We start from the raw sequence: 144,179 nt of genomic DNA on the forward strand, positions 1-144,179 counted from the left end.
ACTTCATCTTCTACCACCTACCCATCTGGTTTTAAACCTTAGGAGTGAAAAGGACAAGAATAATCTTTCTTCTATAGGAAAGCTTTTCACATATATGCAGGAAATAACCAATGACCTCTCACCCCATGTCTTCTCTTTGCCACGTAGCAGAGCTCTGTTTCCTCCAGGCATCCTCACAGACCAGGGACTGGTACCACCTCCACACCGTGGGCATTTTCTCCTGCACATACAAGTTTACCAGTGGGCTCCTTATGGAGTAGCAATTCCTTTGGTGTGGTCTAACCAGACGTCCACCTAGACACCATATTTCTCTAAACTCACATGAGATCAAACTAGCTATTCAGTGGGTATTTCATAGTGTTTACTCAGATTTAACTGATAGTAACATTGATTAGAGTCCTTCAGATACTTGCAACATGCTATTACTATTATTCCTTTATCCTATATTGGAAGGTAGTTTATTTGTGTGATTTGGATGAGCAGATCCAAACAGAAGTATTCACGTGTATGCCTATTAAAGTGGATTTTTACAGATTCAGCCCCCTTCAGTCAAGGTCTCCCTCCCAGTTTCACGCTACCTATAAATGTAAAAATAGTGACTTCTGTTTCCGTCCATGGCACTGATAAAAATGCTCAATAGTCTAGAATTGGAGAGAGTTCTACAACACAAAGACCAAAAACCTTTGGGTGACTGAGTCAACAGCTCTTTTGGACACCATTAGCCAGCTAGTAATTCACCTCATTATCCCAGACTCCACCCCATATTTCTTCAGCATGTCCACAAGAAGATCATAAAAACTGGTCAAATACCTTGACAAGGAAGAGATGATTCACTATGCTGACAACATTTCCCAGCTAAACGCTTATGAAAGAAAGAAATGAGATCTGGGTAGTGGACCCTGTACATCGAGTAGCTATTTTCCCCAGATCTTCCAGTGAATGAAATGCAGTTATAGAAATATTTTCAAACCAGTCACCTTACACAAAATTACAAGTATCTTTTTTTTAATATTGTGGAAATTATAGAATCAAAGAGCAGAGTCATATAACCAAGTCTCCCTTCGATGCCTTTGGACACGTCAGTGTTCTGTCAATGAAACGAACGTAGTATCTGCTGTGCCTGTCTCCCTGGGCTGTGGTGACTATCAATTTAGCCAAGATAATGAACCTGCACTGTGAAAGCCACAGCGCTATGCATTTAAGGTGACCTTGACATCATCCGAGAACACCTTTCACGGCCCTGTCTCATTATCCTCAACCAGCTTGGGAACGCCATACATATGGGTGCAAACCTCAGGTGAATTGTAGTAGCAATAATTTCCTTAAAAATGCACCTACAGGCTTCCCTGGTGGCGCAGTGGTTGAGAGTCCGCCTGCCGATGCAGGGGGCACGGGTTCATGCCCCGGTCCGGGAGGATCCCACATGCCGCGGAGCGGCTGGGCCCGTGAGCCATGGCCGCTGAGCCTGCGCGTCCGGAGCCTGTGCTCTGCAACTGGAGAGGCCACAACAGTGAGAGGCCCGCGTACCGCAAAAAAAAAAAAAAAAAAAATGCACCTACTACAGACAGACAGTTTGGGAGTTAAGAACAATTCATGTATTTTATGTTTTATTATATGAATTGCTCTTAACTTCCAAACTGTTCATATGTAGTAGGTGCATTTTTAAGGAACTTATTGAAACTAGAACTACTGTATATAAAATAGATAAACAACAAGGACACAGGGAACTCTATTCAATATCTTGTAATAACCTAAATGGATAAGAATTTGAAAAAGAATATATATATATATATATATATATCTGAATCACTTTGCTGTACACGTGAAACTAACACAACATTGTAAATTAACTATACATCAATTTTAAAAAATACAATTCATATAGCCGAAAACTTTAATAGTACTAATCCCAAGAGAAAGGTAATCCTTTTAATAGAACAATTTCTAATTCACAACCAAATTTGTATTTGTAAAAGTGCTTAAGCCGTAGTTGTGGCATCCTTGGGTTGGTTTGTCCAAAGAAAAGAGTTAGCCAATCACATTGATAGGATACCTTTCATACATGTGTGGTCACACCTGCTAGTTTAGCACCATTCAATAACCAGAGAGATGACCAACACAGAGGATGAGGGTTTGTTTTCTCCAACTCTCATCTAAACACACAGAGCAGGGACCTGAGGTGTATGAAATGTGGTGAAACAAACATAATAGGCAAAAGACCAGCACTCTTCATTCATCAAGTGTGTGACCTTGACGGGGTCACTCCAAGTCTCAGAACTTAATTTCCTCATCTGTAAAATGGGTTCATTGTGCATTCTCCACACTGCACCTTCTTTATAGAGCTTTTGTGAGGGTTAAGTGAAATAATGTATATGAAATTGCCAACCCCAATGCCAGGCTAGACCACAGGATTTTCCAAGACTAACACGGCAACAAATGTTTTCCTTGAGATGAATCATGGCTAATTCGTACAAGACCAACTTCCACAGACGACTTCCACAGATGAACATTGCCTTTGATCTCCAGCTTAACATTCATTGTGGTGTCAGAGCTTTCAGTCAATATGCCAAAATCCCAGCATATCCACTTTGGTCTAAAATAAAACCTTGTATGTTGTATAAACACTTCCGAATAAACTGACCTTGTCTGCATTTGCAATAACAAAATCCCAAATGTAAGAAGTCACTTAAAAGTAGGGAGCAGTGAGACCATTCACTCTTAACTAAGATATGAAATAACAGAAATGCAGAGTAGCTTCCAGCTTCAATGGTAATATTTGTAATACCTTTTTGAGTTTTATTTATTTCTCTATTTATTTTTTTAAATTTTTTACTGGAGTAGAGTTGATTTACAATGCTGTGTTAGTTTCAGGTATACAGCAAAGTGAATCAGTTATACATATACATATATCCACTGTTTTGTGGATTCTTTTCCCATATAGGTCATTACAGAGTACTGAGAAGAGTTCCCTGTGCTGTACAGCAGGTTCTTATTAATTATCCATTTTATATATAGTAGTGTGTATAATATCTTTTGATAACGAAGAAAAATAGTGTTCTGTAGTAGAATAGTAAATACTAAAGATTTAAAACAAAAAAATATATATTGATCTGTGCGATTTACTGAGAACATTCCATACACCTTAGCTCAGTGAACCCCTTCTGAAGATGAGAAAACGGAAGCTTAGAGAGGTTAGGAAGCTTCCTCAGTTCTACGCAGATGTTCAGTGCTCAAGCCGAAACCCGAATCCAATCTGTTCCACTCCAAAGCCCGTGCCTTTTCTCTCTGACAGCAGATACTTTCCTGTACGCCAAACTGCCTCCAAGCTCTTAAGTCACCTCTTGCCACTTTCTTCCCTATTACTTGATAAAAGCAATGTCCACGTATTGAGGTTTGGGGAAGTTGTTCTGGCTTATACACGAGTTAACTTGAATTTTATGCTAACTAAAGCAGTCTATCAAACATACATTGTACATCTGCTTCAATCATTAAAGAAAAGGGTGCATTGACCAGAAGTAAAGAATGTCCGTGTTAAAAATAAAGATTAAATGCCTCCCTTCCTGGGACGCCGATGCCGGTCCTCCTTCGATGATAAGACTCCCTTCCCAGGACCAAGGCCATGCTGACTCTCTGTGTACATGCTGGTCTGTTTTTTTGAAACCTTGAAGAAATGTATCCCTGACATTGTTTTTTCTTTCTTTTTTTTCATATTCTTTTCCATTATGGTTTATCACAGGATATTGGCTATAGTTCCCTGTGCTATACAGTAGGACCTTGTTGTTTATTCATTCTCTATGTAATAGTTTGCATCTGCTCATAAGCCCGTTCTCTAGGTCTGTGAGTCTGTGTCATAGATAAGTCCATTTGTGTCTTATTTTAGATTCCACTTACAAGTGATATCATATGGTATTTGTTTTTCTCTTTCTGACTTAGTATGATAATCTCTAGGTCCATCCAGGTAGCTGCAAATGACATTCTTTCTTTCTTTTTTAATGGCTGAGTAGTATTCCATTGTATATGTATATGTGTCTGTGTGTGTGTGTGTGTGTGTGTGTGTGTGTGTGTGTGCGTGTGCGTGCCACATCTTCTTTATCCACTCATCTGTCAGTGGACGTTTAGGTGGTTCCCTGACTTGTCTGACGCTCTCTGTTCTGACAAGGTATGCAACTATGCTGAAAACCGTACTCTTCCAGAACACCTCCTCAGAGTTATCTGGGAGGCTGGCTTCCGGGCTGTAGTCCTCAGCTTGGCTCAGATAAAAAAACACTGCCCTACTTTTATTATAGACAGCTTCCAATTATTTTCATCGACTTTTACTGAAAATGCCTCCCTGAGCTCTTTCCACTGATGTTTCCCTGTCTGGTTATGATGAAGAGTACTCGGACGCGAGAGATGAGGATACGGGTCACACAGGCTGTGGAGTTAGGGGGGAATAGGACATGGCTGGGGGAAGCCAGGAAGCCCCATGGCTCGTGTCCAAATGGGGAAAATGCATTCAAAGGTACCCAAATGAGGCAAATGAGGCTACCAAGGAAGAGCCATCAGGTTGTTTCGCGTGTGGGTCCGCTCACATCCCGAACAGGAGGATCTCGAGCTCCTTGTGCACTGGGCTCAGGTCATCTGCAGCCAGGGTCTGGAGCAGAGGAACCAAGACCCAGCGCTCCTGGAGGGGGCGGGGTCAGGCAGGAGTCAAGACCTCAGCCAAGACAGGGGTTGAGGCTGAGCTCCAGACTCGGGGTGAATGGCAACATCAGGCAGGGAAACAGAGCGGGGGCTGCGGTCACTCCAAGTGCATCTCACTAGGGGCTGGGGAAGCGGGCATAGGATACCAGGCAGAAGAATAAGTCAGGATCCTTCCAGGTTAGGAGGCAAGGATGCTGACGTAGTCCCTGCCCTGGTCAGAACTGGCCCAGGAAGCATGAGAACTGATCCACCCAAGGGAGGAGGTCAAAGTGAGCCCAGCTAGGAAGGGTCAAGAAAGAAGGAACTCAGAACTCATCCAACCTGCATCACCCTCTTCACCTCTGCCCTGTGACCACTGTGCCTTATTATTATTGCTGTTGTTGTTATATTAATAATATTATCACTATTATTAAAGAATTATATGTCCATTGATCAATAATGATTCATTGAGTTCCTACAACAAGCTAAGGGTTGTACCAAGTGGTGTTTATACAATGGTAAGGGAAGCAGTCTGGTCTCTGCCACCACGGAAACGTACAGGCCATGAAAGGACATTGGTGATGGGCAGAGGGAGGATGAGATCAGGGTGGGGCAGATGAGTCACTGACTTTGGTCACAAAATTTAAGGGAGCACCAAAAACCTCAGCAATCAAGATAAATAATATTTAAAAACAAAATAAATGCAAGAAAATCTATGATGAACAATATATGAAAATATCAAATAAAACCGAATCTTCCAAGAGAAACACACAGGGAAGAAACGAAAATCCCCTACTTTCCTGAAACCAGGGACAGTACTGCAGTGAGCCTTTCCTTCCTGCTTTTAAGTATGTTTATTTGCATTTTCAAAGGGAGTCATGGCTCTACCCTTAATCTGATCCTTCAAGGTTGCGTTTTAATCAGGATCTATCACTGGAAATTGTTCTCAGTTTCGTAGTTTACTAGTTGAGCTTAAGTAGCAATTGATGCTTCCAAGCAGCAAATTAACTACAGCCACCATATTTCCTACTCATGCAATGTGTCCACGCAGGGAACTCTCCTAACCCTAGCCCTTGGGATCCAGGCTGATGGAGACCCATGTTGTATTTACTTCCTCAATTGTAGAGGCAGGAAAAAGGAGTCAGGCCATCGTGCCCTCTTCCACCTTCTGCTTCAAAGTGAGCTTGCCGATTCCACCCACCTTATCGTTGGCCAAAGCCAATGACGTGGCGACTCCCAGCCTACAAGTGTCAAAGAAGGTCAACTGTACCATGGCTTGTGATGGGCTTTCGTGACATCACAGCCACCCTCTGGCCAACCAGGACAGTGAGAAATTCTTGCCCCTTTTGGCCACCATGGAGGAAGGTGGGCACCAGGTTTGTTGTTCCAACAGCAAAGAAAGAAATGACTGTCTGGAAGAGCAGAGAATGCTGGGCAGTCAACAAACAACAACCATGCACTGCAGTAAGCTGTTCAGCTACGCACTGTCCATGCACCCTCAACAGGGGCCTTCTCCAAAGAACAACACTCCCAGTTAATGTTTTCCTATTTGGATGTCATTTGGTTTGGGGTTTTGGTTTTTCTGTTTGTTTTTAATTAGTAGACTTTATTTTTTAGAGCAGTTTTACGTTTATAAAAAAATTGAGCAGAAAATATTGGAGAGAATTCTCTTGGATCCCTTCCCCAACACACACACACACACACACACACACACACACACACACACACACACTTCCCTTATTATTAACATGTTGCATTACTATGGTGCCTTTGTTATAATGATGAATTCAGTTGGTTGAGGTTCTTAGCCAGGGAAGAGCCTTAATTATCTTGGCTGAGGAGTCTGAGCCCTTGGTGGTCCTGCCTCCATGGAAGAGAAGTCATCTTCAATGGACCTCAGTCACTGTACGTGGCAGTTCAATGAGGCACAGCAGAACATCCCGCGGGCTGCATCCATACTCCTCTCCAGCTAATTTGTAGCAAACAGCTTTTTACCCTTGAGGGTCAGGATCAATCACGTAGGCACTGTAACCCTTCTTTGCTTTAATCCAGTAGCATGAGGAGTCCTGAATGGCCAAGTGGCAAAACTATTTCCTACTCAGTGGATGTACCATTATTGAAAGAATGGAAATCTTAGTCCTTCCTAGGGTACTGAAATCTCTAACCCAGAATATCCCAGAGTCATGTAACACAAAGGAAAAAAAGGCAGTCGGGGTATCGGGGATACTTGTGGGAAATTGCACATCCCTTTTCACGTCATTGTTCTTAGATTCATATTTATTAACTGCAGAAGAAACAGCAGCATATATTGGTCTCTGGCTAAGAGAATTTAACACAGGCTGAAGGTCAGCTGTTCAAAATCACAAGCCAGGACAGATCTGATCTTCAGTAAGACATTTCTTTTAATCATTAGGTTGATCGCATATATTCTGGTTCTCCTCTCCTTCCCGAAACCTAGTAGGAAGGTCCTTCCTCACACCCTGGGAGTCAAGTTTAACCTTGTAACTTGATTTGATCAATGACATATAATAGGAAGAGATAACTCATGCCAGAGTGTGAGTTGCCTTACCTTTTTTTGTCCTACCTCGGTAACTGTAGACGCATTTGCCAAGATGAAACCTCTGTCAGCCTAAGTCCAGGTTGAGTTGAACCTGAAATGTGAGTGAGAAATAAACCATTGTTGTGTTTGGGCTTGTTGATTATGTCACCATAACCTAACCCATTCTAATTGACTCACCATTTCTTCTCTAAAGGCCAGTTGTTATGGGCCATGGGGTACATGATGAAAGTAGTGAAACTTCATTTGCTATAAAGAGATTCCCTTAATTTTATTATTATTATTATCTTTTTCAGAGGGGGGCATGCTACATGGCTTGTGGGATCTTAGTTCCCTGACCAGGGATTGAACCCGTGGCCGCTGCAGTGGCAGCACGGAGCCCTAACCACTGGACCGCCAGGGAATTCGCAAGAGCTCCCCTTTAGAAGCAAGCCTGTGTGGCATCCTGTGACAATGAATAAGGTATTTGATAAGCCCATGGATGGTGGTGCTGGCAGAGCATGGTAACCAGGAAAAGCAAACCCAAATTCAGAACAAGTGTCTGTTCCTAGTAGGACAAATCACTGCTCCCTTGTGGTGGAGTGAGACCAGTGCTATCAACCCTCATGGAGTTGTTGGTTGGTCCCTCAAGATGCCACATCAGGAGATCGGGGTCAGCCTTCCTTGACTGGCAAGTAGACCACACCACAACAGCAATGGCCAGACTTGATGAAGTGGAACCCACACCACGGTTTCCACACGTAGGATTTATCACAAGCGCCAGGGCCACTTGGTTTGTTCAGCCATTGATCGCTGGAGGAAAGAAGCTAACGAAGATGCCCCAGGGTCTTTGGGTGGGCTTTCAGACAGGATGTGAATAGTCTGAGCTTCTGGGCTCATCTCAAAAGGTCCAACCTTTTTCTCCAGGTGTCGTTGTCTCTAATCCTCCAGGCATGCTCATTTTGAAGTTGATGACTCTCACACTATGGTCCATGGATCAGTGTAGAGCCTCATCTTTTGCCATGTCTCCCCTCTGGTTACCACAAAAGAAGTAAATGTGAAGAGGACGTGGTACCTAGCACACAACTGCTGGTGGTTACCTTCCTCCCTGCTAGGGTGACTTCATGCTAAGTGGATAAGGGAATGGTTCAGAGTTCTGCCTGTAGGAAGGTTTCCCTTCTCTGCTGAGGACATCCCAAATAAGAGCTTAACACAGCATCCACCCACTGTCACATGGCATTGACACATCTTGCAGAAACATCTATACACCATGTTCTATTTTTCTTCTCTGTAAACTGTTATCGGTGCGGGTTGAAGAGGTGGTGCCGTTGTAGCAGAAGTAGGAACATGAGCTACTTGCTCACACCAAGGTCCAGTGTCTGCAGACCTGCTTGTGCTGACCCAAATATTCCACTGAATGATGGAGTGATGCTGAGCACATCTGACTAGGTGGGTGCCTAGGTAGGCTGGGAAACAGCTGGTTCATGACTGGGGACCTAGGTGGCATTGTCACCTTGCATTTACTACTATGACAGGAGCTGTTTCCAAAGGAGAGCCTTTACATCGTCAAGGGGATGGGGATGCCTCCAATCCCCATGGGATTCTGTGGTGACTCCATCCCCTGGGGGGTTGTCACTGGCTCTTCACAGCTCCCTCATGTCCACGAGCGTTTGGGGAGGACAGGCTATGTTGGACCAAAGACACACGTAAGGGCCTCACAGCTGGTCCCCATATGCTGGTTCCATGTGTCTGTCTTATGATAAACTCAAAAGTCTTTAAAGAAAATAAGCAAATAGCAGTAAAAATAAATTTAAAAGATCCAAGGCCTGAAGTTTACAAAGTAAATTTTGGAAGAAATGGAAAGAGTAAATAAACAACCTAAAAAGCTTTTACATTTGAAAAGGAAAAATGAAGTAGCATAAACTGAGATCATGAACAACAAAGATGCTATTAAAAAGGATTAAAAAATGACACAAAGTTCTGAAATGATTCAAGAGGATTAAAATAAAAATAATTGAAAGATGGAGGATTAGGGAATAAAGCTGAAAAGGGCAGAAAGACAGTAAGGAAATAAGATGGCAATTCAAACTCGAATGCTTTACTTGACAAAGATGAACCCACTGAAGGACCCTTCAAATGGTCTACATGGACCCTCTGACCTCCAGTTTAGAGGGGAGACCAGGCAATGTCCTCAAGTTGGCATCCAATCAAACACTTTGGCTCCCTGCCTTTGAATAAGCAAGGGTTTGGAAGCTGGAAGCCTTGGTGGTTGAGGCAGTTTTGCCCTCAGTGGGACATTGGCACATAGCCGCATGTGTCCCAAGAGATGTCCTAATAGCCTTCACTGCCAAGCAGCCAGCATGCACACATGCATTCTCCATTCCATGCATACACGTTGAGTAAGAGGTCCTGTGGGTCACGAGGGACACACACATGAACTAATCCAAACCCTCACTCCCAAAGACTCTTGGAATGATTAGGAACAAGAGTTATACACAAACATTCCTGGAACCCAAATGTCTGCTTTCTTCACCCCTACTGACCTCCGACCTTGAGCTTTTCCCATCTGCATGGGAAAAGGGTCTTTGCTTTGGGTCCATACCAACTTTGAACTGATATTCCTATGTTATAGTTTTACTCAAATGTTTTTGGCTCAGAAGAGGTAATGCATTACATACAGAGCATTTCACTGAAAAAGTCAGACATCTGCTCACCAGATCTCTTTCCTGGTACCCGACCACTGGGTGCTTCCTGACTGCCACAGGTCAGGGACACCAGACCTGTATCTGAGGTGGAGACTTGCCGGCAGAAAGGTTATTTATTGGGACATGCTCTGAGGATCAACTCTGCCATCTCTGAGAGTGGTCACAGTTATTAGGACGGAGGAGACTGCGGTGAAGACAGTGATAAAGAGGTGGGCAGATGACAACAAATCAGATGGAAGAGAGGCGTCCTCGTGAGGTTGGGGGCAGGGCAGTAAGAGCCCCGGGAGGTGGTGATGGGGAGCAAAGACAGCAAACTCATCCTCCGGCACTGGCATCAATGGGATTCAAAAAGAAAAAAAAAAAACCCTTGAAAGAATGGAAGCAGAGAGCATTCCCCAGAGCAGAAAACCAGTCTTCAAGTAAGGCGAATAGGAGAAAAAAAAAAAATCACTCTGAAAACTTTATTGACGTTACAAGGGGAGTTTGCTGATGGTAGCCATGATTCAGAAGACACAGGGGAAAGGTTTGGGAAGCAGGGAAGAAGCGGAGGATGAAGAGTCTAATTGGACGATGTAAAGAGCGTGTGGAAGGAGACTGTGCGCAGTGATGAATGAGAAAACCTCTCATGAACAAGCGATAAGATATAGCCTCACACTAGCTAGTCGGGAGCTTCTTCAGAAAGGCTTCTGGGCTGCTTGTGAAACTTACAAGCAGCCATGCTCCTGCATGTTTCAGCCAAGTAAGGCACTCTTCCAGACCCTACCAAAAGGAAAAGAAACCAAAACTCTGAGGTGTCAGAGTCAAGAAACAGAAGATGGACGAGGCACCACTTCTGCCATGCCCTGCATTAAGCAAAGAGGAAGATGTGCTCCTGGTCTGGGCATCCTGCCAGGAGAGGGGTGAGGCTGGGCAACCACGTGACGCCATGGCACTACTGCTGCTCCGGCCCCATTTCCAGAGGACTCTCTTTCTCCACATGCAGGCCACTTAGAGCTGGGGTCAGACACTTGGTTCTTGGGCCCAAGGATGACCGAGATGCTGAGCAACCTAAGGCCTCTGTTCACGACCCCTGGGTTTTCCCCGGCTACAGAACCTTGGTGAGCTGCCTCTCAACTTCAGTTTGTGGTACCTGTGATGTCTGTGCCACGGCAGGACATCTCTGAGCCAGCCATTCTTAAGCCCCTGACTGCCTAATGCAACGATCAAAACCACTTTGCTTCTACTGGTTAACAGTTGGTCTGGGGGTTTTGCCCTTTGCTGTGGTTCCTTGAGTGAGATATGGCTTCTGACCCTGGGGCTGGGGGGATCAGGTCACAGAGCAGTTGTCACAGAAGGGGCCCAGGGCCTGGGCAGATGGCCAAGCAGCATCTAACACACAGTTTTATAACCTGAAATAGAGATTTCATTTATAAGTATGGTAGCAAAGATGAAGTTTCTAAGGGAAAATAAAGATAGATATGAGTTCAGAAAAGTGTAGAGCCTCATAAATAAAAGGAAAATGGTGAGTACTTTAAAAATTGGCAATATCTGTGAAAGTCACTTAATAAGTAAAGAAATCTTTCAAATAGAACAATAAATAGGCCAAAAGGAAAACAGGCAAAGAGGACAAGAAGTCAAGACAGACTTTCAGACCATGTTGAATTCAAAAGCCAATTTGTCCACTAGCAGCTGTGTGGCTAAGGGAGATCACAAAACCTCTCTGAGCCTCCATTGCGCTGCCTACAAAATGAAGCGCTGTTAATAGGCTCCTTTCCTACCTCCCTGCTCCCCTTGTCATAAACCTAACAGTTCTCAACAACAGAAAGTGGGAGGAGATTGTCCAGCTGTGCTGTGATATAATCGTGTCATTTCCCTGCTTACATTTCAAGACAGTGTCCTCTGCCTTCAGAGGACACTGAAGGTATTAAACACACACTCTTTTGAGTGACAGCAGGGCCCTTGAAGACTTACTAGCTGGCTTTCAGTCCAGCCTCATCTCTACCATCTCAGGAAGGTCCAGCAATAACAAAGTTCACGTCCCCTGAACACTTACTTCTCTTCAAAGCCATCAAGTGTTTGCACACGCTCCCGGACACACAGCGTTCTTACCTCCATTGGAACAAATATCTTGTATCTTGTCTGTACATTGGCCTCTAAATGCTATTTAAGAGCCAGGGCCAAGGTGTTTCTTTTTCTCATCCTACCGCCCTTCTCAGGGCCCGATGGCGGCGGTGTGTCCATCGCGTGCATGCCTTTATCAAAGCTCTTGCCCACAGGGAACTCTACTCAGTGCTCTGTGGTGACCTCAATGGGAAGGAAACCCAAAACAGAGGGGATATATGTATACATATAACTGATTCACTTTGCTGTACAGTAAAAAAAAAAAAAAAAAAAAAGGTTTTGCCATATTGCACTGAGAATATTTTGTTTTTAATTTTTATTGGGGTATAGTTGATTTATGTTAGTTATGTTTAACAAACTAATGTTGTATTTGTTTCAGGTGTACAGGACAGTGAATCTGTTATACATAAACATATACCCACTCTTTCTTAGATTCTTTTCCCAAATAGGCCATTACAGAATATTGAGTAGAGTACCCTGTGCTGTACAGGAGGTCCTTATTCGTTATCTATTGTATATATAGTAGTGTGTATGTGTCAATCCCAATCTCCCAATTTATCCCTCCCCGCCCTTACCGCCCGTAACCATAAGTTTATTTTCTACTTCTGTAACTCTACTTCTGCTTTGTAGATAAGTTCATTTGCACTGCAATTATTGCGTGCATGTCTGTGCCCCTACGTGACCAGACAGAAGACGGCTCCAGCATTTCCATTGCTGTCAACACAGAGTCCAGCTGAGCGATGCACACACAGCCCCAACCCTGAGGGTCTGACAGCACGCACCAAAACAGTTGTCAGACTCACACGTACCCCCATGCACGCCAGCATGACTGTTCTTAGAGCTGTTTGGATTTTGTAATTATTAGCTATGATGATGACTAAAAGGGGAAAAATCCCCAAGGATGGAGTGAGAAGGAGGGGCAGGTCTGAGCTTCCCTCCCAGAAGCTTCTTCCTCCAGGCACTTCGTTTATGATAACATCTTAAGCATTTGGCTCATGTGACAGGTCAGCCTCCTCTTTCCTCGCGACCCTGAATGCCCTCCAGGACACTCCCTGCATTGTATCATGTACTCTGTTCTCTGTGAAAACAGCCTTGCTGAACATAAGGAATCGTCAGACAATTCTGACAGCTCTCACGGTCGGGCGCGCATTTACCATTAGACCTGCAGACCTTGTCATCTGCTCTGTCCTCCTGTTGGGGTCACATCCAATGATTCTGAGGTCAAGTTGGGGTGTATTTCCAGGCCACAGCTCAACGTTTTGCATAGTCGCGTACAGCAGAACAGACACAGCAACAATGAATCTTAACTCAGTGCCTCTAAACAGGAGATTGCAAAGTGGTGGCCCGAGTTGACGTGGTATAGCAGTGTATTAAAGCTATAAACCTGAATGCCCGTAAGGTGGACACCCCCCTTTCCACACCCCAAGCCCTAGCAGTCCCTCCCCTGGCCTTGCTCACCTATGAAACCTGCCAGGCCTTGAAGGTATGTGTGTCCATGAGGCCACCCACCCCACATACTGAATGAGCTCCAAACAAATATGGGGGCTGGGACTGAGGGTAGGTCTCTGATGCATCACGGTGGCTGCTTTGGCTGCTTTGAAAGGACACCTTTCCTCCGCACTGTCCCATTCTGTCCACTTTGAAGGGTGGGGACCCCAGGGCCCAGAAGCCTAGGAAGACGTGAACCTCACTGTCATGGCGATTACAAGAGGGCGTGGCCTGAGAGCCCCATGCTGGTGAAGCTCTTCTCTGAAAAGCAAAAATTAATTTGAGGTGGGGTTGGAGTAGCAGCTTCTGCCAAACAAGGGAATCACAGAGTCCCAGCGAGACCCAGCAGCGGTTCTTATATTTTCACAGCAGCTGAGAATGGCTGTCGCAGCGAAGCCTGCTTCACCCCGCCTGCTATTTTTAGCCTCCTCTCTGCCATGCTGGCGAGGCCGTGCTGCCACATGGCAGGGAATGGGATCCATGTGTGCAGACTGGACCACTTCCAGCGGCCGAGTGTTCCCTTAAAAGGCATGAGAATGTCAAATCCGACGGCTACAGGGACAGGAGCGTGGACTCCAAGCGGACGGCGAATTTCCATCTCAGAGAGCTCTTTGGGGACCAGGAAACTAACAAGAGCCTGCGTGTCAGCATCCTTTCAGTGAAGACGGGTTTTCATTTTGAAACTGAAATCAGGATGAGAATTTGAGCTGATATATGTTGCATTCTGGTCGTCCAAGGAAAGACTGCCCCTGTGTGATTCATTTGTGGCAGGGACTTGAGAGCCGCTCATATAAATTCCCTTCAGACATTTACTACACAAATCAAAGCTGTTTGGCCATTTGGTTGGAGTTGGATGCTAAACAGACCCAGTCTCAGCTCAAGCCTTTCCCAGGGCAATTCCACAGAAGGAAACAGTTTTCTGAATATATTCTAATATAGAATAAAATGAACAGAATAAAGTAGAAGACAACAGAACAGAATTAGAATATATTCTAATTTAGGACCTTTATTCTGAATAGTATAAAGCATGCATACGTTTTTGTTTCTGGAAATGATTAATACTTATTTTTATTATCCTGAAGTGTGTCATATCATGAGTAGCATAAATTCCCTTGATGAAGTGGGAAATCTAACAAACTATTTATTGTATATAAATAACGGCCAAACACTCTAACACCGAAGCCCTCTTTTGCCTAACTAAAGTAGAGAAAAACAACGATGGAGAAATGTTTGAAGTCTTTTTTCACCTACTGTTTTCCAAGCATTGCCATGGGTCACGAGCATTAGGTCTGGTGCAGGGATGAGGTAAGGCCACCAGAAAAGTTCAGAAGGTGGGGAATTAGGCGTGGGGCACGGACCACTGACATCCACGTTGAGAGATGCAGCGAAGCAGCTGCCTTGCTGATACAGTTAAGTTGACAGTCATGACTTTTCCTGGACCACAGTGAGGGAACCACAATAGACAGGAAATGTCAGTAAGCACCATTAGTCCAAGTGCTTTGTTTCTGCTGTTCTATTTTGCTTTGGAAACTATCAGGAGTTAATTTAGAAGAATAAAGATTACGGCATTGGGTGAAGTACACACGGTTTGTTAAATGGCACATTGCTATGTCGTGGACACACACTCACAAACCTACGCACGCACAGCAATGAATACATTCAGCCCCCATCCCCCTGACCAGAGCCCCACTGACCTTCACGTCATGGGCCTAAGGGAAGTGGGCTTGTTTGTCTGGGAGTAATGTCAGTCATCTTGCAAATGATTGGCTCAAGGAAGGCCACCTCAGCCAATTCTAAACATTGGAATTCGGGGGGTGGGAGCTGCTGGGAAACATGCTGTCACTCCCGAGAGAGCCACAGAAAGAGATGGTCTTCCTTTTCCTTTAAATATTGCCATGTCCAAGTGAGGGGACCATCTCATTACCAACCTGAGGGTGGAGCCCACACTGAAAATAGCACAGAGAGATGAAGAGCACCTGCTCTTTGATGACATCATTCAACCATCTAATTGACTGACCCTACAGCCCATGCTCTGGATTTCCTGTGAGGTGGGGATAAAAAATATCTTTATAGGCAAAGCTGATATGATGTGGGGATTCTATTCCTGGCTGCTGAGGCCACCTAATACGCATGTCAACATCTGCACGAATCTTCTCAAGATTTCCCCTGCCCTCATTTCAGCAGCATTCAACACAGCTGAACATGCTTATTTTCTTGAAATAGTTGCTTTTCATACTTTCCAAGATACCATATTCTCTCCTGGTTCTCTTCTATTTGTTCCAGATGTTCCTTCTCAGACTCTGCCTGGGCCCCTCTCCTCTGCTCACCATCTAACTGTCAGTGTGCTGAAAGGTCTATTCTAACCTCCTTTCCCTTCTCTATGTACACTCGCAAGCTGGGTTATCTCCTTTGGACCCGTGGCTTAGAATATCCTATGCTCTCCCGAAGTGCCAGCTTTATACCCTTAGCCCCAGTCACTGCCCTGAACTTCAACTTAACAAGGATCTAGAAGAACTAAAGAGCAAACAAACAGTGATGAATAACACACTTACTGAAATTAAAAATACTCTAGAAGGAATCAATAACAGAATAACTGAGGCAGAAGAATGGATAAGAGAGCTGGAAGATAAAATGGTGGATATAACTGCCAGGGAGCAGAATAAGAAAAAAGAATGAAAAGAATTGAGAACAGTCTCAGAGACCTCTGGGACAACATTAACTGCACCAACATTCGAATTATAGCGGTCCCAGAAGAAGAAGAGAAAAAGAAAAGGTCTGAGAAAATATTTGAAGAGATTATAGTCAAAAACCTCCCTAACATGGGAAAGGAAATAGTCAAGTCTAGGAAGCACAGAGAGTACCATACAGGATAAATCCAAAGAGAAACATGCCGAGACACATATTAATCAGACTATCAAAAATTAAATACAAAGAAAAAATATTAAAAACAGCAAGGGAAAAGCAACAAATAACATACAAGGGAATCGCCATAAGGTTAAAAGCTGATTTTTCAGTAGAAACCCTGCAAGCTAGAAGGGAGTGGCAGGACATATTTAAAGTGTTGCAAGGGAAGAAACTACAACCAATATTATTCCACCCAGCAAGGATCTCATTCAGATTTGATGGAGATTACAACCATTACAGATAAGCAGAAGTTAAGAGAATTCAGCACCACCAAACCAGCTTTACAGCACATGCTAAAGGAACTTCTCTAGACAGGAAACACAAGAGAAGGAAAGACCTACAATAACAAACACAAACCAATTAAGAAAATGGTAATAGGAACATACATATCTATAATTACCTTAAATGTATTGGATTAAATGCTCCAACCAAAAGACATAGACTGGCTGAATGGACACAAAAACAAGACCCATACATATGCTGTCTACAAGAGACCCACTTCAGACCTAGGGACACATACAGACTGAAAGTGAGGGGATGGAAAAAGATATTCCATGCAAATGGAAATCAAAAGAAAGCTGGAGTAGCAATTCTCATATCAGACAAAATAGACTTTAAAGTAGGGCTTCCCTGGTGGTGCGGTAGTTGAGAGTCCGCCTGCCAATGCAGGGGAAATGGGTTCGTGCCCTGGTCCAGGAAGATCCCACATGCCACGGAGTGGCTGGGCCCGTGAGCCATGGCCACTGAGCCTGCGCATCCAGAGCCTGTGCTCCACAATGGGAGAGGCCACAACAGTGAGAGGCCTGCGTACCGCAAAAATAAATAAATAAATAAATAAAATAAAGACTATTACAAGAGAAAAAGAAGGGCACTACATAATGATCAAGGGATCAATCCAAGAAGAAGATATAACAATTATAAATGTTTATGCACCCAACATAGGAGCACCTCCATATATAAGACAAATGCTAACAGCCATAAAATGGGAAATAAACAGTAACACAATAATAGTAGGGGACTTTAACACCCCACTTTCACCAATGGACAGATGATCCAAAATGAAAATAAATATGGAAACACAAGCCTAAAATGACACATTAAACAAGAGGGACTTATGATATTTATAGGACATTCCATCCAAAAACAACAGAATACACTTTCTTCTCAAGTGCTCATGGAACATTCCCCAGGATAGACCGTATCTTGGGTCACAAATCAAACCTTGGTAAATTTAAGACGATTGAAATCATATCAAGAATCTTTTCCAACCACAATGCTATCAGACTAGATATCAATTACAGGAAAAAAAACTGTAAAAAATACAAACACATGGAGTCTACACAATACGCTACTAAATAACCAAGAGATCACTGAAGAAATCAAAGAGGAAATCAAAAAATACTTAGGAACAAATGACAATGAAATCACGACGACCCAAAACCTATGGAAAGCAGCAAAAGCAGTTCTAAGAGGGAAGTTAATAGCAATACAATCCTACCTCAAGAAACAAGAAAAATCTCAAATAAACAACCTAACCTTGCACCTAAAGCAATTAGAGAAAAAAGAACAAAAGCACCCAAATGTCAGCAGAAGGAAAGAAATCATAAACATCAGAGCAGAAATAAATGAAAAAGAAATGAAGGAAGCAATAGCAGACATCAATAAAACTAAAAGCTTGTTCTTTGAGAAGATAAACAAAATTGATAAACCGTTAGCCAGACTCATCAAGAAAAAAAGGGAGAAGACTGAAATCAATAGAATTGAAATTCATTTCTAATAGAAATGAAAAAGGAGAAGTAACAACTGACACAGCGGTAGTACAAAGGATCATGAGAGATTACTACAAGCAGCTATATGCCAATAAAATGGACAACCTGGAAGAAATGGACAAATTCTTAGAAGAATTTGAACCAGGAGGAAATAGAAACTTTTCTTCTGAGACTGAACCAGGAAGAAATAGAAAATATAAACGGACCAATCATAAGCACTGAAATTGAAACTGTGATTTAAAATCTTCCAACAACAAAAATGCAGGACCAGATGGCTTCACAGGCAAACTCCATCAAACATTTAGAGAAGAGCTAACACCTATCCTTCTCAAACTCTTCCAAAATATAGCAGAGGGAGGAACACACCCAAACTCATTCTACGAGGCCACCATCACCCTGATACCAGACAAAGATGTCTCAAAAACCTCATACAGCTCAGCATCAAAAAACAAACAACCGCATCCAAAATTGGGCAGAAGACCTAAATAGACATTTCTCCAGAGAAGATATACAGATTGCCACAAACACATGAAAGGATGCTCAGCATCACTAATCATTAGAGAAATGCAAATCAAAACTACACCGGTCAAAATGGCCATCATCAGAAAATCTACAAACAATAAATGCTGGAGAGGGTGTGGAGTAAAGGGAACCCTCTTGCACTGTTGGTGGGAATGTAAACTGATACAGCCACTATGGAGAACAGTATGGAGGTTCCTTAAAAAACTAAAAATAGAACTACCATACTGCCCAGTAATCCCACTACTGGGCATATACCCTGAGAAAACCTTAATTCAAAAAGAGTCATGTACCACAGTGTTCATTGCAGTACTATTTACAATAGCCAGGACATGGAAGCAACCTAAGTGTCCATCAACAGATGAATGGATAAAGAAGATGTGGCACATATATACAATGGAATATTACTCGGCCATAAAAAGGAATGAAACTGAGTTATTTGTACTGAGGTGGATGGACCTAGAGACTGTCATACAGAGTGAAGTCAGAAAGGAAAAATAAATACCATATGCTAACACATATATATGGAATCTAAAAAAAAAAAAAGTGGTTCTGAAGAACCTAGGGGCAGGACAGGAATAAAGACACAGACGTAAAGAATGGGCTTGAGGACACAGGGAGGGGGAAGGGTAAGCTGGGACGAAGTAAGAGAGTGGCATGGACTTATATATACTACCAAAAGTAACATAGATAGCTAGTGGGAACCAGCCACATAGCACAGGGAGATGGGCTAGGTGTTTTGTGACCACCTAGAGGGGTGGGATAGGGAGGGTGGGAGGGAGATGCAAGAGGGAGGAGATATGGGTATATATGTATATGTATAGCTGATTCACTTTGTTGTAAAGCAGAAACTAGCACACCATTGTAAAGCAATTATACTCCAATAAAGATGTTTTAAAAAAAAATTATTTGAACTAATAAATAAATAAATAAATAGACTTTTTTTTTCCCTCGAATATATAGAGGCTCCACCAGTTTTTTCATATTGTCTCACTATTTCTTTGTCTAACCTTTCCTGGAAAATTTGTGCAGACACTGGAACTTCTGTATTCCTCTTGAATTCAAACATGCTTGGCTGGTTTTCTCTGCAGCTCCCCGAATCCCTTCCACTAGGTGACTTTTTGTACCAGTAGCCTGAAGGTTTTCATAGACACCTCTTATTTAAGGCAGGAAAATCATATGTACTTTCCAGGTTGAGTCTTGCTTGGAAAGTGTCACCCTTATGCACAGAGTCCCTTTCTTCTTTGTTTCCCATTACCCTCTACCAGGTGTCTTTGGGCTGGAGCGACTGGGTTTTTAAACACTCCTTCTTCAGTGTTTCACTCTCGGGCAATTCTATGCCCACCACGTGAGTCGCAGAATCAGGAATAGTGCGGAAAGGGATCTCTGAACTTGTTCATGCTGGGCCTCAGGACCTCTGAAGGACTGTCCGATTCTGAAGTCCTGACTCCAAACAAACAGGAAGACCCCCTGGGAATCCGATGGCACTAAGAATAGCACTTCAGCTCCAGGGAGAGACAGGAGGCACACGCAGCATCAAAGGTCAGAACCCTGAACTAAAATCGGAGAAGGAGCAGACCCCTGGGCAGCCCCTGGACCGGGGCCTAGCAGCTCAGCACCGTCAGCAGACCCCAATTTCCCCGGGAGCCACACCCAGAAGGCGGGACTCCGAGAAGCTGATCAACAGCCAGGTCCAACTGGAAACGTGACAACGAGGGAACTTTGGCAGTGAAATCTGAACCATTCCCTAAAAATGAATCACCGTGGGGGAGAAATCTCAAACTGATCTTGAGGATTCAGGATATTGGCTTCCTACAGAAAGACTGGTGCCCATTCACACTCCTTGTGATTTTTTTAAAATTATGTAGAAAGTTGTAAAGGGGGTGGGAGTGGGGGGGAGGAGTAGAAGGCACTTATATTCACAGATCCAGCAAAGCTGACGAAAGGATCGAAATGTGCTAATAGTACAGTCCAAACAGATGTCTCAATGACCTGGCCTCGGAGAACCAGGCACAAGCCCAGAATGGCTAGCTTTTCTAAGTCCTCCCCTGAGCAGCTCCGGATAATGAAAACGAGATGGGAAAACTGTCGTTAAAGGAAAAGGAAAGGAGAGAGGGACTTTCTGCCCGCTGAGAGTTTCAGAAGGTCTTAGAAAGGGACTGGGTAGGGCGTGCTTTGTGCTGGAAGAAGATACGGAGCTTGAGATGAGATCCAACTTCCAGGGAAACAGCCCCTGGGGAATGACAGCGAGGATCCCGCAGGAACCAGTACACCTTTGGGAGCTCAGGAAGTGCTTCTGGGTCATGGTGACTTTCTCACATACAGCCTCCATTAGGTCGGAACTGGGTGAACTGGAACACTCTGACCCTCTGTTTCATCATCTAAAGAACTAGTATAGTGACTGCTACCAGACAGCACTGCCTGAGATAATGTGGGTGACAACTGCTACTGGGTAGAGGTAAATTGTGTTAAGATTACACCATCTTCTAGAACAGCCCAAAAACTCAGTGCATTACCCGAGTAGAAGTTTAGTTTTGCTCACAAAATTCAAAACAGGTGTTCTTTCCTGGCAAGCCACCTCCGTGCACACAGCCAGGCTGGAAGCTGTCCAAGGTTGCCCCATAAAGCCCTGGGTGGACCCTCGGGTCAGGGCCATGCTACAGCACAGGCAAGGATGTGGAGACCGTGGCACCGTCTGACAAAGAACAGGCCTCAGAAAGAGGTCCACAGCTGTCTCAGGTCAGGAGTGCAGCTCAGACCACGCTTTGCTGAACACAAAGTCAGCACAGATGATCTACCATCTGTTTGGTTCTAGTTCCTTTGTGGAAATAATGTGTAAAAAACTGTACACAGACATTACCTCAATTCTTGCACATTTTAGACCAAAATGTACCCAGAGTCCACACTTCATTTCCTCTGCTGTTGCTCTGGTCTTGGTCACCATCGCGTCTCACCTGAATTTCTTCCATGGCCTCACCACCGATGTTACCACCCCATCACTGGTGTCATCACCTCATTGCTCTGAGGTCTTGTCCACACGGAGCAGCTAGTGGATCCTGTAGAGTTCAAGGACGTTCCTGTCGGTCCCTTGATGGAGCTGCTGAATGATGGCTCCACGTCGCTGAATAAAAGCCGGTAGATCGACCCAGGCCACCAGTGGCCCCTGGGCCCCTGCCCTCACTTGACAGAACCCAGCCCAGGGCCTTCTCCTCCATCTGAGGAACACGCTGCTGTAGGGGTCCCATCTGCCCTGAGCTCTCTCCTCAGTTACCTCCTTGACTCACCATCTTCAGGTGTTTCTCAGAGTCTCCTTCTCAGCGAGGCCCACGGTGATCGCGCAACTGAAACATGGTGGCTGCCCCAGCACAGCACTGCCTGCCCCTTACCCCACCTTCCCTGCCCCAGAGCCTCGTCACTTCCTGCAAAAGCACTTCTACCATGTGCTTCTTCTTCATGGCCCTTGCATTCTCTCTGTCTCCCACCAGCAGAATGTAAGCCCCTCGGGGGCAGGGACCCTGTCTGGTTTGTTCAACACTTTATCCTAAAAGCCCAGAGGAATACATACAATGTGCTCAGGTGTCAAATGAATTAGTGTAACCATCTGTCTCCATTGAACAAGGCAGAATTATGTGGAAATGGGATCTTAGTGTGAGATGCAAAATCAGCCTGATTTTCCAGGGGTGGAATGAACCCATTAATGACTCTTCCACTCTATTTTATAACTAACATTGGGGTAAAATGCAACTTCAAGATTAGGGCCTAGACATTGGGAAGGGTAAGTGCTGTAGCTGGGTAGGGGACGTGTCTGGTGGCCATGGGGTTTCTAGGACCCTCCCTCCAGGGGTGTCTGATTCTGCACATCTGAGCATCCCTGGGTGTGGATGTAAGCTGGGGCCACAGGTGATGTGTGTGCCCTCAAGCTCTCCTAAAGTCCACGTTTTCTCTTCCTGGGGACCACCACATGCCTAATTGCACAAAGGCAGAGTAAGAAACCGAGGGAATTGGAAAGGTGGCTGCGGTTATTTTTCTCCTCAGCTCTTCCCACGTCTTCATACTTTATAGATGCATTTGTGTTGTCTGGTTCCCCCAGTAGGTCAGTTCCAGCGGAACTGCATTTCCAGTGCCTAGACCTGGATCTAGCACATGACACATGTTCAGTAAACACTTGTGGAACAAAGGAATGAAGGGAGGAAGGAAGGATGAGTGGTTACGTACATCCACACAACACAGATTCTAAAACAATTTAAATTTATGAATAGTGCAATTCGTATATAAAAATATGTTCAAGTTGAAAATAACTGTTTGATAAGGGTAATACACGGGTTTCTTTTAGAAACAAATTTAAGTGTAGGAACATTTAAAGAACACTTAAATTGCCACGCCAGAAACAACCACTGCTTAAATTTTGTTGTATTTGCTTTTGTTGTTTTCCTTCACAAAAGGGAAATACAGGTGTGTGTGTGCACATATATATGAAACTATCATATTAAATATACAGATTTCTATCTTTTTAACATCATATCATATATATCAACTGATTAATGGCATCGACCATTTACCAGCAACATGATGTAATTTTTAATTAAATTTTATTGGAGTATAATTGCTTTACAATTTTGTGTTAGTTTCTGCTGTACAACAAAGTGAATCAACTATCTGTATACATATATCCCCTCTTTTTTAGTTTTCCTTCCCATTTAGGTCACCACCGAGCACTGAGCAGAGTTCCCTGTGCTATACAGTAGGTTCTCATTAGTTATCTATTTAATACATAGTAGTGTATATATATATCAATCACATTAATGGCTATGTTTTTCTTTTGTTGGTGAAGCAGGATGTATGTAAGCATCCTTTTCTTGTTGGCCATTCTGATGATCTCACATTCACTTTTGCCATTGCAAATAAAGCCATATCCTTAAACATAAATTTTTGTGCATCTCCGATTGTTTCCTTAGGATAAATTTACTGGGAGAAAAGTCATGATAACTTTAAATGCTGTTCACTCGCACGCATTGCTGGATGGGGCTAAGGGACTGATGGCCATCACGAGCGTGGTGAGGGTTCTGTGCATGTATTCATTTGTCAAAACTCATCAAGTAGCACACAGAAGTGGATGCGTTTTATTGTAAGTAATGTTGAATTTTTGTTTTTAATGTGATGGGGTGAACCGATCCCACGTGAACAGTGCAGGAAGAAAGATGCCCACCATTCCACCCTCTCTCGGGCTTTGGTTTTCCCAGTCGAAGTGCCCCCACCGAGGGGAAGACCTGAAAACTGCTGTAAGGACGGAGGGAATTTTAAGCAGCAGGGGGAAGGAAGAGGAGGGGAGACTTGAGGTCGCTGTTGGTCAGAGGAACTTTGGGGCTGAGAGAGCTTGTTAAAGGGTGTGTGTGAAGCCAAACCATGAACATGTGATGAGCTTTCTCCCTCATCCCCTCGAGGAGACTTCAGTCACTAACGTGTGGTGAGGCAGACTCACACACACTAGTGGGGTGCCTTGGGGTGCCGAGGCTCACTTCTAGGAAATCGAGGGGCAGAGGAGGAAAAGCAGTGTTCAGCCTGCACTAGAGATCTGGGGCTCAAAGCTCTCCACTAATCAAGTTCCTACAAGAGGCTGGTGGTGGGTGTCTGGTGGGTCCTGTTGTCCCAGAGTTGACAGCTAAGGGCCCCAGCTTAGAGCACAGTAGCCAGTCACTAATGAGGTAAAACAGGGCCAAGGGAGAGGTGGTGGGGGCCTTTCGAGAGCAACAAAGCGCTTATGAAGAGGTCACACTCTTCCCTCACTCCCTGAGGCATCAGGAAGGGGCGTCCACTGGACCCTGTCCCTGAACACAAAGAACCACTCAAAAGTTGGAGATGATGGTCTGAATCATTCCTTCCCACCACCACCAAGTCAGGGGCTGGAGACCAGCTCTCAACTGACCATGTTCCTGACCCCTGAACCCGCAGTACCCCTGACCCCTAGTCTAGTGGAAAGACAGATGTGGCAGTTGATGTGGTAAGGTCATGAGCCTTTCCTATGGATTAAGTGACCCGAGAAGGTGGCTAGACTTGAGCCAACTGGCCTACACTGCTCTCCAAGGGGATGCTCTCCTGCACAAAGACCCCAGCACCGAGGGTCTGTGAAGAGGACGACCCCCAGTAAGGGGCTCTGAGGGGCAGAAGAGGTTCACAAAACTGCCAGGCTAGGGCCCCTCAGCTTCCGCCAGAGAACCGACATACACCCCGAGAGAGTCAGCACAGGACCCTACCACAGAAAGGAGTCAAGGAGAGAACAGAAGCCAACAGAAAGTCAGCTCCAAGTTCACCTATGGAGCCTGGGAAGGAGCTCCAGCCCAGAACTCCACAGGCTTGGGGAGAAAAAGGAAGGTGGGAGGGAACAAGCCATGGGCTTCTCCACTCTAATCATCCAGTACCTGTGCTGGTCTACAGGGAAAAGGGTCTGCACAGCATCCATCCTTACAGCAGTTTTCAGGTCTTCCCCTCGGTGGGGGCACTTCGACTGGGAAAACCACAGCCTGAGAGAGGGTAGAATGGTGGGCATCTTTCTTCCTGCACTGTTCACGTGGGATCGGTTCACCCCATCACATTAAAAACAAAAATTCAGCATCTGGGATTTAAGTTTTGAAATAAATAGGACCCAGCCTGAAGATCCAGTAGTGATGGTTTCAATAACCAATGCCAGTGAGGAAGTGGCAGCATTCAACTGAAATCTCTTAACTACAGCTGCTACCTTGCTGTTAACAGAGGATCGACAGATCAGAGTTGGGAACTGGTATTGGAAACCCTAAAACTGTGTTATGGGTTGAATTGTGTCCCCCCCGAAAAAGATGTGCTGAAGTCTTAACCCCCAGGACCTCAGGATGTGACCTTATTTGGAAATAGGGTCATTGCAGATATAGTTAGATAAGATGAGGTTATACCAGAGCAGGGTGGATCCCTAATCCAGTTTGACCGGTGTCCTTATAAGAAGATGACCATGTGAAAACAGGCAGAGATTGGACTCAGATGCCTGTAAGTCAGGGAATCACGAGAAAGTAGGAAGAAGCAAGGAAGGACTGCCCTACAGGTTTCCGAGGCAGCATGGCACTGCCAACACCTTGATTTTGGACTTCCAGCCGCCTGAGCTGTGAGAGAATACATTTCTATTGTTTTAAGTCACCTGGATTGTGGCACTTGGTTATGGCAGCCCCAGGACAAATGCACACAGACTGTCCCATCCACTACACCAGTGAAGCTGCCTTTCCCAATCCCCCTGCAAATGTTTCTCTGCTCCAGTGGAATGGGATGCACTTGGCTTGACTACCCACAGCCTGAGGGGAGGCACGCAGGCCTGTTTCTGTGGAAGGGGGCTGCTCCTGTGGGGCTGGAGAGAAAAATCTCTAAGAAAGTCATAGAAGAAACATTTCCCACTCAGGCTGAGTACCTGTTTGAAAGGGATTCATGGGCATCACGGGGCTCTTGGTAGTTCCATTGGCTTGGCCTCACGCTAAAAAGGGGGCCCTTCAAAGGTGGGGAGGCAGTCAGCATGGCCTAGAGGGCAGACGTGGTCCAGGGGCCCCCTGACTGTGAGAGCTTCTCAGGAGTCCTCAAAGCCATGCAATCTACCCCGGGCTACCCTGATATTCAACCAGGCTCTCTCCATCCCGACAAGGTGCCCAACGTCTTGGACTGTGAAGTGCTGAGTCCTCCCCCAGATTCCTGCAGATTCCAGCAGAGGGGTCCTTTGCCCACAGCATCTTCCTTCCATCTCTGCCTTTGGCTGCATTGTCTGACACACCGACTCAGGGACAAAGCTCAGTTCTTCCTCCAATTGCTATGCAGATGTGCTCATTTTGAGCGCATTTGTGAATTTAGAAATTGCACCCAAAAATCTGGGTGGAAATCACAAGGAGTGGTCTCTGTAACTTCCCAGCCTCTCCCCACCCATCTCCATGGCTCTACACACCCTCTCTCTCCTCCTCCCTACCTCTGACCAATAGATTAACTGACAGATCCTTCCCCATCTTACATAAAACAGTTCTGTCCACACCCAAGGTCCCTAGAGCTCGGCCGGAAGCACTTGTCAGAGTAGATGTGTTTTATCAAACAAATTCACTTTCCTTCCCAAGTGGAGTTCAGGTACCACCTAAATATGTATTTATTTGTTTCTTGTGTTATTTCTGAAGACAGGAGCAAAAGGGTCTTTAAAGAAAAAAGAAAATTTATGCTTCATCTTTGAGACTCCAGAAAGGGGACTGGGGATTCCTGGGCCAGTAACATCCCACCTCTCAGCCACTGTAGGCAGGAGCAAAGGGGACCCCCAGGAAACAATTATCTTAAAGGGGCAGGGAAGGAGGCCACATCTCTGGGACACAGCTAGAAGTTAAAGGAGAGCATGAAAGCCAGCCTGGTTCTTAAGACTAGGAAGACTCCAGGGGCCTTAAGCAAGGAACGTGACCCACCCGGCCATGGAGAGCTGGATCCACCGGGTTTCCCACTGTCGATAGAGCGCCCTTGCCCCTTCACTGGAAATCAAAGGGTGGTACCCAAGACTGGTGGCTTGAACGGGCTCCAATTCCCCTGTCCTGGGGTGATTCTGACAACAGGTGCTAGGGAAACGACACAGCCAAGAACACCAAACCCACACCACTTTCAATATACTTTATTAAAAAGTTTCTTTGTATAAATTTCCTAAAAATTTTAAAATTAAAATTAACACCCCCCCCCAAAAAAAAGCAACACAGACACAACATTAGAGGAATGCCAAAAAAATCTCTATTATGACTTTCTTTACATCCTTTAATTAACGCATTGGTCCCACAACAGTGCACAAAGATTAGGGGATTTTGCTTCCCTCTAGCTAGGTTGTTTGTTAGAAGCTCTAGAAAAAGGAAATTCGCTCAAAATCTAATCCAGGAAATTGGGGGGGAAATGGAAAAGTTAGACTCTTGTTTTTTCTCCATACACAGGCTTTCCATCTAAAGTCATGCTTAATTAAGAGGGGAAAAAAATGAACCAAGCAGAAGTATATAGAGTAGCTGTGAAATTGGGGGTTATTTTCTAATCTTACACTTGCCTATAACAGGCATAACGTGAAACTCCAGAGGGAATTTGAATTTATAGGAATGTTCACATAAACACCAGCAGTGGATAACTATTACACAACGTTCAAAGTATACAATGTAATTGCCCGGAGACAAAGAGGGTTGACTCCACAGACACATTTAGCACCATATTGATAGGTCATGCAGCAGACGTTTCCTCCCAAGTTCGAGTGTAAATCAAAGCATGAAATGGTACAGTGCAAGGGAATCTATACCCAGAGCTTCTACAAAGACGACTGGCGATGGCGGACTCCTTCTTCTTCAAGAGGTATGTGTCACTGGTCAGCCGCGCTTAGGTCCCAATCGCAGCAATGACTCCGGGCTTGATGAGCACTGAGCATGGATGGCGGGGGCGGCGGGTGAGGGTGGAAAGGAAGAGGACGGGGAAGGTCACATTACTGACCCAAAAGGACACTGTATTTCTCATGAAAATATCCATGGCCTCTGGCTTTCATCACCAATCTCACTTTTCAGTTCATTTCCTTCAGTGGCTCCCCTGGAGCTTCTTGGCCTGGGGTTTGGGGCTTTCTGTGCCATCTGAGCCCTTTCTCTCTCCTGGCATCACCTGCCTGGCCTTTAAGCAAACCCAGCGCTCCCATTCCGCACCAGCCCCAGAATCTCTGTGCAGCTGTTCTGATTTTATTACCAATCACGCTGCCCAGCATAATGGAGATATCGCATGGCCTGGCAGTCCACATTATCATTTAGAGGAAGCAAGATTATTTAAAGTTGAATAGACTATATAGCAGTTATTATTAATTGTTCATTATATTATTTTCCTAATAACCATGTCTGTTACAGTATTTTATGAATAACAGAAACTTAGTAATATTTCTGAAGGGTAAGGAGTGGTCCACCGTATGTTTCCTCATCGGCAAAAATACAAGTATGCAAGTATGTTTTTAGGAAACCATAATAACTCAGAAAATTAACCCTGTGTGTTTTATTTGTACACCTTCCTCATCTGAAAATCCAATTTATCTTCTTTTTCAAATCTATCATCATTATTATCATTCAAATATCTTTAAAAGGTGAATTATTGGCCTGGATCCCTTACCTGCAAAAACCACCAACACAAAAGAAGAATCACTTACCAGGAGGGCAAACCTTTTCACATTCATCCTGCGAATCAAATCTGTTTTCATTTCCACCACAGCCTCCATACCAGAATCTGGCGCAGCTTTCAGTAACGGAATCATAGTACCATTTTAATATAAAGTCCCTGCAAGTTCCTTCTTCTTTTGGCAACTTACATATATCTTGAAGAACAAGATGGGGAAAGAGGATTAATGAGAACGTGTAAGTTACTGTGCTCCCAGCGTGAGGGGCTGAAGCTCTAATCACAGTGCTGTCAGAGAGAGAAAACAGAAGAGTTTCCAGAGGAAAACTTCCTTTACCTCCCCAGTCTTCAGTTTCCTCACTGTCAAGTGGACATAATAATCACCTACAGATCTGAGAGCAATAAACACAATCTTATCGATGAAAGGACTTCATAAACTACACTTGGAATCCCAAATGTTGGCAATTATTATTGGATGATTTCAGATTAAATGAACTGTGTTTTCCCCTTTCCAATCACTGGGTCACTTAGTCTCCGGTTCTTTCAATGCTCAACCCCTGGAGAAGAAACCTAATTTTAAAACCTTGGAGTTTTCTACTCCTCGCAAAATAACAATTAAGTTCTGTCAGAATGCCATTCAAAAACAAGACTCTCCATTTCACTACAAGCCGGGTAGATTAAAAACAAAAGTCAAAGTGCAAAAAGAAAATCCTTTATGAATATGTGTGTAGGGACTTCCCTGGAGGCACAGTGGTCAAGAATCCACCTGCCAATGCAGGGGACATGGGTTTGAGCCCTGGTCTGGGAAGATCCCACATGCCATGGAGCAACTAAGCCCGTGCGCCACAACTACTGAGCCTGCACTGTAGAGCCCGCGAGCCACAGCTACTGAGCCCACGTTTCACAACTACTGAAGCCCGAGTGCCTAGAGCCCGCGCACCACAGCGAAGAGTAGCCCCCGCTTGTCGCAACTAGAGAAAGCCCACACACAGCAACAAAGACCCAATGCAGCCAAAAGTAAATAAATAAATAAAAATTTTAAATGTGTGTATATGCACACATGTGTTGTGTCTGTGTGTGTGTAGCTACTACCTTTGTGACCAGTCAAATTTAACAAGCCAAAAGAAGAGCTAACACTGATGCAAAATTCACAGAAGCAAAAATGTCACATTGCAAAGCTATTCCGAAGACAGCATTCTTTTTCCAGTTAAGGAAGTTTATGTTTTAAATGCATGCTTCTGATGCAGTCCAGCTGCAGAGTAAAAGCTACATTCTCCACCACGCCTGGAAAAAAAGAAAACTTTACAGTTCACACACAGTAAAACTTCTGTTTACAGTGTTTTCTGGCAAACTCTACATCTGGCTGGAAAAGAGAAACATTAATATCAACTGTTATCTGAAAGTTTGAAAAACTTAAAACAAACCCCTGGAGTGGACAATGTTACATGTTTATGTGCGTAACTAACACCCATGAATCACCGGCCCTCCCCACACAGGGCTGACATTTCCAGGGGCCTTTTCCCCAGCTCCATGGATGGCAGGGGTGGTAGGCATCTTCAGGGATGGTGGGTAACAAGAAGTAAAAGGAAAATCTAGGTCTTCAGGTAGAAAACCAAAGCTCAGGTCGAAAACCAAAGCTCAGGTCAAGCATAATGGACCAGACTCCCAGGAACAGGATTCAGGCTCAGAATTGGTCTAAGACGCTACCTGGTGACTCTGGGGAGGCTGTCATCCCCGCCCCCAGGAGGAAAGTGACCCCACACCTACAGCATCTCTGAGTTGCAGACACTTTCAGAGGCCCAGAAGGCCAGCAGTGCTACCAAGAGCTTTTGAAGACCCAAATGAGGCCAGGATAAAATGATGACAACTTACAAAAACAACTTGCTTCCTCTCAGATGTGCCAACGCTAGAGGAGAAGGCCTGGTTTGAAGGAATGAGGGGACTGAGCCAGGCAAGATCGTTCAAGCACCAACACACATCCCTTGTTTACCGGTGGGTCCCCTGTTAGCATGGGAACTTGGCCAAATGGTCGCCTCATCCCCTCCCCTTTCTTCCCCAGAGCATCCCCCAGTGGCCCAGGTTGGTTCCACTTTGTTCCAAGTGCACCCAGTCCTGGCCATCTGTGTTTAGCTCTTCGGGTCCTACTCCCCTGTGCTCTTCTGATGCAACAGAAGTCTTCCCAGACCCAAGGACACCCAGCCTGGAGGCAGCCCAGCAGCAGGACACTGCTCCCTGACCAACTGGCTTTTCCAATTTCCCTTGATTTTCACCTTCAGTCTGTGGTACCAAACTACAGCTCTTGCATTCTACATCTTTTATTCCAGCAGGAGTCACTGCCAAGACCTTTAAGGTTTACTAATGGAATATGAGGATGCTACTACTCTGGACACGTAAATTCTTGGAGAACCAAGAGAAATATGTTAATGTGGGCCTCAACTTTATACAAAGACAAGAGCCTGGGGTTCTCCATTTTTAAAGCATGAAAATGGGAGGCTTTCTGTTCTTAAGAAGAGAAAGTTTTAAACTCCCGTCATTTGATCTCTGAGACCCACGCAGGCTGGACTCACCCAAGCTATGTCTGCATATGCTAGAACAATGGTGTCAAAGTCTACAACATTGAAGTGTCCTAGAGTCCAAAGAAGGATGGTTGGCTCTCACTGAGTTTTTCCCTAGAACAAGTCTTTGGACATGACAGCTATTTATGTTTCCCTCCAGAAAGAGTTTTCCCCTTGGGGCCCAGCCCTGGGGGAACCTGGGGTCCTTGATCCAAGAGAAGTGTCTGGCTACACATTCATTGATTTTTCTCCTCCTTATACTGAGAACCCAACCAGAGCCTAAGAGACCATGGGGAGTGAGAATTATCACCAACCTTTCCTGGTTCACTTTTGCCTAGAATAACAATGTAAATAAGTTTCATTTTATTTTTTTTCAATTTTTTTATAAGTTTCAGTTTAGGGCTTCCCTGGTGGCGCAGTGGTTAAGAACCTGCCTGCCAACGCAGGGGACACTGGTTCGAGCCCTGCTCCAGGAAGATCCCATATGCCGCGGAGCAGCTAAGCCGGTGCACCACCACTACTGAGCCTGCGCCCTAGAGCCCGCGAGCCACAACTACGGAAGCCCGCGTGCCTAGAGCCAGTGCTCCAAAACAGCAGAAGCCACTGCAATGAGAAGCCCGCGCACCACAACGAAGAGTAGCCCCCGCTCGCCGTAACTAGAGAAAGCCCGTGCGCAGCAACGAAGACCCAGCGCAGCCAAAAATAAATAAATAAATGTATAAAAAATAATAATAAGTTTCATTTTAAAAGAGAGACTTGAAAGGCTGCCTGATTCAGATCCCCATCTGGTGAAACTTCCTGGAAAACAGCAGAAGCCACTGCAATGAGAAGCCCACGCACTACAACAAAGAGTAGCCCCCGCTCGCCGTAACTAGAGAAAGCCCGTGCGCAGCAACGAAGACCCAGCGCAGCCAAAAATAAATAAATAAATGTATAAAAAATAATAATAAGTTTCATTTTAAAAGAGAGACTTGAAAGGCTGCCTGATTCAGATCCCCATCTGGTGAAACTTCCTGGTGAAATAGTCAATGGTTACTGGGCTTCAGTGAGCTTCCAAACATGAGAGGAAACTGATGCAAGCGTGATGCCTGGAGAAACCCTGTCCAAGGAATCCCACGCTCACAGAAACCACAGGAGCCAACCTACATTCTGGAACAACAGCCATGGGGTGGAAGGCACCCAGAGAAACACAGCCTACTTTTGTAAGAAAGACGTGTGTGTGTGCACGTGTAATATTCATGGGAAAAAAACAGGAAAGATATGCATTGGATCATTAATGGTGGCCATAAATGGCCATCAGTGTTTGATTATGGGAATCATATTTTTCTTACATTTTTCTGTATGTCCTGAATTCTTCACAATGAATATCTATTATGTTATTACTAGAAAAAGTGTTTGAAACCAAAAACATGTTGAATTGGAAAATCTTGCCTTTTTTTATCAGTTGAGATTTGTATAGTGTCTAAAAGCAGCATATTTTTTTTTTAGTTCTGTGATTCTAAAATTATCATTATTTATTTCTTTAAACTTCTTTTTTTAATTGGGGTATAGTAGCTTTACAATGTTGTGTTAGTTTCTACCGTACAGCGAAGTGAAGTAGAGTTCCCTGTGCTATGTAGTAGGTTCTCATTGTTATCTATTTTACACATATTAGTTAGTGTATATATGTCAATCCCAATCTCCCAGTTCATCCCACCCCGCTTTCTCCCCTTGGTGTCCATACGCTTATCCTCTATGTCTGTGTCTCTATTGCAAAGCAGCCTTTTTAAAGACATCAATTTGACATTTTCCAAACCAGCAAGTCATCAGTATTTAAGTTCTTTCTTAAGCAAAATCGTGGGAGCTGAGAGGAGGGGAAAGGGTTTAGGCTGCAGTTGTGAATATGTGTAAATATGTTCCTCGTTAGTTTAATGGTTTCAAAACAAGAAGAAAGTTTAATTGCCTTAGGATCAGACATTGTTGACATGATATAAAGTGCTTCCAAACCTCTGAAGCAGATACAATTGGCAGGAATGAATAAAACTTTCCTGTGTCTACATTTTGAGTGTAGATTGGCTCAAAAAGTACCAAAGAAACTTTTTTTGTACTTTTAACCTTATTTTCAATGTAGCTGTAGTTGCATTTTAAATGTAGTTTCAGGTCTTGACCAATAGAGTTTTATTTCATAAGACTTTTATAGCTCACAATAAAAAAATACCAAATGCCCTTGGAGACCCGTCATAACCCAAACATGGTAGCTGACTTAGCTACATTCTCATGCAGCAGTAAACACACAGCCCTGAAGATGGCTACGTCTCCTCAAAGTAGAGAAAATATTTGTAGCCATTGAATGTACCTCAACTTCTGGGGTTAAGTTAGTTCTTTAAATTATTATCAACATAAAGTCATATATTTTCCCCATCACATCGTTTTATGGCAGCCAATGCTGTATATTCATGGTGGAACACAGCCAAGCAAATACTGGATTTCATCAAATCTAAGGCATCTTAATTTTATAATGTACTATCGTTTTATAATCCACTAAGTAAGAGAAAATGCTGCCAATAAGCCATGACATGTCATCAACTTCAAGTCATATTTCAATTTCAGAGGTACTACAATGGGGAAAATTGTACATCTTAGAATCAACAAAGTAAGTAAAACATTGCTGAACTTATTTCCTTCAGAGCTGTGTAACTGACCCAGGAATGCCTGATCAGACAAAATATGGTCATTTCTACAGATTGCTAATTTCTAGGGTGAATAGAAAAGAATGTTACACATTGTGTTAGTTATTTTTATTCTCTTCTGCATTGAAACATTTCTTCACACATGGGTGGGCCAATAATTTAGGATTCATTCTTTTCTGAGTTAAATTTTTTTTTTTTTTTTTTTTTGCTGTTTAGAAACTTCAGAGTCTTAACTTTACTAATCATATGCATGTAAAATATTCATCCAAGTCTTCTTTGGCCAAAAATGAGAAGGAGAAAGAGAGAGATGGTAACAAAAACCTAAAACCAACATTAGCAACAATACAGCATCCTCAAAACTAGCAGCCACAAAACATACCGCAAAAATGCCTAGCACAGTCGGTACTTCTTTAAGACTGTGACAAGCACCAAAAGATTTGTTTAATTGCTGCTAACTGCCATTTTCAGGCAGCAAATGTATCTCAGAAAAGTGGGTGTGATGCCCTTAGGTGCTGAGGAAAGCAAAAAGTGGGGTGGGATCTTTCTTTTTGCAGGGCTTGTTTTGTTGAGGAAAATACAAGTATTAACCATTTAAAATGGAATCATGTAGTATTGCAAAGTCTGGAATCCTGAATGGTTAGTAATGATGCTATTGGTTTGCTGTTGTAATCAACCTTCATCTCAAGCTGAGGCCTTACTGCCACACCTCACACTCCATGTGACACAGGGCCAGGCCTCAGATGGGGGACAAAGAATCCCCTCACTAGGCTATCCTCCCATTACATGCCTGTGTCAAATTTCTGGTAAAGAAGTACCTATTAAATGTGAATTTCAAAAGGGGCAAATATTAACATATGAAAACTCAAATATTAGGACTGCTCAATCTTCTCCCCCTTCATTGGATGCCATGGACCAAAGACCTTTTATTTCACAGGATTTTTGCCCACAATTTCCTGCATAGATTCAAACACTGGTCACCATGTTTCCTAAACCCCAAGTGGTAAACTATGACAAAATTCAGTTCCTAAAGATAGAATCAAAACCCAGTAAATCTTTTATTCATAGAGGTAAAAAAGCAAAGAAGAGTGTCTAGGGAATTCCCTGGTGGTCCAGTGGTTAGGACTCGGTGCTTTCACTGCTGTGGGCCCAGGTTCGATCCCTGGTTGGGGAACTAAGATCCTGCAAGCTGCATGCCAAGGTCAAAAAACAAAAATAGTATCTAGCATTTAAAACTAAGAAAGGAACACATCTCTGTAAGCACAAACTGTGTTTGTGCTTACAGAGACGAACTGTAATGAACTGGTGCTGGAATTAAACTGCATTCACGTCCACATATAAAAGCTAGTTTTAAAACTTATTTTTGCCTGAATTGTCTAGAAAATACGTCTTTGGAGAAATAATGCATATTGTGGCAATTGATATTTAGATGTGAAATATACCTGAAACTACTGAGGAAAAGTATAGTTAGTATATTTTTTTAAGTTTCTTATAAACAATGATTTGTTGTTACTCCTTTTCTATCTGCAAAAATAGGAATATATTAAAATGTTTCACCCCCTGGAAAAAATTTCTAAGATGCCTTGATTGTATGCGGGAGGGGTTGGTAGGGAGGAGGGAAAACAAGCTTCCATCTCCTAATCCTGTTTACCCATTTTCAATTTATACATTTTAAAGTAAATACCCAATTAATTTCATTGAAGAAGAGCATTCAAAATGGTGTGTGTGTGTGTGTACACCTACATATGTTCATTTAGCAGATGTTTATTAAGCGACTTCTCCAGGCAAAGTGCTGGGCTTTTTTTTTTTTTTTTTCAAAGCGCTGTTTTGTTACTTGCAGGCTAGAGATGAATTATGCAGAAACTTGTTCTTAAGAAGAGCAAGTAAGGGACTTCCCTGGTAGTCCAGTGGTTAAGAATCCACCTTCCACGGGCTTGATCCCTGGTCGGGGAACTAAGATGCCACGTGCCGCCATAATTGCTGAGCCCACACGCCTCAGCTAGCGAGAAGCCTGCGTGCCGCAACTAGGACCCTATGCAGCCAAAAATAAAAATAAATAAAATAAACAAAAATTAAAAAAAAAAAAGAAGAGCAAGTAATTTATATTTTCAGGCTGACTTGAATCACTAGGGGGGAAATATATACACGTGTGTGTGCACACACACGTGAAAGGAAGGGCGAAAGAACATTCAAGTCCTGGGTTTGAGGGCTCTGTACTGATCAGAAGGAAGGAGAAAGGTTTTGGACTCATCTGTATGTAACTACCACCCATCGCCTTGAAGGACACAAACGCCCCAGTCTCAAAATCTCTTTTCTGTCTGTCACATGAAGAGAGGAGACCTAAGTGTTGAAGGTCTAGATTGAAAACACCTTCCTACGTCTGAATCTGTGACTCAGTCTTAAAAAACAAGAGAGCTCAGCCAGATTCTTGCTTAAAGTTTGTGTTGTTTATATTAACTCAACACTGTTTATATATTCTTATTCCCTCTGGACCATATATAAGAGAACCAAAAACATCCCTAAATCTCATTGTGTAATTTATTCCTAATCATTTTCTCTCAGTGAAGCACTGAATTTGCTAGAAGTTTTACTTTTCCCACACTCTGTGAGGGGTGAAGTTACCAGCAAGTGGCAAATGATATGCACAGATTTCAGGGACTTTGAAGTCAGAATGTCATCTGTCCTGACCCATATCTTTGGTGAAATCCATTTGGTGGTCCATTGTGGCTTCTCTGAGCTCAAGCATCGTGCTGGGAGATGACTCAGGAAGGTAGCTGGGGTGCACTAGGGCCTGCAGGGAACCCCCAGTGCAGGGGACAAAGGCTTATCCATTGTCCCTTGATTATGAGCAGAAATCAAAGGAGTTGAGAAAACTCTAATTTAAAAAGATACACGCACCCATGTTCATAGCAGCACTATTTACAATAGCCAAGACGTGGAAGCAACCTAAGTGTCCATCAACAGATGAATGGATAAGGAAGACATGGTACATATACACAATGGAATGCTACTCAGCCATAAAAAAGAATGAAATAATGCCATGTGCAGCAACATGGATGGACCTGGAGATGATCATACTAAATGACATAAGCCAGAGAAATACAAATACCCTATGATATCACTTATATGTGGAATCTAAAATATGACACAAATGAACTTATTTACAAAACAGAAACAGACTCACTGACAGACATAAAAACAAACCTACGGGTACCAAAGGGGAAAACGGGCAGGGGAGGGATAAATTAGGAGTTTGGGATTAGCAGATACAAACTACTATATACAAAATAGATAAACAGCAAAGTCCTTCTGTATAGCACAGGGAACTATATTCAATATCCTGTAATAACCCATAATGGAAAAGAAAATGAAAAAGAATATATATATATGTATATATATATATATACGCATAACTGAGTCACTTTGCTGTACACCAGAAACTAACACAACATTGTAAATTGACTATACTTCAATTAAAAAATAAGAAATCAAAGGGGTTGAGACTTGTTTTCTTCTCCATCCCAAACCACCATGCCACATCCATACTGGCATTTTTTTAGTTTGAGTTAAAAATCATAGCATTAAAAGTTTTTATAAAATCTTTTTATACAACTCTTAAGTTAAAACTTAATTGCCCAATCTACCATGAATTCTTGAACTGTTCCCATAAATTTATGTCAAGAGGAGAGAATTTCTTGGTTTTTCTGTCAGTCTTTCCATTGGAAAGGCAAAAGGAGTCTATAAAACACGTGGCTGTCTCTAACAAAGACCAATTCCTAAACTTGTTTCTAAAAGTAAACCATTTTAAAACACTTTGCAGTTCTATAAGTAGTTGGTTTTTTGACCCTTATCACACATCTGTGTATGTAATAGTTTCATAATTCCTGCATTGACTCATCATCTTCTTTCTAGTAACTCCTGATACCACATGTCAGTATGGGTTGTAGATGAATTAAAAGATAGATAGGTAGTTAGATAACTGTAGAAGTACAGATATAGATAAACCATGTATACATGGACACAGGGAAAGTCCATCAATGGAATAAAATACTATTCCAGCCACTATGGAGAACAGTATGGAGGTTCCTTAAAAAACTAAAAATAGAACTACCAGATGACCCAGCAATCCCACTACTGGGCATATACCCTGAGAAAACCATAATTGAAAAAGAGTCATGTACCACAATGTTCACTGCAGCTCTATTTACAATAGCCAGGACATGGAAGCAACCTAAGTGTCCATCGACAGATGAATAGATAAAGAAGATGTGGCACATGTATACAATGGAATCCTACTCAGCCATAAGAAGAAACGAAATTGAATTATTTGTAGTGAGGTGGATGGACCTAGAGTCTGTCATACAGAGTGAAGTAAGTCAGAAAGAGAAAAACAAATACCGTATGCTAACACATATATCTGGAATCTAAAAAAAAAAAAATTGTTCTGATGAGCCTAGGGGCTGGACAGGAATAAAGACGCAGACGTAGGGAATGGACTTGAGGACACGGGGAGGGGGAAGGGGAAGCTGGAACAAAGTGAGAGAGTGGCCTTGACACATACACACTACCAAATGTAAAACAGATAGCTAGTGGGAAGCAGCCGCATAGCACAGGGAGATCAGCTCGGTGCTTTGTGACCACCTGGAGGGGTGGGATAGGGAGGGTGGGAGGGAGACGCAAGAGGGAGGGGATATGGGGATATATGTATATGTATAGCTGATTCACTTTGTTATAAAGCAGAAACTAACACAACAATGTAAAGCAATTATACTCCAATAAAGATGTTAAAGAAAAATACTATTCTGGTAATAGAGAAGATTCCCTCTAGAAATAACTAAAAGAATTGAGAGCCCTGTATTTCCAAGTGGCCCCAAAGAGATGGGTGTGTGGAGTCAGAAACCACCCAATTTCATTTAAATACTGATGAGATACGATGCAAACTCTACAAAAAGGATGAGGTGGAGAAACAAGGGTCACTTTAAAACTTAAACTGGAAAGAGTAAAATAGGGAGTCCTTGCCAACAGCTCAAAAAGTAATTTGTTGCTGCTTCTGACAATGCAGGGCATATTGAGAAAGCACGGCTGCTTTTAAATCTAGCACTGTAGGAAAGCAGCTGGGCACTCGATATATGGCTTTCGTCATAGTCCGTTGCAGAAATTAACAACGTAAAGAGATATGCCTTCCTTCTCCTGACTGTGGCCAATATATCAAAAACGAATGAACTGTCCCTATAACTAGTGGAAACCCTTTGCTTTGGGGTCTGTAAACAATAAGATATCTAAATACCTTGACTGTGGAATTAGTACCAATATCTTTTGCAGAATACTCTTAAGCAAAGCATATTGGCTATTTCAATAACCAGTTTCCCACAGATGAACAATCATAGCTCATGTTCTGGGTCCCCCAGAGTTCCACTGCCCAGGACAAAAGCAAGTCACAACTGTCACTTCCAGAAACACATCTGACTCATCATGGATTTCACATAAAATGTGCACATGCTTGGGGTCAGACACATAGAGAATGGCAGGCTAGACTAAGCCAGGGCATGTGCTTAGGAAATTGGGACCAGAACATTGATCCCATGGGTCACTTCCAAACCCATTTATTTCATGGATTCCAGTCTGAATTGTCTTGTATTCTTCTAAGCAGTTTTTTATTAGATTAAATCACCAAGTGGATGAAATCCTATGCTTCACTGCATCACACACCACAAATCAACTCGAGTCCCAAGATGAGGCACCAGTGAAATGACTAAGGGACACATGAGTTCCTGGCTATGGCTCCCAAAGCAGCCCTCATTCAACTTTTTCTAAGATCCTGGGGACAGGCAACTTGGAATGTGCAGAATAAGCCCAGGAGGGGCCACACAGAGCCACTTTGAAACTTTCTCCATACAAGTCACTCCTGGTCTGAGAATTAGAACCCCAGCAGATTAAACTGTTCAGAAGAATGCTTTCTTAGTGCTGCAGTGGACCTGATAGTTTCACAGCTCACCTGTTTTACTCCCAGCCAGCCGTTCGGCACTCACCACTAGATTGATGGTTGAACTAGAAGCTGACCTCGCCGTTTGTGGAGATGGAGGCTGAATTTTCTCTATAAAAGAAAAAGATACACCACTAATAGGTAACTCAGAAAATGAAAGGCTTAGGAACCCTATGGGACTGAGGCAGGCCTGCCGTTCTGGGTCATGTCTTATGTAAGGAGGGGCCACTGAAACGTAGAGACCCAAGAAGTCTCCACACACACTGCTTATGTCTGTTGTCTGCACGTTTGATTCATCTCAACAAGCAAACGGAGGAAATTTCTGAACCTGGAAGAGATCCTCACATTTTTCCACATAACATCTTCTGCTTCCGTCCAAGGAAGTAGAGCCCTAGGGTTGAAGGGTCTTTGGACTCAAATCTTCATGGGTTGTATGGTAACTGATGGGAATTGCCTTTCCTCAATTATAGTTCCTTGATATGAATAACTCTGGTCCAAGAGAAAAGAATGGGAGCCTCCCCTCCACGTCCCAGGAACAGCAGGGGTCAAGAAGAGTCAGGGGTGGGGGTGAGGGTCCAGGAGAACTTGGGGAGGGGGCTGGGAAATCATGCCGGCCAGGACTTGGGGCAGCAAAGGAGCCACAGGGCCAACACAGCAGAGGGCAGGGATGGCCCCTGGGATGAGAATCCCTAAAGAGCCATGACTCAGTGGTGTTTTCTGTTCAATGACCATGGAGACATGCTTCCGACACGGGACATGGTGGGCAGCCAAGACCCAGCCAGGTTCCATGACCATATTTCTTCCTCCCTGGGAAGGGGCTGCACTCAGGCCACATGGATCTGGTTTCCTGCATCAAGTAGCCCAGGACCCCCAAGGCAGGACAACAGTTCACAAGGAACCCATTTTCCATTTCGTTAAGTTATCAAGTTGGGTGCAACCGAAACACACAGGATTTCGCTTTAACCTTGTTGCTGTTTCAGAAAAAGGTCAGTGAATAAGCACTGTTCCCTTTATGGCGCCGTTGGATATCCCATGCAGAGACAGGCGCCAACCGCCCTTAAACCGACAGGGCACTTACTTGTACTGAAACTGCCTTGGTAGATGGCTCTGACCTGAGACCTTAGGTAACAGATCACCGTGACATGGTACGTCTGCCCAGGGAGCAGGCCCCCGATGACGTGGTCCGTGACCGTGAGGTTCTGCTTCAGAACCGGGGACTGATCGTGGGCCGAGGTGATGGTGAGGTTGTATAAATAAGGGCTGGGGGGCTCGGGCCTCTCCCAGTGGAGTTTGACGCTGTTCTCTGTGATTTCAGACGCGTGGACCTCTCGGGGTGCCTTAACTGCAAGATGGAGTGCTGAGAGCAGGAGACAGAAAATAAAACCCTAAATGACTGTAACACACAGGCCGGAGATGAACTCTAAAAGAGATGTACCAGTAGACGGTCGATCTGAAATTTAGGTGAGGCAGACAACTAGTTTCGCTTTCAAGCTCCAGAGAAATACTGATCTTGTAACCTACCAGCATATGTGAAACGTGAAATTCACAGCAATCAAAAATCTCATTGTTCATCGGCCAGGTACACGATTACCTTTTTTTTTCCTGTTGAAAATCTCTCTTATTAAGGAAATACTTTGAAAATGTGTGGTCCAGGGTGCTTAATCTGAAGCGTTCAAGACAGAATGAGGCCCCTAACTTAAAATATATTAAATATACATCATGGAACTTTAGGGTATGACATGAAATTCTTTCAAGGGATCCCTGCTTCTCTCTCTTCATAAAATGAAGACAATCTCCATTTTCTCAGGAGCACATACATCCTGCCTTCACTTTTCTATACAGTTTGTGACTCTATAGGAACTTCTAGCATCTTCTTTGCGGGAAAAATAAAATAACACAGTCTGAGTCCCATTAAGCCCACCAACCCCCAACCCCCGAATCTAATCCAGCCTGGAATGCATTCTTCCCAGGGGCAGTACCAGCACGTAGTTCAGTCTGTGGGGATGGAACAATCGTCTGGGCTCTAACTTTTCAATTTGCTAAACGCAACGCCCCAATGTTGCCACAGCACGAGGCTTGGGCCTCTTCTCTATGGGTACATGCTTCCCAGCGGGGACAAGGCTTCTGCAATTACAAAGCTCCATCCAGACCTTTGGGAGTCATATTCTAAGGGAGGCGGGTCTGGCTCCAGAACTAAAGCATAGAAGCATAAGCTTCACCATTTAAGAGCTGACAACAGGCTTTTTCTCTCTCTCTCTCTCACTCCCTCGATGGGGTCTAAAACCCTACATCTACTTAGAACTCATCCCTTTAACTGAAGACAGTTGCATTTCCAGGAGAGGTGGGTGGTGGCCGCCCACTGACACCCCTGAGAGAATGAGCTGCTCCCATGCTTGCCCCAATGGGGGTTTGGGGCTGGGGTGGGGAGTGGGGAAACGGGCAGCAGAGGCAGCGGAGGGGTGGGTATTTCACCTGCTCTTTGCTTGGAACTCACCAGCCTCATGGCGGGCGGGGGTGGGGGGGCGGAGAAGAGAAAGATTGCTTTCTAATATAGATAAAAAGGGATGCTTTGGTAATTCCATGCTCAAACCAGCACCTTTCAAAATACATCATCTAGATGTCAGATTGCAGATCAAGGACCGTGTCTGGATTGCTTTGTAAACAGGCTTCAAGGGACAAGCCCTGGACACAGTAAATGAGACATCCCAGGTAGGTGGCTTTCTTACCCATGGGCTTAGCAGTGGCTGGCCTGGTGGCGGCCAGTTTGGCTGCCTGGGGCCTGGGGGCCTCGGGCTTTGCGGCCATGGGTTTGGCAGCAGCAGGGGGTCTGGCAGGGGCCGGCTTTGCTGCTGCGGGCCTCGCAGCCAGTGCGGGTCTAACTGTGGCTGTCTTCGAAACCTCCGGCTTGGTGGCCACGAGCTTGGTGGTCACAGGCTTGGCGACCTCGGGCTTGGTGGCCACTGGCTTGGCCAAGGACTTGGAGGCCTCGGGCTTGGCAGCCTCAGGTTTGGTGGCCGTGGACTTGACAGCCTCGGGCTTGGTGGCCATGGGTCTCCCAGCCACGGGTCTCTCGGCCACAGGTCTCGTGGAAGCTGGCTTTGAGGCCGGCAGGTTTACCACTGTTATTGGTTTGGTAGTGGTGGTCACTGGCTTTGCTGTGGTCACCGGTTTAGATGTAGGACTTGAAGTAACATTATTTGGAACATTTCTGTTAAAACATATTAAATATTATTTCAACTCATACATATTTTCTCCAGCTATCTAAAATAGACAAAGACATAACTCCATGTGCTATACAAAATTTGCTATCTCACCAAAATGCATGCAGTAGCTTTTACCTATTACATATTGCATTGCATATACTAAATTCCTTCCTTTTAGGACCTGTGCCACAGAAAGACATCGAACAGCATATAAAAAATAGAATTATCAAAAATGAAGCCTCTATTGTACTATAAATACACCTGAAATCTTATTTTCAGTTTATAAAAGCTGGAAGAGAGCAAAGAAACAGAAATAAATATTGTCATAATAATAATACTTATTGTTCATAATAAATAGTAAAGATAAAATATTTAAATAATGCTCTAATTATAAAAATTGACCAACTGAAACACATACACCAAAAACTAAGGTCAGTTAATAGCTACGCTCGTTATAAGAAAGTAGCCACTCAACAAGATGCTGTGTTAAATGAAGCTCTCTACGAAATAGACAGACATAGAGGACAGACTTGTGGTTGCCCCCGGCTGGGGGGGCGGTGGCTGGGGGAGGGATGGAGTGGGAAGTTGGGGGTTATCAGATGTAAGCTATCATATACAGGATGGATACATAACAAGGTCCTGCTGTATAGCACAGAGAACCATATTCAATAACCTGTGATAAACCATAATGGAAAAGAATATTTTAAAAAATGTATATATGTATAAGTGAATCACTTTACTGTACAGCAGAAATTAACACAACATTGTAAACTAACTATACTTCCATTAAAACGTTTAAATAAAAAAATAAGCAAGTTGCTGTGTTGAGCTGGAAAATGATCAAATCGGCATACGCTTTCATTCCTAGGGCGTGTTGTGTATTTTCGTTTGTATTAATTTTTGTGTATGTGGTTGTTTTTCTCACAATTTCTTGATTTACTATGACTCCCTAAAGAGAACAGCAACATAACCATCAGACATGCTAGCGCAGACCCAATTTTATTCATTACTTGCCCTGAGATGAACGTTCATTATTTTATAGAAATGTCATGCTATATGGCATAGGCAGTATAGTTGCAAGTTGCTGTCATAAAACTTCAGATACCAGGTTGCTTTGTTCATTCTGCTTTCCTAAAGATAAAGTTGAGCCGACCTGATGGAATGTTCGAGGGAAATTGTACAGATAATACAAGGCTAGAAAAACAGAACCTGTGAACCTAGATCAAGCATCACAGCACCAGAGAAGGGTCACTGCTGCCTTGGGAATGATTTTCAACGTACTAGGCTGAAATGCGAAGCGTTCCCTCTGAGGACAATGGCAAAAGCTGAAGGAGTTAAGGGGTATAGGGAGAAGCATGGGCAGTTGGAAGAGGTCACCCTGGGGCTCAGCCAAGAGTAAGGCAGGTAGTCACTTTACAAGGATAATTCGAATCTGCATCTCATCTGAATGCAACAGACAGAACCTCCCCCTCTCCCAAAGCATGATCCTCTGTGGCCTTCTCTTGAGGGACACAATTGCTGGTACAGTGCCTGACCTCAGTTCCTGCCACCATGTCCCCCTTGCCCAGTCCTCTGTCACACAGCCACAGTGGTCTCCTCTCTACTCCTGGAGTTGGCACCAACGACGGCACTGGACATAAGGCTATGGAGCATGTGCCGAGCAGCCAGCATCACCATGGGCACTGCAGCCCCACCCACCTCCCATCCATCTCATCGGTCTTCCTAGGAGACCATGCATGTCCCCCGCCTTTGCTAACGCCATCACCTGTGTCATTACGGCATTAATCATTTTGAGAGAAGGGGAGTCCATTTTTTGCTTAATGTGTCCAATCTTTCTGTATGAAATCATTGCACACCAGTTAGAGTAGACTGTTGGGACGTATGGCCCCAGTGGCCCCCTTTCTCTGTACCCACACCCTTTGGGATGTGATGTGGCAGGTTCCCCCAACAAGCCCAGCTCCCCACTCTTGAATCTAGCTAGGCCAGCTTTGGACACGCTTTGGCCAATAGGATAGGGCACAGGCAACAGTGTGCCAGCTCTAGCCTAGACCTCAGGAGGACTTGCTCACCTCCACCTTCTCTCACGGAACCCTCCCAGTCTCCTTGTGCACAAACCCAGGCTTGCCACATGAGACCACCATAGACCACCAGTCCACAGCTGACCAGCAGCTGACCACAAACATGAAAATGAGCTCTGTAGAGGCCAGAAGAACTGCCCAGCTGAGCCCAAGCAAAACCCACCAGCCCACAGAATCTCAAACTACATAAACAGTTGTTATTGTAAGCCACTAAGTTTCAGGTAATTTGTTACGCAGCAAAAGCTAATGGATACAACAGACTCTTCCTCTGAAATGCTCCACGTGACATTTGGGAAGTCACGTTTTCTGGATTTCAACACCCTCACCCCATAAAGTTAGGCATTGGCTGAAGGACCTCTGCATTCCCTCTAGCGCTCTAATTTCTAAGACAGTTACTATAATCACTTACATTTGTTTGTAACCAAACTGCACAAGATTCTTTGCCGGTTGGTCCCCTTGGAACCAATCACACTGTTTCCTGATATCTGGGGTCAGGTAAAAAGCATCTTTACCTAGAGAAAAAGAGAGAAGGAAATATTTAAGGGCATGTGAACCACATGCAAATTAAAATCAATCTGCTAAGGACTTAAATGGATCACGTATAGGTAGTCCATGAACATTTGTCAGATTAATTCATTCTTCCAGACAATCTAAGTCCAGTGATTTGAAACATGAAGCATAATGGTGCTTGATCCATAAAACACCTTAAGCCAGTATCTCCTATTTGGCAATATTTGGGTGATTAGGTTAACGGTAGCATTTACTCAATGTGAGGGGAGACAGGAATAGAAGAAAAATCAAGTGCAGAATGTACCAAGTTCCAAGCTCTAGAACATCACATTATAATAGAATTACTTTGAACATTTTCTCAGTGCTGTTTAACAAAACTTCTGTTTTAATTTTCCAAAGATGGTAATAGTGGCTCCTGGGTGAACTCGCTGGCCTACCCTTGCCTCACATTTCTCCCCTAAAACTTTAGGGAGACAGGTCACACTTTATAAATCTCCCTCATTTGTTAGATGCTTTCCTGTGCCTGACTCCATCAAGGCAGTGATAAATGACACACCTCCTCCAGGATGTGCAGTCTACTGGGACCACATACCCATAAATGAATGACCAACGGGCCATGTGACAGATGCAGTGAGTACAACATCCTGATTAACACTGCTGCCCGAGCCTTGGGAGTGGGGACCATCGCAGTGAGCAGGGGGTCTGGAGATACGTTTTGAAGATGAATGCGGGTTTGTTGCTGAAGCAAGGGTGGAGATCATTTAGCAGAGGGAGAGACATATCGGGTAAAGGCTCAGAGGTATCCAAGTGTATGGTTGGGGGCTAAGCCCAGATCAATGCTGCTCCTTCTAGAAGCTTCCCTGATCCCCATCAGGGCACACTCAATGTGACATAACAGCATATCATGCCATGCCTAATAAATGTGCACTTGACCCCTTCACCCACCTAGACTATAAACTCCCAGGGACACAGTCCATGGCTGGGAGGGGTCTAGTCAAGTCTGGTTGAATAAACGAGTGAACAAGGGCAGGATTCCCGTCTGTGTCAACTGCCGACCCCAGCTCCTAACAGTGTGTCTGGGATGTGGTCGGTGCCAGTATATACTTGTTGAATGAATGGACAGGTCAACATGGGCACACTAGCTATCATTCCCGTGCCTGCGGCCCCATCCCTGGGGGCCAAGTGTGCACAGGACTTACTGCTGATGAAGGATGGCAACAGCCTCCCGAAGCGCATCAGAGGCTCTTCGTTGAGCTCAGTAGACTTGTCCATGAGTTTGAAGAAGATGTCGTTTGGTTCACTGGCGAAGCTGTACAGCTCCTTGACGTTCACCTTCCTACCAATGCCCAGGATCACGAAGAAGTAACCCTTGCATTTGGCCTGCAGGATGGCTCTCTGGGCCTCCTGCAGCTGCTGGCTCTGCACCTCGCCCGTCAGCATCAGGACCACGAGCTTCAGGTCCCGTGGGTTGGGTGCACTTTCAAAGATGTTCTCAATGGTATAGTCGATGGCACTACCCAAAGCCCTGGTGCCCTGGAGCTGTGCCATCCTGCTGCCAAGGAAGGCCAGGAGCTTCTCCTTGGAGCCGTAGTCAGCCAGGGAGAATTCCACCTTTACGGGCGGCACGCTGGCGTTGCCCACGGACTCATAGGGTGCATGCTGCACGACCGCCACTCTGGCGAAGTGCTGGGAGGTCTTGGGGTCCGGGCTCATGTCCAGCTGTTGGACCAGGTACTGTATGTACTTCCTCATCTCATTGAACTGGAATGGAGTGGTGGACTCGGAGCTATCTAAGATGAAAACCATGTCGATATCCACGTCGCTGCCCGCTGCCCTCCGGTCCCTGAAGGAAGGCCTCCAGTTGCCAAATCCACAGGATGGGTCGATGTTGCAGATGTCTAGAAAGAAGCACGGCAGCCCGTTTATTCTGTGACTCTCCTGGCGAGACACTGCACATCAGTCTGCGGGGAGTCTGGGGTCATTAGAATTGTCACATAATGTAGAAACCTATGTATACCTTGCTGACAATATCATGGCCAGATTTCAGTTTTCATCACCTAGCACTTACCAGAGGAAACAAATCAAGCTGAAATCCTTGTTAACGTACTATGGCATTGGCATAATGAAAGAAAAGAAAAGAAAAGAAAAGAAAAGAAAACTACCTTGCTTCTTTGCCACTCCTTGAAGAAATGTGTTCCAGAAACACATTACCAGATAATAAAAAACAAAACCAGATAATAAAATTCTGGACTCCAAGGTCAAAATATAAGCAGAGCCCACTTCCTCCTTTGTTACCTATAGACCTAATCATTCTCTTAACGAAGAGAGGCTCTGTTTGGGGGCAGTCGGCTTTTAGGATGGGAACTACTTACGCAGCATATACACTGGTAAATACAGGACTATGTGAATCTTCATTTAACTCAAGCTCTTTGTACAGGTGATGATTATTCACTCAAAGGTCCCTCTGTAGATAGTGTGTTTTGCAATTGCAGCCGGACAGATTTTTTCTCTCTTAGAGAAGCACCTTACCCAAGCAGACGTGACAAGTCAGGACTTTCTCCAAGAAGTCCGTGAGGTCTCCACTAGCTGGTAGGACAAGGGCATGACCCACCGCTGTGTTATTGATCTGGTTTAAACAAAAGGAAATCCTTAGTAGGAGTACACAGGGTAAGTTACCATTAGAAAATGTAGCCAAAGAATACACATCAATTAAATAAACACAATTATTTAATAAACACATCAATTAAATAATTATTTAATAATTATTAAATAATTAAATTAAATAATTATTTAATAAACACATCAATTAAATAAACCCCCCAATAGATCAATATCTTCTCTTTCTTGGGAAACGGGGTTAGGAAGGAAGGCACTGATTATGATAGGAAAACAGGTTTTCTCCCAATGAGATGAACCAGTGTTCAAATCCCACTCCTGCTGGACCTGAAGCGCAATTATTTAATTTCTCTGGAATTCAGTTTCCTTAGCTGCAAAGTGGAGATAATGGTAAATTCCCACAAAGTTATTTGGAATATTAAATTGGATAATGTATGTAAAGTACCTGGTATAGCCTCTACCAAATAGCAGGGACCTAAATGTCATTGTTATCTAGCAACAATAATAGGGACTAACAAATATTCAGTCCGTCCTTCTCCCATGGGCCCAGGTCTAGAAAGGGATTTAACAACAAAGCGAGTTATGAAATCACTTCCAGAAGACTCAGAATGTCCTGCCCATCACAGCCCCTGGCACATCATCATTAAATTGAATAAATGAATGAATATTTGACTTTTTGAACTTGCTGAAACTATGCTTTTTAGGAAACATGCGTGGTTCTGGATCACTCAGCCCTCACAAGGGGAGATGTATACATGATCCCCTAATAGGAACGGAAGGCTGATAGCCCAAGCCAGAGCCAAAAGCCCAATACTATGTTCTCCAATTGGCCTGGAGTTTGGCAGAATAAACCCTAAGAGATGGTGCCAGTGACCCAACTGTCTCTTGCTGACGTGGCAGTGATAAAACTGTAGAACATCCAGTTTGGAAAGGAAGATGCTAGGGACCATCTCATCCACCAGCCTCTGTTACAGGTGAGAAATCTGAGACACAGAGAGCATAAGTGACAGGGCCATGTTACTTTTGGTGACTTAAAGCTAGAAGGTGGTTGGACTGGCACTAGAGCCAAGACCTCCTCACTCCTGGTCCCGCTCTGTCCCTTCCTACCCATCATCCACCCATCCTGGACTGCAAAGCCACATCAGCACTGAGTAAATATTAATTGACTAATTAATATATATATATATATATATATATTAGTAGTATAACAATTGTACAAGTCATTTAAGCAAACAATAAGGAAACACTTAGCTGCTTCATAGGCTGGAGCTAATGCTTTCTTGTCCTATGCTTAAATAACTTGTTTCATTGTTAGGTGCCAGTCTGGCTGAGAAATATTTGAACAGGGATGCAGCTTGGGTGTGGGGCTGGCTGATGTCTGGAGAACCTCCCAAGGAGACTGTAGGCCTCCAGGGTCAGCCTGGGAGAGTCTCATCCAAGAAGCAAAGAGGGACCTAGTGGGAATAAGTCATGGGCATTTGGATGTCCATCTAGTGCCAGAGCCATCAGGATGTTCTGGAAGTCTCGCAAGTGAGACCAGCCTCAGCTAGAAGCTAAGGGGTGCAAACCCATCAGGGAGGGTACAGTTGCACCCAAGCACCTTCTCAGAGTCAGAGATGCCCAGAGCACAGACCTGCAGGGCGTTGACCAGCTGCCGGTCCTCTTGGCTCGTGAGGAACAATGGTGTGATCCCAGCATCCAAGAGCTTGAGCACGGCCTCCCTGAGCTGCGGGGACTCTCTCATGGGTTTATTGCTGAAGAAAACCGCCACCTTCCTCATCAGGAATCCATTCCGCACCCGCTTAAACGTGTTTCTGGCCAGGAAGGACATGGCAGTTTCCAGACTCTGCTGCTTGGACGTCAGAGCCACCTGAAGGTTCTTGATCTTGTCCTGGAGAACGGACTTCTTCTTGGAGTCAGCAAAGCGGATCTCCGTGGTGACCTCATTGTTGTAGGTGACCACGGCCACGCGGGCACCCCGCGGGCAGTTGCTCTCGGCAATGGTCAGGTCGTCCACGATCTTCAGGACCACATCCCTCATCCGGCTGAATGTGCCCTGGGTGACTCCCTCAGAGGTGTCCAAGGCAAAGGCCAGCTCCGTTGGGAAGACAGGGCATTCCAGGGGCCCTGTGGGAAGGGAGAGGGTTTTCACAGACAAACTACTTCCTGGAAAAGGGATCTTCTGCTTTCCTTGGAAGGAAGTTCAATTACTGAAATGACTTACCATAGCAGCAAGCTAGAAGAGAACAGAGAAGAGAGTGAAAGCCTGGTCCACCAGGTGCAAATTTCACACATAAGGATAAAAATGAGGCACAGATGGCAGAAAATCGTGTACTTACGACATTTATCTTTGATGCTCTGGACCAGGGCACATTGCTGGAAAAGGAAAGAAGATGTAAGAGAACAGACAAAGAAAGCTCACAGGGCAAGGGCTCGCGAGGCACACATGCAACTTACGTCCATCGAGTCACCTCTGCTGCCTTTGTAACCCTGCAAAACAAGGACGGGGGCTGAGACCTCGCAGACGTGAGGGCTGTGGAGCTTCCCACCAAGGAACAGCCCAGGGCCCACAGACGCATGACAGAGAGAACAAGGTGGGCCCTGACTGACCTTGATCGTTTACAGGCTCTCCTTATAAATTTGACTTAACGGCTCGAAGAGCAAAGGAGAGACTTTGAGGACAGAAGTGTTTCCCCTGTAAGATAAATAGCTCCATGCCCTGGAATCCAGAATACTCATTGCAAATCAACGTAAATCACACATTTGAACTTGAGTCTAAACGCTGCTTCTCCAGAGAGAAAAGCTGCCTTTCCCCTGCTGGCTTCCTACATCCTGTCAGAGGAGGGACACCCAGGAGTCACTTAGCTACCCTGAGGCTCCAGGTCTACGCATCCCAGGATTCCACCCCAGGGATACACTCATGGCTGCCCTCGGCATCTCATCCCAATGTGTGGCCACCGAGGGTCAAGCTGTCACCTCATGGGCTAGCCAGCGTCTTTCCATCCGGTTACCCCTGCTCATCTGTCCCCCACTGCAACTGGACTAACCATCTCCCTTTAAAGGCTCCTCTCCAGATTAAACACCTGACTCTAGTATCTTCTCCTGGGTTCAACCAATCCAACCCTCTAACCTTTCTTTCTAAGGATGATTTTTCCACTTCCTGAGTTATCTTTTCCATTCTTCTGTGAACCTCATCAATTTCAATGTCAGGAGACAGTACAGGAAGAAATTCAAGCAAGGAAACAAAGGCATTCATGATGAAGGATATGGAAGGGCTGGAGAAAGGTGCCCTCCTGGCTCAACCACAAATCAGTAGCTCCCTTGGGGATTTTATACACCAAAGGGAATCTTCCCCAAACCGAGGTCTATACTATACTCCTTCCACAAGATGCAATCAAGAGGTATTCAAATGTGTTCTCTTTAGTTTGTCCTCAACACAAACCTCAAGCAAACCTACACCAGGAAATTGTAAAGGCAAATTACGATACACCCTAGATTATAGAGTTCCATGTGAAACTTGCTTTAAAATTTTCTTGGTACACTAAAGCTCAAAAGTTCTTTTCTCCACTGTGGTATCAGAAGGGAAGTGGTTAAAAAACAAACAAAGAAACCACAACAACAAAAATGCAGGCAGCTCTTTCGTGAGGAAAAGAGATAGTGGAAAGTTTTCAAGGAGGACCATGTGTAAGGCACCCAGCCCTCAGGCAGCTTGATTGGAAATGGGTAGGTACTCACAGATGGTCCTGCGTAACCAGGGTCTCCCTTCTGTCCAGCTATCCCTGGAGGTCCCGAATTTCCCTAGAAGCAGAACAAACATTGCTCAATTGTAGCAGAAGATGGAGACTTCTCAGCTTCTGCAGTTGGAAGGGGTGGTGGAGATGATCTTGTCTAATGTCCCCCATCACCACAAGGAATCTCTCACTTTAAGAGACCTTAAGTGTCTCCAAAATTCAGGTATAGGGACAAGTGGCCCTGACAAAACTGATGTGCATCTCCCACAACTCTATTCTCTGGCAGGTCAAGGTGAGATAGATGCTTGCCTGAGAACCTTTAATAAGACCACTATGGATGCATAAGAAAGCAGTAACTGACAATTAATTAGCTCACTTTTCAATGTAGATAACCAATCCAATGTTTTAAAACTCTACCGTGAGTAATAAATGATCGGTTTGAATGTCCTCACTGAGAAAATTAACAGGATAATTGCAATGAATTTCACTATATTTTAAGCTAAATATAACTGTTAGAAGCCTTTACCCGATTCTAGGCCAAGTTGCTAATTCAAGACTCAGGGCAATCTTAAAAGGATGAGTAAACATCCACTACGGAGAATAATCCAGAATGAAAAGTAGCTTAAGAAAGAGGAGGCTGGGCTTCCCCTGGTGGCGCAGTGGTTGAGAGTCCGTCTGCCAATGCAGGGGACACGGGTTCGTGCCCCGGTCTGGGAAGATCCCACATGCCGCGGAGCGGCTGGGCCCGTGAGCCATGGCCGCTGAGCCTGCGCGTCCAGAGCCTGTGCTCCGCAACGGGAGAGGCCTGTGTACCGCAAAAAAAAAAAAAAAAAGAAAGAGAAGTCTTTTCATGGTGGGGAGGCGAGAGAATACATGGTCTCAGCCTGGCTCGCCCCTGAACTTGGAACCCTAGTAAGCACTTCGTGCAGCTCGTGAAATCCTGTCTCCGCACCGTCTGGCGGGCATGACCAAATATGTCTGCGCAGACTTCTGATGTCATTCATTGTGAGACTTTAGTCCCCCGGCACCATGCACGGAGTGGACCATGGGCTAGTGACCTTGAGACGTATTAGACGAGGGGGCCCTCCAGACCTCCCTCTAAAGGGAGCATGACCAAAGGAAGACAGCACAGACACAGCCGCAGGGTGTCCTGAGTACATCCCGTCGAAGGCTTAGGTTTCCTCTACTCCCACCCCATACTATCTCTGGCCAGGCTGCAAGTGAAGAAGGGTAACTTTCAAAGAAGCAATGGAGTCTTCAGTGCTCAGACCTGCTACCAGGAAGGTGCAGGCAAACTTACCCTTCGGCCTCTGATGCCTTTGGGTCCCAGGGCTCCGTCTGTCCCCGGGTCACCAGGATTGCCCTGGGAAGAGAGCCAGGAAGCAGCACATTAAGCTCTGAGAGGCAGGTCTAGCTGAGGGTCCCTGGGGGCCTCTGGACCACACTTCCCAGAGCGGCCAAATGGCTAATTTTGATGGATTTTCCACCAAGTTACCGGCACAGCTGTGGCATTTGCAGACTCAGTCTAAGCTTACTGAGCTTGGACTTAGCAGTTACATTAATGGTAACATCATACAGATTCTACTAGCATCTTAAGGTTTATAAAGTACTCTATTGCAGTGCCACTTCATTTAATCCTCACGAGCACCATGACAAGGACATATTGTCATCTCCATGTGACTGATGAGGGAGTGTCTTGGAGAGGGTGGGCCTTTCCCAAGGTCACTTGATTAGTAAGTGTCTGACTGAAGACTAGACCCAAGCTATGGTGACCTTAAGTCCATGGTCACATCAGACCTACATCCTAAAACAATGATGCTGTTTACCCCCTAGGGGAATATTTACCTTTGGTCCTGGGTATCCGGGAAATCCTCTTTCTCCCTATAAAAAATAAATGACTCAATATTTGATCCCAACTTAAAATCATCTAACAAATTATTCTCGAGCAGAAAAAAATATAGCCAAGAGAAAAAATTCACTACATTACAATTCAATTTTGAGAGATAATTCTTTAAAAATACAGCATGTCAGAAGTTCGAGAATCCTCGGCAGACACATACTTTTTTGCCTCTGCGTCCTTCACTGCCAACTCCATCTCGTCCGTCATCTCCCTAAGAATGAAAAGACAGCGTTACTGCAGGTGCCCCTGTCAGGCACACCATGACCTTCTTTTTCTAAAGCCCTGAGCAGTGGGTCTTTGTGTCCCTGGAATGTTCCCAGATCAAGGTACAGCTCAAGGAAGAGTTCCTAGTCCTATCCCACCCTCCAGTGCAAACAAGACCGTGTCTGTACTAAAGAACTACTACGAGCTATTGGTAAAGATGCCGTTTGGATGTAGAATCAAAGACGCATGGAACGAGGGAATCTTAGAGTTGATAGGACTCTTTGATCTATGCATATATGAGTCTTTGATTCTACTTCAAAGCAAGAACGCAAGACTCAGTCTCGCACCCTCCTGAGTCTTCTGTGCTCAGCCCTTACTCCCCTCTCCCCGGTGCCCCTTCCCTTCCTTCCATCCAGGTCATGCCTCTAGCCTGCCTTCCTTCCCCAAACCCACTTCCCTGTACTCGGAGATCTGCCCCTATCACTCTCTCTTGGGGGGCTTTCCAAACTGGACACTGTTGATTATTTCAAAAGAATCCAAAGAATTTGCATGAAATATACATTAATATCTCTAAAACATTCACAGAACATGCTCCTTAGTTAATTTACAGTTTTAAACAGCTAAAGAGCTGTTGGCCCAAATTTATAGAAACAGAATCAGGAAGAGATTTCATTCAACGGTTTGAGTAGATTTTAAAGTCTGGTTTTTTTTCCCCTCTTCTTCTGAGACATTAATAGCCATGGATTTTTAAATTTCAGTTAGCTGTAGGGAAATTACAAACACAAGAAAAGTATTTTCAAGCTTTGGGATTGTGAATCAGATCAACCTGGTCCACTTAATGTAGTTTTTAGGTGTAATGACTCATTTTACAGAAAAATTCCCAATGTACTGGAGATTTCTTTTTCCCGCAAGAGAGCAGTTAGGGTGTTTTTAAATAACTTTTTAAAATGAATTCTCAAAGTTAGAATTTCCATTGCTGGGATGTCTCATTCAAAACAAACCGTTTCAACCTGAATTGAGACCTTATCAAAGCCCATTCCATTTTAAACCAAGGACATTTATTTCTTTGCTGAAAAGCTCCATCTAGTTGAGCTCCAAAAGCATTTGCAAGGCCTGAAATGAAGGTGGTTCAAGGGTCAGTAAACCACCACATTCACTTCTCAGAAAGAAATCAAGAAAAAATGTCTCTATTCACTCCTCCTCCAGTGAAATAAAAATTATTTTGAAACTCATAAGCAGCAGGTTTCACTATTTTCAATCACATCCCCAGTAATATAAGAAGCAGCTATCAAGCTGTCTCTTTGTGGAACCAACCGAAGTTGCAATGACAAAGCCCAACCCAGCACAAGGCCACATCTCCCTGCTTCCTGAGCATCTCGGTGGAGTCAGCGGCAGCCTGGGCCCCGTGCACGTGTTGATCTTACCGTCTCCCCACGAGGACCCCGGTTCCCGATGCTTCCTTTGGGTCCTGGATCTCCGGGCTCGCCCTAGACATAAGAAACAGGGCTGAGACACCTGTGGGTCTGGGACGATTTAAAATGTGATTCCAAGCCCTGCACTTGTTCTGGGTGACATCATCGGTAGGGTTGCCACAAGCTGCTAACTTCACCTTTTAGATTTTGATGTTAATGATTTTTTAAACTGCAACATCCACGTGTGGGCTCCTGGAAGAGAATCCAGGAAGGCTTGTGTTTGTTCTTTTCGTAATCATGGCACGGGGACGTGCCAACGGGGAGGAGAGAGAGAGACGGGATAGAGGAAGGCGTGGAGTCAGCAGTGAAAGCCAGTGGCCCCACGAGGGGCGGAGAGGCAAGGCTGGAGTCACATGAACATACTGCTTTCCCCAAGAAAATGCTGCCTCTCAGACTGGTTATGCTGAATAGTCGTTCTCAAGGCTCACAGAAAGGCAGCCTGCATATAGCAAGCGGCTGTTATCCAAAGCAGCCAGGCTCTGGGACCCTGGGATTAGCTGCACGTGGCCATCGGGGCTGCTGTGCACAGCGTCAACATCTGGAGAATATTCAGTGCAATACGGAAGTGGTCCTAGTGCCGCTGGTGTGCTCCAAGGGCCCTGGGGATGCTGAGCTGTCCTCACAAGCCTGTGCTCGAAAAGATAGGGCAGTTCAGCAGCGGCTGGCAGTTCTGGTTATGAGAACGCAGGCCAACCCACTGCACACAGCCCATGGGTGCCCTCAAGGCGGGGACAGTGATCCCACTGGTGCAGCCACTGTCAACAGGGGAGGCCTAGTGGAAAAGACCAGAGGGGAGGAGAAGGGATATGCAAGCCAAGCAGCTGGACAGACTGACAAACGAGGGAGCGGTGACATGGTGTGTGGCCAGGCTCCGGCCTGGGGAAACACGAGCTCCAGACAAACCTTTCTTCCCAGGGGCCCGGTTCTGCCACGTTCTCCAGGAACACCTGTGGTCCCCCCGCTTCCCTGGAGCATGAGGAGAGGAGACAGTCAGTGAAACATTCACCCTCCAAGCCAAAGCTGCGGAAGCCCGCCTCCCACAAGCCCCACCCCACCCCCTGCTGCTCCTGAGTGGAGGTCAGATCCTGCAGCTCTCTGCCACTCTCAGCCCTGGAGACCCCAGTGCAAACGTGCATGGAGATGGCTTGTGCAAACCTAAAATATGAGTGTGACCAGTTTTCACAGGTGTGCACATGTCTCAGTAATTAACGTTCACCTCCCGAGTTACCGACTAGGGGACAGACACCCGGATTTATATGGCTTTACCTGCTCTCCCTTTCCACACCTCCACAACGAGCGCCTGACTTTACAGGTTTGGAAACCTACACACACTTTCTCATCGAGTGAGTGAATAAGTCAACAAAGGAACATAGCTCTTCAAATGCAGCTCAGCCTACAGAGCCCAGAAATGAGCCTGACAGATGCAGCAGCTGTTCGTACTGTTAACTATTTGAAGAGCTTCAACTCACCCCTGCACCATCTTAAAGTCTTGACTAAGCAGAGCTTAAATAAATATTTAAAATAAAATAGGTATCTATCAGATTTCAAACTTGGGAAGGACTTTCCAAGCAAATAGGGGCTCTCACAAAGTTCCTACTTCCCCTGTAAAACATTTTTGCGCGTTTATGTAGCCTCAGGCCAGTTCATTGCCAGTTTATTAGTCATTACTAATTTCTGTAACAAATTATAGGATGGCTCCCTGTTCCTAGTAGACCCAAGGGACACCAGAGTATGGGCACCCGGTCCTAGCTCAGCTACATCATGTTTCTGCTCATCATGGATAACAGCCAAGATAGATGTTGATGTTTGCATTGACGGCAAGTTTAAGGGACATCTTCCATGTCGAACTTGAGGGTGGGGAACTCCTTACACAAATACCAGGCCGCAGTGGCAATTTCCAGGGGCCAAATATGAAATAACACAGAGTAATCTGAGAATTTTGGTTGATTCATCTGATTTCCTGCAGATCCACCCTAAGACTTCTGCAGTGAGGCCCCTCCTTCCTTTGCTCACCTCCCAGGTGGCCTGTGTTTGGAAGGGGCAGCACTGGGACTTAGCCCCTGGAGCATCAAGAAAAACGCCCTCTAACTTCCTCAGGGTGAACGAGCCAGTTGCTCCCAGGACTGAGGTTGGCCCCAGGTCTGTGCTGCCAGAGTCGGGCTGAGGGGTCTGTCTCCTGTTCCTCCCTTCACGAAACATGGAACTCTCAGCCTGCTGGGGCAACATGCTATCCATTTAGCTAAAGAGAGGGGTGGGATCAAGACTTACCCGAGGTCCGAGAATGCCTTGTTCACCGATCAGGCCTGGAGGACCGATGGGACCAGGAGGACCCTGAAAAAGTAAAATGCCAACAGAAGTGCCGTGTGGAGGTGACACACCGTGACTGCCATAGTATCTACACAACAGAATATCATTCCACCATGGAAAGGAACTAAACACTGACACCGGCTACAGCATAGATAAACCTCAAAAACCTGGTGCTGAGTGAAAAAGCCAGACACAAAACCTATTAAATGATTCCATTCATATGAAAGGTCTAGAATACGCAAATCCACAAAGACAGAAAGGAAGTTAGTTGGTTATCAGGAGCTGGGGCAGGGGCATGACTGCCTAATGGGTACAGGGTCTCCTTTGGGGGACGATGAAAATGTTTCAAAACTAGATAGAGATGACAGTCGTGCAACATTGGGGATGTGCTAAACGCCACCTTAAAAGATTAATTTTGTGCTCAATTTTGTAGAAGCAATGGTCACCTCAATTTTTTAAAAATGGTAGGGCATCTGGGAACATGTCACAAGGCACGTAACCACACCGGGGGTACTGACCTGTGCACCTCTGGTCCCCTGCTCTCCCACAGAGCCCTGCTGGCCGGGACCGCCCTTGTTGCCCTTTGAAACAAGAGAAGATGTAGGGAAGGGTCAGCCCTCTGTTCTACAGTCATACCTGCACAAGGGTGCAGGGAGATAGTCACAGCTGTACCAGGGGTCAGAAGGGAGAGTGCCATAACTCCAGGGACAGACATTCAATACTTGGAGCCACTTTGCACTCTTAGCATCGATTCTCACTCTTCCCTCACCTTTTCCTCAGGATGACTTCATGACATGAAGCTATTTGGGACCCAAACCTGTCTCGCACAGGTGAGAGGACAGAGCCACCAAGACATGTGACTTGCTGATGACCAGGTAAGTGGGCACATCGCAGGCAAGAGGTCCCCAGGACGCTGCCTCCCCAATCATCTCCCTTCCCTTCTCCCCTCCCCACCGTCACTTTCATTTGATAATCATTTCCACCGCAATCATCGTTTCTGCAAGTCTTATAGAAGAGGCTACGTTTAAGGAGATGGTAGAAAAGATGGGAGCTACAAGCTTTGATGGTGAAGGAGAGAGTAATTTTTAACTTGTGGGTGGGGTGGGGACCCTCTCTCGAGAGCACACAGTGACTGACGTTGTGATGAGAGCAAAGAGATGGTGACTTTGAGGCTTACCTTAGCCCCTGCTGGTCCCCTTCGGCCAAAGCCGCCCTGAGGAAGAAATGACACCAACGGTGAAAGGGAGGCGGGGAGGCTGGGGGAGGCCAGGCTCCCTGGGACTTAACCCGCACCTTCACGACACCCGCTGGGCCCCAGACACTGTGCCTACCCCGCCCAGAGGAAACTCTCGTGAAGGGACACCTTTCCTCCTGCACTCCCCTCCTGCCCAGCCCTTCCACGCTGCCCTTGTCAATCATCCACATGGAAGGTTTGAGGATGACTTCAGACCTGCCAACCAAAATAAGGACCCCTCGGGCTGCACGGCCCCAGACAGTTTCAAGTAAGGAATGTGAAACAGGAAGGTCGACCTGTCTATTTTTCTTCCATTTTCCTAACTGGAGGGAGAGGTAAGACGTTAATTATAATGGAAGGGAGTCCCAGACTCTCCACACTGTCCCGGCCAAATATAACACACACTCGGTTAAGTAAAGTATTCAGCGTGGGCGTATGTGAACCTAAAATCCTGGCTGTACTTGGTCTGGGCTCATGACTTGGCAATATCTTCCCCCATGCTCCAGAAGTGAACCTTAGTTCAAATAAACGTGGGCTCGCTCTTAAGTAATCCATAAATTCCCACCTCAAGATGGCTTCCTCTTCAGTGGAAAGGTTTGGGGTGGGAATCCATCCTGGATATAACTTCGCAAGGTTAGGGGTTGAATTCTGGAGCCTGTAACGCACCAGCCTGTTACAGGCTTGGCCTATCTCCTGCATCAACCCAAGAACCAGCTTCTCTTCTCCCAGGGAACAAGCCCCATGATCTTCTGGGGCCACCACTCTGCCCTGATTCACTGTAATGGCAGCTTCTTTCATGGAAGACCTTGGCCTCCTTCCAGGGATGACACATGGACAAGAGGGGGAGGGGCGCAGCCAGGCCACTCTCCACAGAGTAGCAATCTGCCTGCCGCTTCCAAAGGGGACCTCACCGAGTATGACCAGAGGCCACCTGTGCTCAGGCCACGTGAGGAGTGAGGTAGCCCAGGGGAAGGAGGCCTTTCATCTGGGCGTGAGCCTGGCTTAGTGATATCCTAAGGGAAGACAGCCCTAACTTGACCACACTGATTTCAAACCCAAACTGACACCCTGAGCATAGAATTAACACAAACTGTGTGTCTGACTGTATTTTAAGTCTCTTCATGGAAACAAGCTTTGGCTCTACGGACAAGCTAAGTTGTTCAGCACGTTATAACAATGGAGTGCTTTCCTCATGTTCTTTTTTCATTGTAGAAATCAACAGCATTATTCAAAAATAATACTCAAAAGCTTTTAAGATAGCATTTTCAAAATTTAAGTTTTCTTCTGAATTTTCAAAGCAAGGTTATGCCCATAGTATATCACGTGCCTAGGGCCGAGAGCCGTTTCTTTTAAAAGCCCTTGTCAGCACACACCCTCTGATCGTCCACTGAAGATCCCTAACCATGTGACTGCCACGGGAGAAAGGGTTGAGGGGGCCCCGATCTGGCCCCCTTCCCCAGCCAGATGCTGAGCAGACACCTTTCTCAGGCACCCACCAGCGCCCTGAACTAGCCGTGAGAATTTACAGACTTCCAGACACATCTTCTCCCAGCTAGGAGGTCTGAGCTCTGTGTAACCCTGGGCCCTGGAAGCACTCAAACAGCTTCCCAAAGATCATTCATCTCCCTTTGGCTTCAGCAATTCTTCAACAAGACACAAAGACGAGGCATGCACTGAGCGGTCTACAACAGGCATTTCTGAAACGTCTTGAAAAAGCAATTGCGAGATGCAATTCACTAGAAAATTGACTCTGGTTTCACTGCTGGAGTTACAGCAGTACGAGAAAAACAACTAGCAAACAAAACAAACATACACCCCATCAGCCTCCCCGCCCTTTGTCCCCTCGCTCCCTCTGTATTTGTGTTTCTGTTTAGATTTTTTTAAACATTCAGTGGGATAAAGCCCAGCCAAATATTCGAAAGCAGCAAAGATATTACTTTTAAAAGCGTCTATTCAGTATGTTTTAGAAGGGGAGGGAAGCAGGCTGGGGGAGTCCAGAGTGAATGATAAGAATGAAGGGTCTGCAGAAGCAGCAGCACATGGGGGACAATGGTTTCCGAAATGGCCTTAAATTCCCTAAATAAAACATTGCTGAGCAGCTCTGCCCCAAAGGGTGTCTAGCAGAGTTAAGTAAATATCACCACAGAGCCCCCGCAAACCCCAAGAGGCACTCACGCTTTTCCCGGGTTCTCCAGGCCCGCCAGACACCCCATCTGTCCCAGGGAGACCCTGTCATGGGAAAGAAAATTAACGTAAGATTCTCGTCTGCGAAGAAGAACTTGTAACTCGAATATTGCACAAGATGCTGGGGAAAAGGAATGGATACACACAGGGCTAGTCGCACACTCTGGGGGTGCCTTAGACCCAGGTGCACTCTGCCCCCCACAAGGCTCAGGCTTGATGAGCACTTTCTGGAAATATCTATGGGGCACAACTCTGCCGAGAGGAAGCCCCTCGTGGGAGGGGCTGTTGCTGTTCCTCTTGGAGACTCCTTTGCGAGTGTGCACATTGGCTTCCCGCGGCTTTCTGCTCCCAACCTCAGCCTTGTACATCCACAGCCTTAAAGACCACGTTGTGGCCTCCGGGGCTGGCAGTGAACCAGCTTGACTTTAGTTTCTCGGGCTCTCGGCACAGGGGGAGTCTAGGTACACAGAGTGCTGTACCATGGGGCCGATGTCTCCGGTTTCTCCTTTGGGTCCTCTCTGCTGGCTGTCCTGTCCTGAGTTACCCTGAAAAGAGAACAGGTCGGGGAATAAGCCACGTGTGCAGGGAAAGCCACTGCCGCTGGGTCAGTGACCAGGAAAATATTAGTGGTGGTCTGAATGCCAGTCGCTTTGGCCACATCCCATCTCCAGATAATGCCTGCCGTGGGGTCAGCAATCATTCTGAACCCCAAACAGGGTGGGGGAGATGGCTCTTCCTCCCCCCGGGAGGATGGTGGCCAGGCTCGCTCTTGCCTTGTCCTGGTCTGGGCCAGAAGAGGCTGGCCCAGCGATGGTCACTTGTTGACAGGTTTTATAGACCCATAAAGGAAGAAAAACTGCAAACTCTTCCCTTTTCCTAAAGCGAACTTAAAGTGTCCTGAGACCACATTTTAGGGAAACTTCTCGGGTCTTCACATAAGAGGCTTTGCAAAGACTTCTCTTTGCAGCGAGAGGGCAAAGACATCTCCAGCCACCCCAAAATTCTAAGAAAAGGGCAAACCACATATTTTGCCAACATGTTTTAAAGCAATTTCAAGAATAAAATTCTTCCTTTCAACCCACTTCTCCCCACAAACCCCTTTCCCGGACTCAAGTCTCAAATCGGTGACAAGGATTTCCCCTTACCGGGTCACCTCTGATCCCAACATCCCCTCTTTCTCCTTTGTCTCCTTTGGGTCCTTTGTCACCCTAAATAAAAACCACAAGCAGAGACTGAGAATTAGATGAGTTTCACATATTTATCTCACCCTCAACATTGCATTCTTCCAATCACAAATCTTAAAAAGAACAGTGCTTCAGCATCTGCCATTTACTCATTTTCCATGAAGGTAAAATTATTTCCAGATACTTCAGGTAACCCACAAGTATTTATTGGGGACCCATTCTGTGCCAGGCGCTGGGGATTTATTTCAACAAAACACACTCAGTCCTTGCCCAATGGGACTCTCCAAACAAGAAAATATAATGTAAATATGTCACAGCTGACAAGGGACATAGGAGATGCCAAGGATGCACCCCAGGAGGAGGTCAGGGAAGGCTGCCTGGAGGAAGCGGTCTTAACATACACAAGTAAAAGAAATAATCCCTAAGTGAAATGTTCATAGTTTTTCCATGACAGTAACAATGCAGAAATATACTTACCCTTCTTCCTGCATTCCCTTTCTCTCCAGAAATACCGGGCAATCCTTTGTCTCCCTGCCAAAGACAATGATAAAATGTCATTCCTGGCACAATTTCTACCACAGACTGAGGTGTTAGTCACTGGAGTCTTCAGGACCAAAAGCAATTTGCACTCAGAGTCCAAAATCACTTACATCTTCACCGTCAAGACCATCCAGTCCAATTTCTCCTAATTCACCCTGTGAGGGGACAAGACACACAGGTGAGTATAAAATATGGCAAAACACTGGGAAAGTTTTAAATATAAAAAGAAAAGCAAGCTTAAGTACCTTCTCTCCTGGGAATCCACGAGAGCCCTAAAAGGGAAGGGAAAGAAGAAACATTAGCTCCTTCCCGGAGGCTGAATAGAATAGGCTAGAATAGGCTAAGGGCTCCCCTCTCCCCGTCCCCAACTTAAAAGTCAGTGTCTAGGGCTTCCCTCTGGCTCACTGGTTAAGAATCCGCCTGCCAATGCAGGGGACATGGATTCTATCCCCAGTCCAGGAAGATCCCACGTGCCGCGGAGCAACTAAGCCCGTGTACCACAACTACTGAGCCTGAGCTCTAGAGCCTGCGAGCCACAACTACTGAGCCCGTGTGCTGCAACTACTGAAGCATGTGCGCCTAGAGCCCGTGCTCTGCAACGAGAGAAGCCACCGCAGTGAGAAGCCCGCGCACCGCATCGAAGAGTAGCCCCGCAAACCACAACAAGAGAAAAGCCTGTACACAGCAGCAGAAACCCAACGCAGCCAAAAATAAAATAAATTTATATTAAAGAAAAGTCAGTGTCTGAAAATTCAGTGTTAGAGATTCGTCTGTTTGGCTAGCTCTCTCTCTGTCATGAGGGGATCATAAAACTAACTTGCCTGGACCTGAGCACTTGGGTAGTGTTGGCTCTCTGGCATGAGGGCTGGGCCGTGAAGGCCCGGGACAGGGGCTCCGAGGAGGCCCCTTTATAACATTGCAGTGGCCTGTCTCTCAAACGGCAGCAGATTGAGGAGAAAGTTCATCAGCCCTTGACTCCAAGTATGTCACACACAGAACCTTCCAGCACATGAGTCCTTTCCCTCTGTCTCTGGCCCCCTCCACTTCCCTCACTCCTCCCAGGTCCAGGGGGCTGAAGCTGCGGGGCACCGGCCTTCTCTCTGCCCTGGCCCACATCCTGTCTGTCCTCATCAGTGTGTCCTGACTGCTTCACACTGCCATACGAAACTGTTTCTCCAACCTCAGGCTCCCTTCCCGGCACGGTGTGCGCTCCTGAACCCGCCAGGCCCTGGGCTGCCTCTGTGAGAGGCCACTGGCTGCCAGCGCTGAGCAGAGAAGCTGGGGCAGACATCTTCCTTCCCCAGGAGGCACTGGAGAAAGTGTCCCCCTCCTGTACGCGCCACCGACCGCCCTCTCCCCGCTGGGGCCCGGTGCCACGGTCCCCTCCCCACACATGGGGGTCACTGTACCTTTATGCCCCTCTGCCCGGGGCAGCCCTGGAAACCTTGAGTGCCGTTCACACCAGGCGGGCCGCGCTCACCCTGTCAGGAGAAACAGAGGCATTTTGCGAGTTGGAGCTTCATGTCACGTGTCTCCACTGAGTAGGGAGCCCTGTGAAAGGCGTGCATTAGGAAGCAGTCCACTGGCTGATGGGGACCCATTCTGTGCCAGGCGCTGGGGATTTATTTCAACAAAACACACTCAGTCCTTGCCCAATGGGACTCTCCAAACAAGAAAATATAATGTAAATATGTCACAGCTGACAAGGGACATAGGAGATGCCAAGGATGCACCCCAGGAGGAGGTCAGGGAAGGCTGCCTGGAGGAAGCGGTCTTAACATACACAAGTAAAAGAAATAATCCCTAAGTGAAATGTTCATAGTTTTTCCATGACAGTAACAATGCAGAAATATACTTACCCTTCTTCCTGCATTCCCTTTCTCTCCAGAAATACCGGGCAATCCTTTGTCTCCCTGCCAAAGACAATGATAAAATGTCATTCCTGGCACAATTTCTACCACAGACTGAGGTGTTAGTCACTGGAGTCTTCAGGACCAAAAGCAATTTGCACTCAGAGTCCAAAATCACTTACATCTTCACCGTCAAGACCATCCAGTCCAATTTCTCCTAATTCACCCTGTGAGGGGACAAGACACACAGGTGAGTATAAAATATGGCAAAACACTGGGAAAGTTTTAAATATAAAAAGAAAAGCAAGCTTAAGTACCTTCTCTCCTGGGAATCCACGAGAGCCCTAAAAGGGAAGGGAAAGAAGAAACATTAGCTCCTTCCCGGAGGCTGAATAGAATAGGCTAGACCCCTCTCCCCGTCCCCAACTTAAAAGTCAGTGTCTAGGGCTTCCCTCTGGCTCACTGGTTAAGAATCCGCCTGCCAATGCAGGGGACATGGATTCTATCCCCAGTCCAGGAAGATCCCACGTGCCGCGGAGCAACTAAGCCCGTGTACCACAACTACTGAGCCTGAGCTCTAGAGCCTGCGAGCCACAACTACTGAGCCCGTGTGCTGCAACTACTGAAGCATGTGCGCCTAGAGCCCGTGCTCTGCAACGAGAGAAGCCACCGCAGTGAGAAGCCCGCGCACCGCATCGAAGAGTAGCCCCGCAAACCACAACAAGAGAAAAGCCTGTACACAGCAGCAGAAACCCAACGCAGCCAAAAATAAAATAAATTTATATTAAAGAAAAGTCAGTGTCTGAAAATTCAGTGTTAGAGATTCGTCTGTTTGGCTAGCTCTCTCTCTGTCATGAGGGGATCATAAAACTAACTTGCCTGGACCTGAGCACTTGGGTAGTGTTGGCTCTCTGGCATGAGGGCTGGGCCGTGAAGGCCCGGGACAGGGGCTCCGAGGAGGCCCCTTTATAACATTGCAGTGGCCTGTCTCTCAAACGGCAGCAGATTGAGGAGAAAGTTCATCAGCCCTTGACTCCAAGTATGTCACACACAGAACCTTCCAGCACATGAGTCCTTTCCCTCTGTCTCTGGCCCCCTCCACTTCCCTCACTCCTCCCAGGTCCAGGGGGCTGAAGCTGCGGGGCACCGGCCTTCTCTCTGCCCTGGCCCACATCCTGTCTGTCCTCATCAGTGTGTCCTGACTGCTTCACACTGCCATACGAAACTGTTTCTCCAACCTCAGGCTCCCTTCCCGGCACGGTGTGCGCTCCTGAACCCGCCAGGCCCTGGGCTGCCTCTGTGAGAGGCCACTGGCTGCCAGCGCTGAGCAGAGAAGCTGGGGCAGACATCTTCCTTCCCCAGGAGGCACTGGAGAAAGTGTCCCCCTCCTGTACGCGCCACCGACCGCCCTCTCCCCGCTGGGGCCCGGTGCCACGGTCCCCTCCCCACACATGGGGGTCACTGTACCTTTATGCCCCTCTGCCCGGGGCAGCCCTGGAAACCTTGAGTGCCGTTCACACCAGGCGGGCCGCGCTCACCCTGTCAGGAGAAACAGAGGCATTTTGCGAGTTGGAGCTTCATGTCACGTGTCTCCACTGAGTAGGGAGCCCTGTGAAAGGCGTGCATTAGGAAGCAGTCCACTGGCTGATGGGCTGATGTGCCAGGCAAGGCCTCCAGCATCCCCGCCTGCGGGCCCCGCAGGCCAACCTCTGCACAGGGCCTTGAACCTGCAGTTCCCTCCCCTGGAGGGAGTGGGGTCTGGGAGTGTCTGCAGCACAGAGGGCGCCTCCTGGTGGGCGGAGGATAAGCAGGCCTCAGGGTGCTGGGTCTGGGTGGGGGCTGGGCCCGTGGAGAACCCTCGGGCTGGCTGCTTCTCCATATGGTCCTGGGCTCCCAGCTCTTCTATGGGGTCCAGGCTCAACCCTGACACCTGGCACTGCCTGACGGGACCCTGGGGGCTTCAACTCCTCCCACTGGGGCCCTCTCTCCCCACCCCAGGGCTGGGCCTTGTTCTAGTGTCTCAGAAGTTCTCAAACCACTTCTGGGCAGGATTCTGCTTCCCGAAGGCCCTGCTTCAGGCTCTACCCACCCCCAAATGGACCCCTTGGTGACTGATAACCCATACCGGCAACCGCCCTCTGGGAGGCTGCCCTCAAAGGGCGTCACTGCGACAATCCTGACTGGGTTTCCCCTGCACCCCGGCTCCAGCGGCCTCTCATCTCTGCCTGGATGTCTGAATTTGGTAGATGCTGGGTTTGCCATCCTCAGTGGTCCTCTGTCTCAGGAGACATTTAGTCCCGCCCTCTGAGATGGAACACGTAAAAACCTGCACTTCCTACCCACACTTGTCATCCTCAGATTCTCAGACTGGTCTCCGTAGTGTAGAAATCTAAGTCAAGTTGTTAAGAAAGTTAGAAAGTAATTTTTTTCTGGTGGAAAAGACTGGAAATGGAACAGATGAGGAACCCCACAATTCAATCCCAACATGTAAAGAACAAGGAGGGAGTAAAGATTTAAGGAATAAAACAACCTTTACTTACAGGTCCACCCTCGTCACCAGGATAACCTCGATAACCATCTTCTCCAGGAATACCCTAGAAGAAAGTAAATCGTTTCCTTGGTTAAATGCTGTGGTTTTCTCTGTTTCCTATTTAAGCATCTCTTCACCCCCCTTCATTTGGTAGAGCGGTGCTTTCGGTGTCCCTGGAACGTGACGGTTTCCTACTCATTATTTCAGTGCAATTGTTCTATCAGGATCTTTAAGGCTCTTGATCTACCAAGAAATCCTGTGCATTTCCTATAACTTAGAGGCAAATGGGAAGCATCCCTGCTGGCCGTCCTAGTGAGGCTGCCAGTCAATGATGCCACTGGTCTTAACATAATTTTATAAAATGAAGAACCAATGCATAAAAGAACCCAGTGGAAAGGGAGGAGGGAGCAGACACAGGGACAAGGTCTGCACCTCAGATCTGTCCTACAGCACAGCTAGTTCCTTCTCCTCCCTTTTCCATCTCCCCACCATCATAGCAGAGAAATTCCCCAGCTGAAGTAATGACGGCTCTGAAATCTAGTCTCAGGCATAAGAAAAGGGTAAAACCACCGTACCTTCGGCCCAATGCTGCCAATGGGCCCTCGGTCTCCTCTTTGTCCAGAGCATTTGCAGGGAACCCCACAGCAGGCTTTCTCGGCAATGTTGTCCTACCAAGACAGAAAACGAAGTTCAGATCTCAATAAATGTCTAGAAAAAAGGCATAAATGTGCCGTCTGAGGACTGCGGCGTCCACAGCAAGAGATAGTCACCTCCTACGGCACTCCCTTGAAGGCTTAGCCATGGGTGGGCGATACAGTGTCACAAATGGACTCTGAAGAACCACCAAAGACAATGCATCTTATTCACAATGTCAGCTCAGGCTGGGCCTTATTTCTAGAAGTTTCCAACATAGATATTCAAGCTTCAGATGTTAAGTATAGCTTACTTTTTTTTTTTTTTTTTTTTTTTACAGGGAAGCCCAGCTTACATATTTTTAAGCTCCAGAAAGCAAAACCTAACAAACCATTGCAGATGGCCAGGATGGAAGGTGGTTTCAGAGCAGAGACCATATGCCCTTCCCCAGAACCCCGGTCAGAGTCACGGAACATGGCGCCAGCCTGGAGGAAGCCTGGGAGCAGCTGCGGGGTGGGATCCCTGCCTCTGAGCCTCAAGCACCGCACCACCAGTCACCAATGACTCCAGCACCCATCAGACACCCTGGACATTCCCTCCCATCCCAGCCCCTGGCCTCATGCAGGAAAGCGTACACCCAAAGTACATTTCTACCTGCCAAACTCATGATGGCCAATGCTTTCCCTTGCAGTGAATTTCCTAGAGCTTGCACTTTCTCCCATGGCCTAGGTTTGTCAATTAACTCAACTTCCTTCCACTCAATAAAAAAATCCGAATTGCAGCCCTGGGAAGAAGGTCGGAGGACGGGAGGGAGTCAGCTCATCCCACGGGGCACCGCTGCCTCCTCCAAAGAACCTCTGAGTTGAATGCTCAGCACCCTCATGTCCCAAAAGCCCCCAGCCTCACCCCCAAACCCAGGCGTTAACCCCACCTGCTGAGAGGCTGAACCCAAGAGGATTAGGAAGCCTATGGGGAGCCCTCATTTGCTCCAAAGGAAACTAGAAGAGAAGGCAACGGAAGCCCCTTTCCACCCAGAAATGGTCTTTCGTTTCCTGCATATTCTTGTTTTCCCTGTTTCCTGTTTACAGAGGGAAGGGTCAAATCTCAATGTTATGGCTTCTCAACAATCTTATAAACGAAAAGAAGTCTCTTTAAAGGGAGCAGAGGAAACTCTAAGGCGACAGCTGCCTCGACACCCATGCCCGGGTGGCTGTCTTTCCAGTTCTCAGATAGCTCCATTTCCAGGACTCATGTCATGGCAACAAAGTAGGTCCCAAGTAAAGTACGTGAATTAAATTGCCCACCCAGCGGTCTCTCCTCCATTTGCCTGGTGATAACGGACTGCGTTATCCTGAGATGCCCAATATTGTGCTATCTAAACCAGTTTGTGTGTAGATACATAAAACACTCACAAGTTGCTCCGCTAGTTCATAGTCTAGGTCCAGCAAGTTCAGTCTCAGGGGCCGGTTGTACGTGAATCCTCGCCCAAACTCCAGCTGCATCAGCTGCTCCAAGTTGGCGACACGTTCAAGGCCCACCAATATCAGAGCTCGGACGCCTGCGGGGACAGGTACACGTAAGAAGCCTCACCTAGGCATTCAAGAGCCTCAGTACTTTTCCTCCTGACTCTCTTTTATTTTTTAAAGAAAACTTCAGTATAAAATTTGGCCTTTAACTGAAACTTGCTTAATCACACTGATTAGCTGCTCTGAAGAGTTGAAACACTGGAACTCTGGACTCCTCCGAGCAATTGTTTCTGATTTGTCAGTAAGTAAGTGGATTCATGTAACTCTAGGAAACACCACCATGAAGTTTATTCATACATAAATTCTCAAGCTCTGGTCTTACGTAACACAGGTATGCTGTGGGAAGAATTGAAATCCCACATCTCCCAAGTCAGATGATAGCAGTCTCATCTCCATTGCTCTGGAAAAGCAAGCTAATAAATACAACATTCTTATGATAAATTTGCTTCAACAAATTCTCCTTAAACCTCTAGTGTTGACATCCACTTTTTTGATAGCCAGTGCTACCAAATTCCAAAGCAGATGAACAAATAGTACATCTGATAACAGGTATCATTGCAAACCAGTCACCTTAAATTTGTAAAGTATGCTTTCCAAATTTTATGTGAAAAGTGTATCTTTTCTTAACGTTGGAGTATTTTTGAGCTGTGATAACTGCAAACGGAAAATACAGCAAGATTTTTTGCTATAAAATTAATTCCTAGCTTATATAATACAGCCAAATGAGTCAAAACTTCATGTTCTTTTACAAAAGCATCATGCTTTCTAGATGTCCTACCACAGGAATGAGCCTGAGACCCCATGGGGTCTGTGCCAGGACTTGGTAATAGAGCTGTCTGTGTAAGTATGGGATCCTTGTTGCCCCATCCTGTAGCCCCAGGCAGGCGACAGAGGACCAAAATGCTGGGATGAGGTGTCCTCCAAGAGAAGCTGCTCTCCCAGAGGGTCCCTTAGTGGAGTTGTTTCTCTCTAGCCCAGCCGTGTGCCTGCCTCACCCAGGTTTACTTCTCCCATAGAAAGCCCCAGAACCCACCTTCTTGTCGGAGTTCCTCCGATGCTCTTTGTAAATCAGCCAGATCTCCATCCACCCCATCAGTAAAATGAATGACCACCTGAAGATAAAAGATACGTCAAGCGCCAGCCAAAAGTAAAAGAAACATCACAGACCCTTGAGAGAAGGATTAGCCAGTTCAAAGCCTCCACTTTACAGCAGAGGAAACTGGGGGCCAAGGCTGAGAAACCATCACCCCATGTTCATAGTTCCTTGATACTATGCAATAAATGAGGTATAAAATAAATGGGTATAGGGTAGGACTTGATTTATTAAAAAGCACAATCAACAATGGAAATAAAAAGTTTATCTCATTCTCTATTTAGGAGATGTAGTTTCTAGAAATCATGCGTATGCATGGGCGTGTACATGCGTGCGTGTGTGTTTGTGTAGCCCGTGCTCCAAAATTCATATTTTGAAGTCCTAACCCTCAGTGCCTCAGAGTGTGACCATGTTTGGCAATAGGACTTTTAAAGAGGCAAATAAGTTAACTGAGGTCATTAGAGTGGGTCCTCATCCAATACGACTGGTGTCCTTCTAAGATGAGGCGATTAGGACACAGGCACACACAGAGGGAAAAACACGTGGCGACAGAAGGAGAAGGCGCCGTTTCCAAGCCAAGTGGAGAGACCTCCAGAAAAACAACCCTGACGCCGCTCTGATCTCAGACTTCCAGCCTCCAGGACTGTGAGAGAATAAATTCCTGTTGTTTAAGCCACCCAACCTGTGGAACTTTGTTATGGCAACCCTAGCAAACTGATTGTGTGTGTGTGTGTGTGTGTGTGTGTGTGTGTGTGTGTATGAACCAATACAGAGAAAGAGAGAGATAAAAGTAAATACAAATAGAGAACATAATGCACTTAATGGTCAGGACTATGATTAAACATGAATTACTCAAAAATTCAATGCATTCAAGCTTAATTACTGATTTCCAAGATTTTTTTTAGAGCTTTAGTAAAACTAGAAGAAGATATTACATTTCAGCCCAGTTGATAATAAAGGACTCTTACATACAGGCATCACCAACCCCATCAAACATGAAGAGCATCTATAGAAGAACAGTTTGGGGAGGGGGTTTCCAGGCATTGAGGTTTGCCCCTGCCCAGTAAAACCCAGAGATGACACAGGAAGCGGAAACGAGGCGGCCATCCTCACCTTCACACTGTCTGGTGAGGCCTGCCGGAACTTGTTCTGGTAGAGCTTCAGCGTGTCCGCAGTGAGGATGTAGGGGTGCTGGGTGCGCATGTTCTGGAACTTCTCAAACAGCTCTGGCTGGTACTCAGCAAAGTCAAAGGCCTCCACGGGGCCTGAGGGCGTGTTGGCCACCACGGACACCCGCACTGTGGGCAGCTGGCTGCCGCTGCAGCTGATTCTCTGCATTTGGCTGACTCTATTCAGGATGGTGTCCACCTTGGACTCAAAGCCCCTCTGAGCCACAAATATGTTCTGATCTTTTGAACCATCAAAGCCCAGAATCACATCCAGGTCACAGACTGTAAAGGGAAAAGCAGGCCGTGAGCTCAAAGTCGAGCTGCCAAGATGTGTTCAACCTACAGGCACAGCTCGGGGCGTGGACCAGGACACCACGCTCAAGTGCAAAATGGGGCCTTCTGTGTATGAGCTCTGAGAAGCAGTTAGATCTGCCTCTCTCACTGGGAGAACTCACACTGACTCTTCGGAGCCAAAATTGTTGGCCATTCAGTACGTTTGCTTTCCTGATATTAATCAACTTTGGCAACGTATACAGTCAGTGTCTATCTAAGTGCATCTCGAGTTTGTGCTTTAGACTAAACACACTTGAGAACGCAAACCCTCTGATCTCAAATAATTGATCTGATAAACCTACAAACAGAAACAGGCATCAATCAGTCTGAATTATTTAGGGGATTAAAGAGTAAGGGATGGGGAGTAAATCTGGTAAGAGCAAGAAAAGACAGACATCCACTCCTATCCTGGCACCACATCCGATCACAGTGGTAGGTGACAACCAGGACCCAACCCACGTGGATATAAGTCAATGCCTGACACACCAGATGCTATAGGAGCCCAGAGGCCAGCGCTGGGGATCTGGGTAAACAGGTAACTCACCAACATCGACAGGACATGGTTGAAAATATGCACTTAAAGGGCATTACCTTTGGAAACATCAGGCACACCAGGACATAAGGTTTCATGCATCGCGTCATGCAGAGTTTCCAAAACCTGCTCGCTCAATTCCGACAGCTCCTGGACGCTCCCCACTCGGAACGCCGTGGCACTGTTGGACGCAATCTTCCCAACCTCCTCTGAGTCGATGTTCCTCACGCCCACTGCGAACACTTTGACGCCTCTCTGGGTGAGTGCCAGGCTCGCCTCCTGGGCATCCTCCACTGACCTTCCTCCGGTGATCACAAAGGCAATCTGTGGGACTCTCTGATCCAGGCGGCTGCCTGCCTCTGGTATGAAGTGATTCAGCCGCAGGTGCTCCAGGCCCACGTTGGTGTTTGCGTGCCTCCCCCCTTTGTAGACCACCTTGTTGATGGCATCAATAATCTGCTCCTTGGTGGAAAAGTCCTTCAGGAAGAATTCGTCGGTGGGGTCAGAGTTGTACTGGACCAGCCCCACTTGGATGGAGTCTCCCCCTTCATAAACCGTGTCCACAATTTCAGACACGAAACGGAGCACTTCCTGGAAACTGTCCCTCCGGAAATTGATGGAACCATCCAACAGGAACACGATGTCTGCTTTCTTTTTCTCTAAAGATGATTACAATGAAAAAAAGAAAAAAGGATAAATCTGGTTTCTATATCCAGAGCAAAAACACAAAACGTAAAATGATTAAAATAAGGCATTCCTGTAATTCATTCACAGTGGACACCTTGGACTCTGTTCCATGACTCTAGAGTTCCTGAATTCACAGTCCTCAAAACATGTTTAGGTGATAAATGATAAATCACCTAAACAAAAGGAAAGGAGACATGAAAGCTCAGCAGAACTGAGTCCCAGTTATCCCGTGCAAAATGAGATTGTGCCATGGATTCAACAGTCCGTGATATCAGGGGTTTTAGGAAATGCCACTGCACACTTTCCTCCTGGTCAAAAATAAATGATAGTGTCTGGAAGGAGTTGGGGGAGGTGTGCTAGAGACGGGGAAAGGGAGGGCTGGGAGAAACAGATTGGAAAATGGGAAGCAGACTCCGTGCACCTTTGGAGGATCACCAGCCAGCATGCTGAGAGCTTTGTTGGAGCCTGTGACACTCAATGACATTTGGAGATAATTCCCTGACTCCAATCAAGGGATCAAGACTGGAGTAGAGAGAAGGGAATCCGGAGCAGTGTGAGATGTTCCACCACCAGCACAGAAGGAAGACATGAAAGAGCTAAGCGGAGTGCAGATGCCCCATGGAAAACCAACCCTAATCATTTGCTCCAGGTGTCTGAGGGGCTATCACCTGGGGTAGGAGCTAAGAAAGACGTGGGTTGGTGGAGGGACTCACTTTGCTCTTGGCAGCCCCAAAGGTCAGACCCAGGAGCATGAGGTCAAAGCTATAGGCGGACAGCTCTAAATTCCCAATGATACCAGTCCAAAGGAAGAGGGTTGACTGGACCATGACCCCACCAAGGAGAGAGGCTGACTTCCAATCATGTTCGGAGGGGCGTAGATTGAACAACTTCAAAGATGCCATTTTATTCTGAGAGCCAATGAGTCTGTGGCTAACCCTCAATGCACTTTTATAGAACCTTTCAATGGGGCTATGATTAGCCTCGTGGAAGCTCATGGAAGAATCAATGACCATATGCTTTCTGAGATGCGTTTCCTTCTATTCCTCCTACAATTTCAACTCAATTATTTTTCTCGCATTTAGTTTCTAATTGTATGGCAGCCACAACCCTGAGAGAAGAAAATTATTAAAATGAATGCTAACTGCTTTTTTTCAATTAAAAAAAAAATAATTGGTGTCCCGCTCTGCAGTCACGGGTACCACAGCTCATACCTGGCCGTGAGGGAGAGGGCATGTCCACTCCCGGAGGTGCAGGGGTGACCTTGGAGGGTCCAAAGGAGTTCATGACCCTTTCTTCTATGCTGGGGAGCTCTCTGAACTCCCGAACCGTGAAGACTAGTCTGGAGTCATTGGTGATGGTCTGCAGCTCCGTTCTGTCGATGTTTCGGTCTCCTATCCCTAAACTCACAATCCCCGAGGAGCTTATCACCTGGGAATACCTGGAAACATCGTCCTGGGATTTGCCACCCAGAAACAGAACCAGGTGTTGGGGCACCCCGTCTTCTATCCGGCTCCCGGCAGACTTGACAAAGAAATTCCTTGCCACGAATTCCAGGGCTTTGCCAGCGTTCAGCGGAGACCCCCCTTTGAACCTCAGGCGACGTATGGCATCCAGCACACTGGCCTGGGATTTATAGGTCTTCAGGTAAAACTCTGGGAAGACATCATTGCTGAACTGCACGACCCCAATTCTCACTTTATTAGGGCCAACGTTAAGTCTCCGCACGATCCCGCTAACAAAGTCCCGAATGTGTGCAATGCCATCCGGCCTCACACTGTCAGAGCTGTCGATTAGGAAGACGATGTCTGCAGCATCACTCTCCACGGCTGCAGATGAAAAGGAAAAAAGAAAACTCAGGACAAGACTGGCACGCATTTGGTTTCGTTTCTGAACTTCGCTCCATGTTGCACCAAAATATCAACTGACATGAAAATTATAAGCCGATGTGTATGTGTTTAACTCTTTGGCTTTTTTTAATCAATCATTACACATTGGGTCTTTTGCATCAAAACAATTTCTGCTTCTTGAAATATTTTAAGTTCTCCAAAACTTTCTCTTTCTGAGTTTACTCAATTTTAATTTGGCTTTGGTGTCTGGGTTACAACTCATTTCAAAAATATAAACACACTTAGAAACGAATCCTAGGTTACCATAATCTATGAATCATGAATTGTTACTACCAGAAGGTATTGAGATCACCAGCATCAACATCTTTGTTGTGCAAGAAAAGATATAGCTGAGGACAAAGGCCCTCACTTCATCCAAGGCCACCACTTAGCTAGTGACGGCCCGGAGAATCCCAGCTCGCTCCAGCAGGCCACACCATCATTCCTCGTGTTTGATTCATAGTACTTCTTTTTCTCACATATCTCTAGCATTTATGCAAAGTTTTTATTTTCACTATTATACCCCTATTTTCTTTGCATGAATCCATTTTTAACTATAAAATTAATCAAAAGTCTTAGGAAAGATGAGCCATGGCTTCCTATTAATTAGAATTCTAGGTACTTCTTGGATGCCATTTATTAAATAGCTCATATCTTGCCTCTCAACAAATTCAACATTTGCCTCATAAATCACTGGCTACTTATAGTGGAAACATAGCACAGCAAAAGCTGAGCAGGTCATGGAATTGAACCATTTATCTTGAGAGAGAGAAAAGCTGGCCAGGCATACACAGCCAGGACTTGGATTCTCCAGTGGCACATAAAAGATTTCACAGAACATCAGTATCAGAGACAGCCATGCCCTGATCATATCGGAACACTGACAAAAAGAAAACAAAAATCACCAGACACTCCCCATCCTGGATCATAGGCGTGACCACTGCTTCTGTATCAATTTCAGCTTTAGCTGTGAGATTTGGTAAGATATCCAATCATAAAATTACTCCTTCTCAACAGCATTCGATCCGGGGCAAAGTCCCATTTCCTCAAGCCTTCCACAAAATCATCTATGATGAGTTCAAATCCTATCATAAGTCCTTCCTAACACCCTCTCGCTGAGATGCCCTGTGGCTCACCAGCATGTGTGTCCTTCCTCCCTGCCACAAGCAATAGACCCAGCCAGTTCAATCTCAGGTGTCCCGTTATTTTAATTTTACTTGTGAGCACCATGGCCTTAGAGCCTGTTATTTTTTATATTTTTTTGAAAAGACACAACAAAGAACAAGAAACGCCCAGTCTTACCTGGAGGAGGGTAGCGCGTGCTGGCCAGGAGCTGCTGAATCTGCTCGGAGGTTAGGGTTGTGATGGGTGTCAGCAGTTTCTGCTCCAGGCTGGGCAACTCCCGGAAGGTGCTCACTGAGAACACGTATTCAGGGCTCAGGGAGATCTTCACCAACTGCTCCTGGTCTGCATTCCTTGCAATTGTAAGTGGCGCCACGCCAAACTGCTTGAGCTCTACTGCCGATTCATCTACCTCATCATCAGACTTCCCGGAAGAAATGAGGACCAGGAACTGAGGGACACCCTCTTCAATCCGGCTCCCCAGAGGCCTCTTGAAGATATTCTTTGACACGTACTCCAGGGCAGCCCCAATGTTGATCTGCCTCCCGCCTTTGGGCCGTAGCCGCCTCACCGCGTTCTGCACCTCGTCCTTGCTGGAGTGGGCGTTCAGCAGGAACTCCACCCTGGGGTCCTCGCTGAACTGGATGACGGCCACCCGGGTCATGTCGAAGCCCACATCCAGGTAGTCAACCAGCCTCTCGATGAGGGTACGGATGTACTGAAACTCTGGGCCAGCGCTTTGGGACCCATCGATGAGAAAGACCACATCCCTCTTGCCGCTGACACCTGTGAATCAAACGTTATCATAGGGCTTCAGCTTCACTGACACCAAATTCTTAGTGTTAATGAACAGCCTCCCAATTTGTCAGAGAATTGCCACCTGACTGGTAAGGTATCCTAATTCAGGCTATTTGAGTTAGAATACCAGTCCCAGGAGAGAGTCCTGGGCATTTCAGTGATTAAAAGTCAGAGGGAAGAGGAGGAAGCAGCAAAGGGCAAGGAAAAGTAAGTCAGCGGGAGGAAGAACCTAGACACAGAGGAGCCAGGTCTAGACCGAGTGGGGATGGGGTTTTGGGAAGGAGGGGATCGAACCTGTGACAGATGACACTCATAGGTCAAGTGGGACAGTGCCCGACAACTGACTACTGGGATTTGCCAGATGGAGGGACCTTGACCAGAGCACCTTCTGTGGAGCAGGGAGAGCAAACAACAGGTTAGGGTGTGTCCAGAGAAGAATTGTAGACAGCAACACTTTATAAAGGAGCCTGGAGCACTGCTGCAGGTGGGAGCAGGGCATCAAGGGAGAGTTTTTACGAGAAAAGAAAAGGCATTGCGTTTGTATCATGAAAGGAATCACCCAGTACGTCAGAGAACTGATGATGCAGGAGAGAGGAAGAGAGCTACAGGTGACACCCTTGAGTAGGGAAGTGGTGAGGCTGCCCAGGGAAGCAGGGACAGTTCATCCAAGTAACGGGAGGAAGCCAAGACATGGACACTGATGCTGGGACAGACAGTAAGGCTTCTGGAAGTTCTTTTCCAATTTACTTATATTTTCTCAGTGAAATGGGAATCAAGATCACCAGCTCAGAGTAAGCTGTGGGAGGAGAAGTGTAGAAGAAGCAGGAGAAGGAGAAGGTAGAAAACAGTCATCTTGAAGAGCGGGAGAGCTGATAGACCAGGAGTCGTACTGTTGTAGAAACATAGGCTTTTGTGTATAAGTGAGCTGCACACACACGATGACAGCATTTCTGAAGTGCCTTCTTGGGAGTACCAGTACCTCCAATGCACCGTAAAAAAAAGATGGCGGGGGGGATAAATTGGGAGTTTGGGATTGACATAGACATGCTACTATATTTAAAATAGATAACCAACAAGGACCTACTGTATAGCACAGGGAACTCTACTCAATATTCTATAATAACCTAAATGGGAAAAGAATTTTTAAAATAATAGATATACGTGCATGTAAAACTGAATCACTTTGCTGCACACCTGAAACAAACACAACATTGTAAATCAACTAGACTCCAGTATAAAGTAAAAACAAAAAAAAAAAAAAAAGAAAGAAAAAGGACTGCTGCAGCCAAACAAGTTTGGGAAATGCTGTGTTCCCTTATTGTACTGGGGATACACAACACATATCAATTAGGGCCCAACCAAAACCAAAAAGACCCTCACTTCATTTATCCCACTGCCTTCTCAAATTTATTTGATGGCAAGCCCTCTAGAACATTCCAGGGAAGCCTTGCAGGGCGAGCCGCACTCTGCGTGGACATCAGCGAGGGAAGCAATCCCTCTGTGCAGCACCGTGCCAGTCACCCTCACCCACCCAAACAGCACTGTGTCCTACGTCGACTTTCCTCTCACTTGCTTTTACTCTTCCCTCCCCCTTCCCCGCGAGCCCTTCCTAGTTTCCGCTCCCCAAGCCTTGATGTGGACGGTTCTGTAGAATGTGAACCACACGGGAGTGAGGATGCATGTGCCTGTTCACCGCTGTGCCCTCCCCACCCGAGTGTCCAGGGAGGGCAGGCGCTCTGTGGGCATTTTGGGAAGGGTGGGTCTATCTGAGCCCCCTTCCTTCTGAGCAAGTAAGGTTCCCTCCACTTTCCAGTTCATTGTATCAGGCCTAGGAAAGGGGAACAGGAAGGAGGAGATAGAATAAGCCGAGGTCATAACAGCCAGGTGGCCTTCCTGCCAGTTAAGACACTTACTTCTCTGCACCAAGCAAAGACAGAGACCTACGAGAGAATAGACTTGAGGATACGGGGTGGGGGAAGGGTAAGCTGTGACAAAGTGAGAGAGTGGCATGGACATATATACACTACCAAACGTAAAATAGCTAGCTAGTGGGAAGAAGCCGCATAGCACAGGGAGATCAGCTCGGTGCTTTGTGACCACCTAGAGGGGTGGGATAGGGAGGGTGGGAGGGAGGGAGACGCAAGAGGGAAGAGATATGGGAATATATGTATAACTGATTCACTTTGTTATAAAGCAGAAACTAACACACCATTGTAAAGCAATTATGCTCCAATAAAGATGTAAAAAAAAAAAAAGCAATCTTGACACATTGGGTCTGGAGATAACAATGTTTCAGAGACTGTGCTCTAGCCTGATAAGCCATCTGTGGTCAAACTCCCTCCTCGATCACAGGAGGCGGCCAGCTGGACCGACCAGGGGAAGTCTGGACCTGGCATTGAACCGGAACTATCAATTAGATGGCCTCTCTTTTCGGTTGGTTATACAGAGCCTTTATGCAGAATTAGGGGTCTGAGCTGAAAGCCAAGCCTACGCCCATCTTTGAGACTTGAATTTGGCCAAAAACATGAATCTTAGCATCTTCGCAAGCCATTTCTGGCACCAAGCCCACGTGGTTCCTGATTCTTCGCGTAACTCTGGTTTTCACTCGCTACAGCTGAGGAAACAAAACTGAGAATACTTTGTAACACACAGTCCAAACAAGTAGCCCCAGATATTTCAAGGAATGAAGAGCCAAAGAATCCGCTCCTTACCCGGGCTCGTCACAGGGACCACAGATGCCCGCAACCTGCTCAGCTCCTCGCGGCTGAGCTGGGTCACCCTTTCGGAGATGACCTGTTGGATGGTCCCCAGCTGCCGGAAGGTGGGAATGGCCACTGCGAAGTCCGGGATGAGGGAGATGGTCTGCATCTCGGTGATGTCAGCGTTCCCGATGCCGATGCCGATGGGCACGGCTCCTCCCCTCTTCAGGACCACCGAGGGACCTCTCACATCATCCCCAGACCTGCCGGCCGCGAGGACGACCAGGAGCTGGGGGATGCCTTCTGCTATGCGGCTCCCGGCGGAGCCAATCAGGATGTTCCTCAGGACGAAGTCCAGGGCGGCCCCGGTGTTGGGGGTTGGCCCGCCCAGCAGCGTCAGCCCGCGGATAGCACTGACGATGCTCTGCTGGTCCATGTAGGAATTCAGGTAGAACTCGGGCCTGGTCCGGTCGCTGTACTGCACCACAGCTACGCGCACCCGGTCCGCACCCACGTCCAGGCTCTCCACCACTCTCTGGACAAACTCCTTCAACAGCGGGAAGCCGTTCCTGACACCGTCGGAGCCGTCGATCAGAAACACCACATCCTTTTCACCTGAAACTAGAAGGAAGACAGCCTCTGTGGCTCACACGGGACACAATAGGGATAATTTCATACCAATCTGTGGTGGACCGAATAACTCCTAAGATATCCAACCCCTAATCCCTGGAATTTATATGGAAGAAAATCTGCAGGTGTGATTAAATTAAGGATTAGAGGCATGGGGAGATTGCCCTGGATTATCCAGGTAGATCCAGTGTAATCAATCTCATGTCCTTATAAACGGGAGATAAGAGGATTAGAGTTAGAGGGAGAAGAGGTAAGGATGGAAACAAGAAGCCAGAGATATGAGAAGATCTGCTTTGAAGATCTGCTGGCTTTGAAGATGGAGGAGGGGGCCATGGATCTGCTGGCTTTGAAGATGGAGGAGGGGGCCGTGGACCAAGGATGCAGGCAGCCCCTAGACACCGGAAAAGATAAGGAAGTGGGTAATCGGCCAGAAACTGCAGAAGGAAAGCAATGCTGACACCTTGATCTTAGCCCAGTAGAACAGGTTTTGGATTTCCGACCGCTAAAACTTAAGATAGTAAATTCATTCTGCTTTAAGCCACTAAATTTATCGTAATTTATTAAAGCAGGATTAGGAAACTGATGCACCAATACATACAGATAGCCCTTTTACTTTAGAACTTTTCCACGTTTGAACAGTATTGTTAAGTTTCAACGTTGTCCTCAAGAAGGAATGTTGGGGGCAGGGAGAGAGACATGGTCGGCGGAGTCTGCACAACCGTTAGCACTTTATAGATGAGGGGTTTCAAATGATGTACTGCAAGTCACAGCGGATAAATGGGGGAAAACGTAACCCAGATGTCCAGGTTACAACCCAAAACCCACAGTGAACGTGCTCAACAGTCAATGTAGAGAAGCTCTAGCTGTTCTATTTTCAATCAAAGGGATTATATGTGAAATTAATTACTCTTTTTGCTGCAGTTTTATCACCAAATGCAAAGTGGTTGAGCATGAAGTCATGGTAACGAAGATGAGTACCGAGAAACTTTAATGCAGCGTTTATAATGGGAATGTGCCTGCCTCTCTTCATGCTTTATGGTTTTCATGAATGCAGAGAATGAATTATGACACAGTGATACCCACTTAAAATAAGAAATTGGGGAAATATATGAAGATGAAAACTGTGTTAGCTCTAATGTGACCGTGTTATATGGCTTTTATTATATATATAGTAAAAACTGTGTTCTTTTTTAAAAAAAGGATTATTTTTAACCACTGATATAGCTAAATTTTATAATGTCCTTAAAAATAATCACCCTGACTCTCCTGTTTTGCCCTAGAGAGCAGTTAGAGAGTCACCTCGGGGAAAGAAAAGCCATATTCCATTGTTCCTGCAGAAATCACCTGTCTTTCTTGGAAACCCAAGGAGGGCTTCTACCCGGAGACCAGGAGCCAGCTGCCTACCATCGACTCAAGCATGGGACAACTGGGCTGCAGAAGCAACCAGAAGTTCTATGCCTTACCTGGTGCTGGTGCCCCATTTTGCACCGATTTTAAGAGGTTTACAATCTGTGGTTGAAGGTCTCCAATCTTGGGAAGAGACTCCGCAACCAGGATAAAGGCAGGGGATGGTACCATCTGCTCCAACTCGGCAGGGTCTGCGTTCTTGGCCTGGAGGATGAAGGGCACCACACCGCTCTGTTTCAGGTTGAGAGCTGGCCCGTCCACACGATCGGATGACCTTCCTGCCACCAGCAGCACCAGGAACTGAAGCACTCCATCCTCGACCCGGCTTCCAGTGGACTTCACAAAGATGTACCTCTGCGCGTAGTCCAGGGCATAGCCCAGGTTGAGGGCTTTGCCCGTCTTGATCTTCATTCTCTTCACGAGATTCAGGATCTCGGGCTTGTTCTGGTGCTCATCAAAACGAGACTCCACCCTGACATCGTCACTGTACTGAGCCACCGCAATCCGGGTCCTGTCAGGTTTCACGTCCAGCTCATCAATGACCTTGTAGAGGAAGTCGCGGACGGCAGGGAACTGGCCCACAAGATTGGCTGAGCCATCAAAGAGGAACAGGACGTCTCGCTTGCTCTCTACAACGAAGGAGAGTTAGGACACAGTGAGGGACAAGAACACAACAAGCACCAAACTGACCTCAGCCCAGAACCACCAGCTTTTGGTAATGGGAGTTCACAAAATTCATCTGGTATCACTGCACCAGCAAGGGAAGAGAAAACCCACACCAGGTGTCTTTCAAACGCCCCCTCTCATCCATGCACAGGATCAGGACAACTAGATCGGTCTGCCCAACCTAACATCATGCTTCCTCAACAAAGCAGGCCAAGGAAAAGCCCAGAGGGTCCTGTTCTTATATCAGGTGGCAACCACTCTAGGAGAACAGACAGTGTTTTCAAATTGTTATAAACAGAACTATTGAAAATATGGTCCTGTTGTTCTTCTGCTTAAAAATTGATCTGTCTCTAGTGACAAAGGCTGATATGGGTTATCCACCTGACACATAGACATGCTCTAATTAGATCCTCTTTTCATTAAATTTGAGCTTATGGGTTAGAACCCAAAATAGTGTCCATTATCGGTCTGTGGGTCAGGATCTCTGTCAGTGATTTCCAATCTGCTGTGATCAGACAACAGAAAACACGGACATAGGGGGCTATGGCATGTCATGTGAACATTATTTTCGGCACACACGGTTCTTAGAACTATTTTGATTATGTTTCAGTGGGATCTATCTTGCTACCCATCTGTGATGTCAGCGACTGGTAGATCTAAGAGTCTGTATCTCATCACCCTAGTAATCTGCGTCATCATCATCATCCAGACTTCCTTTGGAAACCATTTTCCATTTTGCCATCACATAAAGATACAGCCTTCATTGGGTTTATGACAAATAATTTTCTAGATACAGCAGATTTGGAGCATAAAAATATCATATCAGGAAAATCCTTTCCATTTTTAAATGCTCCCAATTCATACTCATGTATGAAAGGGAATCCATCTCTCTCTCTTTCTCTGTTTTTCTCCCATCTCCATCTGGATTTGCTCACCAGAATCTTCAAGGGTATTGGGGCAAAAAAAATAAATAAGTAAAGCTTCTGAATCAAGAGTGGGACAACCAGGACAGAACGTAAACTGGATTTTCTAGACTTTAGACAGAGCATCTGAGCTTGCTGGTAGAGTGTCTCAAGACCCCCTTCAAAATCCTTCAACTAAAGAGAGCCCATCATCTTTCTATAGCTTATTGCCACGCTCTGGAGTTCAGATCGGGCCATCTGCCTGCCAAAGTGGTGTCAGGGGGGAAGAGGGAGCCCGGAACAGTCGGAGGGCGTTACCTGGCTGGGCGAGTGGCACTTCCTCCACACCTCCACTAACATAAGTGGTTAGGGGCTGAATCAGCTGGTGAGGCAAAGCAGGCAGGGAGCTGAAATCATCCATGAGATATACCAGGCTCGGGTTAAAAGCTATCTGCTCAAGCTCTGCCTTATTGGCCTGGCTAGCGCCCACACAAAAGGTCAGGATGCCTGCGCGTGCTAGGGCGTTGGCAGCTTGCAAATAAGAGTCCTCAGACTGCCCGGCTGTGAACAAGAGCAGGAGTTGCGGCACACGGTCCCGGATCCTGCTGCCGCCAGCTTCGGTGAAGTGGTTGTCATGGACATAGCTTAGGGCTGCGCCCGTGTTCAGGCCCAAACCCCCCTTGAGCTGCAGCTGCCTCAGGTGAGCTAGCAATTCTGACTTGGTCTGGTAGGTGTTTAGAGAGAACTCCGTCACCGGAGTGTCACTGAATTGCACTAAACCGACACGAATATGGTCGCTTCCAACATCAAGGCTGTCAACTACATTCATGACAAAGTCCCGCACGTAAGGGAAATTGGTCTTTCCAACGTTGAATGATCCATCCAAAAGAAAGATGATATCCCTTTTGTTTACGTGAACTGCAGTGGAGCACAGAAAACAAAGTGAGACATACACAACCGCAGAGGGCTTCCTCATGTGTGCCCACAGCCCAGGCACACATGCCAACATGTAGAACACAGAGAACATCAGTGAGGCCAAGCACGTCCGTCTCATAAAATATGGCAGAAAGCTGCATATTTTCCTCCAGTGGGGGCTGGTGTTTGTGAGGAGTATTGATAGCCAACGTTACGAAACCAAGTTGGCTCACAGAGAGATACAGTGCCAAAAGCTAGAATGTTTACAACCAACAAAAGTGATCAGAATCCTTGAAACAGAACATTCCTTCCCTGGAAATGAATTCTGCAAGGGTGTTGCTCCTTTCTGCATCACTCGGCTTACGACCACGGTCAGAGCCAGGTTTACCTGGGTGAGACTGGGTCCCCCTGGGTTTCCCTCTACACATTTACAGATAAATTTCCACTTACAGATAGATTAGAAGGGTTAGCCCAAGTTAACCTGAGAACATGAGTTCCCTAAGGCTAAAAAAAAATCAACAAAATTAGGCTGTTCTCATCTTGAAATATTCCTAGGGAGGCCCACTTGTCATTCTCTACTGACTCTCCCATAGAAGAGTCACGGCATTGGCAAGCAATAATCCAACCAGTGCCCATGGGGATTCCTCCTGAGTGAGATCACAGGATCATGGAAACACGTTAAAATGCAAAGAGACTCCTTGCTATGCTTGGCTGAGGTTGTGCTCATAAAGAATCGAAAGTACAATTCTCAAATCAGAGTGTTTTCCCCAACACATGCCACCAAATTCTTTCCCATCTCTTCCCTGATGTTTCACTAAAATTGAAGCCTAACAACTACTTATATCCTATGTTCTGTCAAATTGAACTTTGGCTCTGAAAGTGTGGATTAGAAGTCTTAAGGAAATAAAAGAGAGAGAGAGGATTTTAGAAGACCAGAGAGCTTGAGGAGAAAGCATGCATCCATGCACTGTGGGTCATGCACCGAACTTCCAGTGGTGAAGTTTGTGAGGCAGAAAAGCTTGTTTCTGTGATATCCATCTTCTTTAAGGACGGTGAATTGCACTGATTCAATTCGTAAGCTCATTGACTGTTATCCTGTCTTTAAAAATAACTGTTCAGTGATAACCGTAATAAATGAGGGGTTTGGGGAACCACTGGGTTTTTATCTGCACAAGCATCCCCTCACTATGCTTCCCCATTGAAGGAAATCCCTTAAAGAGAGAGGACAGAGGATGAATGCTCAGGTTTGGACCATTTAGAAGTAAACTGTCTACTTGGGAAAGGAAGAGCCAGGCTTCATCTTGGTGGAGGCGGGAGGGGGCTGGACAGGAGTCACCAGTAGAGACAGAACACTAGGACCTCAAGAGGGATCGGAACAGAGAGGTGATCTCTCGGCCAGAAGCTTCAAAGACAGGTGGTCTCTGGTCCTATAGCCTAAGTCACATGATTCTTATTTTATGACATTTTAAGACATACAGTTGTATCACATGGTGTTTTAAGTCATATTTTTCCCAAGTCGGGGTAAAAGGAAACCCGAAATAAATCTTGTTGGTTGCTATGGTTTCCATCATTTAAAAGGTGTCTCTCAGCTGAACACAAATAAAACTTGGGTTGGCTTTTTCCCCAGAGACTCTGCCTGGAGACAGCCCCCTCACGTGTCTGACACCCTCCCCACCGCACCTTCAGTGGTTCCAGAGAGGGTCCTGAGAGGCGCCAGCAAGCCAGGCAGCACGCCCTGCAAAGGGGCGGCTCGGAACTCGGCAGGAATGAACACCAGGGAGGAATCGAAAGCGATCTCTTCCAGCTCAGCCCGGTCGGCCACCTTGTTCCCGACGGCAAAGGCCATGATGCCGCTTCTCTTCAGCTCCTGGGCAGGCTGGCTGACTTCGTCTAAGGACTTACCACCTGTAATCAGTACCAAAAGCTTAGGGACCCCCTCGGCGGCCCGATAACCGGCCGCCTCCGTGAACAGGTTGTCCCGAACAAAGTCCAGAGCAGAGCCTGTGTACGAGGCCGAGCCATCCATGGGCTTCATCTTCCTCACGGCAGTTATGATCTCCCTCTTGGTGGGGTAGGTATTGAAATAAAACTCCGGCCTCACTGTGTCTGCATACTGAGCCACTGCCACTTGGATATAATCCTGTCCGATCTCCAGCCTCTGGATGACCTTGGCAACGAAGTCGCGGATTGCGTTGAAGCTGACCAGTCCCAGTGCAGAAGAGCCATCCACCAGGAAAACTATGTCCCTCTTGTTGATTTCAATGACTGTAGGTAGCAACGTGACAAGGTGAGTAGAATAGCCTTACGCATCACGTTCAGTATGACTGTCTACCCAGCTAACACCACCCAAGGGGAGTTCCCTTTGCCCTGGCCAATGTCAAGTCCATGGGAGCCCCTGAGGAATTTGTCCTAACACACACATGAGTTATAGCTGCGCTACTTATAGCTTCCCTACGGCTAGCAGGTGGGGCTCCCCAACCCCCCACCCTCTCTTAGTACTTTTTACAAAATAGTTGCACAAAAATCAATGTAGGTTTATTCACCACTTATTTACCCTATTGTCACTAAAAATGTCAGAAAGCTCTTTTCTACCATAAACCCATAGCTTGGGTTTTAGAGGTGAGAACGAAGCCATAGCTCAAATAATTAAAGAAGCAGTCAGTGTCTGCTCGGAGAGCCCTGTGCTTCACAATCCTGATTTCATGAACACCTACTGCCAAGTGCAAAACTTGAAAAAGCATAAGCGCCTCTATTCCTTTTGGTACTCTTGTCCCTGCCTTGATTTTTTCAGGCAAGGGGAAAAAAAACACCAATTATTTGGCATCATAAACTTATAAAAAGGAAATCAATGTCAAAACTAGGAAGTGGCCCAGAAGTATTTGCATTTAAGAGAGAGGCATTGTGCAGGTCCCACGTCACATGTTAAGGTTATGATAATCCAAAGACAAATCACGAAGCAAAAACACCTTAACAAGATCACTGCCTCCAAGTGACTATGAACTTGTGTCCACCTGCTGTATCGACACCCAGGCAGCACACCTGAGTCTCGGGAACCGAGGCTCATATCGGACCACAGCACCCCATCCAGAAAACGGAGAAGAGGCTTCCGAGACTCGTAAGATCGTAAATGGTCCAAGCAGAGGCAGGAGTGCTTGCGATTTATTGAATGCTCATCTGCATATGGGGAGGCCTCACTACCCCCTGCAGTCAGATGGATGGCACGGAGCACTTTAGTTCCCTTGATGTTTGATTATATTGACAGCACTGGCCCAAACTCTCCTCTTTAAGAGAAAACATGTTAATGTACCATAGATACAAAGCATTCAGGGACAGGCGCGTGGGGACCACTGCTTTGGCATTGAGTCGTGGTGTAAACAGTGAGTTCCAAGTCCTCCAACTCTCCATCGAAGCCTGCAGACACGTGGATTCTCCCTACCCGGGGGTTGCTGAGAGACCCTGAGAGCCGCACCCCCTGCTTCCTCCCTCTCCCTCTCTCCATATACACCTAAAAGCCATATACACAGCTGTGCAGCTAACCACATGTGTGCTTTCTAGACACATACAAGGAGAGCGAGCTCACCCGGAAACACCCACCCTCACAACGCGCCTTCCATACCGTGGATGTAGGAGTTGAAACGATAAATGCAGAGCTTCCTGAATTCAATAAGGTGCATGCAACACATGGGTAGATGGAGAGGAAGGCAGATCCCTTTCACCCCCCCCCGGTCTCTGGGCTGACTCACCCCCCCCCCATCTCCTCCCTCCCCCTCCAGTAAGAGTTCTCCTCTTCCTGCTGCGAGATGGCAACAGAGCCATCTCCCCTCTTTCACAGGGTTCTGCTGGGGCTGGGTGTGAACCCCCGTTACCACGGTGACCCTGAAGGTCCTGTAACCAGTCAACTGTAGCCCTCACCTCCCTATTGACCCACAGGATGCCAAGCCCCCTGCAAGCTCAGGACCGGTGGCAGAGTCCTCGCTCTCCCACGCTCCTGTTCCCAGGCAAAATCTCTTCCAGCAAACGTCCAGCCCCCATCGCCCTTCCTCGCTGCTGTCTTCCTCTGCACCCTCCTCTTAGGGTGACTCAAGGCTACTCCTAGGTGATTCTTCTCAGTGACTTGGGGACCCTGACCTCCAATAAAGCAGGTCCTCCTGTCCCCGCCAGCTTCACTGAGAAAGAAGCCACTGGAGGAGTTCACCCAAGCTGGTGATGCGTGCGCCCTAACCCAGAGGCTTCTCCAGGCTTCCAGGCATCAGTAAGCTCCAGGCCCACCTCCCCCTGACAGTCCTGGGTGCGGCCAGGTTCCCTCGTGCTGCACGACTGACCGCCACACCTGGCACCTTGTTCCTTCTGCTTCTGTCCTGCAGCTCCTCGCAGCAGCCTTCCCTGGCCACTTGACCTACAGCTCTCTTTCCCCGTTCTTTCCATGACAGCCCCCTTTAGTGTCCTCATCTGTCACACTCTGGGAGTAGTTTTCTGGTCGTTGGTTTACGTTTTCGTGATCTATCTCCCCATTATACTGCAACGAGCCAGCGGCCACATCAGTCTGGGTCCCCAGTGCTTGGCCTGGTGTCCAGCACATACCTGATAGCTAAGAATATCTGTTGAATATTTACAGATGAAGCACAAAGATTAAAGATGGTTTTGTAAGTGAGGAGTGAAAGTCAGCTAGGGAAAGCTGAAATAAGGGCCTGGACTGCCATACATAAAAATGAACTTGAAACTTCTCCTGGAACAGAAATATCCTTTCATCCTCTGTCATCAGTTCAAAAAACTGGAGCCCAGAAAGTCTGTGTGGGCTGCCCAGGATCACACAGCTCGTTAACATAAGACCTAGGACCAAAGGCCCGCTCTTCGGACAGCAGCCATGGCGCTCCCTGAGTGTTTACAAAACCTATGGAAGTCATTCTTTTGTTTCCAAAAGCATGCAAGCCCAGAGAAACTTTAATATTGATAGATTGTATTCCAATCAGAGGGAAGTCTGGAAATATCAAGAGAATTTTCTGGATGTAATTTTGCATCAATTCTTAATTTACCCCACCCAGCAATATGCCTAAAACCATTAATAATAAAATCCCTGACGGATGGGTGAGATCACCAGTGATGTAACCTGGTCCACCTGGATCTGCCAGATTTTTACCTGCCACAGCATCAAGCACCACTGGGTTCTTACTGAAATTTTTAAATACACGTCCCACCTCCCATGTCCGTGAAATGTATTTTCTTATGTGACTTGATCAGCTTTATATGTTTTTTTTAAAATGACTCCAGTCGGGCTCTTTTGCCAAAGGCCTCCCATCTGAGTGTATAATCTCTCCGTCACCAGAGCTACTCTACAACTCAGTAAACACAGGAGAAACAGTTTTCATTAACATCCCCCCAAGCAAGTGCTTTGTTATTTCTTACCTCCAGAAATGCCACTCCTGCTATGCATCACAAAACTGACTTTGGGGAGACAGTTCTCACATGTCAGCACACTCTAACGGGCTGACTTTTAGAGCTCAATGCCATCATCCTGGAGTAACTGTCTCAGAACCATAATGATCCCCAGAGATCCATTTTTAGGATGACTGCATTTTAAGTAGATCATACGCCGATGTTTAATAACCAACGTAACAGGTTTGTCGAATTAGCCCTAAAAGCACACTTTCTTGACAACTCATGCTCTAAAAAGAACTTTCCACTCAATCACAGATCTCTGGTTTTTCTGGAACACTGCAACCGTCACAGACACCACATCCAAGAACTAGCTCATCGTGGAAGGACTCGGCTGTGGGTACTTACAGGTTCTCCCGAGGCGAATCATTCTGCAAGGTGCCCACCTGACTTCTACAAAAGCACACACAGACAGCCCACTACCACACAGATGGTGAGAAAAGCATACGTACCTTGGGTGACAATGGTTGGCGGTTGCAAGACAATGTGCCTTTGGGCCACGCCAACAATGTACGGCAGTAATTGCTCCTGGATGAGCCCAAAGGTACGGAATTCCGGGACAGTAAACACCAAGTTGTCATTGGTAGCTATGTGCTGAAGCTCTGCCTTGGAGGCGGCCTGGGCTCCGAGGCCAAACGCGAAAATGCTAGCCTGCTTCAGTGCTATGACCGCGTCTCGGATTTCATCACTAGAAGGCCCAGCACTTATGAGGACCAGCACCTGGGGAACCCCTTCCTCCACTCGGCTGCCCCCTGCCCGGGTGAAGTGATTCTCCAGCACAAAATCAAGGGCCAGGCCGACATTGGCCAACTCCCCACCGATGAACCCCAGGGCTTTCACTGCGTCCAGAACCTGAGCCTTGGTGGAATAGCTGTTTAAGGAGAACAGCGTTCTGGGCTCATCGCTATACTGGACCACCCCCACTTGGATCTGCTGAGTTCCAACTGAGAGGCTCTCAAGGAGATTTACAAGGAAGTCGCGAATGACTGCGAAATTGACACTTCCGGTGTTGTTTGATCCATCAATTAGGAAAATAATGTCAGCAGAGTCTTGTGCTTTAAAAGAGAGAAATGCAAAAAATGTGAAAGCATTAGAACAAGTGACCACATGCATCGTTCAGTGTTCTGACATGTTTCTTGGGAAACCAATAAGAAACACGAAATATGGACAAACAAAACACACGTTGATTAAGGAATGTGAAATTCTCTTTTAGCTCTGCATTCTGAATGGATAAGAGGCAACTTCTTACCATCATTTCTTAACAGAAATGATGGTGTTTAGTAGGGCATTTGATATCAAATTTTCTTCTGTGCCATCTTTGTAGTCAAATTTCAACACATATTCAATTTCTGGGTATATTCTGAAATTTTCGACTAAATTTGGAGGGAACTGTAGCTGCATGGAATTATGCATTACCATACCTACAGGAGAAAGTAAAGGAGTATATTAACAAAGGTCCAAAGATGATTTCTAATTTGAGGACATTTCTCGTATAATCCTCAAGTCATTATAAGAATTTTCTTTGTCCAAATCCACAGCACAAAACAGCATCCCAGATTTAGGGTTTGGTGAGTCATCCTCCCAGTATGTTAAACACTTGATTCCTTGAGCAACTGTTGTTCCTTCTTTTTTACTTTAAAAACCAGAGTGGCTGTGTATCTACCACTTTGGGAATACGAAAAGAAGAACTCAGACAACATTTACAGTTTTGATTCCAAAGTGCTCTGATACATTTTGGTTTGATTTTCGTTTCTCAAATGACGTTTAGTTGCGTGAAACTCAAATGCAAGTCTGGGATTCAGCTAAATGTTCTCTTCATCTATTTTTGCCGTTGCCTCTGTATTCGGTCACATAATGCAGAACGATGTTAAGCAGAGTGATATGAAACCAGTCATGACATAATTATCCAACCTTATTTTTATGACATCGTAGACCGAGTGCCTGGCAAGCCCATGGGCATCTAGTAAACCCTGAATCAGAATTAGCTCCGGAGTTATACAAATGGACATAAAAAGGCTGACCAAGGTCTCTTTGCTCCCCACAATGGCAAACATGACACTTCCATTCTGTTACTGAGAATGGGGGTTTCACGGAAGCACTGAGCAAGGAATAGCAATCAATAAACTATGAACCTGGGTGGAATATTTCAAAGGCTTATCTGCTAGAATGTTTAAATCTGGCTGAGTTAAATGATATGGAAAGTAAAATTATTCTAGCAAATATATTTTAATAACCTAAGTATATGTTAGGAATAGGAAGAGATTTTATGTGAGCATATATGGTATTTATATTCTAGATTTTAGGAAGCTATGTTTGGAGTATAATTGTAATATTATATGTACAATCATTCATTCTGATATTTTTAATGACAGTGGACATTTTATACATAAAATTAATTTTTCCTGGTACCAACAAAATTGCTTTTATTTCCACAATGGAAACAGGATACACATCTTGTCTCATGGAATTAAGGAATTTTGCTAGAGTGAAATGATGTTCTTACCCAAGCTCTCCCCTTGGGGAATCTCAGCCAAGGATGGTTGCAGTTGGGATTACTGGAATCAGAACTGCTCTCTTTCTCCCCTTACATACGTGAAACCCCTAACAGCAATTTTGTAGAGGGATTCCTTTCATAGGGAAAGATACTAATGTGAAAACATCTTGTAAGGTTTTATAAGATATTAACTTAGCGTTTGCTAAGAATTGCAAAGCATTTGCTACTCTTTAACCAAACCGTAAGGTTCCTGAAGGATCTTATGGGATGGTGCGGTATCAGCAGTGTGAATTATGTTGCAAGCCATAGAAATAGCCCACATGGTGCCGGGAGCTCCAGGTTCAGCAAACCATACCACAAAATTCCTCAACATTTCCCAGGCCTAAACCAATGACCCTGAGGGACAAAGGAAGATTTGCCCCTTACTCAGCAAACCGAGACCTTTAAAGGAAGGACTAACTCTGAACCTAAGATCAATAAAAGAAGAACGATCCCTAAATCACAGATGACTCATTCCTTATTAATTTATTACTTACTTTTTGATTGCGGTTCACAATAGAATAAATAAAATAAACAAACACTGAGGGAAAACCCTTGACTATTGCTCTTCTAAAAAGCTGAACCACAGCAGGTCATAGAAAAATGTTGGATAATTTGTCATCACTGAAAAAACCACGTTGTCCTCTTACGCACACAATGATGGGACACACAAGGGCATGCTGTTATCCAGGAGAGCCGAAGCCTCAGACAGACACAAGAGAGACCGGTTCCTGTGTACAGCAAGGCATACCAGGGATCGATATTAACTCTAAGAGGAATCAAATCTTTCTAAAATTCAAAATGTGAAGTTGTCTGGTTTTCTGCTTTTATGGCTCATGTATCACACCATCTGCAGCAATTTCTATGGAAAAGTTTCGAAACATCCATGGAAAAATCATAGGTTCCTTCAACATCGTTGGAAACACTACTTTCCTGAGCACACTGGTGTGGGCACAATGCTTTCCTTAGCTCATGGGATGCTTCCTTTTTCCAAGCAGAATTTTAAAGATCACATTTGTATTTCCTATGCAAACACAAAACTGCAGATAGGTTTTGCGAGTTTTCTAAATCTTTGTATTTTGCAAAGAAAAGAAAGCTCATCCTCACGGATATATAGGTCACCTTTAGCTCTTGCTTTAGCAAAGCTTTTGTATTTTATATCCATTGATAAAAGGGATTTAAAAAAACACAACTTTCAGTGATTACTTCAGTACAGTTCATTTAGAACAGCGCCGTCATATATATATTCATGGGGAAAAGTTACCTACCTAGTGGGCAGGAAATGGAAAGAAATGGCCCTAACTTATTAGCAATCTCCATAATGCCCTCCTGACTACCTTTCCCAAAAACTATAAGCAGAGAATTTTCATTATTATTATTATTTTTTTTTTGCTATGGAACATGCAGTGGGACATGATACTGGCAGAATTGCAGAGTGAAGTTAATTAGAAAAGACAACATAAATGGATTAATATCCCACCCCGGTGCTGCTAGCGGCTTGGACACTAGAAGACAGAGATGCTTTCTTGGCATAAAAACAAAGGTTTTGTCATTTGTGTGGAAACAGACTATGTTGACAGGCTCATTTAGCATTCATATGGTAATCTAAGCATTTATCCATTTATATAACAGTTAAACATAATGGCAAACTCATCCACCCTTTTTCCTGAATTGGCCAAAACACCAATAAAGAGAAGATGTTCCATGTCTCTCCTGATCCCTTTCATTGTTTTTGACATGGATGAGTTATTATCCCTATATTCAGAAAGGCAATGATTAGTGAATTATTGATGCTGAGAACATTGTAGTAAATGGAAAAGGTCATTAGAGCTGCCATCTTGTAACCTCCTTGTAACCTGCAGTGCTTGGTTTGGGGTGCTCTCAGCGTCCACCTTCTTTTCCTGTAATCTGGCAGGATCGACACTAGCGTCATAATGCAGAGGTGAGACACATCATTTGAAGTAGGGAATGCTATTCAGGTTTAATGCAAATAATCCAGACTGTGCCTCACCCCTCTCTTAGAAGTAGACCCACTGGTAGGGTCATGAGCCCTCCCACCCCTATCAAAGCTGAAATCACGGATAACCATTGGGGAAACCATTTTAATCTCCTAAAACGCCTCGGGGTTGGTTAGTTCTGTAACCCTTCTCTTAACCACGATCTGCCTGCCCGGCTCCTATCTAATGACATCTACCCATCTTGCTCCCCACTCCTTGTTTTCGGAATCTCTCTTATGAAAAACTGATGTCTAGTACTATTTGCCTAAAAACACCATTATTCTGATGATAACCCAGAAAGCCTTTCTCTGGACTCCTCCTCAACTGCCTCTAGGTCCCTTCTGCCCCATCCTGGTCCCTGCTCCTCTGGCTTTCCAGAAGTCTCCCAGCCCCTTCCAGCTCTCATCTGCTTCCCCGCCCAGCCAGGTCCCCAGGGCGGGCTATTTCAGGAATTTACTAGCTACCGTCTTAGCAATGATAAATTTCCTTCCCAAGAAGATCTTCTTGTCCCTCTATCATCCCCTCTTTGCAAGCTCCAACCTGGTAGCTTTTTTCTTCCTAGAGTGCCTGAGATACCTTCAGAACACCAAGGAGCCACGCTCATGGACAAGACCCCAGCCTGTGGTCTCTGATGACAACTGAACATCACTGCAAGTCAGCCGTTTCTTCTTGATCCTTTTTTGTGGTCCTTTCCTCCTCGCCCTGTTGCAGCTATTCAAAAATAACTTTGATTCCTCCAAGCTCCCAAGCACCACTGCTTCTCTCCCTCTGTCATCTTCTCTTATTGGATGATTGATGCCAACTCAACCTGAACACTCTCAACGTCTCCCTTTTCCACCTCAGTATCTTAGAAATATGATACCTTTCTCCTCCTTTCCCTTCATCTTGTGGGACACATGTCTCTCCTTCTGGAGCTCATCTCTCCCTTGAGCTCTCCCACCCTAGCTCTCTGCCCATTCTCCTAGAATTCTCTGCTACCCACTGTCAGTTGGCGACATGGACTCATTTTGGGGCACAGGGAGTTCCCTCTGTCCTGCTCGTCCCTGATGAGGAAGCCTAGCTCTGGTCAGAATTGCTGTGATGCAATACATTTGAAATTTACCTGTGGAATTCCTTCCCTGTCAGTCTTTAGGCACTTAGCACTGGCAAGAGAGCTAATAGGCGTGACTGGTTAAGTGACTTGCCAGACAATTAGTTCCATGCACATCACCATGCATGAACACATCCATGTAAAGTCGCTGCATCATTGGTACTTCCGATGGCACTGATGAGGACCATTGGAATCTCAGAAGCATCTCTATGGGCACAGCCACGGTGACAGCATGGAGGAGAAGTGGGAAAACCCACTCCAGAGCCAACATGTAAGGGCCTCCAGCTCTAAAACTCAATTTCTTCAAAATAGATTTGGACTGGATCATCTCTAAGGCCTCTCACAATTCTAATTCCATCAAATCTCTGAAATAAATCCCATTGAGTCAAAGAGATGAGCTCTGCATGCTGCTTCACTGGACCCAAAGTGGACTCCCCCTTCCCCCTCCACTCAAGCTCTTTCAGACAGACACGGAGATTTCTTTAAAGGAAACAGGCTCTCTATCCCAGGAACAATGAAGGGATTTTTGTTAGATACCTGCCCAGCCACGCTGAGTCTGTCTTGTCCAAGGAAGGTAGAAGCAACCTCTTGTGGGGTCATAATATCAGGATGTGCTTTTTTAGAGTTAGAATATTAATTGTCTCAAAAGCAAAGAATTCCTCTTGAAGGTAGATGAATTGCTCTGTTTTGGAAGGAGACTACAGAGAATATTCAAACCTTTGTTTTTAGACCTGTGAACAGGCATCTCTTCCCTAATCCGCCCACCATCTTTTAGCCGTAATATTGCCTTAATGCCAGCGGTTGCCAAGCTTATCTCCAAAGAAGAGCGAGGCAGGCAGCAGCTTGGCGATGTTGCCATTACCTGTGATGTCTTTAAGGGTCTCTGTGCCTCCAGCCCTTTCTGGAGTCATGGATGAATGCACACAGGCCACTAAGTTTCCTACTATGTCATGAAGTGAGGTAAAATTCTCTAGGTTGAAAATATGCATATTGAGCGGTTCACTTGCTGTTTCTTTTAACGCTCCTTCATCTGCATCCTCAACTCCAATTGCAAACACGTTAACATCAGCAGATTTAAGTTCCGCTGAAGGCAGAGCAAGGGCGTCCTTCGAGTGTCCATCAGTTAACATTACGATAACCTGAGGGACTCCATCACTGGCCCGGCTTCCGGCGGCCTCAGTGAGGTGATTTTGCATTACGTATTCTAATCCTTTTCCAGTCTGATTGCTTCCCCCAGTATAAGACATGTTGGAAACATGGGAGAGGACTTCTTGTTTAGAACGATACGTATTTAACAGGAACTCGGTATCTGGGCTGCCGTTGAACCAGACCAGAGCAAAACGGAAATCGTTTTCTCCCACAGCTAAAGATTTTATAACATCATACAGAAACTCTTGAACAAGTTGGAAATGTTCCTTTCCAATGCTCCAAGAGGAATCCACTAGAAATATTATATCGGCAGCAGCACCATTTTTGACATCTTTAAAAAAAGACATTGGTTTAGATGTTTCTCCTGTCCAAGAAATGACTTCCCACCAGTGCAAAGCCTTCCTCAACTCATTCATTTCCACTCTGCTGTTACTAAATAATTTACACCTCATGCGTGAAACAGGCGGGGACGCTGACTTACCTGAGAAACAGGGACCTGGACACATGGACCCAACAGCTGCCGCTGCCCAGTCATTGACCCAAGTTCCATATGCAATGACTGCCATACATGGACCAGTAGCAGGTTCCACAATGGGGAAAAACATTCCCCGGCATGTCCTTTAACTCTAGATGATTCTTTGTGGTAGTTTGAACCCCAAGACCCACCTGCTCAGGTGGGAAGGATATCCTATCACAGGTAACCAAGCATCATCTTAGAAATTCCTTCCTCAGCTTTGGGTCTGAAACTGGGCCCTGACAAGATGGAATACTGAAATCTACTACAGTTTTACCTCCCATGCTTTGGGTAATTTGCCAGAAAAATAAGTATTATAAATACATCTTAAGAAGACTTGTATAACTGTAGGGAAGGGCAAAGTCTCATTGTTTTCAGACTTTTTAGCATGAAGAAAGGTACCCTGACTCATCACTACATCTTCAGAGCCATCTAAGCCCTCTTAGATGCTGAACGGTATTCATCTCTTTCAAAGATGAAAATCCAGTTCTCTCTTGAAAGTAGGAGCAAGAGGCTCCAGGTGCCAGGCTGTGGGTGGCTGGGAAGTACCCTTCTGCACTGGGCCAGGCTGGCTGTGCACAGCAGGCCCCTGGACTCTACTCACATGGGGCTGACCCGATGCCCCAAGCCATGCTCCCCTGGCATTGAGATGGTCCTCACCAGGCCGCCATCTAAGAACTACCAGGTCCGGAGGGAGAATCCCCATCAGAAGCTCAGCTCTCCAAGCAAAGGAGAGGGACCCAAGTCAATCCTTCCCAGCTCATAATACACGAACCATTTCTCATTTTTCTAAAACTCTGCAAGCAAGTTCTTAATAGAATTAGTTGGGATCCATTTTTAAGTAGTTTGGGGAAACTGATATTTAAAGATTTGATGATTCTAGATGAAAAATGTCTTTTCCTGTCCAGAGTGAGAAAGAAATGGCGACATTTGTGTTTGTTTTTGTTGTTTTTTCAGGGAAAATAATTTTTTGCTGTCAACCATTGTCTTCCCTGGGTTTTATGTGCTCAGACATCAACCAGTGCCAGAAATGTGGAAAAGCTCTTCAGATGGTAAAACATTCTCAACACAAACTTTCTGCTCACACCCAAGGTAAAAACAAACCACTTGCCAACCACCGCCAAGATATCAAACTCAAGTTTCAGTAAAAAGAACCTCTCTCTCACTGGATAAAGAGGAGCAAAAAGTCTGTAAAATAAATGAACATCCTGTAGTCAATGGCTTGGCTCTCTCTTCAAAGCTTATCTAAGCTCTATATTCAGTACATGATGCCTAAGATCTAAAATCAGAGAATACTGTTCCTTTTAATGAAATGAAGAGATGTTTCTGGATCTTACCTGCTTGTTGTTGCGCGCAAGTAAAGGAAAAGCCTGAGAAAAAAAGGCAAAAGATGGCCACTAAAGGCAAATGCCGATGCTTCCTCATTTTGATTTTGTCTAAGCACCAAGTGAGAACCTACGAGAGAAAACAGGACAAAGGAGAATGATCAGGCATTGACTCCCCAATTACTAATGAATGAATCAAGGATTTATCCCTTTTATGAAAAATAGTTTTGACTAAACATAGACAGGAGAATCTTTGAATCTAGTGATTGTAGGACTTTGGCCATAGCTAAAAATTGTGCAGCTCAACTTTCTTTCCTCTCAAATTGAGGCAGGCAAAAATAGTCTATCACAAAACAAATGGCAGAATGAAAAAGGGTCAGGAGAAAAGGTGCTCAGAGGCACAAAGGGGCAGGTTGGTGGCGCCCAGCCTAACTGTCAATCGTGTCTAAAGGAATCCCGCGGGGAAGCTTCCGTTCAGGGAGGGAACGGGCTTCATCCAAATCACAACGTGTGCCAACACAACCATGGCAGCTGGGACCATTTCGAATCTTGCCCTCATTCTCTGTTAATATTTAGCACTTTTCCTCCACCAAAAACCTGCTGTGTGTCCAACGCCAATCGCAGGATGGAGCACACCCTGGGATACTGAATTAGCAAGACCGAAGCCAGTCATGAGGGCTGACGGCCACATAGCGTGGTCTCCCATGCAAATTTAACTGCCAGCCAGCCGGGCTCAAGTCTGGATGGGAGCAGTGGGCTGTGTCACCATCACTTTTCCCTTCAAGCAAACACCACTTTCTCCCCATGCCACATCTGAAAGCACCCTGACCCACACCAAACCTTCAGGTCAGCATCTTCACCCTCCAGTCTCCAGTGACTTGAGAGTCTGGGCTCTTCCTTATGACCCTCCAGAGAGCCGGCCTAGGTCTTCTCCACCTGGGCTTAGGTCCCCTTGCAGGACATCACCTCTTTTCTCTTCCCCTTGATCCAAGGCTCTGGTTTCCCCCAACTCTTTCTTAGGTCTTGGGTATATGACCTGTGCAGACCCACTAGACCCCATGCTTGATCTAATGATTTGTTGTTGCTGTCTTAACATTCTTAATAACTTTTGGACAAGGACCCTTCATGTTCATTTTGCATGGAGCCCACAGGTTCTGGAGCTGGTCCTGGCTACAGCTGTGCATGTGTATCAATGACTCTTCTTACCCTTACCCAGACTTGGCAGGGGTTCCCTGATCAGAGCCTTGGGTAACAGCATCAGAGAGGAGGGGTGTGCCGGTCAAAATTATTGGTTATTTTTTCTTGTCCTTAGTTTCAAGAAGTACTATTTAATATTGAAATTTATGTAGTATAGACTACAGTCAAGCGAGAAATCCCATTTGGTTTAAGAAACCTAAATATTTTCATCTGGAGAGATTGGGTTACCATCATAATTTACAGTTCATTGTTAGGGTTTGAAGATTAAGAAGGCGGCCTTGAGAATTACAGCATGAAAAGGTAATCATCATCAGTATAAATAAAAATCAAAAACCTCTCGCTCTGGGACATTTTTTGGTAGAATCAGAAAAACAAATCCTAAAATGCATATGGAATTTCAAAGGACCCAGAAGAGCAAAAGCAAACTTGAGAAAGGAAAAATAGAGATGGAGACCTCATATTTCCTGATTTCAAATTATATTACAAAGCTACTGTAATCAAAACAATATGGGACTGGAATAAAGACAAACATGTCAACCAATGGAATAAAATAAAGATCCGAGAAACAAACCCTCAAGTATATGGTCAAATAAGCTCCTATAACAGTACCAAGGCTACACGATGGGGTCAGGATAGTCTCTTCAACAAATGATGCTGGAAAAACTGTATATGCACATGCAAAAAATGAAGTTGGACCCTTACCTTACACCACTTACAAAGACCTAACTCAAAATGGATTAAAAATGTAAATGTAAGACCTGAAACTATTATACATTTAGAAGAAAATATAGGAGAAAATCTTCATAATATTGGATTTGGTAATGATTTCTTCCATATGACACCAAAAGCACAGACAACAAAAACAAGGACAGACAAATGGTACTATATCAAACTTAAAAACTTCTACACAGCAAAGGAAACAATCAACAGAGTGAAGAGGCAAGCTATAGAATGGGAGAAAATATTCACAAACCATATATCTGATAAGGGGTTCATATCAGAACACATAAAGAACTCCCACAACTTTACAACAAGATCTGATTTAAAAATAGGTAAAGGACTTGAATAGACATTTCTCCAGAGAAGACATACAAATGGCCAATAAGCATATGAAAAAACACTCAGCATCAGAGAAATGAAAATCAAAACCACAATGAGATAATTCAAAAAGAGTCACGTGCCACAATGTTCATTGCAGTTCTATTTACAAAAGCCGGGACATAGAAGCAACTTAAGTGTCCATCGACAGGTGAATGGATAAAGAAGATGTGGTACATATATACGATGGAATATTACTCAGCCATGAAAATAACCGAAATTGAGTTATTTGTAGTGAGGTAGATGGACCTAGAGTCTGTCATACAGAGTGAAGTCATAAAGAGAAAAACAAATACCATATGCTAACACATATATATGGAATCTAAAAAAAAAAAAAGTGGTTCTGAAGAAACTAGGGGCAGGACAGGAATAAAGACACAGACGTAGAGAATGGACTTGAGGACATGGAGAAGGGGAACAGAAAGCTGGGATGAAGTGAGAGAGTGGCATGGACATATATACACTACCAAATGTAAAATAGATAGCTAGTGGGAAGCAGCCACATGGCACAGGGAGATCAGCTCAGTGCTTTGTGTCCACCTAGAGGAGTGGGATAGGGAGGGTGGGAGGGAGGGAGATACAAGAGGGAGGGGATATGGGGATATATGTATATGTATAGCTGATTCACTTTGTTATACAGCAGAAACTAACACAACATTGTAAAGCAATTATATTCCAATAAAGATGTTTAAAAAAAAGCAAAAACAAACAAAAACCACAATGAGATATTGCCTCACATCCACTGAGATGGCCACTATCAAACAAAGAGTAAACAAGAAGTGCTAATGAGGATGTAGATATATTGGCACTCTTAGGCACTGTTGGTGTGAATGTAAAACACTGCAACCACTTAGAAAACTGTATGGAGGTTCCTCCAAAAATTAAAAATAGAATTACTATATAAGCCAGCAATCCAGCTTCTGGGTACGTATCCAAAATAATTGAAAACAAGATTTTGAAGCTATATATATACACCCAAGTTTAATGCAGCATTATTCTTAATAGCCAAGACGTGGAAACAACATAAATGCCCATCAATGGACGAATGGATAAAGAAAATGTGGTATATACATACAATGAAATATTATTCAGCCTGAAATAAAAGAAAGAAATTCTGTCATAGGCTACAACATGAATGAACCCTGAGGACATCATGATAAGTGAAATGAGCCAGTCGCAAATAGACACGTACCGCAAGATTCAACTTACGTGGGGCATCTGAAATAGTCAAACTATTAGAAACAGAAAATAGAATGGTGGTCGCTAGAGGGACGGGGAGGTGGGAAGGAGAGTTAGTGTCCAAAGGGTACAGAGGTTCAGTTCTGCAAGATGAAAAAGTTCTAGAGATCAGTTACACAACAAGGTACATGTAGATAACGCTACTGTACTATTCACTTAAAAATGATTAAATTTGCTCACTTGCTCTACTCTGGGAATCTTCCAGGCCTTTCTATCCAGTCATACCTTTCTTCCCCACACTCTGCTAGACCTATTCCTGAGTTTGGCCTTTGGAAAAAAAAAAAAAAAGCACATGCAATATTTGTGGTCTTTGTAAGTTTTCTTAATTGAGGATATACAGTTTAGAATCGTGTAAATTCTATGTCATATGTGTTTTATTACAATCTTTCAAAGGATAGGAAAAGTTACCTGAGATTTTTTAAAGTGTGGATTACTCCATACACCTAAAATGTGGCCATCAGTTTAACAGGAATGGTATAAATGTGGCATCTGTTTTTTGAGGCATGAGTCTTTAAGAGCTAAAACGGGAAAACAATACAACAGCACATACCTTCTTAAAGCATATGTATGTGCCCCTATAATTAAATAACACAACATTTGTCCTTGCTCCTAAATAATATTTGGAAAGGAAGAAGAAAAGAAGTATTTGGCAGCAAAATACTAAGGTTTGGGGAAGAGGACTTCAGTCCCAGGAAACTGAAAAGAATCTGATATGAACACTGAGATGTGGTACAAAAGTTATTTCTACCCCAACCAATGTCATCAGAGCTACAAAATCAGGTCCGCCTAAGGCCTAGGCTTTTGTACCTGCATGACCTTCCTACCTTGACCTTCCTCTCACCATAGGCCTTCCATGGGCCTGGTGATTCTATCTGTGGTTGTTTGTTGTATATATAATTCAGGAATCCCATTTTCCCCTCATTGCTAAGGAAGACAATGTTAAGGATGGTCTAAGGTTCTCAACCTTTCCATCTAGAGCAACAGAAATAATGACAGCAAAGGAAAATCTGTCTGGTTAATTAGCGACCTGGCCTTGGCAGGGGACTAGTGTCTAGATGGACTTCTTAGCAAGATGCACAGAGGGCCAAGGAGCCCCTTATCAAAGGTGTCACCCAAGGGCGTGGATGAAGTGGGCTCAGTCCCATGATTTTTCCTGCCAGAGATCAGGCCCGGAGGGAGGAGCTGGGGTCCAGATCCTGTGGCCCAGCTGTGAGGAACAGCAAGACAACAGATTGTGGGCCCCAGGCCAGCCCAGTCAGCCAAATTGGTGGGATAGAAAAAGACAAAACCATAAACAAGAGAATGGATTCCAAGACCCACTGTTGCTTTGGATTTTCCAGGGAGGTCAAACCAAAAGTATCACCTGTGATAAAACAAATTTACCCTGTTATTCAAATTCTGAAAGCTTGAAGATACAACCCCAACACCTAATACAAAACCACCTGTCAATACAACTTTCTCTTGGAAATGTATCAACAGTGAGAAGGAAAGGTTTTTCTGATGTTCAGAAGGTCAGTCATCAAGAGAACGTATTTCTTCCTACAGTGAAGTGACAGCCAGTGGTGATAATGGTGCCATTCCAAAAACACAGCCCAATCTTCTTGGCTTGAAATGGTCAACACGTGCTAGGCACGGATCTGCACGATATAGGAAAGCTGTCCTCAGCTCGCCGTGCTTTGGTTCCACAGTGCCCCCAAGTCCTGGCTAGTGCTCAGGGGAGTCCCCTCAGGCAGTATAGAAACCCACACTTGGCTGGTTGGTCTGTTTTCTTCACTGAGGATGAATGCCCAAGCCACCGCCCCAATGTTGCCCCATTGCTCTCTAGAAATTCTGCAAGACCATGCTCTACTCTAGGAATCTTCTAGGCCTTTCCATCCGGTCATACCTTTCTTCCCCACACTCTGCTAGACCTATTCCTGAGTTTGCCTTTTGAAGAAAAGAAAAGCACATGCAGTATTTGTGGTCTTTGTAAGTTTTCTTAATTGAGGATATACACTTTAGAGTAATGTAAAAGTACATCATACATGCGTTATTCTTGATTCTTTCCATTAAAACTGAACATCAGGTTTCTTTACCAGCAGTAAGCACCCTACTAGAAAACTATTTTGTGGGGAAATTGTCAGCCCACATTATTTAAATTTTACTGGATTCTTTCCAGAAATATATACTGTCCTTTCCAAGACAGCCTGTAATATTCTAATTGGTCGAGAACTTTTTTTTAAATGTGGGATCCACAGATTTTTTTTTTAATATGGGATCCACAGATTTCAAAGGATCTGTCAACCTCCCCCAAAAGTGTACAACATTGTTTCTGTGTATGTGGGAGTCTCTGGGGATAGCATCCAAGTTCACATGTGATTCTAACCGCCTCTATTCTAACTCCCCACTAAAGTTCAAGCACCACTCATTCGAGAAAAAGATTTGATGCGACTCTTCCGGGAGATCCAGTTCAATTGTTTTAAATATTTGATCCGTGCACAAGAGGCAGGATTTAAAGTAGTATTTTTGTTTTGGAATGAGGGCAAAAAAATAGTATAGGACCTCACTGCAAAGCATTGGACAATGTAATCCATGTGGAAAAAATAGGACATGACCACTGCTGTGTGTGGGATGGGACCAGCTTCAGGCTTCTCTGCAGACAACCTTGACAGAGAACATGGGTGAATTGTGCACTGAGTAGGTTTCACTGGTTTTGGTTTTGGTTTTGTTTTGTTTTTACTATCCCTATACTGTCCCTATACTATCCCTATACTGTCCCTATACTATCCCTATACTGTCCCTATACTGTCCCTATACTATCCCTATATCCCTGTGTGGGATCTCTATTAACAAATTCCAAAGTTTGGTAGTCTTTGGTAGAGCTCAATAAAATCAAAATCATGATAGAACAAAGTCTTAATGTCTTTCTGAGGCATTAATGAGTTACTTCAACTATTCCCTAAGGAAAATGAATTTTAAATTGGTTGAAAATTATATGTAAAGATTTTTATTTCCAAGATCTTAATCTTATAAAAGAGTAGACCCCTAAATGAATTCCTTCTCATTGGGACACAAAGTAATGAAAAAACATTCATTGCACAGGAATTATCTTTTCTAAAACCTATCCAGGTGTTGAGGAAAGGGAAAGAGGGGAGAGGGGAAGTGGGGGAGGGGAGGAGAAGGCAGAGCGGGGCGCAGGAGGGCAGAGGGGAGAAGCTCTTCCAACCCTGAAAGTGAAGGACAGAAAATGATGTTTGTTGGATGATGAGTTATCCAGGCTCCACTGATGATTAATGGACTCACATGTTCAGTTGAGCTGAATTCCCAGGTGGGGAAAAGGCCTTTAGATCCACACACTTTTCCTGCCACAGGGCTTAGGAGCCAGTCATGGGGCTCAAGCATTCCTAGACCAGCTGGTGAATATTTGTTAATGTTTTTGTTTGCAATTAAATCTCTCCTAGTGTTTACCATGTCATGGCATCCCACTTTTTAAAACTGCAGTTCCTGGCAACAAAGCTTGGAGATTTTTTTTCATTTAGATTTAAAAGACGTCAAATAGCATCTCCCCAAATGATCAACCAGTTTGTCCATTTTAATAAGGGGGAACAAGTCACCCTCCCATTACCCTTCCTTAACTCTCCCTCCCACCCCCAAGAAATAGAGACAAAAGAGCACAAGTCATATCTTCTTGGCCCCTGTCTCGTGGGTGGGATTTCACGACCTTCTCCCAGGAGCCCAATGGCTGCACTTTCCCCCATCTTATAGCTGCTGGGAAACTGAAAGCAGGTGAGGCATAGTGTTTTGCCCACTGCCACATTAAAAAAAAAAAAATTGAACCAGAATCCTAATGAAAGTTTGTTTCCAAAGCCCAAGGGAAGAACCCCAGGAAACCCTAAGAGGATGTGCCAGATTTGGCCCCAATCTCAAGGAAACTCCCGACATCTTTCGGGGAAAAAATACACTAAATTTCTTTGGTGGTGACAAACCACAGATTCTGTATCAACAGACGCCATTGGTCTGCTGCTGGTCTTTCAAATATGAAAAAAGTCAAAATTCGCTGCTTGAGACCCTCGCGTTGGGTGGGTGTCAAGCTGCTTTGTGTCACAGATTCTGTCCCAAAGGCAATGGATTCAACCAGAGAAGTTCATTAAATTCTTATCTTTCTATTGAGCATTAGTCATTCCTTTTTTTACTCAGCCTCATTCTGAAAAGAATTTGAGATGCCTTTTACCTTTTTGTAGCTGTCCACTTGAAACTTAAAAAGATATCTCTTCTTATGAAGACTGCTCTACATGGGCCTTCAACTCAAAATTGTATTCAGAGTCCAGTGACATTCCCCAGCTATTGTGCAATTCCATGAAATTAGTTTTCATTAAGTCTCCTCAGAAGCTTTTTCATTTTCCATGTCTGGAAATCTTTTTGAAGACAGACACACACATGCACACAAGGCAATCTTTTTCAAACAAAGACTTAAATGCATCCAGAGCTCCCATTTTGAAGTCATTTATTTGGTCTTCTCCAAGCCCTGCTTTTTAGAATCAGGCTGGTCCTCCTAACAAGTTCTAGGACTTCTGTTAACTCCTAACTGTCCCATTTTAAGTGGGAGCTGCAGAAATAGTGGAAGACTGCAGCAACAGAACTATGTCCACCTGCTGTGAAATGAAAAGTCACATTTCAGTAAACCCTAGGGGTCTCTAGCTTGCAGCCACCCTAGTTCTCTCTCTTTTTCTTACCCTTCTTCTCTTTCCTGCCTGAATCCTGGGAAAAGAGCCCCCATTCTTGTCCCCAGAGAGGAAGCTATGAGAGGACTTAATCTCCGGTTAGCTTAGCGAAGGAGGAGAGCGGAATTTAACATGTTATTGCTACTTGAAAGAGCTTTGGGGGAATCCTCAAAAGCAATCCATTTGGAACAACTCTAAGAAGATTCCTCCAAAGAAATGCATCGGAAGCTGCTTTTCTACAGTTTATTTTACAACTTGAATCTCGCATTTCCATTCTATGAAACTGTGCTAGAGAAGAAAATAGCAGCCACGTGTACACATCTGTAAACGATTATCTGCTCGACCCAGGCTCTGAAGGTGTGTTCTGTGAGAGCAAAACTTAAGTCTTCTGATCCTGTGTATCAACTTGGTCTCACTGCCACCTACTGGTATCCTCGTTAGACACTCAGAACTGGACCCAAGGTCTTTGCCTCAAGTAACACAGTGTCTGTTCATGTCTGGGCTATTATAGATAGTGCTGCTCTGAACATTGGGTGCAGGTATCTTTTCAAATTAGAGTCTTCATCTTTTCTGGATATATGCCCAGGTGTGGGATTGCTGGGTCATGTAGTAGTTCTATTTTTAGTTTTCAAACCACTGCGCCACCAGGGAAGCCCTATTTTTAGTTTTTTAAGGTCCTTCCACACTGTTCCCCATAGAGGCTGTACCAATTTGTATTCCCACCAACAGTATAGGAGGGGTCCCTTTTCTCCACACCTTCTCCAGCATTTATTATTTGTAGACGTTTGGTATCCATCAACAGATGAATGAATAAAGAAGTTGTGGTATGTGTATATATATATATACATATATACACACAATGGAATATTACTCAGTCATAAAAAGAATGAAATAATGCCATTTGTAGCAGCACGAATGGACCTAGAGATTGTCATACTGAGTGAAGTAAGTCAGACAGAGAAAGACAAATACCATATGATATCACTTATATAGAGAATCTTAAAAAATGATACAAATGAACTTATTTACAAAACAGAAACAGACGCACAGACATAAAAAACAAACTTATGGTTACCAGGGGAAAGGGGATAAATGAGGAGCTTGGGATTAACAGATACACACCACTATACATAAAATAGATAACCAACAAGGATTTACTGTATAGCACAGGGAACTATATTCAATATCTTGTAATAACTTATAATGGAAAAGAATCTGAAAAAGAATATATATATATATGCATACGTATAACTGAATCACTTTGCCCTACAACTGAAACTAATACAATATTTTAAATCAACTCTACTTCCATTTTTTTTAAGTGTCTATCTTGTTTATAAACAATGACGGTTCAACAGCTCATGCAGTAGAACAGAGCAATCCAGAAAGGGAGGGTTTGGCTGAGCCTTGGCAAGTTAGCCTCCTCCCGGAATGAGGTCACGTGAGGATGTGCTGAGCACCATCTGGGGTTACCTTCCTTCTCCCCATAAAGGCAACTTGAAGAACCTCCAGATTAACTGCCCCGATATTTGGAAATTTATTTAAAGATGTATTCCTAGGGTCCGAGATAATAAACATGAAGCAGAAAGTTCCATATCTGCTATAGTTGGAAAAGCTAGACACCACGATGCACATGTAAAAGACATTTTACCCTCTTAAATATAAGGCAGCCCCACAGAGCATTTCCTCCATTTTTCCTGCTAATTATAAACATTAGGCAGAGATTAGTTCAGATTTAATGTTAGGGCAGAGAATGCCTTAGAAGACGCTTCAAAAGGAATTGCACAAACACCCATTCCATTCCTGCCCCGTGACACACACAGGGCCGTCGGCTCCAGGGTAGATCCCAGCGCTATCCTCCCTTCCTGCCTTGGCCATAGACTTTTGGGGCTACTGGCCTCTCCAAAACCATGGTGTTCCATTGTAGAACTGTTCAAACACAGTGGTTAATGTGTCCTCCTTTTGTAAGGAAAAACTAAACATCTTGTTTTCTAGTCTGATTCGTGATCAAGTCTAGAAGAGAAAATTATTTAAAAGAGACTTTTTAAAAAATGACATTGAAACCTCAGATAAAGTATCACCCACACCTTATTTAGTGTAATATCTGGGGAAAATTCTACTTAGTTCCTGTCTCTATCAGTAAAGGTCAGTTAATCTCTCCCAGACTCACTAATTTTACGTGTAAAATGAGGCTGATTGCCTGATGCTCTAACCGGCAGTGATTCTGTGACCACTTTCTTTCATCTATTACCCTAGGCTCTGACCACCGGTGGGTTTCCTGCTGTCCCCACAAGAGACAGAGAGGCCCGCAGTGCACGGCGGGGCAGCCTGTGGGCTTAGCTGAACTGGCTCTGGGCGCTGGCACTGCACTGCCGAATCAAATGATGAGGATTCCAGAAAAGAAAAACCAGTTTCCTGGAATGGCTTCTCTTGAGACCTGAGTCATCTCCAGCTGCTGTTCAGTTCTTAATTTTGAAATGCAACCAACCCACGAGCTCTTCCATCTAGCGGCCAATTCTCGATGCTCTGGGTCCATGAAAACTGAAGGTATGGGTCAAACCAGGGGGATTTGACAGAAACATTTGCCGTTGTACCTTTCCCCAGCCATTCTTACCTCGCAAATGTTTCTCTGTACTTCACGAGTCTTAAAATTCAGGAGAACAGCAGGACTACGCTATGCAAGACGCAGCCAGACCCCTACGAAAGACTAACAACCTGCCTCCGGAAGAGGGTTTGGCAGAACGTTTCATATTTGTCCTACTTTTCTGCTTTGCTTTCTCTTTCCAGATTTTTTGAAACAACAATTACCTCTCTGCTAAACAAACTTAAAATATGCTACTCTATAAAAGACTGGTCGATGGCAAAAAGTGCCTTTCTTCACGTGAAACTCCAAAATATACTCTTGAAGACTTGTACTCCCTTGATATTCCTGGCCTTAGACACGTACCTGTGAGAACACGTGCGCATGTGCTGGAGCGCCCAGGAAATGCTGATTTTGCTTTCCTTCTAGTACTGGGACCTCAAACCAGCAATTCGCCTCCCTGTGTTCTATTTCTTCATCTGAGGTGTCAAGGGCGTGGGGAGACCATCCACCAAGGTAGTAATTTGGGGATATTTCCAGTAGCCAAACGGAAATCATATACTTGCCAACCAGAGGGCAGGGCCTAAGTCTTAGTCATTTTTGTCCCCTCCCTCGATCCAAAGCTCCACGCCCTGGAGCACAAAGGGGTTTATTAAGCTTAAAGGAATATGAGACACAGAGACCAAGGGCAGGTAAGGAAAAGTTTGGGAGTTACTGGATTAGTTCATCTTAACATCTCTTCCAGTTGTAAACTTCAAAACTCCTACAGGGATACAGCATTGCACGAATAGGCAGCCTTGCTCTGGTTCTGAAACACCTTTGTGTTCATTCAATTTAAACTTTTTTCTCAGTAGATATCAGTAAAATGTTTCCTTTAAAAGTTCTTACTTGGTTCATGCCCTTGTCATGAACGTATTTTAGAAAGCAGAATGCTTCATTGCAAGCAGAAGTTCACCTCAATACATGCATACCTGAGCATAGGGAAAAAATAAAATTCTAAATGTACATTTACTTCAGATATTACAGTCACATTTTTAAAAATTATGTATTGAAGCAGTCTCCAGGTGAGTCCCAAAGTGACCCACAAGCTCTGCTGAGATGTGTATCAACAGATTCCCTGCAGTCCCGGAAACCCCACCCCAGGGACTCCCTACAATTCACGGAGATTTTTCTGGAGCTCAGAGGGAGGCATCGTCCTCTAGAGGACGATGCATCTTTCCTCTACACTTTCGGGAAAGACTATACCAGGACAAAGGTGCTACTTCACAATTTCATCTGCTTCCTAAAATAGTCTGATGAGACCAGAAGGTACTAAAATTACGTTTTCAAAAATTAATATAATGAATTCCTGGAAAGAACCCCTCTTTGTAAATCAGCGTGCTGCAGGTGCTCCCTGAGTGTGACACGGCCATCACCCATGGTTTAGAGGGGACAAGCAGTGTCTTTTCTTGAAAGGGTAGGATTATCTCCCAGAGTTTTGGAAAGAGGGAATCCATATCTAGAAATGTGGATGAAAAGAACCTTTCCTTGTCTCGCTCAAGGCTGTCTGAAGAAGCAGGAAATTTTTAAAGCTTCCCTACTTAAAAACCTAAATGATTTTGAGCTTTCCTTTCCTCAGTGAGAGCTACTAATAGGATTTTTTTAAATGCCAGGTCACTCCTCAAATCGTCAACTATTTACGTAGCAGTGGTGTGGTTTTTACAGCCTGCTTTCCACAGCTAAGACACCAAGAAAAGTTTGCTCCTGTGGGTTTCCGTGGAAAGGCTGCCCGGGACACAAAGTCCCCTTCAGATAGGAACCAGCCCACTATTCTTCTCCAAGAGATAACAAATCCTCAGTTTCTTCCAAAAAGAACAGTGACAAGAGCTAATTTTCAAATAAAACTTTTGCCTAAAATGATTAGCATACCTGCAAGACAGTCTCATGCAACAGAATTCGTGACCTGCCAGTGTATTTTAAACCCTAAATGTGGAATTTCACATAAAACTGGGTAATGAGGGCTTCCCTGGTGGCACAGTGGTTAACAATCCACCTGCCAATGCAAGGGACACAGGTTTGAGCCCTGGTCCAGGAAGATCCCACGTGCCGTGGAGCAACTAAGCCTGTGTGCCACAATTACTGAGCCTGCGCTCTAGAGCCCACGAGCCGCAACTACTGAGCCCGTGTGCCTAGAGCCTGTGCTCTGCAACAAAGAGAAGCCCACGCACCGCAAAGGGTAGCCCCCACTGGCCGCAACTAGAGAAAACCCACGCGCAGGAACGAAGACCCAACACAGTCAAAAAATTAATTAATTTTTTTTTTAAAAAGGTGTGTAATGACAAAGACCCCTGTAACCAGTTGTCTAAATACTCTGAGCAACAGCACAGATGAAGCCTCCATGGCAAAAGTCTACTAACTTTCAAAAGGGAAGGAGGTCTGATTTCAAGCTGGCTTTAGCGGCGGCATCTGTAACCTCCTAACCTAAAACTAAGGTCAGGTGGGGAGCCTCACTTGAGTCATGAATCCATCATCAATCATCAGTTGAAGAGAGGGGTTTCTTCCTACTTTATCATCAGTATCATCTAAGGCACAAAATCACAGAAAGCACTTATGATGACAGAATGAGATGCAGTGAATCCTCAATGCTTTGAAAATAGAGGGAGGTGCAGAAATAAAAACAATTCTATTCAGAAAGATAGGAATTCTTCTTGCCTTACATCAGAAGTATCCTTAAGACCCCAAGTTTGGACATTCACCATACATTCCGTCATCTAAGGACCACAAAGCATGGTGGGGTGGGGCACACACCCTCCCAAGGGCTGGAAGAGCCTGGGCTAAGGGCTAACATTCTAGAGCCTTCCCCAGCTGCCTCCCAGGAAGGTGGGAGTAGCTACACCCTCCAATTCCCCCACTGGAAAAGGGCAGGACAGTCACGCTCACCACCCTGCTATGGGATTCTTCCCCAAGTTCTCCTCTCCACCAAGTATCTTCTCAACAGCTTCCTCACTGCCGAGAGCAGGGAAAGAGAAAAATAAACCTTATGGTGATGGAAAACCCATGCCTCCTCCAAGAAGAGACGAAGACCACAAGACCATAATTCGTATAGCTTGAATTCCTACAAAACCCCTCACCTCCCCACCCTTCTGCCTTTACCCTCAGCAAAGCCCACACAAGGTTGGGACTGACATCCATACACTAATATGTATAAAACAGATAACTAATAAGAACCTGCTGTATAAAAAATAATTTAATTTAATTTAATTAAATTAAAAAAAAGAATGAAGCAAAACGCTGGTGCCGTCCCTCCAGGCCCCCATCCCCAGAGGTGGCCTGGATGAGGGATGCCTGCTCAGCTGCTCTGGTCACAGAGCCAGTGTCGGTCCCTGGGGACCAGCTCTCTTCTCTGGCACCTCTTTCCCCGTTAGTTGGTAGAGGCCCCGGGAAGCATAACCCAATTTCCCCATCGCTTTTAATAGAATATGATAGGAGGACACTGTCTTCTGGGAGAACCAATCACACAGTATGTTCCAAATCTAGGTGTAAATTAGCTCAGGATCCTCCAGTGCTGGGCCATCTGCTTTCCTGAAATGGTAAAGATTTGACTGCTGTCTGAGCCACCTACTGGTGCTGTGGCCTCAGCAAGTAATTGAGCATCTCAGAGCCCCTAAACCTTCATCTTTAAGGCCAGGGAACCACACCTCAGTGCCTCCTAACCAAGAATCTCTTCCTTTATCTTTAGCCCAGCAAAGAACTCAGAAGTTTCAATAATGTCCAACAGCCAACTGGTGGTTTTCAACATCATTTTGCTTAGGAACAAAAAATACCTGATTTTAAAGCCACTTCAGTTTTTTGGAGTATTAAGAATGGGTCCCCTGGGAAGTTGGGGGACCCCAGTGTGAGAATAGTCTATCCGCATGAGCTCTGAGCAGCCCTGCAGCTCTAGGACCCTGCAGTTCTCATGTGGAGGCAGCTGTGTGTAGGCCGGCATGGGCCAGATCCTCTGAGTCCCCACTGTGGGGGACACTCCCCTCCGCCTACAGCAGCTTGTTCTTGGGGTCCAGACCAGCCTTTCAGTTCGCTCCTTGGGCAGGCTGTGAAATGCCAGTTTCTGTTTACACCCCCCAGTACCCCTCTGGGGCCTCCTAGGGACCCCACCCCTGCTTCAGTCCTAATTTTCTAACACAGTAGCCCCTGAAACAGGTCCCCAGAGTAGACTGGCAACTGTCAGATAACACTTTCCATTCTGGGCGAGAGGGCCGGAGCCCCACCCTCCTGGCTGGGGAACAGGCTCCCGGCCTCCGGACTTGGTACTTGCTCCACTTCTGGGCAACACAGGCCAGCCCGTGGCCCTAGGGGCCCTGCCCTATCCCCTGGGCATGCTGCCCAAACACCAAATTCCTTCTCCTCCTCTGACCCCTGCAGCTCCTTTAAGCAACCCCAGAGGACTGAGGCTCCAGCAGTAACTTCAGATTCCTGAAAAGATGGAGCCCTGATGGTAATAGCTGAGTAACTCTTGACTTGGTCCTGTTCCTGGACACCAAGGTCACCGCAATCCCCCGGAGGTGACAGATATACCCAACCAGCCCACGCCCCAGGGACATGGGAGAACTCAGAGTCTCCCCAAGGTAGCTCTCGAATCCTCGGAAAGACACTTCTGCGAACAAAGCAGATTCTCAGATTCCAGCTGAGCTTCAGTTTATTTATGTCCAATAAATAAACCGTGAGCCGAAAAGCACCGCAGTTAGGAGAGCAGAGGGTGATGGGGGTGGGGGGGAGGTAGCGGGGGACACGGCACAACTCGTGGGCAACCAGGGCCTCGGCCCAGCTAAGGAAACCCAGGTGGCACAAACTGAGAAAGAAAAGTCGGCTGGATCTTCCGGAGACCAGCAGCGTGTACAGAAAACAGACTCTACGGGAGCGAACCTGAGAGCCATCGAGAAATGGTCAGCGGGATTTAAAGCATTTCCCTCTGGCCACAAACCCAACACAGGGGGAACAGGGGCGAAGTGGCACTTACCCTGAGCAAACCTGGAGAAGCGTGTGTCCCTGGGCTTCGATATTCAATTATGTGCGAATCTGACACATGTTTTCCCCACTTGGCTGCGTCTCCTTTTCCTTCTGCAGGAGAGGGGACCCCGAGCAGGCAGAAAACTCCCCCTGTGGTCCTTGCAGGGGGCTGCTGAGCGGGAGAGCTGAGCGGCCTTTGGTGGAGGACTGAGCTCCAAACTGGACCGTGTCCAGGGATACAGTCAAGGCTCCCTCCAGCCCCTCCTCTCCCCCTCCCCACTCGGGCCTGCCCCACACTGTAAATGAAAACCAGACTCTCACTCTGTTGCTTCTGGCCCAGCCACGGGCTGATGTCACCTCGGAAGGCTGTCTTCACCCTACGAGCCCGTAGCTGGATGCCTGCAACTCTTAAAAAAAAAAAATCCACCCCTTCTACTCGTCACCTTAAAACTCTTAAAAAAAACTCTTAAAAAAAAAATCCACCCCTTCTACTCATCACCTTTGGGGCTGGGTCCCTGGCCGCAAAGAGAATGAATTTTGGAATGTTTCCGTGGGTCTCCATGGTTTTGCTGCAGTGTTTTCCAACACCATCTGAAAGGAAAACAGGAAATGCAGTCTCCCGCCTCCCCCCTCACCACGCCCTCCCATTTCTTCTTGAAGTTTCTGAATTGAGACTTCTCCTAATAACCTCCCGTTTCAAATATAAAAAACCAGCCATTAAAATCACCTTGGCATTCTGCTAACCAAAGTTCTGTTTGCCGGTGAGAAGACAAGGAAAAAAGACTGCTTTTTTTTTTTTTTTTTTTTTTTTTTTTTTTTTTTTATAATAATTTAGTATATAATGATTCTGATCATGAAGCTAATGGTCCCAATTCCAGGACACATACGAGAGGAGCAAAAATGGTTATCGTGCTCAGATTTACAGGAAAATTCTTGAGAAAGAATTTGTGTTTCCGCAAGGCTTTGTACCTTTCCCAGCACTTCGATATGCGTTATCTCTTGCACCAGGAACGTCTCCACCTGTTAAAGAGATATGTGTCATGTTTTCTTAAGTGAGATTATGGTCTCATTTTACAGATGAGAAGAATCTGGGTTCGTAGCAGAGCTCAGATCAGAACCCTGACCGTGGACACCCCCAAACTGCTCACTGCTCACCCATCACACGGCCCCCCCTTGAAAATTCGGTTCATGTGAGATATCAAGAGACATCTGAAGAAACAAACTTATGGTTACCAGGGGGTAAGGGGTAGGGAGGGATAAATTGGGAGATTGGGACTGACCTACACACATTACTATATATAAAATAGATGAATAACAAGGAGCTACTGTATAGCACAGGGAACTCTTCCCGATACTCTATAATGATCTATATGGGACAGGAATCTAAAAAAGAGTGGATATATGTATATGTATAACTGATTCACTTTGGTGTGCAACAGAAACTAACACAACATTGTAAATCAGCTAGACTCCAATAAAAATTTTAAAAAAGAGAGAGAGAGACATCTGAAGGATACTTTTGACTTGGAGATCCTTCCAAAGCCAAGTTTGAGGAGTAAAGGTATCATTAACTCCTTTGCACAGACGATGTCCTTCCGGTTTAGGGAGGAAGGGGAGATGGTACAGGAGAGACAGTGCCTGCTCCCCTCCTGCAGCTCCAGGACTCCCTTACTCATCCACAGGAAGATTCACCCCCTCTCTACACCCTGGGGGTTCAGCTCAAAGAATGCCAGAATGGGGATGGAGACGTGGATTGAGGGTTTTCCTGTCCATCACCTGTAGAGGAAGAAGAAATGAGCAGAGGCTCTGAGTAGGAGCCACATTGCCCGTGTGACGTGTTGGAAGACAATGTTCTCATGCAGGGCAGCCCGTCTCCCACCAGAGTCCCCGCTCCACGTGGCAGGCATGGACTCGGACCCGAGGAGCTGGGACATGTGCTGCCACTTCATCGGTTGGCATCTGCAAGTGAACCATTTCTCCAAGGCACATCGCCTGCTGCAAATGAAGGCAATGTTTGATTACAACTTTCTGTCCCAAGCAGCTCTGCTCAGAGAGGTTAATGGAACAAGTGTGGCCTATGTACTTCCATTCAGTGGTTCCTTTTCCCAAATACCAATACAACTATTGCTTTTCAGGATAGCTAGGAATACACATTCCTTGCTATTAGGAATTTCTACTATTTCAATGGCAAGGGTGATGCATCGTTTAGAACAAGACTTAAAGAAATATAAACCCGTGCTCAAGCAGGAATGGTTCTCTGTAATATTTAACTGTAACTAAGCATTGACAATCTAGACCCTCGCCAACACTGTCTGTGGCCTCAGAAACTTCTGGAAGCTGGCAGACGTTGGTGGAAAACCTCCCACATCCTCCCTTGAACTCACCAGAGAGAGCATTATGGCTCCTATGATTTTCTCAATCACCGGGATTTGGGATTCTCGGTGAAACGACCAGTTCCTCCTGCCATCTGGTCCCAAGAGGAAACCATCTCAAAGGTGGGAACTGACCTCAACATCAAGGGTCCTGGGTCTGGGCCTGGCCACCCAAGGGACCTTACAGAATCTCTCAGTCCAGTTTCTTCTTAAATGCTGTGTTGAACCTGGGTACCTCTTCCCATTTCCTTCTGCACAAGTTAGAAAGTTACAAACCCCGTTTCCCAGGCTCCGCTGTACTTAGGGCTTCTCTATGCACTGCTGTGATATATAGGAAGGTGGGGAGAGGCATGGCGATTTCTCTACTACTTTGGCTGGTCTTTTCCCTCCTGGCAAGTATAGTGCGGGGGTCCTAAGGGAGCCCCTCCCAGACCCCTTCCAAGGCTGGAACACAGCACCCTTTTTGGAGGACTGCTCTTTCCTGCTGGAAGCTGCCTCTTCTGGAGAGGCTGGGATGTGTGTGGTAGGTCTAAGGGAGACGCCAGCTTCCCAGGTGCTGAGGGTGAGTTGAAGGGAATTTGTGAAGGCAGTAGCGGCAGTCAGACCCCTCAGCCCAGCATCCGGGTGGTGGCTGGGGAGTGACCCTCCCCCATCTTCCTTCCCTTATCCCTGGATTGCCGGCTGTGATCCGAAACTCAGGCTCTGCAGTGCAGCCCCCTGCTTCCCTCCCTCCCAGAATGGGCCAGAGGATCAAGCTGGGATGCCCTGGGAATTACTACTGGAGGCCCCGCCTCAAACCCACTCCCCTGGCCCTTCCTGATAATTCCTGGCGAAGAATCCCTTTCTGCTCACAGTAGCAAAAGCGGTTTCTGTTTCCTGCCTGGAACCCCGACTGGAACAGATGTATTACATCAGCTCTAAAGCTTCTTTCAGTTCCAACAGCCTGTGCTTATATATTTTATATGACAGAACAAAACGAAAATAGCACTATGCCCAAATGAGATTGTAGATGTAATATTGTATTTAATTAGTCTCTGGCTCAGTCATACATAGATTCTGTAACTGGTGGCCTCTCTGCCTTTGAGTCTCTTCCCTAGAAGACAGCTTTTAGGGACTTCGCTGGCGGTCCAGTGGTTAAGACACCATGCTTCCATTACACGGGGTGTGGGTTTGATCCCTGGTCAGGGAACTAAGATCCCGCATGCCGCATGGCGTGGCCAAAAAAAAAAAAAATAGGAAACAAAAAAAAGAAGATGGCCTTTATTGTTCTTCTTGTACTTCTGTCTTGGCACTACTGCTGATAAATTCTCTCTGCCATCTGCAGACTTCACCACACTGACACACGGAGTCAGCCCGCACGGACACAGACTCTTACAATGAATTGTCATGTCTCAGCTATACTATCGTACATGTGGAAGTCTACACTTAAATGGAATTTTAGTACATTTTTAGAAGAAATGTGAAATGATTTCTCCTCAAGTGCCATCTCTCTCTTTTAATTCAACATAGTAAGTCCATGCTGATGGAGAGGAGAACGTACATAACACAACTCGCATGACCCTGAAATTGTAACTGGTATCTCCATTGAGAAGGACCGCCGGGGAGCTCATGAGAATCTTAAGAAATTTCCCTGGCAGATGCCTTGGGAGGAAGGGGCTGAATGATTCACACCCAGCTCACAGGAGTGAGCTTCTCTAAGTGCATGTGAGCTGAGCCCTTTCCCACTTTACATCTTTAATAACCCCCCTCAGATCAGTTCCCTACTGCCACCCCCAGCCCCCATTGTCATAACAACCAGCATCCCATAATAGACACTGGTAGCCCTAACAGAGTTGACGGGAGCCGGAAGCCTGCCATTGTGACTTTGGTCTCCAGTTCAGAGATATGTGATCCGGGGGCCTGGCCCTCTGAGCTCACGGTCCCTTGACAAGTCGGGAGGTGCCTCGATGGCTTCCACACTGGAAAGGCCTGTTCTGGGTCACAGCCAGCATCCCTGAGTCCTCAGCCCCCAGGATGCTGCTAGGGACCAAAAAGCTCTTCCCAACAGGCAACCATAGCTTTGGCAAATAACAAGTAGACGCGGCGGCTACAGCATTGTGGGAAAAGAAGCATCCCAATTCTGCATAATTATGTCCCGATCTTAAAAAATCGTAAGAATCCTAAACTAAAAGGAAAAGCACATTGTCACCAACCACACATTAATTTTCACAGAGGCATTACTATTTCAAGAGAAGAAGGATTGTGAGTCCAACCAATGGGGAGGATTTGAGGTTTCCACTGACCCTGCAGCCGGAGGGCAGCTGGGATTCCTCATTCCATCCCCATGCCGGTTTTCAGCCTCCATAAGCAGCACCGTGGGAAGTGGGCCACCCGGCTAGGAACGAGGCCCTAGTCCTTCTCTGCCACTAATGAACTGCAGGTCTTGGGCAGGGCGGCTCAGCTTCCTCATCTGTAGACCAAGGGCAGCTGTGCGCCAAGGTGTCCAGGACGATCCAGCATCGGCCCCGGGGGAGTTGGGGCTGCATCAGCACATTTGCCTCGGCCTGATTTCCAGCCTCTATTTCCTCCCTGGCCCCCGGGCTGCAAACTCGGACTCTCCACCTCCAGATTCAGCCCCACCCAACCCCAGGCTCAGGGGCAAGGACGGAAATCATGGTGGGCTCACTGCCCTTCGCCCTGCTCCCCGTGTACTTGGTACGTGTGCATTGACGCGATCCTCCCACCACTCTGGCCTACTGTTCAAATAATGCTGTTGCAGCAATTTTTGAGTCTAAAGCTAAATGACACCTCACCTCCAATTACTAAAATATAGCAGGCTACCTAAAGAAGATGTGGTACATATATACTTACTCAGCCATAAAAAAGAACAAAATAATGCCATTTGCAGCAATATGGATGGACCTAGAGATTGTCATACTGAGTGAAGTAAGTCAGACACAGAAAGACAAATATCATATGATATTGCTTATATGTGGAAATCTAAAAATGGTACAAAGGAACTTACCTACAAAACAGAAGTAGAGTCACAGACGTAGAAAACAAACTTATGGTTACCAGGTAATAAGGGGGAGGGGGGTGGGGGGGAATAAACTGGGAGATTGGGACTGACATACACACACTACTATATATAAAATAGATAACTAATAAGGACCTACTGTATAGCACAGGGAACTCAGTACTCTGTAATGGCCTATATGGAAAAAGAATCTAAAAAAGAGTGGATATATGTATAACTGATTCACTTTGCTGTACACTTGAAACTAACACAACATTGTAAATCAACTATACTCCAATAAAAATTTTTTAAAAATAAAGTATAGCAGGCTACAAAGGAAAATATCTGTGGGTCGTGGAGGGACATCTGTTATGTCATTTGTCTAGACCGGCACTTCCCTTATTGTGGGAAAGGCCCTTTCCCTGCTTTCATCATGTGCTTCAACAGGGAGCCGCCCTCTTCCTGCAGAACCTGCCAGCACCACCTCCACTGGTTGATGCAGGGATGGGCATGTGACACAAGCGGTCCAAACAGCCCTTCCCTGGGGTTTCCAGCTCGCTCCTACAGCCAGCCCATCTCAGGATCCCAGGAGCTGCCACATTTCCTGCCATGGGGAGGAAGGCAGCCAGAGGGAAGGAAGCAGAGAGGAGAGAAGGAGAATGAGTGCCATCAGCTTCCTGGCTCCAGATGCCCCAAGACTGAGCCTACCCCCTTGTTTGGTCTCATCCTACCCATCCCAACTCTCCCTTTGATTATGTGAGCCAAAACGTATTCATTTTTACCCTAACTCGAGTTAGGATCTCAAGACTTGCTACCAAAAGAGTCTTGCCTGATGCACTAATAAAAATTCTTCACAGGGCAACCTTCTAATTTAAGTCCTAGGCTAGCAGATCAGTCAGTCCGTTGCAATAATGACCATGGCAATTCTATGATTACGTCTGCTGCAATAAAAATGTACCTCATCTTTATTTTCCTTGATTTTTCTTTTTCTTTAATTAAAGTATAACCGATGTAATTACAATGTTCTGTTAGTTTCAGGTTTACAGCAAAGTGATTCAGATATATATCTGAATATATAAATATTCTTTTTCAGATTCTTTTCCATTAATTCTTTAATTTTTCTTAAAGCCATTTTTCTAATCAAACAGACAGAAAGTGTTGCCACTGAGTGTCACATGGACTCAAAAGCCTGCCATGGAAACTAGAGATTCAGTGGATTCTCCAAAGCCTCCACCCAGCAAGACATGGGGGAGGGCTTTGCATCCTAAAGAGAGTTTTCAAATTTAAGTGCACGGGAAACACCTCGTAACAATGCACATTCTTGCAAAGAATTGCCTAACAAGAGGAATGTTATATTTACCTTGAATAAGTAACTTTGGGGGAACATGTTAACCCACTCCGTTTGGGGGAATAAGAAGATGCACTGAGTAGATGTAATCTGCCAGCAGTGAGCTGGGTCTAGGAAAATCTGTGTAAAATTGCCCAGTTAAAATTATAGCATTCTTCCTAGAACTTTGCAAGCTGTAAACCATGCTCAGCTGATTCATTTTAAGGATGGCAAACCCAAATGTGAGAGTGGCCAAGGAAGTTTTTGCAGTTGATTGGAATTCAAAAATTCTAGCAAGGAGATGTTTGGTCTTATAATTATCAGACGACACCAATTTTGACCCATTTCTCCAGCTTTGAGATATAAACTCCCACTCATTAAGAATGGGTGCACTGGTTCTTTCTTTAACAATCCTAGCCTTAGTCATAAAGTCAAATGTCTCCTCACTTTAGCTTCAGGTCATCTCCATTCCTTCATTTATTCAGCAGACATGTGCTGAGAGGCCTTTGTGTAGAAAAGCGCTTTGTTGGGAGGCAGAGGTGAGCTGGGATGCGTCCGACAGGAAGGCTTCCCTCCGGGATCTTATGGTCCAGGTGAGACCTAAAGGGAGCCCAGAGAAAATGCTTGGGGAGGCCAGGAGAGGGCGCCCTCGTCTCCGTCTGGGGAGGTTCAGGGATTCCTAGAAGATGTGACCTCTGGCTGCGGGACTTGAGAACGGGACATTGGTATGCGGAGGCAGGTCCTTCAGGAACAGGAGGTCCCAGTTACTTTTCAAGAGTGAGTTGAGGCTACTTGGGAGTCTGAGTGAGGAGGACACAGCCCCAGATCCCTGCCACATGAGACTCACGCCTTCCTCACCCCAAGAGGAACCGGAAGTTTAATTCCAAGAGCAACGAACTCCAGGTCCAGGGACACCTGGCACAGAATAGGGCAAGGGCGAGACCCTGAACTAGCATGAGGGGATGTGGTAAGTAAAGTTAAAACAATAGAGATTTATTCCCTCTCAGTTCTAGAGGCTGGAAGTGCAAAATCCAGTTGTCAGCAGGGCCACGGTCCCTCCAAAGCCCCTAGGAGAGGATCCCCCCTTTGTTCCTCCAGCTGCTGATGCCCAGGCATTTCTCTATCCAATCTCTGTCTCTGCCATCACACGGCTTCTCCCTGTGTGCTTCTGTCTTCTTATAAGGACGCTAGTCATATTGGATGAGTCCCCCTTCTCCACTGTGATCTCACCTTAACTAATGACATCTGCAACAACCCTGTTTCCAAATAAGGTCACATTGGGAAGCAGTGGGGGTTAGGACTTGGACATCCCTTTTTTGGGAAACACAGTTCAACCCATTACACCCTCCCAACAAAAAACCAGAAAGTTCCTCCATAACGAAATTCACTGGACCAAGAAAAAAATCTGAGAAGATAGGCAGGTCTTCACACCACTGTGGAACCCATTATTCAACAAGCCCCTTACCTGAACACAGATAACTTAATTAAACTTATAGGAAACAAAGACAATGCAGGGAGCAAAGTTTTCTACAGAGTAATGGTGAGCATTCATAGAAATCCAAGGAAAGAGATTGCATCCATGAAACAAGAAAAGGATGCTACCTTTTAAATGAGAATATTTAATATTTACTGGCTAAGAAAGCGTTTAGTAGTTTAAAATACCTTAGCAAAAGTCACTTATATGTGGATTCTAAAAAAGTTGACTCACAGAAGCAGAGAGTAGAATGGTGATTTCCAGAGACTGGGTGTTGGGAGAAATGGGGAGATGTTGGAGAGATATTGGTACAAATTCATTTATAAGTCGAATAAGTTCTGAGGATCAGAACAGCATGGTGATAATAGTTAATAAAACCGTATTGGACACTTGAAATTTGTTGAGAGAACAGATCTTAAGTGTTCTCAGTACATACACAAAAAGATGGTAACTGTGTGAGGTGATGGATGTGTTAATTAGCTTGATTGTGGTAATATGCAAAATAATATCATAGCAAAATTAAAAAATTCGATAGAAGTTTTTGGACAATTAACAAGAGGGAATCCCTCAGCCAGTATGACAAAAATCAAAGAGAGAGAAAATAAAACAGGAAAGACAAGAAAATTACAGGCCCATCCAGGAGGCCCAAAATCTAAGAAATAGAAGTACAGAATGAAAGAACAGAAAACAACAGGGAGGAAATTATCAAATAAATAATATGAAAAAAAATCCCAGAATTGGAGGGTCTGAGTTTCTGGACAATGAATGAAACAATGAATGAAGAAAGATCCTTGCCAAGGCACATTCTTGCCACATTTCACAAAACACTGACAATCAAGAGAAGATCCTGAAAACTTATAGAAAGTCAAAAAGGCAAAAAGATTGGGGGTTTACACAAAGGATTAGGAATCAGAAGACCTATCAGACATTCTCAAAACTAATACCAGAAACAAGGAGACAATGGAGAAATGCCTTCAAAGGTCTGGAAAAGGACTTCCCTGGTGGCGCAGTGGTTAAGACTCCACCTGTCAATTCAGGGAACACGGGTTCGAGCCCTGGTCTGGGAAGATCCCACATGCCACAGAGCAACTAAGCCCGTGCACCACAACTACTGAGCCTGAGCTCTAGAGCCCATGAGCCACAACTACTGAGCCCACATGCCACAGCTACTGAAGCCCGTGCACCTAGAGCCCATGCTCCACAACAAGAGAAGCCACCGCGATGAGAAGCCCGTGCACCACAACAAAGAGTAGCCCCCGCTCGCCACAACTAGAGAAAGCCGGCGCGCAGCAACAAAGACCCAATGCAGCCATAATTAATTAATTAATTTAAATGTTAAAAATTTTTTAAAAGTCTGGAAAAAAATAAATATTTCCACCCTAAAATGCCACACCCAACTAATCAAAGGTAAGAGCAAAGACACCATTATGCAAGATTTCAGAAAATTATTTTCCAATACCTTTTCTCAGGAGTCTACTAAAGGATGTGCTCCACCAAAATGAGAAAGAAAACCAGGAAGAGGGAAACAAGGGCTCTGGGAGACAGGGATCTAACAGAAAGGGCAGGAAAGGGGCATTTCCAGGTAGTTGGTGTAAAACAAGAGCTTGTACAACCAGCTTGGAAGTTAGCGGGCCAGGACCAGAACAAAAGGTGGGGTCCAAAAGGGAGGCCCCCAGGAACTTAGGAAACAGATAGATTCATGTTGTGTTGGGTGATTATTGAAAGGAGTTCGAGGAAGAAATACGCATAGGTACAGAGACTAGCACAACCAAGAAGAGGTCACTAGTAACTCTCCTAAAAATGTAAACACAGAAGAACTGTTTAAGCAAAACACATGATACAATTATCAATAGGGAGGGGGAATGGTGGACATAAGAAAGCTGAGCACTCATTTCCACGGAAGGAAGTCAGAAGATACCTGTGAATGAAAAAGCTGAGAAGAACAGTACAAGTATTACACGTAGATGGAGACAAGTATCAGAAGAGAGGAAAAAAGAGTTAAAATGGTTTCAGGAAGAGGGTAGGACAAAGGGTTGCTGGGTTTAGTTTGTTACAAAAAATTTTTTTCTCCCCTTTTTAAGAAAGAGAGAAAAACAAAATCAGGAAGAAAATCAAGTAACTTAGCTCTAGGTTTAGTACTTGGTTTCCAAACTTTCTGAAGATGATTAAAGGGTAGGAAATTCTGAGCAGGATCCCTAACACCAGCATCAAATTAATATGTCCCAAAGTACTACTTTTTGATTTGGAGGAATGGATTTTTTGGCTTAAAGTTCAAAACTTCGGGACATAAATTTATATACACATTTCCATCATTTAAAAAAAGAAGTGTTGACACAGTTTCTTAAAATCCAAAACTCAACACCCTTCATAAACAGCCTTAGTAGGTAATTATGAGTAATAACCTGAACATAACCAAAGGATGTTTCACTGTTTCTGAGGTCTCAGCTTCAAGGATTTGTCCTACAGGAGGCTGAAGCAAGAACCTTCATCTAAAAGGCTTTTCTCTCATCTATTCTTCTACAGCTGAGTCTCTGTCATGATTAAAACATTGTGTTTTGTGAAACAGAGTCCAACCTCATCACAAACAAATAGCAAACCGCCTCCCTGGTGATCTGAAGCAAATGTTTATGGCGTAGTGTGGGGTACTGCATATGGAGCATGGTTGCATGCCAAAGAGAGCAGGGCTGTTTACAACTCATGTCTGATATTTACATGGACTGAGACGTTTTAGCTGTGCCATGCCATTTTGTCTTCAAAAAGTGCCTTTAATGTCTTCTAAGACAAAAGGCTTATTCAGGGAAGGGTTCCAAACCCTTCTAAACATTGCTATAAATATCTGATTTTCATTAATTCTAAGTGAACTGCCATTTCTGTGTTCCAAGGAATTTTCCTTGCTTGGAAAAGAAGGTCAAAAGGTAATCTTGAGAGCTGCTCCCCAAATGTACCTTGTTTTATCATTGAAGTTCACTGCAGCTTCTGTGTTTCAAAATATTTGAAACAACACACAGAAAACAGCTACTAGTGATTCTCTCTGCTACTTCTGTGTTGTGTCATTATTTAACTCAACAAACGCTTAGTAAGCAGTAGGTACTGCATTAAATGTAAAGGTTCCATCTAATGAACAGTCCACTCCGCCATTTAAAGTCTATCTGAAATTCCCAGTATTCTCTGTTTTTTCCCTTGTTTACAAGAAAGGAAAACATGCTGGGTGTGGTAGAGTATATAATTGTCCCCCTAATATTCATTGTCTTCCCCAGTAGAAGAGTATGCGTTCCCTCCAGCGGTCATTGATTTACAGCATCTACCTTCCTGCAGATTATAACCCTCATCCCATTGTCAAGCTAGACCACATGACTAGCTTGGGCCAGTGGAGTGTGTGAGGACATGATAGAGAAGAAATGCCTCACAGATTTCTGCAGCCCTCTAACTCTTTTTTCATCAGCTACAAAACCAGTGTGTCCAAGACTGGAGCTGCTTCTCCAAGCTAGAGGACGCATGGAATAGAGCTGCTACAGCCAACCCATAGCCACTTTTATGCAACATGACAAAAAGAATAAACATTCAACGTTGAAAGCCCTATGATTTAGGGATTGTTTGTTATCACAGCAGAACTGACTACTAGACTAGGATAGTAGTATGACTGCAACAGGTATGTACTCCAAAGATGGTGGAAGATAGTCTGTGCTTTCTCTTTTCCTAAAATACGTCCAATTTTGTGTCCCTGTCATCAGCATATGCTTAGCTCTCCGGGTCGCTGTTGGGGGCCCAGTCTCTGAACAGTGGGGCTCGAGGTCAGGAAGCCTCATCTGCTATAGGGTCTGAGAGATCTGTGGGGATGTCTGCACCCTCAGGTGATAATGACCGGCATTGAACAGACCCAACGCCAAGGGCATCACATGCTTTGCCTCCTCTGACCTCATGACAACCCCATAAGATACCACTGTCATAAATGGCATCTACCGATGAAGAAACTGAGGCTTGGAGCAGTTAAGACATTTGCCCAAGTTCACCCTTCTAATAAATAGTAGGGCACAAATTTGTACCCAAGCAGTTGGCCCCTATACGTTCTTCCAAGGGGGGAGATGAAGAAAGACATCAACTGGATACAGAGTTTAGTCCTAAGGGTGCTTGGGAATCAGACAGACAGAGTCCCACAGCCCCAGCCCCTCATTGTGCTTTCTTCCTCCATTCATAACTTTTTCTCAAAACTCCTCCCTTCTCCCTCCTCTTAAAATATCCTGATGTCTGCTGAGATTAGATCTGGAATAGAGCTGGAAGAAAATCAAGCTTCCTCAATTCCTGGTGTGCGAACGAATGCCTTGCCAAACAAAACCACTTCTCCTCACAATTTAATTGGATGCTGTCGGTCAGCAAAGGAGACAAATGCTTACACTCAACTTGCTCTTCAGTCTAGCCCCATGAGTCTGTTCAAACCACTGGTGCAACAGAAAAAGGAAAACCTCACCTCACGTCAAAATGTGTCAATCCATAGCATTAGGGGATTTGAGAATTGAAGGTCTCCTGAAAGAGCATCTAACACAAATTCTTCATTGTACAGGTGAGGAAACCGAGGCCAGAAAAGACTCGTCAGGCCACAGGAAGATCTGGCTGCAGAGCCAGCACTGGAACTCAGGCTCCAGGCTCCCCAGCCCTGCAAGTCACAGGGTTCCTCTTGATGACTTTCTCATTTTCCTGCAGTTCTCCCTGTGGGCTGATACATTCTCTCAAACTAAACCACAAACTGCCTGAAAAGAACATTGAGTTTTTCTCTATCCTGCCTATTTTCAGCCTCCAAATGCAGACAGCTTTTCACTGTCTAAATCTTCATCAGAAGATACACTGTGATGAGATTTTTCTTTCACAGAACAACTCAACCCTGGTTTTTTCCTCATGTCATCTGCAACACCTAAGTGGCTCTGAGTCAAATCCCTGCAATGCTCCTGGGAAAAGAAATGAGATTTTTTGCCTTTCCTTGCTAGCTTTCTAGCCCCGGGTTCATATCCAGGAGTAAGACATTTGAAGTTTTGATGCAGCTTCTAAGAAGATTGTTTGGGGTCACAAGTGTTCCCAGGTAATGAACAGGTAGGTAGCCCAAGTCTGATGTACAAAAATTAAAGTCAGAATAAGTATAGAGTTGGGAGCAAAATTCTTCTCTTCCATTAGCCCCAAAATAAGCGTGAGTCTGTTCCAAACTTGTCAAGAACTTTTAGCAAAGGCTGCTCAACAGCCCAATAGGACGCTGGGGGTTGTCAGTACCCTTAATTCACGCACATCCCAGGAGGGAAGCACCCAACAAAGCAAACTTGGCCCCATTGGAGCCCATAACCTCAGACTGCTGTGCTCCATCACCTCTAGCCCTTGCTCCCCATTCCTCTGTCTCCATAGTACCTGGCTTTCTTAATGTTCTTCCAGTACCAGCCAGAGATTATCCCTCGGGCTTAATAAGGCCCGGATATCAACAACTTGTTTATTCATAAAGGAAGGAAGAGTGTCAGAGAAAGAACAAATGTAAGTAAAACAAAATATTTTATTTTTCTTATTCTTAATGGATATAATAGATAACTGCTCAAAGTAATAATCGAAACAATATATTAGGTGGTTATAGCATATGGATGCAAAATAAATAACAGCAATATTATAAGGGACAGGTGGAAGGAAATGGAAATACTCTGTTATAAGATACCTGTGAAACAGTATAGTGTTATTTGAAAGTGGACTCAGGTGATCTGTAAATGTGTACAGTGAACTCTAGAAGAACCAATAAGTCTTTTTAAAAAGATGTATAATTGATATCCTGAAGCAAGAAAGTAAATTAAATTATATAAAATTCTTAATTAAAACCAGAGAAGGCATAAAAATGGCCGGGGATGGGGGTGGGGAGGAGAACTAGAGAACAAGTGCAATAAATAGGAAACAGTTACAAACATGGTAGATATTAATCCATCTATATCAATAAATGGGAGTAGTCTAAATGTGCCAAGTAAAGATAAAGATTGTCAGAGTGTATTTTTTAAAAAGACCCAACTATATATTTTCTATAAGAACCCCAACTTAAATATAAAAACAGGTAAATTGACAGTAATAGGTTAGAGAAAGATATACCATGCTAACATTTATCAAAAGAAAGTTGGGTTAGCTATATTATGTTCAGGCAAAGCAGACTTTAGAACAAGAAATATTATTAGGAATAAAGAGGGGCATTACATAATGATAAAGGAGTCATTTCTCCAGGGAGAGATAACAATCCTTAGCATGTATGTACCTAACAATAGTGCATCAAAATACACTAAGCAAAAACTGATAGAACTGCAGGGAGAAATAGACAAACCCCCTACTATAGTTGGAGACTTCAATTCCCCTCTTTCAGTAAGTAATTAATCAAATAGGTGAAGATATAGGTAACCTGAATGTCACTATCAATAAACTTGATCTAATTAATATTTATAACATGCTCTATCAAACAACAGCAGAATAAACATTTTTCCCAAACTCACATGGAATATTCACAGAGATAGACTCTGGGCCATAAAACACACCTTAGCAAATTTAAGAGAATATAAATCATACAAAAGAATAAAATTAAACTATAAATCAGTAACAGAAAAATAGCTTGAAAATCTCCGGATATTTAGAGATTATACACACTTCTAAATAACATGAGTCAAAGAAGTATCAAGAGGAATTAAAAACATTTTAAACTAAATAAAAATGAAAGTATAATTTATAAAGAGCTGTGCAAGGCAGTGAAAAGCAGTGCTTAGAGGAAGATTTGTAGCACTAAATGCATATATTAAGAAAGAAGAAAGATCCAAAATCAATCATCTAAATTTCCACCTTGGAAAAATAGAGAAAGAAAAGCATTTTAATTTTCTTCTTAGGTAGAAAGGAAATAATAAAACTTAGAGAAGAAATTGATGAAATTGAAAACAGGAAAAAAATAGAGAAACTCAGCACAAAGCCTAGTTCTTTGAAAAGATCAATAAAATTGATAAACTTCTAGCCAGCTAGAAGCTGAAAACCAGGAAAAAAGAAAGACTACACAAATTACCACTTACAGAAATGAAAGAGGTATCATCAGTACTGATCCCATGGACATTAAAAGAATAATGAAAGAATACTTTGAACAACTTCACGTCCACAAATTTGGTAACTTGGATGAAATGGACCAATTCCTTGAAAAACGCAAACTACCAAAACTTACACTAGGAGAAACAGATCATCTGAATAGGCATATATCTATTAAGGAAATGAAATCAATAGCTAATTACTTTACGAAAAAAAAAGAAAGCACCAGTTCCAAATGGTTTTACTGGTGAATTCTACCAAACATTTAAGGAGAAATGATTCTAATTCTCCACAATCTCTTCCAGAAAATAGAAGCAGAGAGAATACTTCAGAACTAATTCTATTAAGTCAATTCTATGGATCCTAGTACCAAAACTAGATAAAAAATTATAGGGAAAACTAGAGACCAATGTCTGTCATGAACATACATGCAAAAGTCCCCAACAAAATATTAGCAAATTTAATCCAACACTATATAAAAAGAATTATACACTATAACCAAGTGAGATTTCTTTCAAGAATGCAAGTCTGTTCAACATTTGAAAATCCATAGGCTAAAGAAGAAAGATAATATGATCATACCAATTGATGCAGAAAAAGCATTCAATGAAATCCAACACCTATTCATGAAAAAAAAACTCCCAGCAAATTTGGAATAGAGGGAAACTACAGAAAATCTACTGCTATCATAATCAGTGACGAAAAACTGGACATTTTGCCCCTATGATCAGGAACAATACAAGGATGTCGTCCCTCGCCATTCCTACCAACATCACACTGGAAATCATAGTTAATATAATAAGACAAGAAAAGGAAATAAAAGATACACAGATTGAGCTGGAAGAAATAAAACTCTTTGTTCACAGATGACATGATTAAGCAGATAATCCCAAGCAATCAACAATAGCATCAAAAAGAATAAAATACTTAGAAGTAAATTTAACAAAAGGAGTACAAAATTTACACTCTGAAAACTACAAAATATTATTGAAAGAAATTAAGGAAGAATTAAATAAATGGAAAGATATCCCACATTCGTGGATTGGAAGACTCAATACTATTGAGGTGGCGCTAGTCTCCAAACCAACCTAGTGCAATCCCTATCAGAATCCCGGCCGACTTCTTCGTAGAAATTAACAAGCTCATTCCAAAATTCATAGAAGTTTGCAAGGGATCCAGACAGCCAAAACCATCTTGAAAACATAGTACAAAGCTGGATGGGGCTTCCCTGGTGGCGCAGTGGTTGAGGCTCCGCCTGCCGATGCAGGGGGCGCGGGTTCGTGCCCCGGTCTGGGAGGATCCCACGTGCCGCGGAGCGGCTGGGCCCGTGAGCCATGGCCGCTAAGCCTGCGCGTCCGGAGCCTGTGCCCCGCAATGGGAGAGGCCACAACAGCGAGAGGCCCGCGTACCGCAAAAAAAAAAAAAAAAAAAAGCTGGATGACTCACTCTTTCTGATTTTAAAACTTAATACAAAGCAACAGTAATCAAGATGGTATGGGACATGCATAAAGACAGACATATAGATTAATGGAATAGAATGGGGTCCAGAAATAAACCCTTACATTTATGCTCAACTGATTTTTAACAAAGGTGCCAAAACAATTCCAAGGGAAAAGAATAGTCTTTACAATCATCAGTATTAGGACAGCTGGGTATCCACATTCAAAAGAATTAACTTTGACTCCTATCTCATATCATATACATCATACACAAAAATTAACTCAAAATTAATCTAAGAGTTAAAACTATAAAAACTCTTAGAGAAAGACTAGGGGTAAGTCTTCGCAAACTTGGATTAGGTAGTGGTTCCTTAGATATGACCAAACGAACAAGCAACAAAAGAAAAAAACAGATAAATAGGACTCATCAATTTTTTTAATTACTGTGCTTCAAAAGACATCTTCAAGAAAGTGAAAAGACATCCCACAGAATGGGAGAAAATATTTGCAAATCATAAGGAATGATGAGGAATTTGTATCTAGAATATATAATGAACGCTTAAATTCAATAACAAAAAGACAATCTAAATTTTGAAATGGGAAAAGTATCTAAACAGGCATTTCTCCAAGGAAGATATACAAATAGCCAATAAGTATATAAAATGATACCCAGCATCACCGCCTTCAGGGAAATGCAAGTCAAAAGCACAATGAGATACCACTTCACATCCACTGGGTTAGCTTAGATGATAAGTACTGGTTAGAATATGGAGAAAGTGGAACCCTCATACACTACTGAGAAGAATGTAAAAATCACCAATTTATTGAACACTTGGGAAAACAGCCTGGCAGTTCCTCAAAAGGTTAAACATAGAGTTACCACATGAGCCAGCAATCCCATTCCTACAAAAGACCACATATTGTATGATTCCATTTATATGTGTTGTCCAAATAGGCAAATCTATAGAAACAAGAATATTAGTGGTTGCTTAGAGCTGGGGGGAGCTGTAGCAGGAGAATAGAATAGAATAGAATAGAATACAATAGGACAGAATAACACAGGTCCTGTGCATCAACCAAGCCGTCAGTAAGTGTGGGGCAGTTGCACCACCTCTGGCTTGAACAAGGGGGCTTGGATGGTAGACATAGCTCTTCACTGTCTGGCCATGGGACTTTGAGCCAGTTACCCCATCTGAGCTCCAGTTTTCTCTCTAGTAAAATGAGAGTAATTGTTCCATCTTTCTGGTCTCACAGGGTTATCGTGGGGGGTGGTGGAGAGGGGAAAATGAAAGAGTTTCAAAGGCCCCAGGGCGTCGTAGCAGATGTAACAGGTAACGAGCTTTGCCATCTCACAGCCCCTCGTACTGTCCTTTCTGCCTTTGATGGTCACTTCCTCTGGGCAGCCATCCTTGCACCCCCAGAGCACCCTGCCCCTAACCGGGGGCTGCCAGTGGGTCTGTGCTCAACTCCCAGTGTTGTCACTTCTGTGCCCTGCACACGGGCTCTCCCCTCTCTGCACCCAGCACCTTGCTGACAGACAGCACAGGGAGCGGGGAGGGCCAGGCACCCTTTAGGGGGAGGCTGGAGAGAGATGGGAGACCACGGGGAGGAAGGTGGGCTCCCCGCCCCTGCAGAGGCTGTCGCAGGACCAGGAGACGATCAGCAGGTGGGTGGGGACACCGGAAGGTGACTGGGCAGTGAGTAAGTGTGGAAGCAAGCAAAGGAGGGCCAGGTCACCTCCCACCCGCCCACCGCAGCCACACACCGGGAGGGGCCGAGCACCGGGTTGGGGTCCATGAAGCATCTGGAGCGGAACAGACAGACAGACAGCCGTTCACCAGAACTGGCACAGGCACACCATTTCAGTGCCCCCTCAGCCCTCCCTTCGGGTCAGAATGAATGGGCTACTCACTGAGGAAGCCGTTGGCCAGAGCGGCCACTGATTCATGGTTTACAGGCAACTGTGAAATCCTTTTTCCACCGGCTGCTACAGCCCGGATGCTGTCAACAGTAACTGTGACCATGCCCGTGGGTCCCCACCTCGCCCTCTCCTCCCCTCACGCCTCCAGCGCTGAGCTGAGACGATGCAGAAGCTGCCCCACCACTCTTCACCCACACAGCAGCCCTGCATCCTGAGGAAACACACAGGGAACACTTGAAAAGATACACGGACGTACGTGGAATCTGCCAGTCGAGTTCTGAGAGAGGGGGTGGGTGGGCTGCAGTCCTGCCCAGAAAGACCGAGAAGGGGCAGAAATCGAGACCTGCCTCCCCAGCAGCAGCATGGCCAGACCTGATGGCAACAAGCCTGGAGGCGTCATTCCTTCATTCACTCATTCATTCACTCATACAAGCAAGCTGTTCCTGAGGGCTTGCCTGTGCCAGGACCTGCCAGGGCTAGAGACACAAGGCGGCCCTCAGCACAGAGGAAGGGCTTGAAAGGTCTCAGGACATCCTTTTATCACTTCTAATTCCCTCCAGGTAGCAGTAGAGAGATGCCTGGTGGTCAGACCTATTGTTGGCTGCCACAATCAAGATGCTGGAGACCAGGAAAAACCCCAGAAGTGCTCCCCTCTCAAGAATTGTGCTGGCCAGGCTTGGACCTGTTGGGATGGGTGACACTTCTGTGCAGTGCTCAGGGATAAGGGCCCTTAGAGCCACACCTTGAGCTCCCTGCTCAGCCCCTGGGGTCCCTGTGTCGGGTTGTAGAAGCCCATCTCCCAGCGGCTGCAGGTGTGGCTGAGAAAGATTCTCTCTCACCTGCACCTCTCTCTGTCCTTGATTAATGGGAGCCACCTCCCCAGAAGTGCCAGGAAGTTGTGCCCCTCCACCCTACTCCTGAGGGGAGGCTCAAGGCCAAAGACCGACAGAGGCAGGGGTGCAAAGTGATACAGGACAGATTCGATGGTGAAAGCCCGCGTGGCTGCACGTCCCTGAACCCATCGAGGCTTCCCTTCCTCCCCTGTCCCCTGCTTCCATCCTCCCACCCTCACATGTGTGCCCTGGGCCTCCCCTTGATCAGTCATTTGCAGGAGAATCCATCTCAGTCTCTGTTTCCAGGGAGCCAGCCCTAAACCAGCTGTGAGCCCGAATGTCTGTATCAAATCCCAGCTGCACCAAGCCACCTGGGGCCAGGTCTTGACCCTCCCCAAGTCTGTTTCCTCCTCTGTAAAGTAGGGATGGGAAATACTTGTCCACATGGGTGTCGTACAGATTACGTGTGTGCGTTAACACACCTGAAGGTTGGGACACTCCCTGCCCGAGGAAAGCCCTTGTGGTGCCCCTTTTTTTCCACTCTGTGTCATGTAGGCGGCCTGCTCTGAGCCATGTGGCAGACACCAAATGTCCATCCATTCACCTCCTAGAGACCATCACAGTCAAACCAGCTAGGTACCGATTTTACATGTCCAGAATTTTCATTTGGGGGTGTCTTATCCAGTATCTGAGGTTGAAAGTTCGTTTCCAGGGAGAAAGTTTGAAGAACTGATTAAGTCTACCCCAAAAATAAGCATATAAATTCGAGTGGTCTTTGCGGGCAACTTTGAGCAGGGCAGCAATTATAAACCTGGCTCCTCCCCAGAATCACCTGAGGACTTACTAAAACGCTAGCTCCCCTCGAGTGCCACCCGCCACCCCTAGTTCAGTCATTTCTGGGACTTGCATCCTTGACAAGCCCCCAGGGTGGTAGGCTTATAAAAGTTTTCCTGGAGAAGATACCCGAACCGGGTCTAGAAGGATGTATAGGAGCTTTCTAAAGGGGGAGGCAGTGCGGAGAAGGGCATCCCAGGCAGAGGGGACAGTGAGAGCAGACAGGAGCCCTGGAGCTGCATTGTGGGTGCAGAGGTCTATGAGCATTTCTGCATGGCAGGAACGTGAGGGCGGTGTCAGGTCCTGGGATGAGCTGGACCTGAAATAAGTGACTCGTGCTCCCAGGATGGCCGTGCTTCTGTACCGGCCACACTTGGAGGCTCTCACAGCCCCTGGGGATGCTCCCATCCTGCCAGCTGTCCTCATCCTTGTGTCTTCTTCTGTCTTCACATCACCCAGGAGATAATGAATGAAGCCCTGCAGGGGGACCAGGCCTCACGAGTCGTCTCCATCAGGCCACTGGAACCTAACAGTGACCCCAAAGACCTCGTTGTCTTCTAGAAGCTTCCCTCCCTGCCCTCCCTCATCCCATTGGGAGCCTGAGGGGCTGTGTCTGCCGGACAAAGGTGGAGGCTGCTTCCCTCAAGAAGGCAGGCCTCACATCCCAAGGCGGGCATGTCCTGCCCTCCCCAGACCCTCAGAAGGAATGCAGAGAGCTGGCACCCTCTCCAGACACCACAGCTGCTGAGATCATTCGCAGGAGGGATCCTTGAGAGTAGGGGTCCAGGCAGGGGCATCAGAACGATGCGTCGTTAATCTTTAAGTATTTACCAGGCATTTGCTATCTGCCAGTGGCGGCTCGGAGCTGATGACACGGCCCCAGCCCCGGCAGAACTTAAAATATAATAAAACACAGGAATAGACCCAAAAAAGTGAGACTGTAATTTGGATTATTTTTGTCATACATCTCTGTTTTAAGTGAGTAATGTCAAAATGCTTGGAATTGATCTGCGTAATGGAATGCTATGGGCATGTAATGGTGTTATCTAAATAAAAATACTACGGCACCCGTAGGGGAGGGAGGGAAGGAAAGAGGAAGGAAGAGCAAAGAAGAACAGCCCTTACCCAGGGAGAGCCCTTCTGTGCCCCCAGACCAGGGCTGCCCCTTGCCCTTGGCCAGAGAGGAGCCCAATGTGCCGGCAGAAAAAAGAACTTTCAAACTTCGAATCACTTCCAGCGTCAGCTGTTCTGCTGGTTAGATTTCCTCCTCATCGCGGTCTCCACGGTACAGAGAGCTTTCCTCCTGAAAAGAGAGGAGTACAGAGAGCTTTCCTCCTGAAAAGCTCACAGCTCTTCTTTCCTGGAGTGATCCATCCTCCCGACAATCCTGTTAGGAAATGTGTCAGAAAGAGGTTTATGGAACCAAAACTGAACGAGGCCAACGATGAAACCTTAATGTATGTTATTCCATTAACTCTGCCATGAGTTATGGCAAAATGCGATGAAACGTACAGGTTTTTAAAAATCACTTTCACTATCCCAGCCTGATAAAAGGAATTTACAGTGGCACGACAAGCTATCCCCTCTTGTGATTCTTCAGGCCACCTGAGGAGATCAGACGATTTCAGAGGCCCCTTCTGAGGGGTGACGGAACTTGTGGCTCTTCAGTCTGGAAGCCCAGCTTCACCTCACCCCAAGGGACAGAAAGCCACCTTCCTGGACTCCGTCAGCCTGACTCCACAAGAGCCTTCTTTACATGCCCTCAGCTGCTTCAGGGCCCAGCTACAAAAAGGCATCACCGAGACTCTTTGTTACAGACTGACACTTCAAGAATTTTGTCTCAGAAGCCATGTGATGCGTTCCTTCTATAACTAATTTTCAAAAAATAATTACCTCTCTTGGTCTTTATCTTGTAACCCTTTTTTCCTGCTGATCTCGCCTTTTCTCTTATTTTAAATGCTTTCTATAAAAGGATATGTGTGTGCCCACTCAGGAACCTCAATTGCTTTAGGAAGAACGTCAGGATATAAATGATCAGTTACTATATTATTATATATTATACATAATAAGATACAATGCAATATATATACAATATAACTTTATACTATATATTATACAATTATAAGTGTTAAATAATATTATTATATTAATTGATTTATTGTTTAATTAAATATAGTAAGTAGTTTCTCAGAAAACAATTCTGTACAATATTTACTGGGATGTTTCCTCTCTGGAAGTGCTGGTCAGGGTATCCATAGCTTTCTGGAGCCCTGAAGGATTTCAGGCCAAGGCCCAGCTGCTGCGGGCTGGCCATGTCCTTCCTTCCCCACAGGTTCCATCTAGCACACCAGGGGGGTTAAGGAGATCACCCTCAGCTCTTCTCACCCAGGGCGTCCACACACCTGAGCCCAGGTTCCCTGGCTGGCTCCAGATCTACCAGTTTTATCTGCAGGATAGATAGGTAGATGACAGATAGATAGATAGGCACACACATAGACAAACATGAATACACATATATGCTTGTGCATCCGTATGAATGTCCACGTGCAGCACAAACCTCCCACAGACAAGTTTGGAGTTCCTAGATGCTGGTCTCCCTCTCTCTGGCGCCACCCCTCTCCAGAATGCTCTCCCACAGCCCGGTTCTACAGTTCCATGTGGTTAAGGCAAGGTGGGAACCAGGGGACCAAAGGAGACCATCCCACTGCCTTGCAGGGGTGCCAGCCCCATGCGGCCGGAACTTCTAGGTCTTCAGGAGAAGCTGGAGATCTCACTCTGTGTGATATCTGGATTTTTAAAGCTTGGGGCACATTTTCTTTGAAACAAAACACGCGCTTCAGGCCTCCGGTTGTGACCTCTGTCACAGAAGGGGGACGGCTGGGATCCTGAGACCTGAGGCTGGGTCTCGGTTCTGTCAGCAGTCCTCAGCATGGAGCCCCCTTCTCAGCTCCTCAGCAGAATGTAGTGGGGCCGGGGGCGGGGCAGTGGTCTTCCAGTGCCCCTTCAGCTCCACGCTGCTGGGTCTTCCACCCCCCCAAAAAAATTCTTGTCTGACAAATTTTATAACTGCCTCTCGGTGTAATTTATTTGAGCATCGACTAAAATATAAATGTGTCTCTTCAAACAGGGCCTGGCCAGTGAAATTTTAACCAACTACCAGATTTCCAACTGTTTTCCATTGACCCATATATTAAAATAGTAGAAGCCGTTGGTCTCATGAGGTTTCTGGACAAGCCTGAATTCAACAGGAATGACGCCCGGGTTGTGGAATTTCGCTAAGCAACAGGCCCAAACAGAAAATGTCAGCACTTCTGAGGAATAATGCGGTGTTTCTGGCCCACTGTCCCCCACCCCTTTTCTTTATCCTGTGTCTGCTCTTTTATTTCTATGATTCCTTTTAAGTGTTCACATGTGCTTTTATTACTATAATTTAAGGAGTACTTACTTCCCTAAAAGGACCCTTTTTGACTGACTCCACGGCCTAAACTTATCGTGCTAGCCCCTTCTCTGGAGGTAAGGCTCTGCTCTGTTGAAGTGCCCACCTTGGAAGGGCAATGAACCCATGCTTCCTCACTGGGATCTGGGTGTTCAATGAGTGAACCATGGGGATATCAAGGCATTGCTTGGTGGCCAGACAGCGGGTCAACCCCAGAGGATGGCCAGCCCAGGAGGGAGAAAAGCCAATGTCAAGGTCCAGCCACGGGTCTGCAGGCCTGGAGAAGGATTCAGGCACCAGCATCACTCAAAGGGAGCCATAGAAGTATATCCAGGAGAAGCCGGTCTGCCATTGTACCCACTCGGTGCCACACAGAACGTAAACACCTGCTGAATGAATAGAAATTGAAAGATGCCCCTCTTTCACACAGTTTATTGTGCCTCCTTGTAGTGTCACAGAGCAGAGTGGCCCCCTGGAGATCCAACAAGTGGCTGTGTCCCTTGCCTTCCTCTGTAAGACTCTGCAGAGAACTCACTGTCCAGGGATTTAGGCTGGAAAAGGGGATGTGTTGGAAGTTTAGGGCGTATACTGGGTTGAATGGTGTTTCCCCCAAAAGATATGTCCATGTCCCGATCCACCCCCCGGACCTCAGAATGTGACCTTATTTGGAAAAAGGCCTTTGCAGATGTTACTAAGGATTTTGAGAGGAAAACGTCCTGGATTCCCTGCGTGGGCCCTAAATGTGGTGATCAGTGCCCTTATAAGAGATTGACGAGAGACACAGGGAGAAGGAGGAGGAAAATGGAGGCAGAGACCAGACTGATGTGGCCACAAACAAAGGAGCACCTGGAGCCACCAGAAGGTGGAAGTGAGGAAGTTTCCTCCCCTAGTGCCTCTGGAAGGAGCACAGCCCTGCTGACGCCTGGATTTCAGTCTTCTGGCCTCTAGAACTGCAAGAAAGTTAATTTCTGTTGTTTTAAAACTACCAAGTGTGTGACGATTTGTCACAGCAGCGTCAGGAAACCAATAGGGAGAGCTGCCCTTGGAAGGGGTTTCATGGGTCCCCTTGTCCAGTTAGGGCGTGAGCCCGTCTGGGGAGTGGGAAGGTCAGCTGCAGAGACAGATGGAGGGGAGGGGTCTGGTCTCTAACCAACACACTGCTGACCTCCAGGTCACCCATACACAGGGACCTTCCACCAGCGTCCCGAGGCCCCAGATTTAGATATGTGACTGCATGAAAGTCAAAGACCAAGGAAAATCAACAAATGTAGAAAAAAAGGAAGCAATAAAGAGAGCAGAATTAATCTTTAGGGAAACCATATTTGAAACCTCTGAGAGATAAGATGAAATAACATATTCTTAAAATGAGACTTTTTAAAATGAGACAGAGAGACAATGGTACCCTACAGGCAGTTCCCTCCCAGAGGGAGAAAGATGGGCTGCCCGGCCCAGTGACACCCCCCCCCACCAAATTTACTGGTCAGGAGAGTCACTACAGCAAAGAGAGGAGGACGCTGGGAAGCAGGAGGCCCCAGTGGCCCGTCCATCGGAGCAGAAGGTGCTGCCCCCGTAGTGGTCTCTGGAACTGCCCGTCAGGCAACAGAGCTACGACATTGATCCTTTGTGGATCTTCTCCCATAATCTCTGTTTCTTGTCTTTTGCACTATTTTCCAGGACATTTCTTCTAATTCTAACACTTGAATGAGAGGTTTTCCTATGTTTTTAATCTCGCAGCACTCTCTTGCTGTGACTGTTCTCTTCTCATAGCCCTGTGCTCCTGTTTCATGGATGCATTATCTGTCTTGTAAAAAATTCATTGAAAACATGAATGAATCTGAGTTTGGGTTTGCATTTTTGTTTTATTTCTTTTTACTTGTTTTGTCCGCACTGTTGTGTTTTGTGTTTTTTCTTTGACTGTGTCTGTTGGATCATCTGCAAAGCAGCAGAGGATGGAGTTAGAAGGTACTGAGACTCGTTGCAGTAAAGCCTGTGATGACGAACTCAGGGGATGCAGAAGCATTTCCATCTTGCCTCCAGATGCCAAGCCCACCCATCTGTGAAGTGGGGGCTTCTCCCTGCTCCTCCAGCAGGTCACGTGGCCGGAGATGCCCACTGGACTAGGCACTGGTCTATGTGGTGGGTGCTCTGGACACCTGCTCACACCACTTACTCACGCCCTCTGGTCCCACTCAGGCTCCCTCCCAGCTGTACCATCTCCACGTTAAAAAGGACCACCCTCGATACACCCAGCTTCATGACTCAGTGGGTCGTAAACAGATACGAGTGGGACCACCGACCCTGTGTTCTTAAAATCTTCAAGGGCAGCCCTGATCGTGCCAACCTACATGCCTTCCACAATGTGACACTAATTTTTGTCGTTTTGTTTTGTCTTTTTTAACATAACAAAACAACCATTTTATCTGCTCATAATTCTGTGGTCAGGAATTTAGGCTGGACCCAGATGGGCAATTCTTCTCCTGGTCTCACGTGAATGCGACACTGTTTTTGATTCACACTCTTGGCTGAAGTGGAGGAAGGGGTAGCTGCTGAGGTTTCGACTTGGTCTTCTCTTTTCTCTACACTCCGAGGACCTTACACCACCACCAAATAGATGGGTCTCAATGACATGTTGGGGGATGAATGTAGTGTTGAATGTGAGGCAGTCATAACCAGCCATTTCCTTTGTCTTCATGTGCACTGTTGCCTCCCTATTTTCAACAGACTGGATCATCACGCTAGTCAGGGCATCCCCTCACTGAAACATACTCCAAAGTCACCACCATTAAAATTGTTGGCATCTGGGCCACCACCTGTGCCAGGGACTACCCACAGCCCACATACAACTTGGGATGGGGTCTCCCTTGCCAGCCAGGTTGTGAGTGATCTAGTCCCAATTCTTGGACCCTCTGCAAAGCAGAAGCAAAGGCAGACAAGAGATTTATTGGGCATCACACCTGTGAAAAACAAGGGGGAGAGGGGACAGGAGGAAGCAGGAGCGCCTTCAGATGATCATACAGGTCTGGCTCTTATGAAAGGAGAAGGGGAAGGGAGGAAGACAGGGTAGGAGAAGCCCAAGACCACCACGCAGCTCTGAGGACATCTCATCCAGCCCATCAGGGAGCTCGGGGGCAGACATCATCTGGTATCCCACACTGGCCAGAAACGGTGAGCTTCATACCACCGCTGTTCACCACCAGCTGCAGGCGCCAGTGAAGCACAGAGCATCAGCTTGAAGGTGGCGCAGGGCCTGAAGACTCCCAGCCAGAGTTGTCGGCGAGCTGCCATCTTGCTAGGAGGGGGATCAGAGTGGCAGCCCTCTATGGCTGCCACGTCCGTCTCTGAATGCTCTTTTCTTCTGCATTTTTTTAGGAGTGTTTTTCTTTGTTCCTCTTCTTCACGTTGCCAGCTTTCCTCAAATTACTGGCTTGTGTGTTCATTTATTGGAACAGGGCAATAGTCGCTGTTTGGGAAAGGGGCTGGCAGCTGGCAGACCTCACAATGGGTGATCAAGTTGGGGCAAACGCTCCCTCAGGACCTCGGACACAGGGTCCAGAGGAAGGCTCAGTAAATGTCCCATTGCCAGGGCTTGGTTCTGGGGTACCCAGCATAGGCCATGCCAACTTCAGTTCTCCCAAAACGACTCATTAAATTTCCTTGGAGCAGAACCCGTGGTCGATTGGTTGCTTGGTTGGTTGGTTGGTTTGTTGAATTTGCAGGGGGAGGTGGGCTGGTCTGGGAGGGGAGCAGGGTTAAATGCCAGGTATTCCAAGGAGGGGGGATTAGGGGTGCACTTCCATTTAACATCCCTGTTTCAGGGCCGTGGTCTTCTCCATACGGGCACCCTGAATCCTGGGTTCCTCCACGCTCCTTGGGGCTGACACCCCCTCCTTGGCTCTGCTCGCTGCACCAGACACCTCCCTTCTCTCCACCTTCCCCGAGTGTGTTGAAATCTCTCATCCTCTGAAGGCTTCCCTCCCGTTCTCTTTCTCTTTGTGAGTTTATAACTTTTAGGTCCCACTTTTAGCCTCCCGTTCTCTTTCTTTTTGTGAGTTTATAACTTTATAACTTTTTACAACTTTTGGAGCACTTTGCTATCCTTTAGTGGAGCTGTAGGCTGGAGACAAGACAAAGGCGTGTGGTCCTCCATCATCTAGACCTGGAAGCCTTGAACTAGCATGGTTATCATAGGTCATCGCAGACCTTGTTCTGGAAATAGATAAGTCATACTATTTCTATTTCTACGCCTGCGATGGTGAAGCTTTCAAACCTTTCTCTCTTCTCGCTGCTTCCTACCTCTTCCGTCTTTGACCCTGAGTTCCCATCCTCACAATCAGCCGTCCTCCTTCTGATTCTAAAGCGAGATTGGGAGCCTCATGCACACAATTCCATGCACAGTCTCATCCAAAGAAAGGCCCCAGCTGCCAAGACGTTCCTGGAAGCAGCAGTGACAGTCACCTCTGTGTCTCTCCAAACTGCTCAGCAGAGAACAGTCACAGCTCCCACAAAACTCCCTGCAACAGTGGCTCAGGCTGGCCTAGGACAGACCCTGGCCACCCTAGGGTCTCCTGGACACAGTCTCTCCAGCAGGCTCCCTCTGCACCACCACCACCTTGGGGCTTGCCTCCGACTGGGTCATCACCCCTCACGGCTCAGCAGCTGGCCATCCACTGACCAAGCGTAGACACTGAAGCCAGCATCATCCCGCTTATCACCAAAAGGCAGCTTGGCTGGGGCACCTCAGGGACACCAGACATGGCAGAACCATTCTGACCCCTACAGCTCTCCAGCCAGAGGCGTCCAGTGAGGAGAAAAGCGACCAGTGTCCAGAGGAGAGGGCTGTGCCAGTGGGGGAGGGGTCAGTGTCCAGAAGCCTCAATACGCACTTGGAGGCCGAGCCTGGGAGAAAAGACCAAAGGGGCCAGGGACACCCATACTTGGCACTGTCCCCACCCTACACGTCCCTCCCCCATGGTCAGTCAAGGCAGAGATAGGATTCACACACATTAAAAGTTCAACGCATTCGAATTTTTCATGCCAGCACTGAAGGGGGTTCCGTCCCAATACTTTCCTAAGCTCCAAAATTTGCATTTAATTATATGCCTAATTATACAGCACACAATTCATTCCGTCACAGGAAATGAGACTTCAATGAACATTTGAGCAGCGCCGTCAGATCCATAATGCATGCATTCGAGAGGAAAGGGGTCCATAAAGCCACTGCTGGCTTGGTTCTGGCCCATCGGTTTCTTCACCCTCCCCACTGCCCCTACATTTCAAACGCCAGGACCTGCTGCCAGGGCTTCCCTTTCTTCTGAGAGAGAAGTCTGTGTTGTTGCATGGGAGTGGCTGAGGCCCCCTCAGGGGAGAGGACGTCTCAGCCCCAGGAGACAGCGTGCCCTGCATCGGACACAGTAGCCACACAGGACGGGGCGCTTCCGTTTGGGACTCTGGTGTCAGCGCCTAGGGAGCGTGATGTCTGTGTGGGGTGACCCCCAGTTGGAAAGAGGTCAGGGGGCAGGGTGGGCAGATCCTGGCTGGGGCCTCCAGCTGATGGACTGAGCGCCGTGTGGATTGAATTCCTCGGAGAGGAAACACTGCGTTTTTTCCACACATGGAGCAACACCCAGTTCGGATTCTCCAGCTAAGATTTCCGCACACGTTCATTTGGGCTGGGTTGTTACAATGTTACAAAGGCAGCTGAAATGCAGCAAAGGTATTCAGGGGATGGGTAGAGGCTGGTGACCCTACCAAGAAAGCAAAATACAAATCACAGGGAGGCAAGCTTGGCCAGGACCCTGTTTCCTGCTGGGGGAGAGAAGGAGGGAGGGAAAACACTCTGTCAGGGTGTCAGCTTGACAACAAGATGAAACATGCAAGCAGCCTTGAGCCAACTTGGAAACCGATAGGGATCAGATGTTTCCAACCAACGGTGGTGGTCGTTTTTATGTTCCTGCCATGACACACTTTTTAAATATTCATATTTTCTCCTAACAGGCTCTGTTGGTCCAGTCCTTTCAAGAAGCTGAGGCCGAGAAGAGATTAAACGTGTAGGAGTCACTAGAGGGCA

At 45.6% G+C, this 144,179-nt stretch overlaps 1 protein-coding gene across 4 annotated transcripts; it reads right to left on the minus strand.

The window, feature by feature from the left end:
* Positions 1 to 27,355: 27,355 nt before the first annotated feature.
* On the minus strand, positions 27,356 to 98,715 carry COL6A3 (collagen type VI alpha 3 chain). 4 transcript variants are annotated; one of them, XM_024752778.1, is made up of 45 exons: positions 98,628 to 98,715; positions 96,490 to 97,107; positions 90,460 to 91,062; positions 86,255 to 86,839; positions 83,978 to 84,577; positions 82,148 to 82,720; positions 80,067 to 80,675; positions 76,738 to 77,343; positions 74,761 to 75,375; positions 72,922 to 73,521; positions 71,942 to 72,279; positions 70,769 to 70,847; positions 69,622 to 69,767; positions 68,152 to 68,244; positions 67,587 to 67,640; positions 66,514 to 66,585; positions 65,364 to 65,390; positions 65,229 to 65,273; positions 65,056 to 65,109; positions 62,618 to 62,680; positions 61,952 to 62,017; positions 61,464 to 61,517; positions 59,232 to 59,267; positions 58,573 to 58,635; positions 58,016 to 58,078; positions 56,651 to 56,713; positions 55,700 to 55,762; positions 54,232 to 54,282; positions 54,017 to 54,052; positions 53,472 to 53,534; positions 52,176 to 52,238; positions 50,898 to 50,930; positions 50,780 to 50,816; positions 50,665 to 50,676; positions 50,074 to 50,567; positions 48,354 to 48,450; positions 47,024 to 47,722; positions 45,724 to 45,826; positions 43,056 to 43,241; positions 43,011 to 43,018; positions 42,760 to 42,918; positions 41,112 to 41,375; positions 40,046 to 40,144; positions 28,864 to 29,028; positions 27,356 to 28,102 (listed from the first exon to the last, which is right to left on the minus strand). In XM_024752778.1, exons 1-45 carry the CDS (start codon positions 98,713 to 98,715, stop codon positions 28,062 to 28,064), a joined length of 9,486 nt encoding a protein of 3,161 aa, XP_024608546.1. In that variant the 3' UTR covers positions 27,356 to 28,061. The 4 variants fall into 4 exon arrangements, with proteins under 4 accessions (XP_024608546.1, XP_024608545.1, XP_024608547.1 ...); XM_024752777.1 differs by having other exon boundaries at positions 41,112 to 41,390; positions 42,760 to 43,241; XM_024752779.1 differs by lacking the exons at positions 65,056 to 65,109; positions 96,490 to 97,107 and adding an exon at positions 63,134 to 63,187 and having other exon boundaries at positions 41,112 to 41,390; positions 42,760 to 43,241.
* Positions 98,716 to 144,179: the final 45,464 nt, after the last annotated feature.

Source organism: Neophocaena asiaeorientalis, unplaced genomic scaffold, assembly GCF_003031525.2.
Source record: "Neophocaena asiaeorientalis asiaeorientalis breed wild unplaced genomic scaffold, Neophocaena_asiaeorientalis_V1.1 scaffold294, whole genome shotgun sequence".
NCBI classification, from domain to species: Eukaryota; Metazoa; Chordata; class Mammalia; order Artiodactyla; family Phocoenidae; genus Neophocaena; species Neophocaena asiaeorientalis.

Excerpts from the sequence above, each read along its gene's own strand:
- COL6A3 (XM_024752777.1), bottom strand. The coding sequence starts at position 98,715 with ATGAGGAAGCATCGGCATTTGCCTTTAGTGGCCATCTTTTGCCTTTTT. Across the intron at positions 97,108-98,627 it reads TTGCGCGCAACAACAAGCAG|ATGTCAAAAATGGTGCTGCT; the intron begins GTAAGATCCAGA and ends CTTTTTTTAAAG. Across the intron at positions 77,344-80,066 it reads GGTCCCTGTGACGAGCCCGG|GTGTCAGCGGCAAGAGGGAT; the intron begins GTAAGGAGCGGA and ends TTTGATTCACAG.